This window comes from Pollicipes pollicipes, unplaced genomic scaffold (assembly GCF_011947565.3).
Source record: "Pollicipes pollicipes isolate AB1234 unplaced genomic scaffold, Ppol_2.1 Scaffold_4295;HRSCAF=5057_pilon_pilon_pilon, whole genome shotgun sequence".
Classification (NCBI taxonomy): domain Eukaryota; kingdom Metazoa; phylum Arthropoda; class Thecostraca; order Pollicipedomorpha; family Pollicipedidae; genus Pollicipes; species Pollicipes pollicipes.
Genome location: NW_023596461.1, coordinates 27,423,465 through 27,551,690, shown reverse-complemented (window position 1 = coordinate 27,551,690; position 128,226 = coordinate 27,423,465). Strand labels below are relative to the sequence as shown.

Sequence of the window (128,226 nt, the reverse complement as noted above, 5' to 3'; positions counted from 1 at the left end):
TGCCACTTGGTTTATCCGAGCTGCCTTTTTTACAAATAAGCCAGTGACAAACAGGATTTGGGGTCAAACCACTTGTGAGTGAATTAATGAAAACCAGAAACGAGGGTGTGGCGCTTGTAAGGAGGTAATTGGAACTAAGAACCCGTATGTTGAGTTTTGGGAAAAAAATCGATGAGAACCAGGAGCCAAAGCCACGCGTTCGCAAAACAAACAATGAGACACAAGATCCAGGGACTAGTGATCATGAATGAACCAGCCGAAACCAGACGTCTACGGTCCCGTTTTGGTGGGGGAAGTGGGAACCAGAAGTCAACATTGAAAGCCAGGCACAAATCTGATGGTAACTGTTCTTTAGGGACAAATCCGAATAGAAATTCAATGACAATGTCAAAGTGATATTTCATATTCCAAGTGCGCGAAATGGGGGCAATGATTAACATTGCAAGCCAGCATCAGTTGTTGATAAAATAAGTATGGCTTATCATGGCATAGCATGCTTTTGTCACACTAGGTCGTCATAACTTAACGTGTTCATCAGAATGTTGATCAGATTTATTATTGGTCGACATCAGATTAAACAGCTCTTGTTCGTGGTTGCTGATCGCAAAGACAAACTAACTTAACCGCAACAAATTACTACCACTCCAAACACAGCAACTTGTATGATTTGTATTGAGCTGTAATACCATGAAAACACCGTTGCGGCGAAGCGGCATCACGTGGTTATGACCTCGTAATAGCCTACATGGGCCGCATTTTTCAAAATTTCGGCCCGAAAATTTTCACACCGTTAGCAAAAGATGAATACCATGTAATCGTGAATAAAATTGTGCTACATTTTGTCTACCTGTGTTGCGATTATTTTACAGACACGGAATGCTCTGACTTAGGTGAATTTTAAGAGAGCAATGTGCATGGCAAATAAAATAATTGCAATTCATTGTACTTCGCGTGCACTAGCAGCTTCGTGAACATGCACATAGGCTTAAATTGCATTGACGCATTGACATGCTGACATGCGGTGCAAACACACACACACACGCTTCCGTACTGGACGTGCACACTTGGCGTCGATATTGCAACTCAATTTTCATTCGCCTCAAAGCTTTATTGCAAAATGTATTAGCACAGGCTGACCGATATTGGAAGCATAGCATTTGCCTCATTATCCTGTTCAATCGGACCCATGATCACACCCGTTACGGCGGAGATATGCATCACAGCCGGAGGCCAGACTCGCACCCGGGGCCCGCTTGTCACAAGAGAACACCCCGACATGCGATGTCTCCAGACACAGTAAAAACCCACGAAATGTGACTTTGTCAGAGACCTTTTGTTGGGCATATGTTAAGTAAGTATGAAGTGTAGTCACCAGGTTACCAGTTCTGTAAATCAGAATTAATTCAGCCTTAAGGAGGGAACAGATCGGGAGGGAGCAGAGATTCATCACAATACCGCTGTATACTGAAAACAGGAAGAATGGCTAGGGCATGATAATAGTACTGTGAGAATGTAGGAAATAGGTATTTTTGAGACTTAAAACCTGATAAAAGATGAACGTGTCTATCACGATAATTGACGTGAGACCGTAAATGCAAATCATGCATGGCATAAAACAGACATGGCGATGAACGTAAGGCAGGGCACATTACCGCGCACCTCAACATTAAACATAACTGGTGCAGAAGTGAGATACTACAAACAAGAAATCGAATATTAGGCACGCGAAGTCGGATATTACGGATGCGGAGTCGGATGTTACGGATGCGGAGTCGGATGTTACGGATGCGGAGTCGGATATTACGGATGCGGACTCAGATATTACGGATGTGGAGTTGGATATTACGGATGCAGAGTCGGATATTACGCAAGTGCGACGCTGCTGGCTATGCGCACACTCCACATATGAAAAGCTGCTTGTCACAACCTAACTCCTCAACAAATCAACCCTTACTCTTGTTCATGAAAGATAGAGAAGTCCGCTTACCAGTTTCGACTAGGGTGTCTGAAATTTCGGATTGACTTTGGCCAGCCATCAGTCTTGTGCTCTACACAGTTCAAGTTATTAGAGCTTTCCAACGCAGGCCGAAAGAGCTGCACAAGGACCTGTCGAATCCGTCGCATATTCCTCCAGTCGCGACAGCAGAAAATAGGGCGCGCATTCCACGATAACAAGCCTGTGTTCATTGCACGGCAGTGTTAAGGTCACACGTGGAGACACGCATGCGTGCATGCATGCAGGCATGCATCCGAGTGACGGTAGGTCACACGTGGGGGACACGCATGCGTGCATGCATGCAGGCATGCCATCCGAGCGACGGTGACGGATCACCAGGCTAAATGCTAGCCGCAGCCAATGCTCGGCAGGCTACTTGGGGATGTTATTCGTCACAATTACATCTTATGTATTGATCCATGCCCTACATTCCAGTGCAGTTCGAGCATCAGCAAGTAAGCAAATGTTCGATATTGCAGGTCCGTTTACTAAGGCGTCCTTGCCAGCTATTTTAGGCCGTGACAATTGTACATATTGCATTGCATTCACTGTTCCACATATGACCCAATTAATCAGCTTTACGTCAACTACTTTGCACGCTCGACGACTTCTGCTCACTCAGTGCGTGACCAACGCTGCAAGCTTGAGAGCTGCTGCCACATGCTCATTTGTGTGTCACCCCCTCGCTGATCGGTAACTCAGCTGCGTGGGATAATGCACACGATGTACCCGCAGGCCCATTTAAGTAACGGTTCAGCGAAAGATACGCACGCCAAACGTAGAGTATCACCATGTCAAGGCTGACTGGTGGTTGACCTGACGGTGCGCCAAACACAGGAGCATTTTAAGACCCTCGACACCGTCAAAAAGGATGCCCCGTTGACTACAAGACAGCCTCACACTTTGGGACGCTTTTTCAAAATAAGGCCGCAATCAACAAATGACGCATTACGCTGCAAAGCATCTTCACCTCGTTTTCAAAATTGCATACTTCATGCGACTTAGTTTGTCTAGATGGTTTAACTGGCCGGTAGAAAAGATTCTATTACCAGCTTTCCACTACTCTAAACATCTTAAAGCCCCGTTTAGTCGAATTTATCTTTACAAACTATCACCCGCATGAGACATACAGAGATTTTACCATCACTCATCCACCACCACAGCGTGCCGTGAGCGATCATCGACCGGCCACCACGAAAAGCGATCGAACGCTGTGGTTCATTCACATCAGATACACACTGAAAGGCAGATGACAAAACGAGCAGCAATCGTTTGCAACCTGCGAGATCCCATTACGACATTCCAATCGCGTGGACTAAATGTACAGCTAATATAGAAAATCCGTTATGACCTGATCTTCACAAAACGTCACATCTTAGCAAAGATCAGTCCACACCTCATCAGCGTCTTGCTCGTGACGTGCCGAATTAACACTCGTGCACAAATGCCCGTCCAATTCACATCGTCGGCCCACAATAGAATTAACGCCCATGAGCGAGCTGGTCATTACGGAGCGCATTACCACCTCAGTTCAATGAACCAGGGCAGTAGAAGGAAATCTGGTAACAGTTTGTTCGTGAGTTCGGTTCACGGCCAGTCACCAGCAGACACTTGCAAGCTGCGCAATAGTGGGCGGCGACTTTGTCCAAAGTAAGGGTCACCACGCTGCCGCGCTCTAATTATGGAGTTCGCTGAATGCCCGATCGTTCCACGCGCGAGCATTGCCAATGCCGACGTGACGCCTGCGGGCGGAATCGGACACCGCCGTGATCCCCATCAGCTGCCGGTGTAGTCTCAGCGGTCAGCGTGTCCGACATGCATGACGGCTGCACGTGTGCCGCCCCAACCGCATCCCTCCATCCGGGAGTTTTATCCGGGCCCGCGTCCATGTCTCAGCTTTCTGCGTCACACCCCACCCGCCGCTGGTGCATCGCGAACGGCCGACACCACATCTCAACTCGGGACAAGCCCGCAGCCCCCCCCCCCCCGCCCCACCCCCGCCCCCCAGACCTTGCACGCTACCAACGAATGAATGAATGACCAGACACGTATCACGCAAGCAGCGGGCAACACCAATCCTGACTCCGCCGCAGGCCGCGGCGCGGCGCAGCCAGCCGGGTCACACCCTCCCGGCGCCTGAGGCGTCGTCGGACGACGGCCGCGCGCCAGATCCGCGCGCCGGCGACCCGTGGCGCAACACGGCGACAGACGCGTTTCTCAACGGGCCGGCGCCGGCTGACCTGCAGCGGCGGCCAGCCTCCGGCCGGGCGCGGCGGCGCGGCGCACGGCGACGCGATGGGCGGTGGCGATCCCACCGAGCCGCCGGCCGACCCCGGCGCTGGACCCGGCGCCGGCCTGCGCCGTTGCCCAGCCGCCGGGTGCGCCGGTAGCCGGCGGCGCGCCTCCATCCCCCCGGAGTCGTGCTGAGCTGCTTCCCGTGCCGCCGTGGTCGCCGCGCTGGCGACGCGCCACGGCCGGACGCTCAACAGCGCAGACCAAGCTCACCAGACGCTCCCATGATCTTGATCATGATCAAAGGTTCAGAAAGATGTTTTACATGTATCTGACCCATTTGGGTGACATAAAATACACGAGTTTTCTTTATTAACATGAAATCTGTAATCTTCCTAATATAATAATTTTAGTAAAATAAATAGATAATTTACCATCGCGCACGACCAAGACCCCTTTACAAGACTGCCCGACTCGACGTGTGCACACAGCTGGCAGTTCGCTCCCCCCCCCCCCCCCCCCCCCAATGCCGTTCACCCACGTAAAGACCCGCTCCTAAACATGAGCTGACGCGAGCGTTTCAAAGTAATTGTTGGCTTAAATTTCCCCGGGTTGTGACCTCTTGAACAATGGCCGAGTTGAACCAAAAGGCAGAGGAAATGGCAGGTCAACTGAGAAGAATGGCAGTCAATCGTCCGCACCACTTTCCCTAAGGAGCGCCGAGACCTACAGATCAATATCATTTCATTGAATGAGCTGAAGACAATCATCCCATCACGAAGTTGTGACATAAGCCTATCTATTGCGTCCGACATAACTCGAAACAACGTCCACATCCCGAGATATTTCAATGCCTGGCCAAGCAACGACCAAATCCTGACTTACCCAACCATCTGCGGTTCGTACTAATAAGGCCGGTAACACATCCGCCGGCCGGTCAGCCCGCACACGCCCCGCCCGGGGAACTGCCGCTTGCAAAATACAGCGAGGACGTGCCGAACAGGGCCTGCACGGGCCTGGGCGTGACCCGACCCGCGCAGGGTGGATATCCCAGATGGGAACAGACCTGGTCGGAGTACAAAGTGGGCGGGCATGCAACGGCGGCAACACGACCCATTGTCTATCAGCTGATCGTGAGCGGTCGATGATCAGGGCTGGGACAAAATAACGAAGTTTGCGTAATTACCTAGCAGCAGTGCATGTCAATGCAATGAAATTTACGATAGCAAAATAGCGTTCAATTATACATTACCGATCGTTTCAGCGCTGAACGAACTTTTAGAACGCAGAGGCGCAGTGCGGACGTAGACGTGGCGGCTTACCGACCCAACCTTACAAAACCCTCGCTATTTTAACATTCATCAAAGTGTGTACCAGACAAAATAAACGTTCGTTTTGGAACGTTTGATCTTCTTTGTTTTTTTTTGGAACATACCATGACCTTCCCAACACACTTGCCCAGGCAATGCAACAAATGGAATTCGAAATCATAGCGAAATCATGCGTGCATTGCGACTACCGACACCAACGGCTTGCCGACAGCGCTTGCAGACGCCATACCCTAACGATGCCAGCAGCGTACAAGGACAGCCGCTGAACAAATTTGCCTACACGGGGCCCGTCCAGCTGTCCAAAGACCAGCTGGCGGGTAACAGCGGATGCTGTGGGTGCTGTTTCCGCTTGACGTGACCTCCCGTTTAGGTGCGGTGACCTTCAGCACGGAACGTTCCGCGACAGCCGACTGGTGGCATCACAGTCGGGTCGACACTCCGGCAACGAAATCAGGCTACAAATGTTGCGGACGGTGGCCACCCCTGCTCTGTGTCCTCCGTTTGGAATGCGCGATGCGCTTACAATTTCGCTGGCTCCTACGTATATTAAACGAATGCAGACAAAGTAGCTGGTCGTCATGGCATATGGGTGTGGGACTTATGTGTAGTGCCAAGTCCAATAGGCCAGCAGTTGACGCGTGTCCCTTCATGACTCTTTTGCAGATCAGATATCCTCTATAGGAACCAGCAGAGTCGACATCAGAGCACACAGGAGGCTTGGCTGCCGTGCCACATCCCGCCACAGCAGCCCCCGGCGCCGGCAGCAGAGGAAGCGCCGGAAGCAGCGGGTCAAATACCCTGCACGGCCCCCCACCGGCTCCGCGCCTCCGCCCGAGATGCGGCCCCCCTCCCGCTGCCCCTCTACACGCAGCGCCGCTGGCGTGCCTCGCCAGGAGGGCGGCCGGTGGCGGGCGGAAAAGCTGCCGGCGGCCGGCCGGGACGCCGGGCGTCGTCGTCGGCGGCGGCGGCGGCGGCGGCGGCGGCGGTCAGCGCGTGAGACAGTCGTGAGTCGGAGAGACGCGCCGGGCACGCGCCGAACGGCAGCGCGCTATCCGACCGGCGGCGGCCACGCAAGCTGGCCAGAGGCGCCCGCGGTCCGTACACTGACGACCCGACAGCACGGCAGCAATCACCGGCCGTCCGAGAGCGGGAAAACCATGGCATGCCGCGCTTGGAGAAGTGGCCATGTGACAGCGGTGTTTATGTCAACAGTGGCGAAATCCTGTGCGGCCGCAACCGACACCTGTGTCGTGTACTCCCAAGTCGTGAGCGACTGGGAGGTGGTTTTGTACACGCCTGTTGCGGGCCGATAGTAGCCGGTCCAATAGAAACGCCGCAATCTTGGTTTAGGAAATCGAACACTCGGCACCTTGCTACATCAAGAAAAGAAATTTGTGGGTGACACACGGCACTTATCTTTTCTAATCGCATAGTTCTCGGTAGGGCATATCTACATTATTCATGAGTTGAGAGTCGGTATGCTAAAACGTCATCGGCATTCAACCACTACCTATTGGTATATCTCAGGTAGCTGATATTCAACATATTCCTGAGCGTAAAATGAGAAATACCTGGGAGTTAAAGGTCATTTTTGCCAGTATCCAATGCATGCATTTTATCCGATGTCAAGCAATACATATATCAAATGTCATCAACATCCGCACCAATGGAGATTGCCCGCCATCCACTCTTCCTTTCTGACCTGTCTTCCTCAATTTTTTAAAACCGTTCATAAATCCAACAAAGAGATGTCGAAACCTGACCACGTATACCGCTATGTGTGTCCATGGTAGTGCATCGGTGTTGATAATTGATATGCGTGAGCATTTTTAGATTACAACTTGGAACGCGGTGTCTAAACACCATGTCATGTAATGTGCCTGTGCCACATCCCAAGCATTCAGATCAGCTGTATTAATAACCTTCACGATTCACATATTTTATCCCACAATGACCAGCATTTTCTGACATTCGGAGGATGTCAATTGAGTTTCAGGCAAACCAAACGAATGAAGCAAATTGCAAGTTCACCTGGAGCAGTGCACGCCTGGCAAACCTGAGGTAAGGGGTCCGATTCTCCGCGGTAGCCGTTTTTCTTGCCATGGTGAGCAACAGGCAATAGCCCCATATAGCCAAGGCAGCTAAGCGTCTCGAAAATTTAAGACAACACCAAATTGTCACCGATGCGCTGCGAATCTGTTGCACTCGGTCGCGCATTCGCCCATTCATTCTTGGCCCTAGCGACACACGTGCGACCTGCCAGTTTGGTTTGTACTCACCAGATGGCACTAGGACGGTGGTGAGGAACATGAAGACGCTGCCGAGCAGGATCGCGAGCAGAACAGTGAACCTCCAGTCGGTCTCGCCGGCCAGAGGCGACGGCCGCGCCGTGCCCTCGTCCTCCTCCACCTGGTAGTTTCCCAGGAAGAGGTCGATCGAGTCCTGTCGGCGGCGGCCGATTAACGCGAGCCCAGGTGTGGTCTCGCAGCGCCGCGATCACGCGTCCATCCCATCTCCGTGTCTCCAAACCATCAAACGCTGCACTTGAACCGCATGGTGGCGACGGTCTGACTAAATGAAACGGTTGCACAATCGATGACTAATAAGGGCCAAACAGGGAGAGGATGCAGCAAATTAAAGAAGCTCGTGCAAATCGCAGGATCATTCCCTAAACACGGATAGCGGCGATATCCGCCACCACAAACCAAAATATTCATGTGCGCCCACAGCAGTAATACGCAATCGATTAAGAAACTCAGGTAAAACAAAATTTCTGTGTCCCAATCAAACACTTCCCTGCTTCAATACAATACTGGTTCAGATCACTTTGCCGCCAGCTGTCCACAACATCCTCCGAGCCTTGCCAGCCGCCCAGCCAGAGCTCCATCACAGCCTGGTCCATCTATGCAGTTGGGCTCAGATTTCATGCCTGATTACAGCCGTCACATCGGGGAAACACACCCGACACTCCCGCTGCCGCGCCCGCCGCCGACCCCTACTCATCTGTCGGAGACACCCGACACATAAACTGCCGCGTCCACCGCCGATCCCTGCTCATCTGTCGGAGACGCCCGACACACACACTGCCGCGCCCGCCGCCGACCCCTGCGCACCTGACGGAAGCCGTCCTTGAAGTTGTTCTTGACGTAGCGACAGAGCGAGTTGTAGCCATCGCGGACCAGGCCCAGCTTTGTGCGCTGGCCGGTGCGCGTGAAGTCGGTCTTGAGCGCCGGCGTACCCGAGTACTGGATGGAGATCATGTCGGCGTTGTCGGCCCACACGTTCTTGTAGAGGAACTCGAAGCCCGAGTGCTCCTCCAGCCGCTGGTCCTCCCGCAGGATCGATAGGCGCTGGAGAAGGGGGGAGCCGTGAGCAATAGCAGCGTCATGGCACTTTGACACATGCCCACGGACAGGAAATTGTCATCACTAATATCGATCAATGGTCCATACGAATCATCGATCAACAGGGAAAATTTGTGTACCCAGCAATGACAACCACAGCTTTTCCCCGCAAGCACAACATAACGTTAGCTCTATGGTTAATCGGGAGTCTGAGGCCCCATTTCTGACCAGACAATTAACAAATCTGCCCCCTCCCCTCCGTCGCCAGGGGGCCCCGCACCCCCAGCCACCTCCCCCGCGCCCTCTGTGACCAGGGCACCGGACCCCTGACTAGAACACCCTCACCCTTGACTGGGGTCCCCCACCCCTAACCAGGACATCCGCACCCCTGACCAGGACACTAGCACCCCTGACCAGGACACTAGCACCTCTGACCAGGGTACCCGCACCCCTGACCGGGGCAGCCGCACCCCTGACGAGTACACTCGCGCTCCTGACGAGTACACTCGCGCTCCTGACCAGGACATCCGCACCCCTGACGAGTACACTCGCACCCCTGACGAGTACACTCGCACCCCTGACGAGTACACTCGCACCCCTGACCAGGACATCCGCACCCCTGACCGGGACGCCCCACGCCCCGGCACGGCGCGTCACCTGGAGCGCCTGCTGCAGCTGCCGGTGTGCGATCATGCTCTGCACCACGTTGGTGCGGTCCAGGCAGTCGATGCAGTTGGTGCGGAACACACCGTCCTGCATGCGCGCCAGAACGCCGTCCCTCGTCATCAGGAAATAGCCTGGCGACGGCAGCAGGCGCGCCTCAGTCAGGCGGTGGGCAAAACGGTCAGCAAAAAGATATCATTGCGCCGGGTTGGGCGTAAAAATGGCATCTCTTGACTTTTACAAGCACCGCGAGCGAGATTGCTCAAGACCTGCACCAACGACAAATCATAAACATTGGTGCATTTCGTAACACAAGCCACTGAGTCCAACGTCGTGAGCTTCGCTGGAGAACCGTAAGAGGACTTACCCGCGCCTATCCAACCGCAGCGCCCCCCACACGTCGGGAGAAGCCCACGGCGCTGTCCGACGCGTCCGTAAATCCCTCACACTCGGCCCACGAGAGCCGCCACCGCCAGGCGGGTCGGCGAGCGCTCACCCATCTCCTCCTGCTCCTCGGCGATGCGGTCCATCAGGATGGAGAGCCGGTCCCAGCGCATGTGGCGACACTCGTGGTGGAAGTCGAACGCCTCGTACCGCACGTTGGGCGTGTTGAGCTGGCGGATGTGCGACGACATCGACTCGCCCAGCTTCTTCTCGGCGCCCTTCTGGTCGATCTGCGGGGCGGGGCAACCAGGAGTGCAGCCCGGTAAACTGGCGACCGGCTGGATACTCAGTCCGCCTGAGCGCATGAGCATTGCCCTTGGAGGGCTCGCGTACAAGACACGTTTTACACATGCCCAGCTAGGTTCATGTCTCCCATCTCATGAGTGTGGCGAAGGCGATAAAGGGTTAGATACGCTGACACGGAGTGAAATCGGAGGGTATGCCTACAGCGTGCTGACGCGTTTTCCTCTGGAAGAAGTTCGAGGATGGCAAGCAGCGTGTTTAGAATAAACCCGTCCCTAGTTTGTTTGGAGCGCTGGTGAACAGTTTACACAGTGCAGTTCAGTGTAATGGATGCTGGTAGCCCACGTCTGCCTGGTTCCGGGCTTTGACGTATCGAAAAAAATACACGCACGCGCAAAAATACGCGTAAAAATACACGTGCGTACACAAAATGCACGGAACTAGCATGCGCCAAACAGCACACTGCTGACGGCCGGCGCTCTCTCACCAGGTTGATGACCACTTGTTTGCCGTAGTTGAAGAGCTGGGCGTCGAAGTGGCGCGTGCACGCCTCCTGGTGGTTGTCGCGCTCCGAGAGCGTGGGCGTCGGCTTGTAGCGCAGGTTCGGGTACTGGGACCAGAACAGCGGGATGGAGCCGCGCGTCTGAAGGAGACACACGGCGTTAGCTACCGGCTCGTGACGGAGGACCTCCGGTACGGCGAGGAAACGGCTGCAGAGAAACATATCAAAGGACTTAGCCACATACAGCCGCGCGTCTGAGGGAGACACACGGCGTTAGCTGCCGGCTCGTGACGGAGGACCTCCGGTACGGCGAGGAAACGGCTGCAGAGAAACATATCAAAGGACTTAACCACATACAGCCGCGCGTCTGAGGGAGACACACGGCGTTAGCTGCCGGCTCGTGTCGGAGGACCTCCGGTACGGCGAGGAAACGGCCGTAGGGAAACATCAAAAGGACTTGACCACATACTGTAAACGCACGTTGTGCAGTGATTAAAATTAATTGGAAATGATACTGGTATACTGACACGAACGCAAGAGCTGGACCCAGCAGTGCCCAAAAACATTGCAAATATGTCGTGGACTGGTTTAGATCACTGCAACTGTACATATATCGGGGAATTCACTCATGGTAATGGACAGGCGACACATGCTACACCAGTCAAGCACATTCCAAAAGCTGAAATTGAGAGCAATACGTGGGAAAAGTGGATTCACAGTGTCACAGTGCAAACAAGCAATGGCAGCATCGGGTAACAGAATCAGCCCATTTGCCGCCATTTCATCCATGGAGGCATTTTCTACCTGCACGAATGAGTTTTTGTCGCCCTGGAACTCGACGATCTGCTCCGTTTCCACCATGTTGGCCACGTTGCCGCCCGAGTCGATTCCTCGCATGAACATCCTGGCCAGGGGTCAGGTCACATGATCAGATGACCTGCCCTGGGCCAACGGCTTGCAGGCAAGCCGGTGGCTTCGCTGAAGTTAAACTCCAAATGGCGGAGGGGAAATCAGTAAGAAGAAGACGGCTGTGTGCGCTCACAAATTCAGGCCGACCGCAACCAACGTAGCCGGTGTTTGACACCAATCATCAGCAGGTCATACATAATGACGTCATGACACCAGAAATCGTGCACCTGATCGGAGGTCAGAAGCAGCACCCTTTACTGCATTCCCATTTCACTCCAAGCGCACCAGTCTTTCAGAATTAAATAGGAAAGCAAAGGAGATGTCACCTCTCGCAGCCACAAGTGCAGATCCCAGCTGAGTACAACTGACAGCGTCGGGCCGGGTAACACGAGAAAACTGGCCGTATCACCCCAGACAGTCTGCGGGAATTAGTGTGGCACGACAGCCTTTTATCCCACCCAAGTCTTATCTTTCCGACCACCTCACACACTTAACCTTCGGATAGGAATAACTGCAGACCAACAGATGCAGCTTCTCGGCTTTCTACGGACCACCGAAGGAGAGCCAAGATTTCCGATGCGTTTTTTTTTTTATGTCACAGCGCACCAGCCCTGAAGTGGATGAGTTCGCCCAAGGCGGATGTTGATCACGGGGACTCGGCGAGCCAAAGGACCTGAACCTACGAATGTGACTTGGTGCCCCTGACCCTGAGCACTGACCCTGACCTGGTTCCTCTAACCCTTGGTCGGCCTTTACCTGTGCCTGACCTGTGGTTGTCCCTGACCTGGTGCCTCCGACCCGCGGCCGACCCTGACCTGGTTCCTCTAACCCTTGGCCGGCCTTTACCTGTGCCTGACCTGTGGTTGTCCCTGACCTGGTGCCTCCGACCCGCGGCCGACCCTGACCTGGTGCCTCGGACCATGGCCGATCCTGACCTGGTGCCTCCGACTCCGGCCGACCCCGACCGAGTGCCTCCGACCCGTGGCCGACCCCGACCTGGTGCCTCGGACCATGGCCGACCCCGACCGAGTGCCTCCGACCCGTGGCCGACCCTGACCTGGTGCCTCGGACCATGGCCGATCCTGACCTTGGTGCCTCCGACTCCGGGCCGACCCTGACCTGGTGCCTCCGACCCGCGGCCGACCCTGAACTGGTGCCTCCGACTCCGGGCCGACCCTGACCGAGTGCCTCCGACTCGTGGCCGATCCTGACCTGGTGCCTCCGACTCCGGGCCGACCCTGACCGAGTGCCTCCGACCCGTGGCCGACCCTGACCTGGTGCCTCTGACCCCAGAAGCACCAGACTGGTGCTTCTGACCTCACACCCACCCTAACCTGGTGCTTCCGCTGACCCTGACCTGGTGCCGGCGCGGGAGCAGTTGCGACGTGACACCAACGACCAGCTGAACGGGTGTCCATTCAGGCTGCACTGTTTGATGGAGACGAAGCCGTGGACGACGGGCAGACAGAAGCGGCCGAGCCCGGGCCGCGCCGCCAGGTCGCGCAGCAGGTGGCTGTTCCAGACGAAGCGCGGGTCGGCCCGCTCGTGTAGCGGGATCTGCCGGCGCATGGGCACGCGGGGTGGCAGCGGGCTGCGGCAGCGGGGAGGGGAGGTTGGCAGCGAGGTGCGGCAGCGGGGAGGGGGTGGCAGCGGGGTGCGGCGTTAGACTACGGCCCAGCCTAGACGACCGTAGTCTAGCGCCGCACCCCGTTAAGTGGCACCTCCCCCAGTAAGGTCACTTTCATGTGGCATCTGGCAGAGTAAAATGCAAGCATTGTAGCATGAAATTGCATGTAAAAAGAACAGATTAATAAATGCATCTTAGGTCTCTTTGCGGCTCATGGGAGAGCCTGTGTTCCTGGAGGGAATGCAATATGATATGGGTTACGTTCTCCTCTGCCCTCGGAGCCATAAGTGGTCATTCGTATTGTTTTGCTGCACGTACGTGGTCACTGGACCCGACTCACCAGCTGGGCCGTTGATCTGGCTCGGTCCAGTCACATGCTCCACTGCACGGGGAATGGCCACCAGCCCGGCGACTGACGTCTCTAGGGAACGCCCCCACCAATCGGAGGCATACGACAAAGCGGTGCGGGTCGCTCCGTTTGCACTACAAGGATTCAGCCCGATACTTCAACACCTGCTGCGACCACGAACCAGCACAGTTCGATCACTAGTTGGCGTGAGGAGTGCTCCCTCTCCGCTCACCTGCAAAAACTCGGGCGTGGTGTTGTGCAGTCGCTGGATGGTCTGCGTGATGTCGTATGTGTAGGAAAAGTAGAAGTGCGGCTGGCGCAGCACCATCTCCAGCATGTTGACATACTGGGTGTTGAACCGCTCCTGGCGGTGACGCAGAGCAATCGGTGACTCCTAGTGGATTCGGTAACAGCGCAGGAAGCAGATCCTAGCGACGGTGGCGAAGTACTGACCACACTCGCTGCAGTTGACGAATGGCCGCCAGACGCATGATACTCGACACGGGACACGACGCAGTACAGCGCAACCCATCACCTGTGCACGACAGCCTAACGTCGACACACTGCTGAGAAAATAAGACACAAAAACGTCCAGACTCAGTTGCCTTTCACCATCGTCTGTTGCCATCATAACGAAACCTCTCACCCCGCCTGCTGCGACACAGGCGGGCACGTCACGTTCTGCTGATCTTTTCACTGATCTGTCGTCCAATGACCGTTCCACTCACCGACTGTTCCATTGACTCTCCGTCCAGTGACCGCCCTACTAACCTGCGCCTCAGTCAGGTGCGTGGTGGTGCGCGAGAACGGAATGATCTCGGTGTGCTCCACGCGCCAGATGGTGCACTTGTTGAGCTCGCCGACGCGCGCCTTGCGCGTGATGGCCACCAGGTAGGGGCCGGAGAGCAGCCGCACAGTGCCCAGCAGGCCGCAGATGCGCTGGCGGCTGGCGATCGGCGGCACCGTGATGCCATCTGTCGGACGTGGATTCAACTAAGCAGCAGCCCTGGCAGACGGGCGCAGACTTGGGCGTCCACCAGGAGACGTCGCATTACACTGCATTGCACTGCCACTGTCTGGTGCAGACTGGTGCATATCTGTGCTGTGTACATTGATGCATCTCGTTCTTCTTCCCAGCTTTTTTGTATCACTAGTGTTGAACTTACAACTGCATCAAAACATCAAAATTCGGCGGCGCCTTTCTTTACCGAGGCTGGTTGGTCAAGGTCACATGCCCACAGCACAAGAGAAACATGTACTGCATGCAAAGAATACCAATATGACTGGTGGCTTTTGAAACATATAGATTTGAGTCAAATGCACATACTGTTTGCATCAGTAATGCAGCTGACAACAGTCACCATCATCAGTGACTTACTGTGGAGAGCGATGTCCCGCGATACTCGGTCGATCACCAGAACTTCATTTGGAGCCTGAAGAGGTTCAATGAAAAACTTCTCTGGAGCAGTATGCCTGTGAAGAAAACAAAGCAGAAAATTGTACAGGTGTAAAAATGGTTAAAAAGACCCAAATCCATAAAGCCTGTCACAAGATCAAGGTCGATTTCAGTTGATTTTGGGAAGCAAAACAAAAAGTGTCCATTTCAGCTATTGCTGAATTTTTCAAGCTTATTAAAGCTGCAAAAATCTGAATCAGTCCCCAAATGATTTGGACCAGATATTGTAAGCCATACAGGTGGCCATGAATAAAAACAGCTGCTGGAAAGTATTGTCATGAAGAAATGTACAGAAACTGACCAGTAAAGTATCTGCTTTATAGACCAACACCCCTTCAAAAAAGCACCAATAACACACCAGCACAGAACTCCTCAGCCCCACTACACAAAACTTGTAGAAAATTTTGCTTATGAACTTTGTTATTCTGGCAGCATTGAACATTGATACCCTTAAGTCAATTTCATCACATTCCTCAGAAGTCTAGTTTTTTCAGCAAAGCTTTAGCAGCCAAAATAAGTTATGACAATACAAGAAGCACTATCAGTTACTGAGGCATACCACTCCAACAACAAACAGGGTCACATGCTTTATTACCAGGTAACATTGACCACACCATACTCACAGAACAAAATCTTCATAGATGAACTCTGCTTCTGCTTTTGAAGACATTGTGGCACTGAGTCTGGATTCACTCCCCTAATCCTTGGGCCTGCATAGATACAAAATGATGTCAAACATGTGGCTGACATTACCTCACATTACAGTTACACACACACTCACATACAGAGGTGGCTATGAAGTATTGTGTAGCTACCAAGTATTTCATCTAAATATGGCATCAAATGGACAATTTTAATGTCAAGTTTATGTTCAAGATGCCAGAAATATACTCTCATGGCCCAGATCAGGTTCACCAATCACATGGTAATGTTATACACAGCAAAACCCTAAGCATTTGCAGAATGTGCTCTAAACCCAGAATAAATTGAGTGATTACATGGTGGTTACATTGAGAGAAACCTCCCTTCCCTTTTACACATTGTTGAGCTTGACTAACATCCCCAACAAGGTCATGTCTCTTGGGCCCCCAGTTGGGTAAGAGGTGTGAAACAAAAAACACTACTATTCCTTTTCATGAGTGAAAGCCAATGGTGTCTGATCTTAAGGTTTCAATTTTAATGTTGCTTTTTTGCTATGTTATGATAAAATGATGCTGTCCAATTCTTCCATATCACTCCCCTGTTACATTTATATTAGGTACATCAAGTGACCATCCCTCTCCATGTGAGATGCTACTTATGGGAGGCTCCTTATTACAATACCAGCATGTGCAGTTATCACACTGCAGCCCCCTGTGGACCCCATTTTGATGGTGTTTTTAGAATTCTCTTGATTTGGACAAAGCAACTTCTATAAGCTTGATTTCAAATGAAAGAGAACACATGTATATGCCTGCAATCTATATCACCCAAGTTGACAGCCACTTCCCAGAAACATTTTTGGTTTGGCCTTGCAATGCCACATCCTCTCTGCACATGTACAGCTCAATATATTGCAAGGTGAAGTGGACATTATGAACATAAACATGTGATATGTTAGAAATCTGGTTGCATGGGAGTAAGCAAAATGCAGCCATCATGTTCATAGCTAAACTATGCTACAATACTTAAGTGCATGTAAGAATGAGAATAACAGGAATAAAAGGTTTTGAAGAAGCCAGATCCAAATAAATAAAAATACTACAACCAACTATGAATGTTTCTTAATAAACTGGCATTATGGAACGAGCAACAGTGTGACTTGACATCAGGTGATAACAAGCTAGACATTGGTGTCAGGCACATATGAAAAAATACATGTTACAATGCAAATATCTGGCATAGCAGCCAAATCCCAAGAATAATTTCAGCATGTGCACCACTAATATCAGCACATAACTAGCCAATTTTTTGGAAATGATGCTCTTGCTGTGAAAAATTAAAAAAACAAAATTGCCACAAAGGCATAAAAGCAAAATTTGTGTGGAATGAGGCTCATATCACTTTTTGGAATGCAGCAGTCTTTATAAGCTGACTACATGCAAACCTATTACACAGCAATATAGTTATATACCATCTGGTATCAACAGCAACTACAACATATCCTCTATGTTGTGAAAATATGATAGATGCTATCTTGCATTGGCAATGGTGTTCACAGTGTGTCAGTGCAAAAGGTGCTGCTGACTGATGATAAGAAGGTCAGTCAAGAGAGCATGGAGAAATCCCCATTGCAGTAGCAAAAAAGTGGCAAGGATAGGAGCATGACTAGAGTGGGGGTGGGGGTAGGGGCTGGGATAGGGGTAAGGGTAGGAGTGGGGCAGAGGTGAGGGTAGGGGCAGGTATATATGGGGAAGGGGTACAAAGAAATAGTGAGAAAAGGGATAGATCATGTCAGGTTACATAAAACCCCAGGAAATCATTTTTTTAAGAGCAGCAGCATCATTTAATACCGTGGTGTGAAACATAAAAATCTTTGAACTACCCATGCCTGTCATTTCACACTGTAAATGGCGTGACTGTGATGCTACCTGGTTAATGGATACCTGGGGTATTGCATTTCAGTCTGTTACAATAATCATGCAACAAGTCATGAGAATAACACATGGCATGCTGAAACAGCAGTGCACAGACCATTAAAGGCATTGGAATAATTATTCTTGCCAATTTTGCCAACAACTATTTACTTTAGCCCTGAATGTACAATAAATCAGTGTCAGCTCAATTTTGCCTAGCCTGAGCCCAGCACACACGCGCTCCGGGTTCAGCGCCGTACGTCATGTAAGTCCGGCACAATGGGTGGAAATGCCTACCGACTATAAACAGAATATGCAATCAGGTAGGTAGATAATAAGCTATTCTTCTTTTTCCTTGATACGCTTGGGTTAAAGGCTATTGCCTATTTGGCATTCATTAACATGCAACGAGGCCGCAAAATTCTGCCGCTAACCTTTACGCCGATGGAAAATGAAAACAAACGTCGGAGCCGCCCATCAACATGAGGGTAGCTGTATTTCAGGTTTGCACAAGCCACTTTTGTCTTTGAAGCAGTACATTTGTCAACGCCAGATGTAGTCTGATGATCGAGAATCATAAGTATTCCAGAAGGAATTTTTTAGGTTGATTCAATGCCCAATCATGCCTAGATTTAATACAACTAGTTACGCATGAGTGCAATAATTTCTCCAGAAAACGAATTACAAAATACTGGAAAATATGTGAAGCCTGTACAGAGTTTGAGCGGAGGCTATGTGCCAAAGTAATAGCAGTTACAGTATTATTACGAATTTTGGCGTGGTGTAGCTTGTCCTAACCATAATTTTCAATTAACGTGACTTAATCGAGGTTTGAGGATGTAATTTAGTATCCCAGCTCAACAATTCTTTCAAAAATTTATGCCTTTTCGTTTATTGAAGAAACGAATTGTTTTGTATCTGTCGCCATCTTGGTTGCGCTAGGCGGTCCGTTGTTCCCTCCCCAGTGCTCCGGTCCGCGAACAGGCGAGTTCACCGAATTTTTGTATCGGGAGTGGCGCGCAATGCGTGCTTTTAGATGACTATCGGCTGTGTGTTTTGCTGTAGATTTTGTTCTGCTTGTTTCCTGAGACCTTCGATAGAGGTCGCTCATGTTTGTTCTACGCTAGCGCCCGCGGTGAGCAGATCCCGAAAGTACGTCGAGAGGGCGCTAGTTTGGATTTATTGGGACGAGGGATGTTTGGGGTAGGATGTGGAATGCATGCTTCGAATTATGCGAAATGATGGCCAGGTTCGTCTTAACGCCGTTGTACAGTGGTACATATCGTGATACATAGAAGGCACCCTAGGTTTTCAGTGTCATAATTCCGGTTCTGGCCAATGGTAGGGGCACTGGTGCATCAGTCACAGACTAGGTGCGATTGGGAAACGAATTGGAGCGGTTTGGGTGCTGTTATAAAAAAAATATGTTGGTTGAGAATGAGATGTGGACTTAATTTGTGTGTTGGCTGTCATTTCTTTATCATTATCCACATATGAGGAGAACCCTGGGTATCCCCATGGCATTGGTGTGATCTATTGGGGAAACAAGGCCAAGGATATTTGCAAAGTGCATTCAGTTTGCAGCTTAAATAGCTCATCCATTGTATTGTTTTGTGATTCTGAGAAAGAATTGTAATGATGTAGCAGGGCTTACTTTTGGGTAATGGATCTAGATTACCTAAAGCAAACAACTAGTTTATATCTTTGCAAGCAGTTTACAGTAGCAGGAAGTATGTTCACCCTTTTCCTCATTCCAAACTAAGGTTGGGGTAGATGTCTAGTGCAGTCTTGAAAGAGATAGTGTGACTAGTGTCTCATTTTTAGGCTAAAACATGTAGTTTTAGACTATTTGGCTGGTCTGAATTGTGGGTTATTACCTTAAGGAGGTAGGCAGACTAGGTTTGTTAGTGGAGCAGGGAACCTCATGAAGTTCACTCAGATCTATGTTCTTATCTTTTCCATGGCCGGTAATTGTGCTTAGCATCACATGAATTGTGGGTATTGTGTGATCCAGGTCACAGTTGTTTATTTATATATAAATGCTGTAAGCAGTTCCTGAGGGAAAGCAAAAGGGCTGTCACTGTAGTTTTGATGTAAAATAACTGCTGAACTCAATGTTATCCAGCATGCAAGAACTGAGAAGGCTAATCTAGTCCAGTGCCAGATGTCAATAAGGGTCTTATATAAACTGGGACCAGCTCTGCATGAATTCAATATTAATCATGGGCTGCATGTTGAATGCATAGGAACACACCAAATGCCACCAGTTTTGGTTAAAAATGGTAAGCTTATGCAGGTAAGCTTTTTGCAGCAAACCTGACCAGAGTCAGATGTGGCTGGGTGATGTGAACCAGCACTTGAAGGGCTCTGGATAAAAAGCCTTGGCTGTGATTCAGCAGGACAGACTCAGGGTACCATAAGTCCACTATTTTGGTTTTCTGCCCCAAAATTTAAAAAAAAACTACCCAGAATTTGTATTTTGCCCAAGCCCTGCCACAAAAGGAACTAATCAAGGTCTGCCACATTCTGCAGGCCGCACCAGCTGAGGAGGATTTCTAGCAGAGTCTAGTCTTGACCGCTTGACTTCTTGACTTTGAGGTGCTGCATAGCCTGTTCCTCTTCTCTGGTCCTGTTTGGTCCTGTCCAGTGTTGTCTAATCCTATCCAGTAACTTGCAGTCATATTGATTCCTGATTGTATTCAATCTCACATGGTGATGTCCAGTTCTATTCATTTCTAGCTGGTCCCTTTCCCATCCACCTTGTGTTCAGACCAAGGAACAAAATCATCTTCTTCTTGCCTTTTGATGTGGCAGCCTGTCCAAAGGTTTTAGATTTTTTCAGTTTTGAGCTATTTTGTTTTTTAGCTTTGGCTTTGTGTTTTTTAGGCCTTGGCTTTTGCTTTTACTTCAGTTATGTATAATGCAATAGTTTACTTTGGCTTACTCATCAGTTTTGTATAAATGTTGAATCATTACTCTGCCATTGGGCTTATGCAATTTTAACCAGTTTCAGCCTTGTAAAGAGCTGACCATAAATTATGCTGCACATTTTTGATAATTTATCAATGTGCCTCCCTTGCCCATTTACCAGTTACACATTGGTTATGCTGGACAGAACCCCTCCCCCTGGTTACACTGTAATAAGCATAAGGTCTCAAAAGGGTTATGCCAGGTTGGTCCCTAGTTGAGGTAAAGGATCAGGACAAATGATAAGAGTGATGCTTGTTAGGGCAAGATGCCCTGATTTGATACAAAAAGAAGGGACAGGCTGGTTGAATGATAGCAGCATTGCTTAAGTTTGGTGTAATGTGTGTGCACATTCTGTGAGTATGTTGTTATTTTGCTGGCCATGCTACCTGTAGTGAATTCTGACAGTGCACTGTTTCACAGAAATTCCTGCTTGTGAGCCATGGCAATGGAAGGCCAGGCTGAGAATATGTCTGATATCCAAAATTATCTGGATAACTTCCAGAAGGAGATCCAAACCAACCAACATGAACAAGGTATGTGTACATATGGTTATGGTGCTGATATGATCTATTATATTTATATATATATATATATATATATATAAATATATATATGTATGTATATATATATATATATATGTATATATATATATATATATATATGTATATATATATATATATACATATACATGTTTTTTACATCTGAATGTCTGAAATAGCCTTCCATGCCTGCATCAAACTTGGTGTTGTTTGGATACATGGCAAGGATATGACAAATAATTACACTGAAACCATTTTCTGCTAGAACTTACCTGTTTGTGACTCAATGCTTGTTCCTCAGGGGCAGGTGAAGTGGGCCAAGTGTACATGGACCAAAATGGGCAGTATTTCATTCGTCAGGAACCTGAGCAGCAAGTCACTAACTCAGGAAGGCCTAAGGTGAGTTGTGAAGCATTTTTATTGCATTTCAGTTGGAGATGTGTGGTCAATAATGTAATCCAAACAGCACATTATGTTGAGGTCAAGATTGAGCATATGCTGTACCTGCTCAACCTTGGCTTCTTAATCGGAACTGTGGAACTGCTTACTGCTGTGTGCTGTCAGTTGTAAGCAGGTGTTATTCGTTCTGCCCAGCCCTGAGATCAGGGACACCTTCCGTGCTGTGCGTATGGCCGTCGAGTGAGCCTGGATGGCGGTCACCCGTCGCCTCCCGCTCCTGCGACTCTCGGGTGACCGGCGCCGGCGCCCGCAGCGATCGGTGACGACCCGTGCTGCCGCCGCCGCCGCCGCTGCCTCAGCCGCCGCCGGCACCGGCGGCGGTGACGCGGGCGTGGTGCAGCTGGCTGGCGCGCAGGCCGTGGCCGGATCGGCCAGCTACCAGACGGTCACCATCGTGCCCTCGGACGCCAACTCGGACGAAGTCAGCTACGTCCTCATCGTGCAGGTGAGCTGGGTGGCGTGCGGTGCTCGTGGCAGGAACGGCGCGGTAGATCGCTGGCGTGAGATGGTCATGGCGTGTTTGGCTGGGGTGTTCTTCCATTGGTCCACTATTGGAGTGGATGGATGAATGATGATCATGCTGATGATTGGTAGCACATGGTGTTGTACTGTGCAGATGTGGATGCTCGGCCGGCACCCCAGCCCTCCGCCAGTACTGTCTCGCGAGCTAGTCCCTGGCACGAAACTAAGCAGGAAAATTCCTCACAATCAGTATGGGCGGGCGGACTTCGACTGGACAGGGCTTGACCGAACCCGGTATCACGAAGTGAGGGCTGTGAGGGCTATAAGGCTGTGCAGGGAAACAAGTAGAGGGGGTGGTCCGCGCCGCCTTGACTGGCAGACCGGTTCATGGCTGTGCTGCCGGTGCACGTCTTCTGAACCGGGGGTCCGATATGCCCGCCGCGCGCCGCGTGACCAGGTGACAGCCGACGGACCGGTGTTCCACAGCCGGACGCGGAGGAGGGCCAGAAGGAGGAGCAGGACGACCAGGACATCGGCGTGTACGACTTCGACGACGGTGACGAGGCCGAGCATGAGGAGGTGAGCACGCGCTCGGCGTGCGCCGGTGCGAGTCTGCTGCTGCCGACCGGCCGCCTCTGACCAGTGTCTGGCCGGATGACGATGGGATGCGATGGCACAGTGGAATGGAAGAAGACCTGAGGAGCTCTGGTGATGCTGTAGCTGGAAGGAGATGTTGGTTTGAAACGACGGGTCTTTAAGAAAATGAATGGTGGTCGAATGCTGTCATTTGTAGACGTATTTCGCCAATGTGATATGTGATATTTGTCAAATACTAGCTTTCCGGCTGTGGTTCACACAAAGACTGATTTCGTTGTAAGAACCCTATTAAATTCATCTTATGGTGTGTTTATGGCCGTGCTGTGGCTCACACCACATGTATCGTCCCATTCCTTCTATTGTCTGGTTTGCTTAGTCTTGCTATAATGTTAGCACAATAACCTATGCATATGTGAACTTCACCGACTTCACCACCTCCGCTCCCTGGCGCATGGGTTGTGGTCTGGCTAGAGGCTGGGTTTGCTTTGCCTCATCTTCATTCTGGTGTGAGCACCTCGGCTCTCGTACATTGTGCCCATTATGTGAAACACGTGACTTACTTTCATAGTGAAGTAAGTCACGTGACTCACGTGACTTACGTGACTTACTTTCATCTTGGGCACTGATCCAGTTACCCATAAGAAGCTGGGATGGGAAAATTCCACAATGTAAGCTCAAATCTGTTCTGAAAGATTTTGGAGGAAATGTGAATTGAATGAATCAAACCCTTTTTTGAAAGTGCATCCTGCATGTAAGGTGTTTACCTTCTGCTTTATATGTTCGCCGCATATGCACACCACAAAACTTCACGTGTATAGCACCTTGTGTTTTCACGTGCGAACTTTCCGCCCGTGTTCAGGAGGAGTCGGGCGACGAGGACGACAAGCGGAAGCTGTCCCGCATCGTCACCCGCAAGTCGTCGCAGACGGTGTCCCAGGCGCACATGTGCAGCTACTGCAACTACACCAGCCCCAAGAGGTAGGGTGGGACGTCTCCGTGTGTTATCTTATGATTGAGTTGTTGCATGTCTCGCAATGACGCGGCGGTTGTATCTCAGTCCTGAAGCAACTCGCCGTGGACCCAATGTTCCTTGTATGAACTTCCTGTGGGTCAGGACTTTCCCCGCTAGTTTGCGGCTGTTCATTCATACCCAGAGCCCTGTTATGCATAGTGGTCGCGGCAGTCGGGCGGTCTGTGGCGCACCTGCGCCGGAGGGCGTATTGGGGCGGGCGCGGGCCGCCGGGCGGTGCGGCGCGCCCGCTGACCCGCGCCGCCCCCGCTGCGCCGCCAGGTACCTGCTGTCGCGCCACATGAAGTCGCACTCGGAGGAGCGGCCGCACAAGTGCTCCGTCTGCGAGCGCGGCTTCAAGACTCTGGCCTCGCTGCAGAACCACGTTAACACGCACACCGGCACCAAGCCGCACTGCTGCAAGTTCTGCGACGCCAACTTCACCACTTCGGGTGGGTGCGGTGCGCGGGCACCGCCTGGAGGGCGCGGTGACCCCTCAGGCGGCGATGACCTGGTCTTGTGCGATCCAGTGCGCGGGCATGATCTTCGTCCAACACCGACAATGGTACATGGTGCCCATGGTAGCCTGTAAGTTTGTTTAGGTCTGCCTTTGCATTCCAGTTTGTTCACGCCATCGAACATTGTCCTTATTGCGGGGTACATTGGACGCCTGAATTGTCGCGGAGGCTGAGCCATCGGGTGAGGTCAGAGGCGGACCGTCCTTGTCTGACTGGCCCCTGTACCTTGTGCGCAGGCGAGCTGGTGCGCCACGTGCGCTACATCCACACCAAGGAGAAGCCGCACAACTGCACCGAGTGCGAATACTCGAGCGTCGAGCTGAGCAAGCTGCGCCGCCACATGCGCTCCCACACCGGCGAGCGGCCCTACCAGGTACGTGGCGGGCCGGCTGTCGCGCGCGTTCCGCCGGCCGCCCAGCTGGCGCCTGTGTACCGGCTGGCTATCGGACGTATGGCAGGGCCCTTATATGGCCATGTGGCATGGTTAGTGCGATTGTAACAAGTAAAATGCGAGTGCATTGGTAGGTTCTGAGTGGAACGGGTCTGCGTTCGTTGTATGCGTCTCTCACGCGTCTCTGCGATGTGACATTAATGCCTGCCCGTTGGTTCTTTCGCGCCTCCATTGTTTCGTTCAAGTGTTCGTTCATTCGTCAGCCAGCCAGCCAATTCAGTCTGATTGTGTGCTCCTTCAAGTTTATTTATTGTAATATCAGGGACGCTGTTCTTGATCTGATGGCGGCTGTCAGTTCGGAGTCACCAGTGCCACTATCGCGCCGACAACTGATGTGTGCGGTATCGATCGCCGGCGCCTGACCGCCTGACCGCTCCGGCAGTGTCCGCGCTGCTGGACCGTGAGACATGTGACGCACGGTCACATGTGGCGTGTGACCGGCGCATGATACGTGACCGCCGCCCCGGCAGTGTCCGCACTGCACGTACGCCTCGCCGGACACGTTCAAGCTGAAGCGACACCTGCGCATCCACACGGGCGAGAAGCCGTACGAGTGCGACATCTGCGGCTCCCGCTTCACGCAGAGCAACTCGCTCAAGGCGCACCGCATGATCCACTCCGGTACGTCGTCGGCATGTGCTGGAGCGCGTCATGCTCACTCGCAACACTGGACGCTGGTGTGTGGTGTGCCCATTACCGCCGGGGCAGGCTGTAGACTGTTCGTGGCTCATTCGGAGTCTGTTTCGCTCTCAACCGGGCGATAAGGCCCGATAACTGTCGGACTCGGGCACTGGTAACTGCATCTTGCTGAGCCGCTGAAATTGGGCGTGCGGTGACGGCCAGCGGTCCGACTGACCCGTGGCTGTGACTGGTTCGGTGACGGCCAGCGGTCCGACTGACCCGTGGCTGTGACTGGTTCGGTGACGGCCAGCGGTCCGACTGACCCGTGGCTGTGACTGGTTCGGTGACGGCCAGCGGTCCGACTGACCCGTGGCTGTGACTGTGCTTGGCTCAGGTGAGAAGCCGTCTTACCACTGCGAGCTGTGCCCGACCACATGCGGCCGCAAGACGGACCTGCGCATCCATGTGCAGAAGCTGCACACCTCCGACCGGCCCATCAAGTGCAAACGCTGCGGCAAGAGCTTCCCCGACCGCTACTCGTTCAAGGTATGTACTTCACAGTGTACTGCGCTGGGCGATTGGTTGTGTGAAGTTGGTATTCATAGTGTGCGCGGGTCGGTGCATAAGAAAGTAGTCACCAAGCTGCTGGTTACATTATGCTTTCCCGCGTTGCGACTCGGTGTAGTTTGGTGGAATGCCTCATGCCTTTTGGAATAGCGTTCGCTCAGTTCAGCGATATCCCCGCCATCAGCTGGATTGCAGGGCATCAGTTGGCCAGAGGGCGTGTCCGGAGCATTGATGCTGGTACACTGACTGTTATTAACGCACATTTTGTCTGTGGGTGAGGGCAGCCATAAAGGCACTGCATGTCGCAGTGTGAGCTGCTCATTTTCATATTCCGTGATCGTGGCAGTCTTAGTAATGTTCTGTGCCATTTTTCTGTCCACCACACCCTAGTCACTAACGCTGCCCGTTTTTTTTCAGCTGCACAGCAAGACGCACGAGGGTGAGAAGTGCTTCAAGTGCGACCTGTGCCCTTACACGTCCATCTCGCAGCGCCACCTGGAGTCTCACATGCTCATTCACACGGACCAGAAGCCGTTCGCGTGTCAGCACTGCGACCAGTCGTTCCGCCAGAAGCAGCTGCTGAAGCGGCACGTCAACCTGTACCACAACCCGAGCTACATCCCGCCGCAGCCGCGCGAGAAGACGCACGAGTGTCCCGAGTGCGGCCGCGCCTTCCGCCACAAGGGCAACCTGATCCGTCACCTGGCCATCCACGACCCGGAGGCCAGCGCCGCCGAGAAGCAGCTGGCACTCAAGCTCGGCCGCGAGACCAAGGTTTCGGTACGTGCGGGTGGCGGCGGCGGCGGGCGCGGCAAGGTGCGGCACGACCGCGGCCGGAATGAAGACGGGGGGGGGGGGGGGAGGGCGACGCTGCACTTCGCCAATGCGCTTGCTTGCAGTGCACGGTGCTTCGCGGCATGACAGGGATATGGCACGTCTGATATCTATCTATCTATCTATCTATCTATCTATATATATATATATATATATATATATATATATATATATATATGCAGAACCGTGCTGGCCATTCGTTTTGGGGTACGTTCGTAATATTGTCAGTAGAATGCACCAAAAGTGGTAGCTGCGAACATCATAGAACAGCGTTTTGACCCCAACGAATGTTGAGGATCTAACATCACGGTTTTTGCACTTTGTGTTTGATTGCACTAAAACGTGTCATAGTGGAGAGTACCGAGTATTTGCCTCGTTTGGGGTCTTCCATGTTAATGATGGCAAAATTTGCAAAGTCGTTACAGCGGAAATAGTTCGCTTGTAGAGCAAATGAAAGTATCACATGAGTTTTGGAAGTGAGTCACGCTTTGCTTGCATCTATCTTGTTTTTGTTTTTTTAGGTAATGACAATACCTGTCAGAATGCACTGGGAAAGGATGACAGATATCAAACAATATGACAGATTTCTTCAAGCTTTTTACATCTGAATAGGGGTAATGAGCCGCGGCTCTCAGGCACCAGCCCACTCAAAGCTGTGCAAATGCTAACTGTTGTGTCGGCTCCTCTTGATATGCTCGTCTGATATCGCAGGCCACCCGCTGCCCTGTGTGTACCGTACGGTACTGTGCTGAGCGAGCCAGCTGACCTGCCAGCTGACTTGTCAACTGACCTGCCAGTCCGCTACCCGCAGCTGCTTGGCAACGAGCCGATGTACCAGGACGAGGACGACATGATGACCGAGGACAAGGACCAGGCGCAGAAGATGGTGGCCGTGCAGGGCCAGGACGGCCAGCAGTACGTGGTGCTGGAGGTCATCCAGCTGCAGGTACGGCTAGCTTCAGGCCTCGGTCCAGATACGTCGCCGCGCCACCGCTCGTGGCCTATTCCGCCCGCAGTCTTATGACCAGCTCGGCTGTTGGGCGACAGGCTGCACCGTTGTGAGCTTTCCCAACCCGGTGCGCACGTTTGTGTGCGTGTATTTCAAAGCTGTTGTGTGGACGGCTAATGCAGTAAAGGCTCATATTTATCACCATCGCTCCTGTGATCGCTGCCGTCATGAACGTGTTAGGGATAGTCCGAGCAGCATGCCAGTGAACCAGTCACCACCATGCCGTCACGGCCGCCGTGTACGGCCGTGGCCGGTCTGGTGCGCTCCCGCTCCCGGCGGGCGACGGAGTCGCGGTTGTCGCCGCGTCACAGCTGCCGCCGCCGCCGCCGGCAGGACGCCAACGGCGAGGAGCAGACGGTGGCCGTGGTGCCGGACTCGGCGCTGGGCCAGTCGGGCACCGGCATCGACATGCTGTCGGCCGCCGCACCGGCCGCCGCCATCGACGCCGGCGCGCTCTCGGCCGAGGTGAACCTGGCGGACGGCCTGCCGGCGGGCCTGCAGCTGCCGGCGGCCGGCGGCGCCGCGGCGCCGCCCCGCCGGCCCGGCACGCCCGGCGGCCGCCGCCGTGTCGACGACCACGCCGTCCAGAAGAGCAAGCAGGACATGCAGAACTGCTTCGGCTTCGATGTGAGTGGGCCGGGGCGCGGCCCATGGGAGGGGCCGCTGGGGAAGAGCTGGGCTCTTGCGTTGGATGGCAGGGTTAGGTTGGAGGTTAAGGCTCAGGTGAAGTCCGGTTGGAGACGATTAGGAGCAATCTTGGTATCGAGGACGTTAGCCGCGTGGATCTGATATTCTTGACCAAGGACGGTAATGGTCTCTGGCTCTGTCGAAGATTTGGTTGGGTGAGTGGGTGTTGGGTGCAGGTGGGCGGTAACTTGTGGCAGTGTGTTCTGACGGACAGGCCAGAATGGTGACCCATGGTTTGGTGTTTTGCGCTTTAAGGGAGAGGCCGAAAGATGATGTGGAAGGAGGGGTGAGCTTGAGCTTGTGCAAACGCCTTGGCTTCCGGCGGTAAATTGTCATTCCGTAACTCTCGATGGGTTTTTCAGGACGACGAAGATGTGGATCTGCTGGAGAAGAAGGATATTTTTTGAGGCATTTTACTACGTGGTGACTGGTGCCCCCCATCTAGTGAGCTTTTTTACAATCTTTGTGGGACCGCCCAGTTCTTAGTTAATGCGCAAAGGGAAGCCTCGGTTCCATTCCATAAGACATTCTCGACTGAAATTTGGTGTCTCAGTGTTTTCGTTGCGTACTAGACAGTGGCGAATATTGCATGTCTGCAGTTGGATTTGTTCGATTGCGTTCTGGGTATTTCCTTGGTAAATCTGGATGGCCCTGGGGGCGGTGTGAATGATGTGATGGTTGTATGTGAATGGTTTTCTTTATCTTAGATCTGTTAGCAATGTGCAACACAGACGCAAAAGTACCTCTAAAATACTGGGGTTCGCGGAGTGAAGCCAAACATGATGCTCATAATGCGATTGCGGTTCCCGCGAAGGAGAGGAACAACACCGACAGACGTCCATCCAATTAGTGGCGGAGGCCCAAAACATCCTCGAGAACTTGTTTTGACCGCTAATTGGTGGTGCGTCTGCTCCAGCTCCGAATAACCTGAGCAGCTCATTTTGTTTTCCCCCAAAGTAAATGCCATTTGAACCTGCATGAGAGGGAATGCCAAACGCGTGGGGGCCGGCCGAGTTAGAAGACGGCGCGAATTCGTAGGCTAAGCTGCACACAGAACGGTACGCCAGCACCCAGCTGGCGCGGCCGAACTGTACTCGTTTGGCACCTATTTGTCGTTCGTGGTGGTACAGGCTGGTTTCTGTGACGGTTTATGAGTGCCCTACATTCGGGGGCGGCCGGAGCGATGCGGCTCTTGTGAATAAGCGTTCTGGCATCGCCGTCGCCGCGGCCGCCTGGCTTTGGATGTATGTACGCGCGCGATAAATAAACGTTGGAAAATCGCTATTCTGTCTGTTTTTAAGACGATACCCGAATGACTGAATGCTGAGCATTATGGTGGGCCGAAAACATCATCTGACGGAACGTCTCGGTAACTTGTTGAAAACAGATGACGATCCTTGAGACTGTGACATACAAAACAGATAGTTAATTGGGCTAGCGCATCTCAGTTGATCACCCTTGCAGGAGGGCTTCCGGCGGTGCAGTTTCCTGTGCTTACGCAAGCGGAATAATTGATTCGGGTATTGATAAAAGCACTGCACTCAATCTTCACAACGTACAACTGCAAAGCGGTTTACTTGACGTGCAAATCGATCGAGTTGTGCCTGTGGGTAGCTTTTGAGCCCGGATGGGCCGCATTAGCAATGCAAGTAACTGACAAAGAGCAGGCTTAAAAGACTCCACGTGCCGTTGTGGCCGCATGTCTGCATGTGCGAGTCACTATGTTCGTACATCTCACAGGTGGAGAGGTGCAACTTTCGCCTAAACTAACCGCGTTTTCCCGCTCTCAGCTGGTTAACTTCCGAACCACATATGCTGAAGTTGCATTATTTGATAAGGCTACCGATGCTCTACAATTAGACGACGGTGCTCTGTTTCAGAATCGATCACTTTCCTCTATTTTCGGGCTGAGGTTTGCGCGGTAATAAGATCATGTCTTTATTCAGCGCCATCTCCGGTGTTCGCTGACTCGAACACTATTTTCACGCATCTCTCCACACTTTGCGTGACGTGGAAAGTCAGGCGGTTTTCGAGAGACTTCACGAGCGGCATCAACCTTGACAGCACTGAAGACAGCACTCTCAGGCGGTTCCGTCACGATCGGAACACGGCCCCAATCGATGATCTCAGGAAAGCCCAGCGCACTCCAGACTAGAGGCTCCCTAAATGTGCGCGACGCCTCCGATTTCGGTCGCTGCCTGGTGTCCAGTATCGGTGCCACCAGTCTTTGTCGCATCCCTCTGTTCCCGCATTTCCCTGTGTGTATATGTATCTGTTATATTGCACATAGAATCTATCCCCCCCACCAAAACCGATGGAGAATACTCATTGCTCCATCTCACCCATTCGTTCCACTAGACTCTGTCTTATCCTTGTTCTCGCATTTCCCTGTGTGTATATGCATCTGCTATATCGTACATAGAATATGTCCTCCCACCAAAACTAATGGAGGATACTCCATGTCCCATCTCACCCATTCGTTTTGTTCTTCCCCCTGTCCACGCGCCTCTTCCCACCTCCGGTGTGTTTTCTCACCACGTTGTCTCAGTTCTGGGTAGCCACAAGATCAAAGTCCACCAGCAGTGCCAGAGCAGCCAGAGCAACCGCGACTCTGTCGGCCTGCTTGCATCGGTCGCACTCACAGGACACACGGTCACACAATGGATGAGAAGCATTTCGGTCCGACTGTCGCAGAGGAGCCTCGTGTTACCTCAAAGTCGCATTCACTGCCTCCCAGCCTTGAGTGAACCGAAGGAGTCCCAATGTTCTTCGGTGCGTCATTTGTCCTGTAAACAGCGTCTGAAGACGTGGCCATATCTTGCCCGTTCGATTCTTCTTCTTCATTTTTACCTTTCTGCTCTCTAGGCTCCGGGTTCGCCTTCTTTCAATACCAGACACACCTGGCTGTCTCCTTGTCTTTGATCTCTCAAAAATATCCATTGAAGAGAGGTTGTTTTCCTCTCGCTGCCGTCAAGCACAGCACCGACAGCAGCAAATATCTCGTGCAGGAGCAAATATCTCGTGCACCGACAGGAGCAAATACCAAACAGCGCGATCAGCAAGTGCGGATAATTATTCTTGCCTTCGGCATGTTTGCCGTGCCTTTGGTGCTTTGGTTGCTTTCAGTTGATTATATCTACGTCTGAGCAAGCATACATTGTAGTGTGTGATTTCAGGCGCAAAACGGATGACATGGAAGAGCGGCCTTCTGGTCTCGAATTTCGGTAGCTTATGTCACTTCTGATACAAACGGGAAACGCTTCCGTTTCCACCTAATAGGCTTGTTTCAAAATGTTGTGTTCGGGCTTGCCTTTTCTTCATTTACTTGTGTCACTGGCGTCTGCAACTTTGAGAAATACGCCCCCGGGCTCTGTGTCACAGAAATAACGGGAAGGACTTACTCGTGTTGATATGACGCCAACCCTCATTTATTGAGAGTGCACGTGGCTGAGATTCCCTGCAAGAGCTAAGCGAATCAGACTAAACCACATGCGAGGATAAGCTTACCACCTCTACATGCACACTAACTTTGGTTGATTAAGTTGTTTGTCCGGTTGTCGTCGGTGGCGGTGCGAAGTATGCTGTCATCGCGCGCACGTCACGCGTCACCACCACTTTTCACGGCACCCCGGTCACAGAGAGCTGTTTCTGAGGATTATGTTGGTAGCCGCCATTGTTTGCACCACCTTTCACCCGCAGATATAGCGCACGCATTTGGTTTGGTTTTTGGATTAGAGCCCTTTCGACCAGACATGATCATTTCAGGGCTGTGGGATGGAGGAAATGGTTAACGATGGTACAGACGCGCATGCGCCTGGGGGGGCCAACCGCCGAGCTGTAATCCGCGCATGCGCGGGTACTCTGTGCCCCCCCCCCCCCCCCTCCCCTCTTCCCACGGGGCTCTCGGCCCACTCGTGGCTGACGCACGCAGTCTGCCCTGGACAAGCGGGGTGTCGCGAGGATGCAGGATGAGGCGAGGTGGAGGCTACGAGGGACGGATGCGCATGCGTTTGAGTGATCGACTTGTATAAATTGGCACCACGGCGCCGTGCAAGCGATACAAATCAGCGATTGGCGACGTTCTTGACGAAATGTTTGCGTTCCTCTGGAATTAGTAAAGGCGGTAACGCTCAAATGCTGATACCATATCACGTGACGGCATGAAAACGTGGAATAGGTCTTATATCGCCACGTTGTATCTTGCTCGTGGTGCAATAAACAAAGTCCTCAGCTATTTCCATCATTCAGGCACTTGGTGAGACTGTATCGATCCCGTAAGTCCACCTGCTCAGACCATCCCAACGTGCGTAAGATGAAGGAATCTGTCTCACCACTACCGCATTAAACCTGAAGTGATACAGGGTTCGAATCATACTTTGATATTCATGTACATAGATGCGTGCAATACGCGCGAATGTACTGTGTTTTCTCTTACGAAACCTGTGAAAGTGACGTAACGTAGTGTGGTTACTTGGTTCTGTTCCAGAACGCCCCTGCTTCAGGACAGTAAAGCACGAGTGTTTTGTGGACCTGTACCTGGCTGCTAACCCATGCTTAATTATTCAGGCGCTATCGTCTTTCCTGCGATGCCAGACATCCACACGGCGTTTGTTGGTCGGCTGACCCGAGCTGCGTCGAATGCTTCATACACTTGCTCAGTCACATGCGTATCAATATATTACTTAAGATACGTTGAATCGCACCACAGACATATAATACACCCATAAACGGGGACTCACTAGGTCATCAGTACATACATACATAAACAAAACAAATAAACACAATAAGCTCAATGGAGGGCGCTTTCTAATAAGACTTGGAAGACGCTCCGTTAGTTTCAGCAGGCTCGTGAGAGAGAGCAGAAGGCGTGTAAAATTGAGCAGCCTTGTAAGAGGGAGAAGCAGGAGCGTAGGAGCGAGCTGGGGCGTAGCTGGCCTGCTTGGGGTACTGGGCTTCCCCGTCGTAGGTGACCTCGGCGTTGTAGCCGCCGTAGCCCTGGTTGTCAGCCGTGTACTTGACGTGCTGGACACGGCCGTCGGGCAGGTTGACCGAGTAGTATCCCTGCACGACCTTGTTGTCACTGTTCTCGTTCTGGGAGAACACTGAGTCGCTGTAATAGTCGTTGACGGCGTACGCAAACTGGTACGGCTGGGTGTAGTACCCCGGTTTCTTGTACGAAGAGGCGTAGGAAGGCGCCCGGCCGGACGCCGGAGCTGAGACGTGGCTTGGCGCCGGAGCAGAGGCGTGGCTTGGCGCCGGAGCCGAGACGTGGCTTGGCGTCGGAGCAGGAGCGTAGCGGGGTGCGGGTGCCTGGCCGTAGCTTTGGGCCGCAACCACCGACAGAACAGCGGCGAGAACGCAAATCTGAAAAGAGATAACTTTTTTATAGCGCGCCTTAGTGCAAATGACAACCACCTTGATATTGTGTAAGTTGTTAAGTGCGTTTGCGAGGAACGCTATTCACATGGATAAGTCGGCAACTTCTCTTTTCGGAACAACAACAGTACCCTTCTGCTATTGTTTCGATAAAGGTGCGTTTTCGAAATGTCAACCCATCTATATCTTCACTCTCTTGGTTTTTATCCGAGGAATAAGGCTAACAGATTTATATTGAGTCGTTTCTGGCATTAACAAGCATGCAGTGCTGTACTGTTTTGACCTCTCAGTTGACCTCACCTTCATGGTGCTCTCAGTGTGGTCCGGTGGGTGACTGATGCTCTGTTACTGGGCTGGTTGCCTTATATACGATCTGTTGAGGAGGGCGGTGCCGCTTTTGCTGCCAATACCTCTCATTTTCCCACGGAGCCGCCGTGTGTGTGTACATGCAGAGCTGGGTATGCATGTCGTATAGCTTCGAGGAGATCAGGCATGTTACGCAAGGCATGGGGTGTGGAAAGCATGGTTGTCACCATTTGAGGTGCGTTGCCATCGAAAAATGTTAACTGCGTGGCCTTTGTAGTTTTGGCCCTTCGATAATCGGTACAGAAATCGGGTAAGATAATCAACAGCTTGGTACACAATACGATTAGCATTGCCTTTGCTTTGAGTGTTGTCGAAACCACCCTTTGAAGCGATGGATCACTCATCGAAAAAAATTATGATTTATCTTAAAATCTTTATTTTCAGTGCCGGTAATGGAAACTGGGACATTATGGATATGTGAGGTGTGTCCCAATGTTGAATAGTACACCGATCGTAATTTCTTCCTTTGATATATTCGTTCTGCCGGTTTTGAAAAATTATGTGCTCGCATGTGTGATGTACAGGTAGAAATCTTATATTCATAACGACGTAGAACATTTTAGTGTAAACATGGGTGTCTGCGTAGAGCTATGCTTGTAGAAGGTATCCGTCCCTTCACGCTGTCCATGTACACTCGATATGCCACACATGCATTTTGAAAAGCTGTTGTAAAACTATGTTATGTAGGCACTACTGAATATTGACTTAGGTCAGATGTGAAATTTCATGTCAGGTCAACGGTCTAAAGGCGATTGTTGAATTGCCCTTGCGTTTATTTCAAGACAAAGCAAAGTTTATCAATATGGAGAACAGCGAGAGAAAATTTTCCGAAGCTGTAAAATCCCACGCGCACAGGTGGCCAGTTGAATACCCTTCGTTCATGTGGGCGCCAGTTTGACGCCCCTCACCGGATATCGAGAACTAAGATACCCAGAGACACCAACCTCACAGAGAGGGAGATCATCTGCATTAGAGTTTACTTGGGTCGAAATTTCAGGTTCCTGGGCAACGACCCTGGGGAATGGCCGATGACAAACACCGAATTGGTGTCCAAAAAGCACCCACACCTCCGCATGCAGCCGCCGTGAACCTAGATGATCTAAGCAAGAGGTCAGGTGTGTACATATAAGACTAGTCCCGTTGTGTGACCCCTATATGGTCAAGATGACCCAGATCCAAAGATATTGCTACCATTTTTCCATTCAAATTTGCGTCAGCGGTTACGCCAGGCGGTATGTTCTAGAAAAGCGCAATGTTGGCCTGGGTCATTTTAGATCCGTATCGTACTGTATTCCTTTGAGACGTCTATGGAACACATCTGTTGCGCTCTCTGTCATTAATAAATTCAAAATGAGAGTCGGAAACTCCCCTTAAAGCAATCTTTCGAGAAAAAGTAGGTCAGCTTTCACCACGGTCTGGCCTTCACACCTCACCCTACGTCAATAGTATTTGTTGTAATTATAAATTCGATCGCCTTACTGCCTATAAAAACATCCCAGATATGAATGGCTTCGTCAGACACTCCGATGTTGCATCAGATTAAATGATACCCCAGAGATGGCCTTCGCTGACATCCACAGCCTTACTTTGACCTGTTACAGGGCAGCGACCTTACACGGCACATGTATTTTTTTTTTGCCAAATGATTCACTACTCAACGCGTACAGAGGTGCAGCCGCACCGTTCGGAAATCATTCTGGAACATACCTTTGGGTGGGGAGAGGGGGGAGTACACTGACCCCACACGGGCGCGTCCTATGTCTAAATTGCATGACCTAGGAACGTGTCAAGTCCGGTCACGTAAGTCCAAACTTGCATGAAAAACCCTTGGATGACCTGAACCTTCAAAGGCCACCTCTCTGTTAACACTGCACTTAAGTGGCAAAGAACGTAAGATCATAAAGGAACCTAGCAACCCATTTGGAATGCATTACTTCCAAAGAATAAGCGTTATTTGTCACTTTCGAGCAACATACTACCTCATTTAAATGCCCAATCCTCGTAAGGCGACGGTTACAATACGAGTGGTATAACGTTTGAACGGAGCTCCTAAAGTGAGACGTGAATGTGTTGAATATATTCGTGATATCTTGTGTTCTGCTTCCGTAGTTTTGTGACAGGAGATGTGACGCAGCATCAACTCGTGTGTCCATCCCAGTGCATTGCTGCTTAGGAAGAGTACATCGTGAGTGTTCTGTAACATTTACCGATTCGCTAATCCGTTGTTTTTCCTCACGTGACATCATCCTTCCTGCACAGCAGGACCTAACCGCCAAGTCTTCTTTTTCTTTGGTTGGTCAAGCCGAGCTGTTCCGTTCGTGCCATATCTTTGCTCTCTAGCGTACTCCACAGTACATTACTTATGATATATAGATACATCGCATTGTTTTATATACACTGGATACACGCATAAACGAAACAAAACGAAAGGTCAGCAGCACGCTTCATTCCTTAGTGGACGTTCGCTAATATGACTGGGAGGGAACTCCGTAAGCTTCAGCGGGGTTGTAAGAGGCAGCAGCAGACGTGTAGGAGGGAGCGGGGTTATAGGACCGAGCAGATTTGCAGGAGGGAGCCACATGATGAACACATATACATTTAACTCAATTGTAGACTTTTCCTAATACGAATGGGAAGGAGATCCGTAAGATTGAGCGGGTTCGTAAGAGGGAGCAGCCGGCGTATAAAAGGGAGCGGAGTTGTAAGAACGAGCAGATTTGTAGGAAGGAGCCGGGTGATAAGAGAGAATCGGCTGGTGGGAGCGAGCAGCAGGTCGGTAGGAAGGTGCTGGCTTGGAGGGGACAGGCTGATAAGAGGGAGCGGCAGGAGCGTAGGAGCGGGCTGGGGCGTAGCTGACCCGCTTGGGGTACTGGGCCTCTCCGTCGTAGGTGACCTCGGCGTTGTAGCCGCCGTAGCCCTGGTTGTCAGCCGTGTACTTGACGTGCTGAACCCGGCCGTCGGGCAGGTTGACCGAGTAGTAGCCCTGTACGATTTTGGTATCGCTATTCTCGTTCTGGGAAAACACCGAGCCGCTGTAATGGTCATTGACGGCGTACGCGAACTGGTACGGCTGGGCGTAGTACCGCGGCTCCTGGTACGACGGGGCGTAGGAAGGCGCCCGGCCGTACGACGGAGCCGGGGCGTGGCTTGGCGCCGGAGCAGGAGCGTGGCGTGGGGCTGGTGCCTGGCCGTAGCTTTGGGCCGCAGCCACCGACAGAACAGCGGCGAGAGCAAAGATCTGAAATGATGTAACGTACTGTATAACATGTTCTTTGGCGCTGTAAATGGCGACCGCTGATAACGGTCCACAACTGTGTAAGCAAGCATGTTCCGGTGCGCTGACTTGGCCCCTCAGTTGACCTCACCTTCATGGTGTTCTCAGTGTGATCCGGTGGATAACTGACGCTCTTTTCCCGGCCCGGTGGCCTTATACACCAGCTGTTGTGGAGGGTGGGGTCTCTCGTGCTGCCAATCGCCCTCACAGTCTCATGGTGGGGCTCCCGTGTGTATGTACGTGCAGAATTGGGTGTGCATGTCGTATGCCAAACCTCCGTAATAAAGCAAGTATTTTGTGCAAAGCAGGGGAGTGTGGGGCTCATGGTTATGACTCGTTGCGCTGTAATGCCAGCGAAAAGTATTAGGTGTAAAGTCTTCGTAATTTTCCTCATTGATAATCACCACATACATTAAGTACGATTATCGTCAGCTAGATACAAAATACGATTAGCACCTTGTTTATGTTGTGTGTCGCCGAAACAACCGCTCGGGAACGAGTTAAACTAGTTAAAAAACTATATTTTTCGGTGCGACGTTCCTCGTTTTCGTAATAACATCCGTAACTCGGAGGCTGGTTCCAGAATGTCCGGAAATGGTTTGCTGTATTCAGCCATCACTGCACATGCAAGACAGACTGTGTCGACCATTGCAGTGCGTTGAACTTTCAAATTTATGCTGCTGCCTTGGAATTACACAATCAACTGGTAGGGGTCAAGCCTCACATCAGGTACTGCTTAGCGTGGACTTTGATCCAAGGGACCGATTACTTCAAAAAAGCTTTGATTACTCCTACAAATTGCAATTTTTGTAGGCGGTGTGTTTTCAGTTCCGTAACTAGAAACTAAAAAATGATGAATACATATGCTGATTACTTATGTTGAAAAGTGCAGCCGCCGTAATGTATTCCCTTCATGCATTTGTTCTGATCGTTTTGAAACATTATATGCTAGTAGTTCTGGTGAGCAGGTATATATATATATATATATATATATATATATATATAAGTATGCATCTCATAACAAAAATGTCGTTCAACATTGTGTTGTAGAGATAAATATCCGCATGGAGCTGTGTTTACAGAACGTGCCCCTCTTTTCATGTGGCCCACATAACTTCTTTTGACATGGCACTCAAGGGTGTTTGAACGAATAATCAACTGGACAAGAGCAGCGCTAGCTTAAGTGCTCTGTCTTCTCTCAGGAACGCGCAGGTAAACTGTGAAAGATCTATCACACGGTTAAGGAAAGCGCAGGGAACAAGACGTTTTGGAAAGCTGTTGGAAGGTTACATTATATAGTCACTATTGAACAGTGACTTGGGTCACACGTGAAATGTCGAGATAGATCAACGAAATAAAGGCGATTGTTGGATTGGCCTTTCAATGATTTCAGGAAAAAAACAGCCTTGATCAGTGTAGAGAACAGCATTTGTAATTTTTCCAAAGCTTTAAGACATCTGACTTTAACACGCGCTCTGGTGGCCGGTAAAAAAACCTTCACTCGTATGGGGGTCAATGTGAAATTGCCACTGTGTTTGAAAGCTTAACATAGCTAAGAGACCCCAAACTCTCGGAGGGGAAGGAGTTGGTCTATATTAGAACTCACGCGTTGAAATTGGAGGTTCCTAGGCTATCACCTTGTGGCATGACCGGGATCAAACGAGGGATTAGTGTCCAAGTGTTTCCTGACCTCATGCCACCGCCGTCAACCTACTTCCCTGCTCCAAGCAAAGGGTGGTTGCTGTTTATACAGGACTGTTGCGATCGCTGTCCTTAAAAAGCAAAAATAAGTCCCCGAAACTACCACGCATGACAAGCTCTCGAGAAAAAAAGCAGTTTAGGTTTCATCCCGGCCTCATCTCCATACCTGGCCATAGGTCAATGAAATTTGTTGCAATTATAAGTTCAGTTGGTCTTTTTTCCTATGAAGATATCTGAGAGATGCATTGCTTTGTCTAACACTTCGAAGTTGCATCAGATTAAACCATTCCTCAGAGGTGGCCTTCGCTGACATCCAAGGTCTGAAAGCGACTTCCCATAGGCCATCGACCTGTCAAAGTACATATCATTTGTTACTAAATGACTCATTATTCTGTTGCATACAGACGTTCAGCCGCGCTAGGCGGAAATCCGCTTGGAGAAAAACCCTGAGGACAGACAGGTTGACAGACGGGTTGATTCAACCCGAACCGCTGTTTATGTCTAAAACACATGGCCTTGGAACTTCTCTCATTCGGTCACACATGTTCAAGCATGTCTAAAATAGCCTTTGGATAACCCGAACCTTCAAGTGCCACTAAGTCGATAACAATGCACCTGATTTTTAAGAAATGTTGTAAAGCAGAAAAGGAAGCTAGCAGTCGATTGTAAACCTGCTTCTCGCGAAGACAAAATTATTACTTTGCACAAAATGACACTTTTTTATTTCCATCACTCGTCGTGGGGCGATGATAAGAATTCGCGTGGTGCAAAGTTCGAATGGAACTCCTGGAATGGCGTACGCAAATGTGATTAATACAATTGTGATACGTTAAGTCTTGCCTCCGGCGCTTTGTGATGGGGATGTGACGCAGCATCAGCTCTTATGTCCATCACAGTGCACTTCTGTTTAGGGAGAGCTCAGCGCAAGCGTGTTTTAAATATGCACCTATTCATTCATCCCTTTTTTCTCACGGGCCATCATCCTTACCAGGCGAAGCAAAACCTCACCACTACGGTTTGTTGGCCGGTCCAACCAAGCTGTTAGGCTGGTGCAATATCACTGCACATTAGCGTACGTCACAGTATATTACCTATGATATACGCATACATTGCATTGTTCCATATGCACAGGGTCCACGCATCATCAGAATATACGCATACATTGTATTGTTCCATATGTACAGGGTCCACGCATCATCAGAAAAACGATAGGCTTTAAACACGCTTGAGCTTAAATAAACACACTTAAACACGCTCAGTTCATGAGCACACCTCACTTATCACTGAGTTACCTCTAATACGACTGGGAAGGAGCTCCGTAAGCACCAGCGGGCTCGTAAGAGGGAGCGGGGATGTAAGAACGAGCAGATTTGTAGGAGGAAGCCGGCTGGTAAGAGCGAGCGGCAGGTCGGTAAGAGGGTGCTGGTTCGTGGGAAGGGACAGGATGATAAGAGGGAGCGGCAGGAGCGTAGGAGCGAGCTGGGGCGTAGCTGGCCCGCTCGGGGTACTGGGCCTCGCCGTCGTAGGTGACCTCGGCGTTGTAGCCGCCGTAGCCCTGGTTGTCAGCCGTGTACTTGACGTGCTGGACCCGGCTGTCGGGCAGGTTGACCGAGTAGTAGCCCTGCACGACCTTGGTGTCGCTGTTCTCGTTCTGGGAGAACACCGAGCCGCTGTAATGGTCGTTGACGGCGTACGCGAACTGGTACGGCTGGGCGTAGTACCGCGGTTCCTGGTACGACGTGGCGTAGAAAGGCCCCCGGCCGTATGGCGGAGCCGGGGCGTGGCTTGTCACCGGAGCAGGAGTGTAGCGTGGCGCCGGAGCAGGAGCGTAGCGTGGCGCAGGGGTGTAACTGGGTGCTGGTGCCTGGCCGTAACTTTGGGCCGCAGCCACCGACAGAACAGCGGCAAGAACGAAGATCTGAAATGATGTAACGTACTGTATAACATGTTCTTTGGCGCTGTAAATGGCGACCACTGATAACGGTCCACAACTGTGTAAGCAAGCATGTTCCGATGCACTGCCTTCGCCTCTCAGTTGACCTCACCCTCATGGTTCTCTCAGGGTGATCCGGCGGATGACTGATGCTCTGTTCTCGACCTGGTGGCCTTATATACGAGTCGTTGTGGAGGGCGGGGTCACCCGTGCTATTAATAGCCTTGACATTCCCATGATGAGGCCGCCGGGTGTATGCACATGCAGCACAGGGTGTGCATGTCGTATGCCAGAGCTCCGTAGAGATCAAGAGTTTTGTGCAGAGCATGGGAGTGCGCAACTCATGGTTATCGCTCATTGATGTGTGATGTCAGTGGAAGTTGTTAGCTGCATGGTCTTTGTAATTTCTGCCCATCGATTACCACTACATAAATCGAGGAAGATTATCATCAACTAGGCACAAAATACGATCAACACTTTGTGTTGAATGCTGCCGAAACAACCATTGCGGAGCGAAGGAATGATACATGACGCGTGGATGACGACGGCAGAACACCATGACATTCAGCTAAGTGCTTTGCTCTTCGTGTTTATGTTTTTGTCCGTAATTGCTGAGGGTGGGTCCAGGATCACACGAAATGGTTCCCTATGTTCAGCTAATATTTAACTGGCAAGACGGACCGTGTCGAGCATTGCTGCGCGCTCAGCTTTCACCTCCACAATCTGCTGCTGACGTGGCAGTGCGCGTTTGGATGGTTGGAGTCGAGCCTTACGTCAGGCACTGCTTATCGTGACATTCGATCCCAGGAACCCATCCATGGATACAGTTAAGATTATTATTAAGACTTGCAATCCCCTTTTTTGGAGTCTTTTCGGTGCCGCCAATAGAAGCCAGAAGATGATGAATATGCAAGATGTTTCCCGGTGTTGAAAAGTACACCCGCCGTGATTTCTTCCTTCGATGCATTTGTTGCGCTGGTTTTGAAAAAAATGCGTTGGGATGTCTGATGCACAAGTATATACGTGCCTTATAATGATACGGTCGTCGAACATTCCGCTGTAGAGATAAATATCCGCATGGATATTCATCTCTACAGCAGGAGCTATCTTTGCAGAATGTATACGTCGCTTCATGCTGTCCACATACGCTTCCTTTGATATGACACTCCATGGTGTCTGAATGAATAGTAAGTTGAACAAGAATGATGTTAATTGAATTGATCTGTCTTCTCTCAGGAACACTCAGGTGTATCGTGGAAGATCAGCTGTATGGGAACGAAAAGACTACGGAACAAAGCATTTTGGAAAACTGTTCGAAAATTATACCTTGTAGGTACTGCTGAAGGGTCGTTTAGCTAACATGTGAAATGTCATGTGGGGTCAACGACAGGACTGAAAAAGTGCTTTTTTGTCACCGACGAAATTTGGAGCCGTCTGAATTGTCCCCTGGAGTCAAACCTTTCAGAAAGCGTGGGAATATATATCTAAGTGCAACAAACCACAAAAAGCAAAAACAAATTAAAAGCGATGTGGCATAACAATCGAACATTTTCGTTTCGGGAGTTCATTTGCAAGTTTTTTTTTTTTGCGGGCCATCAACCACTGAACGATGGTTGAGACTAACCTAACAAGATTATCAGAAAAAGGCATACTTAACATAACCAGCCTAAAGGCGTATAGTTTTCTATTTTGTAGGTGGGGTGGGGGGATGGGGTGGCATTGACCTGCTAACCAGGGATGCAGGTTCCTATTGTTGGCTATTGTTTTTATCCATATTCTTCATTTACCATACTTTGGGGGTTGAGCCACCAAAAACGAACTTTGAGAAACTACACTACAAGTATCTTGCGGTCACTGTCTTAAGTAAAATCAGAATAAGCAACCGAAGCTAACTCGTACAGCAGGTTCTGGAGACAAAATCAGATTACTGTTCACCTGGATGTGATCTGCATACCTGACCATAGGGCAATGGAATTTGTTGTAATTATAAATTGAATTGGTTTATTGCTTATAAGAACACATCAGGTGGTGATGAAACAATGGTGATTAGCCTGTCAAGGTACATGCAATTTTTTAACAAAATGATTCACTTCTGAATTGTATACAGACGTGCATCCACACCGTTCGGAAATCAGTGTGTAAAATTACCTGGACAGGGGGTGGGGAGTGCGGGTTCAGATTGATTCAACCGAACGTGTGTTTATGTCTAAGTCATTGAGACGTGTCAAATCCGGTCACGTAAGTCCAAACTTGGCTAATCTAGCCCTTGGATGGCCTGAGCGTTCAAAAGCCACCACTACGTTAACAATGCACTTGAATGGTAGAGTGGCATTCATGAGAAAAAGGACTCTAGCAGCTGATTTGGAATTCTTTTGTTTCGAGAAATTAAAGTCATCCATTACTCGAGCAAAATGGCACCTCTTTTAACCACGCTCGGGTGGGGGTCAACTTGACCACCCCCGAGAGTTTTCTGCAGTGATTTCCGAACGGGGCGGCATAGCCATGCCAAATTTTGCATAGCTATAGGCATTTGAACAGCGGATCGCTTGGTATCAGAAAATTAGATGCACTTTGTAAGGTTGCGGACCTATGGCAGGTCGAATCAGGCCATGGATTTGGCGAAGTCAGTTTCTAGGGAATCGTTTAATCTAATGGTGCAACGGAATGTTCGACGAAGCCATGCATCTCTGACACACTTTCTTAGGCAGCAGAACACTTCATTGATCAAATTCTATTGAGCTATGGTCAGGTATGAAGGTCAGACCGAGATCAGAAAAAAGCTGCTGTATTACTTTAGGGATTGCGTTATGGGATAGTTTCTGGTGCTCATTTCGGGTTTACTGATAAGAGACACCGCATTAGACATCTTGCATGGACTTCTTAAGGCGCATAATAGGTTGCTGACCTAAAATGACCCTGGTCAACGTTTCGTTTTTAAGGACATACTGCCTAGCGTAATCTTTGTCGCTTATTCAAATGCAAAACTCTAGGCAGTCTTGCATTACTTTGGTCACCATGACCTTGAAAGGTCAAAGAAGGTCACCGACTTAAAATGAGCATGTGACGTTTTGCTCACAATATGATCTATGTTTTGGGGACCCTTTGGGGGCAGACTTGGAGTTTGACAATTTTTGCCCTTATTTGACCCGATGGTCACGACCCCCTCTCTTTGCCCTAAGTGAGTTCACATGCAGTTCAACATACGCTGTGAATTTGGTGTCTCGAGATCTCTTAGTCCCTGAGATCTCAGGGGAGGGGGTCTTAAATCAACCCCCACCCGAGTGAGGGGTATTCAACCGACCACCCGGGCGCGTGGTAAATTTCCCACTCCTTGTAAGGCTATGATTAGAATTCGAGTGGTGCAAGGTTCAAACGGAACTCCCGGAGTGACGTACATGAATGTGATCATTACACCCGTGATGTATTGTGTTTTGCATCCGTAGCTTTGTAATAAGGGAGGTGACGCAGCCTCAACTCGTGTGTCCATCACAGTGCACTGCTGTTTAGGGAGAGTTCTGCAAACGTGCACCCAAGTGTTCTGAAAACGTGCACCTCTTTGCTAATCCTTTGTTTTTTTTCCTCACGTCCCATCATCCTTCCTGCGAAGCCAGACCTGACCATTCCAGTTTGTTGGTCGGTCGAGCTGGCTTGTTTCGTTTGTGTGATAACTTTGCACAGTAGCGTACGTCACAGTATATTACATCTGACGACTGCATTCATAGCATTGTTTTATATATAGGATGCACGCAACAACAGGAAAACAGTATCCTATACGCACGCTTGATTCCTGAATGGGCGCTCGCTAATACGACTGCAGAGAAGCTCCGTGTGACTCAGCGGACTTGTAAGAGTGAGCAGCAGGCGTGTAGGAGGGAGTGGGGCTGTAGGAGCGAGCAGGTTTGTAGGGGGAGGCTGGCTGATAGGAGCGAACCGGCTGATAAGAGCGAGCAGCAGGTTGGTAATAGGGAGCAGCAGGTCGGTAAGAGGGAGCTGGTTCGTAGGAGCGAACAGCCTTGTAAGAGGGAGCGGCAGGAGCGTAGGAGCGGGCTGGGACGTAACTGGCCCGCTTAGGGTACTGGGCCTCCCCGTCGTAGGTGACCTGGGCGTTGTAGCCGCCGTAGCCCTGGTTGTCAGCCGTGTACTTGACGTGCTGAACCCGGCCGTCGGGCAGGTTGACTGAGTAGTAACCCTGTACAACCTTGGTGTCGCTGTTCTCGTTCTGGGAGAACACTGATCCGCTGTAATGGTCGTTGACGGCGTACGCAAACTGGTACGGCTGGGCGTAGTACCGCGGCTCCTGATACGACGATGCGTAGGAAGGTGCCCGGCCGTGCGACGGAGCCGGGGCGTGGCTTGGCGCCGGAGCAGGAGCGTAGCGGAGTGCCTTAGCAGAGGCGTAGCGGGGTGCGGGTGCCTGGCTGTAGCTTTGGGCTGCAGCCACCGACAGAACAGCTGCGAGGACGAAGATCTGAAATGACGCGACGCACTGTTAGACTTTTTTGGCGCTTTAAACGACACCACTGATAACGGCCCACAAGTGGTGTAAACAAGCTTGTTGTGCACTGACTTGGCCTCTCAGTTGACCTCACCTTCATAGTGCTCTAAGTGTGATCCGGTGAATGACTGGTGCTCTGATCTCGGCCCGGTGGCCTTACATACTAGCAGTTGTGGAGGGCGGTGTCGCTCGTGCTGCCAATGACCCTCACATTCCCATGACTGGGCTGTCGTGTGTATGTACATGCAGAGCTGAGTGCGCAGGTCGTATGCAAGAGTTCCGTAATAAAAAACTTTTTTGCGCAAAGTATGGGAGTGTGGTACTCATGGTTATCACTCATTGAAGTGGGATGCCGGTGAAAAATATAGGCCGTATAGTCTGTGTAATTTTGTTCCCATTAATAATTACTACATAAAGCAAATTAGATTATCATCAACTCAATGCAAAATACGATTAACACTTTGTTTATGTTGGGTGTTTTCGAAACAACCGTTTGAAAGCTAGTTGAAACTATTAGAACAACTGTATTTTTAGTGGCACACTCTTCAGTTTCCATAATATCCGTAACTATGGAGGCCGGTTCCAGAATGTCCCAAAATGATCTGCTGTATTCAGCCATCACTTCACATGCAAGGCGGACCGTGCCGATCATTGCAGTGAGTTGAACTTTCCAGATTATGCTGCTGGCCTGAAATTGCAGGATTAACTGGTAGGAGTCCAGCATCACACGAGGCACTGTTTGGGCTGGACTTTGAAGCAAGGAACCCATTCGTTCAGAAAATTTTGACTAATCTGACAGATTTCCATGTTCGTATTCAGTGTGTTTTCAGGCTCGTCAGTATAAACTAGAAGGTGATGAATATAAATGATGAGCCCTGATGTTGAAAAGTGCACCCACCGTAATTTGTTCCTCTCATGCATTTGTTCTCATCGTTTTGAAACATTATGCGTTAGTGTGGGACAAAACAAAAAAAGGAATGAGAGAGAGAGAGAGAGAGAGAGAGAGAGAGAGAGAGGAGAGAGAGAGAGAGGAGAGAGGAGAGAGAGGAAGAGAGAGGAGAGAGAGAGAGAGAGAGAGAGAGAGGAGAGAGAGGGAGAAGAGAGAGAGAGAGATGCAGGGCCAGAGGGGGGGATATATATATATATATATATATATATATATATATAGCTATAAGTATATATATGCATATATACATATATATATATATATATATAGATATATATATCGATCTTAGAGTTCTGCCTCTTCTTTTCCTCTAGTATCTATATCTCCTCTCTTCTATCTCTCTCTATCTCTATCGATCTAGACATCCTCTATACCTATATATACATATATATATATATATATATATATATATATATATATATATATAAGAAGCGCATGTGGACCGTATACAGGAAAGGACAGATTCCGTTAACACAATTTCATGCGAACACTTATCGTAATATATATATATATATATATATATATATATATATAGATATATATATATATATATATATATATATATATATATATATATTTGCGATATGTATATATTTGCGATAAGTATTCGCATGAAGTTGTGTTTACGGAATCTGTCCCTTTCTGTATACGATCCACATGCGCTTCTTTTCATATGACGCTCAAAGGTGTCTAACTGAATGATCAACCGGACAAGAACAGCGTTACTTAAAGTGCCTTGCCTTCTCTCAGGAACACTCAGATAAACTGTGAACGAGCTGTCGCATGGTAACGGAAAACGCAGGGAACAAGGCATTTAGGAAAGCTATCGGAAGATTACATTAAATAGTCACTATTGAACAGTGACTTTGGTCGACGGGTAAAGGCGAATATTGAATTAGCCTTTCCCTCAGTTCAAGAACCAAAAAACTTAATCATTGAGGAGATCAGCGTATGAAAGCTTTCCAAAGCCTTAAGGCACTGGCAATTAACGCGTCCGGTGTTGGGTCATTAACGCCCGGCGAAATACCCTTCACCCGTGTTGGAGTCAATTTGGCATCCCCACCGGGTTTCAAAGGTTATATAGCTAAGACACAACAAATTCACAGAGGGAAGGAGTTGGTCTGTATTAGAGCTCACTTGCGTCGAAATTTAGCGTTCCTAGGCAATCACCTTGGGGCATGACCAAGGTCAAATTCCGGATTAATGCCTAAGTGTTTCCTCACCTCCTCATGCAACCGCCATCAACTTACCTTTCTGCTCTACTCAAAACGTGAATGCTGTTCATATAGGACCAGTGACCTTGTTTGACATTTGTAGGGACAAGGTGGTCCAGCACCTACGATATTCCTGCATTTTTTTTAAGTTAAATCAGCGTCAGGAACTACGCTAGACGGTATGTCACTTAACACAAAATGTTACCTGAGTCATTTTTGGTCTATGCCGTGCTATAACCTTTAACATGTTCATGGAACGTGCCTGTTGCGGTCACTGCCATTTGATAATTCAAGATAAGCACCCGAAACTACCACGCAAAGCAGGCCCGCGAGAACAAAAACAGGTTAGTTTTCAAATCGGTCTCATCTTCATACCTGACCATAAGTCAATGGAATTTTTTGTGATTTTGAAATCAGTTGTTTTTTTGCTTATGAATTTATCTCAGAGATGTATGGGTTTGTCTAACACTCTGCTGTTACATCCGCTTAAATAATTGCCTAGAAATGGCCTTCGCTGACAGCCACGGCCTGAATCTGACTCCTCATAGATCATCGACCTGTCAAGGTACATGTAAATTTTTAACAACATGATTCACTATTGAATTTATACAGATGTGTAACCACACCGCACGGAAATCAGGTTGTAAAATTACCTGGACAGGGCGGGGGGAGGGGGGGGGGGTCAGATTGATTCAACCGAACGTGTGTTTATGTCTAAGTTATTCAAACGTGTCAAGTCCGGTCACGTAAGTCCAAGCTTGGCTAATTTAGCCCTTGGATGGCCTCAGCCTTAAAATGCCACCACTGTGTTAAAAATGCTCTTGTGCCAAAAAAATGCCATGGTAGAGTGGCATTCATGAGAAAAAGGAATCTAGCAGCCGATTTATAATTATTTGCTTTCCAAGCATAAAAGTTATCTATCACTGGAGCAAAATGGCACCTCTTTTAACCACGCTCGGGTGGGAGTCAACTTAACCGCCCTCGAGAGTTTTCTGCAGTGATTTCCGAACGGGACGGCATAGCCATGCCAAATTTTGCAGAGCTGTAGACATTTGAATAGCGGATCTCTTGGTATCAGAAAATTAGATGCACTTTGTAAGGTTGCGGACCTATGGCAGGTCGAATCAGGCCATGGATTTGGCGAAGTCAGTTTCTAGGGAATCGTTTAATCTAATGGTACAACGGAGTGTTGGGCGAAGCCATACATCTCTGAGATACTTTCTTAGGCAGCAGAACACTTCATTGATCAAATTACATTGAGCTATGGTCAGGTATGAAGGTCCGACAGAGATCAGAAAAACTGTTGTATTACTTAAGCGATTGCCTCATGGGTCTCATTTCGAGTTTACTGATAAGAGACACCGCATAAGGCATCTTGCATGGACTTCTTAAGGTGCATGACAGTTCCTGACTTAAAATGATCCTGGTCAACATTTCGTTTTTAAGAACATACTGCCTAGGGTAATCTATGTCGATTATTCAAATGCAAAACTCCAGGCAGTCTTGCATTATTTTGGTCACCGTGACCTTGGAAGGTCAAACAAGGTCACTGACTTAAAATGAGCATGTGACGTTTTGCTCACAACATGATCTATGTTTTGCGGACCCTTTGGAGGCAGACTTGGAGTTTGACAATTTTTGCCCTTATCTGCCCCGATGGTCACGACCCTCTCACTTTGCCCTAAGTGAGTTCACATGCAGTTCAACATACCCTGTGCATTTTGTGTCTCGAGCTCTCTTAGTTCCTGAGATCTCAGGGGAGGGGTTAGTGCCCCACTCCTCGTAAGGCCATAATTAGAGTTCGAGTGGTGCAAAGTTCAAACGAAACTTCTAGAATGAGGTACGTAAATGTAAGAATACACCCGTAATGTATTGTGTTTTGTTTCTGTAGCTTTGTGATAAGGGAGGTGATGCAGTATCAACTCGCATGGTCATCACAGTGCACTGCTGTTTAGGGAGGGTTCTGAAAACGTGCACCCAGGTGTTCTGAAAATGTGCCCCTATTTGTTAATCCGTTGCTTTTTTCTCACGTCCCATCATCCTTCCTGCGAAGCATGACCTGACCACCCCAGTTTGTTGGTCTGTAGAGCTGGCCTGTTTCGTTTGTGTGGTAACTTTGCACAATGGCGTACGCCACAGTATATTACATATGATAAATGCATGCATAACATTGTTTTATATGCATAGGATGACGGGACATCAGGAAAACAGTAACCTATACGCACGCTTGATTCCTGAATGGGCGCTCGCTAATACGACTGGAAAGAAGCTCCGTATGCTTCAGCGGACTTGTAAGAGGGAGCAACAGGCGTGTAGGTGAGAGCGGGGCTGTATGAACGAGCAGGTTTGTAGGAGGAAGCTGGCTGATAGAAGCAAACCGGCTGATAGGAGCGAGCAGCAGGTTGGTAATAGGGAGCAGCAGGTCGGTAAGAGGGAGCTGGCTTGTAATATTGGACAGAGTTGTAAGAGGGAGCAACAGGAGCGTAGGAGCGGGCTGGGGCGTAGCTGGCCTGCTCGAGGTACTGGGCCTCCCCGTCGTAGGTGGCCCCGGCGTTGTAGCCGCTGTAGCCTTGGTTTTCAGCCTTGTAATTGACGTGCTGCACACGGCCATCGAGCAGGTTGACTGAATAGTAGCCCTGTACAACCTTGGTATCGCTGTTCTCGTTCTGTGAGAACACTGAGCCGCTGTAATGGTCGTTGACGGCGTACGCGAACTGGTACGGCTGGGTGTAGGACCCCGGCGTGGCGCTGGAAATGGCGACCACTGATAATGTCCGCAACTGGCATGGACAAGCACGCTGCGTTGCGCTGACTTGGCCTCTCAGTTTACCTCATCTCCATGGTGCTCTTAGGATGATGCGAGGGATGACTGACGCTCTGTTTCCGACCCGGTGGCCTTATATACGAGCGGTTGTGGAGAGTGGGGTCTCCATGCTACAAATAGCCCTCACATTCCCATGGTGGGGCTGCCGTGTGTATGCACATGCAGAGCTGGATGTGCATATCGTATGCCAGAGCTCCATGGAGACCAAATGTTTTGTGCAAAGCATGGGAGTGTAGGAATCATGGTTATCACTCTTTGCTGCGTGATGCCAGTGGGAAACGTTGGGTGTAAGGTTTTTGTAAATTTCCCATCGATAATCACTGCATGAATCAAGGAAGATTATCATGAACTTGGTACACAATACGATGAACACTGTTTATATTGAGTGTTGCTGAAACAACAGCTCGGAGCGAAGGGATGGTATTCAACGCGTGGACGACGAGGGCAGAACCATTACATTCACGTAAATGCTACGCTTTTTTGTTTATGACAACATCCGTATTTGCTGAGGTTGTGTCTAGATTGGCCCGAAATGGTTCCCTATGTTCAGCCAATACTTAGTGGTGTAGTGCGCCACTAGTGCTCGCGCCTGGGCGCGCCTCTGCTGCCGACCGCCGGAGGCGTCGGCCGACCGGCCGCCGCGGTCACCGGTCACCGGTCACCAGGACGCCTGTCGACTGATGCCGGTGAGAGCGCGCGTGTATCACACTGGTGGCGGCGAGTGGGGGCGTGCCAAATGGAGTCGAGGGAGAAATTGGCGTGGGGTGATGGGGAAGAGCTGGAACACTTCTCGCGACGGTTGGATGCCTGTCGGCTGGCGGCGGGGGACGAGAAGAAACCGATGGGGAAGGCGCTTCTTGGCCTCGGTTCGCAGATTGCGGTGATGGATGCGCTGTCGGAAGAGGACACAAGGGATATTCGGAGCCTGAAGTCGGCGCTGCGTCGGGAGCTCGGTCCGTCCCAGAGCTGGTATCAGGACCGGCTCAGCCAGCGACGTAAGCAACCCTCCGAGACATACGGTATGTTTCTTTCCGATTTACTCTCTTTGTTTCGTGGTGCGTTTCGTGGTGCGTTTTCGTGGCTCGGCCTGACACGTCTGTTGGAGCCGCTCTCTTGAGGAGTCGGTTCTTGGATGGCATCTCGTCAGATGTTGCGGCACAGTTACGTCTGTTGTATCCCAGCATTGACTTTGATAAGACGCCGATACATGTAAACCAAATTGGGGAGGCTGTCCATCGTTCGCCGGCTAGAGTCAGTCAAATTGTGGAGGGGTCTGCGATGGAAGGAGGGAGAAGGGAGCGGTAGCGGTTCCGGGACGAGGTAGCCGAGCTCTCTCATGCCGTGTTTGAGATCCGCGCGGCGGCTGGGCCGGTCGGCCGGCCGGCTGGCGCTATCGCCGGGGGCGGCATGACGTCATTCGGGGCCGGGCGGGTCAGCCAGCGGTCGGCTCAGCGGGGCGGGGGGCCGCCACGTGACCCAGCCAAGGTCAGCTGGGCGGGCGGCCCACAGGGGCGTGCACAGGGGGAGGGAGGGCAGCGGTGCGGCAGGGCCGGGCTGTCCGGCGCCCGGGTCGGGCCGGTCTGGTTGCCGGGGCAGACAAATGCGATGCTGGACATATGGTTTTCTGGCCGCCGGCGGGTAGGGTGTACTCAGGCTTCATTGGGTTGCGGCCGGGGGCGACCGGCTCTCGTTGTCTGCTGGTGTTGAGTTTGGGCACACACAGCGTGATTATCATCAGGCTTTAAACTGAGGAGGGTTACTACCGCGGGACCGGTGGTAACCGGACCCGAGGTCAAAGGTCCCCACAATTCGCAGGTGCGTTCGCTTCATGTGCGTGGTCGCATTCCGAAAGTGGACTGTACGTGGTTGGTTGATACGGAAGCAATAGTTAAGCAATAGTTTCGTGCGTTAAACAGCAAGACGATGGACGAGGTCTGCTACCTTCCATTTGTCAAGGAATGCCTGGATGGCTTGGCCGGGTCCAGGCTGTTTACCACGCTGGACCTGAACTCGGCTTATTGGCAGGTCCCTGTGGCCCCGAAAGACCAGAGAAAAACGTTATTTACAACAAAGGACGGGAAATGGGAATTCCGGGTGATGCCATGTGGGGCTAAGGGGGCGCCTGGAAGTTTTTTCTCGCCTAATAGCAGAGGTATTGCGGGGCCTGATTGGAAACGGGGCTACTGCATATCTCGATGATATCATTGTCAGTGGAAAAGCTGAAGAGGAGCACCTGTACCTGTTGCAAACTGTGTTGGAAAGACTGAGGTGTGCTGGTTTGACTGTAAAGAGCAAGAAAGTGGTGCCCTGCAGGCGGCGGATAAGGTTTCTTGAGCACGTTGTGTCATCTTCAGGTCTCAAGCCAGGTGCAGAAAAGGTTGAGGTTATCAAGAGTTGGCCGCGACCACAGACAACCAAACAGTTGAAGCAATTTCTTGGGTTTTGCGATTACTACAATGATTTCATGCCACACATCCAGGTTGTGGCGGCTCCGCTGTATAAAATCTCTGGAAAGACCAAGTTCCAGTGGGATGAACAGAAAAAGGCTTTTCCAGGACTAAGACAGGCCCTCGGCACGTTCACGCTCTTGCATTTACCAGACATGCGGCAAAAATTTGAGGTTAGCACGGATGCATCGGATTCTGGTTTGGGCTGTGCTCTATCACGGAGGGACCAATCAGGGGTCGACAGGCCGGTAAGTTTTGCCTCGAAGGCTTTTTCAGAAAGTGAAAAGAATTGGCACATTCGAGATAAGGAGGTGTTTGCTTTTGCTTTTGCTTTGAGGAAATTCAGACCGTACCTGCTTGGAGTGCGTTTCAAGTGGTTCACTGACCACTGCGAGCTTCAATGGTTACGCAACACCAAAGATCCGAGAAGGCGGTACGCACGCTGGATTGAAGAGATTAAGGAGCTCAATTTTTCCATACATTTCCGTCGCGCCGAGAAAACCATCCATGTTTCCTGGGGTTGGGTTTGGATTGGCCCGAAATGGTCTCCAATTTTCAGCCAATACTTCACTGGCAGAACGGACCGTACTGAGCATTGCTGTGAGCTAAACTTTCGCCTCCAAATTCTGCAGCCTACATGACATTACAAGATAAGATTTTAGGGGCTAAGCCTCACACCGGGCACTGCTTCGCGTGGACTTTGATCCCTGGAACCAATCAATTTAAGATATTAATGTTAATCTTAAGGCATGCAATCTTTGTTTTTAGTGCCTTTTCAGTACAGCCAATAGAAGCTAGATGATTGATATGTTAGATGTTACCGGATGTTTAAAAGTACGCCCGCCGTAATTTATTCATTCGATACATTTGCCCTCCTGTTTTTGAAAAGTGATGCGTTGGCATGTCTGATGCGCAGGTATATGCATATCTTATACTTAAAATGTCGTTGAACATCTTAATGTTTGCAGAATGTGTCGGTACCTTTTTGTGGTTCACGTACGCTTTTTTGCTATTGCACTCAATGGTACTTGAATTAAAAATCGACTGGACAAGAATGGTGTGAATTGAAATGCCTTCTTTTCGCTTAAGAGCATTCAGGTATATTGTAAAGCATTCATCGCATGATAACGGAAAGGACAGGGAACAAGACATATTGGAAAGCTATTGGAAAGTTATGCTATGTTGTTAATGTTAAACGGTGACTTAGGTAACAGATGAAATGTCATGTGAGGTTAACGCGTTTGAGAGCATTGTTGAAGTGGCCTTCCTGTTATTGAAAGAACCAACCAAACTGCATTTGGCTGGTTCCTAAGTTTCCTAAGCATTGAGATATGTGTCATTACCACGCGCCCTGGTGGTCTGTTGAATATCCTTCGCTCATGTGGGGGTCAATTTGACATCCTCACTGGGTATCAAATCTTAAGATAGCTAGAGACACCAAATTCACAGCGGAGAAGGGGTTGGTCTGTATTCACTTGCGTCGAAATTTAAGGTTCCTATGTTATTACCTTGAGACTTGACTAAGGCCAGACTCCAGATAAGTGTTCAAGTGCTCCCAGACGGCCTCATGCAGCCGCCGTGAACGTACCTTCCGCTCTAAGCAAAAGGTGAATGGTGTTTATGCAAGACCAATGAGCTCATTTGACGTTTGTGGCGTTAAGGTGGTCCAAAACCTACCATGTTACTGCTAGTCTTCCATTCAAATTAGCGTCAGGGTTAACAAGGCGTTATGTTCCTAAAAACAAAATGTTCACCTGGGTCATTTTAGGTCAGCGCCGTACTCTGATCTTTAACATATTCTCAAGTAACATATCTATTGTCGGCACTGTTGTTAAAAAATTCGAAATCGGCACCCGAAGCTACCACCTGAGGCAGGCTCTCCTGCAAATATCAGGTAAGTTATCACCTCGTCCTGATCTTCATATCTGACCATAGGTCAACTAAATTCCTTATGACTGAAATCAGTTTGGAGAAAAACTTGGCTGGGCGAGGGGGCAGATTGACTAAGTCCAAAACGCTCGTTTATGTGTAAATCGTATGACCTTGGAACGTGTCACACTCAGGTCAGACACGTCCAGGATTGGCTAAAATAGTTCTTGCATGACCCGAACCTTCAGAGTCCACCACTACGTTAACGATGCACTTGATGCTAATAGCTAATGGCATAGATGAGGAAAACACCCCAGCAAACGATTTTAAATCCATTTCTTGCGAAGAATTTCAGTTATTTATCACTTTGGAGCAAAATGACACTTTATTTAAATGCCCCACTCCTCGTAGGGCACTTATTAGAATTCGAGTGGCGTAAAGTTCGAACAGCACTCCTGGAATGACGTGCGTGAATATGATCAATACACTCGTGATGTGTTGTGTTTTGCTTTCGTGACATTCCGATAAGGAAGGTGACGCAGCACAACTCGCATGCCCATCAGAGTGCATTGCTGTTTAGGAAGACTTCAGTATTAGTGTTCTGCAAACGCGCACCTATTCGTTAATCCGTTTTTTCCTCACGCGTCATCCTTCGTGCGAAGCACAACTTGACCACTCCGGTTTGTTGGTCGGTGAACCGAGTTTTTCTGTTGGTGTGACATCTTTCCTCAGCAGCGTACGTCACAGGATATTTCTTATGATGAATGCATGCATTGCATTGCTCGCTATTTTTACGACGCAGGCATAATCAGAAAAAACAAAAAGTTATAAGCATGCTTGATTCTTAAGTGGGAGCTCCCTAATACGACTGGGAAGGAGCTCCGTAAACTCCTGCGGGCTTGTAAGAGAGAGCAGCAGACGTGTATGAGGGAGCGGGGCTGTAGGAACGAGCAGGTTTGTAGGAGGAGAGAGAAGGATGAAAGGAACGAACCGGTTGGTAAGAGCGAACAACAGGTCGAAAGGTGGGAGCTGGTTTGTACGAGGGGGCAGGCTGATAAGAGGGAGCGGCAGGAGCGTAGGAGCGGGCTGGGGCGTAGCCGGCCCGCTCGGGGTACTGGGCCTCCCCGTCGTAGGTGATCTCGGCGTTGTAGCCGCCGTAGCCCTCGTTGTCTGCCGTGTACTTGACGTGCTGAACCCGACCGCCGGGCAGGTTGACCGAGTAGTAGCACTGTACGACCTTCGTGCCGCTTTTCTCATTCTGTGAGAACACTGAGCCGCTGTAATGGTCGTTGACGGCGTACGCGAACTGGTACGGCTGGGCGTAGTACCGCGGCCCCTGGTACGACGAGGCGTAGGAAGGCCCCCGGCCGTACGACGGAGCCGGGGTGTGGCTTGGGGTCGGAGCAGGAGCGTTGCGTGGCGCTGGAGCGTAACTCGGTGCTGGTGCCTTGCCGTAACTTTGGGCCGCGGCCAGCGAAAGGACAGTGGCAAAAGCGAAAATCACATGTTCTTTGGCGCTGTAAATGGCGACCACTGAGAATGGACTGCAACTGACATAAATGGGTATGGTACGGTGCACTGACTTGACTTCTCAGTTGACCTCACCTCCGTGGTGCTCTCAGTGTGATTCGGTAGATAATTGATGCTCTGTTCCCGACCCGATGGCCTTATATACGAGCCGTTTTGGACGGTGGGGTTGCCCGTCTTACTAACCGCCCTCACATTCTCATGGTAGGACCGCTATGTGTAGGTACATGCATAGCTGGGTGTGCAAGTCGTATGCCAGAGCTCTGTAGAAACCAAGTCGTTTTTGAAACGCATGGGACTGTGAAACTCATGGTCACCAGTCATTGATGTGTGATGCAAGTGGAAAATGTTAGTTGTAGGGTTAGTTAGTTAGTTATAGTTGTAAATCACTACATAAATAAAGACTATCATCAACTACATACGAAAGACGATTAACACTTTGTTTATGTTTGGCGTTGCCAAACAAAACATTTCGGGAGCGAGGGAAACTATAAAAACTTAAGGTTTGATGTCACGTTCTTCGTGCCCATAATGAGGTCTGCAAACACAGAGGCTGGTTCCAGAATGTTCTAAAATAGTTTCCTGCAGTCAGCTATCATTTCATCGGGGCATGACCGGCTCTGCCAATTATTGCGGCGCGTTGAGCTTTCGCCTACAGGTTATGCTGCTGAACTGGAACTGCACGATCGAATGGTAGGTGTCCAGCCTCCCACCAGGCACTGTGTCACGTGGATTTTGATCTCAGGAACCAATCCATTCAAAAAAGGTTGGATTACTCATAAGCATTGTAATTTTCGTTTTCACTGCATTTTCGGTGCCGTCAATAGAAACTAGATGATAAAGAATATGTGATATGTTTTCTGATGTTGAAAAGTAAATCCGCCGTAAATTGTTCCTTTCATACATTTGTATCCCGTTTTGAAAATTAGGTGTTAGAACGTCTGATGAACAGGTATGCATGTTATATATATATATTATATATATATATATATATATATATATATATATATATATATATATATATATATATATATATATGTGTGTGTGTGTGTGTGTGTGTGTGTGTCTGTGTGTGTGTGTGTGCGTGTCTATGTGCGTGTGTGTATCTATACACAATTATATATATATATATATATATATATATATATATATATATATGTGCATATATAACTTAATATACATTGTTACGTTGGGCGGGCTCGATTTAAACTCTCGTAGACCAAAGGGGTGAAGTAGGATGCCAGTGAAAAGTATTAGGTGTATAGTCTTAGTAATTTTTGCCCATTGATGATCACCACTTACCTTAAGTAAGATTATCGTCAGCTAGATACAAAATACGATTAGCACTTTGTTTATGTTGTGTATCGCCGAAACAAACGTTCGGGAGCGAGTTAAACTAGTAAAAAGACAACAACTGTATTTTTCGGTGCCACGCTCCTCGTTTTCATAATTACATCCGTGGCTCGGAGAATGTCCCGGAATGGTTTGCTGTATTCAGCCATCACTTCTCATGCAATACAGACTGTGCCGTTCATTACGGTGCGTTAAACTTTCCAATTTATGCTTCTGCCTTGGAATTTCACAATCAACTGGCAGGGGTCGAGCCTGACACCAGGCACTGCTTAGAGGGGACTTTGATCCAAGGAATCCATTCCTTCAAACACAAATTTGATTACTCTTACAGATTGCGATTTTCGTAGTCAGTGTCTTTTCAGTTCCGTCAATAGAAGCTAAAAGATGATGAACACATATGCTGATTCCCTATGTTGAAAAGTGCATCCGCCGTAATTTATTCCTTTCACGCATTTGTTTTGATCGTTTTGAAACATTATATGCTAGTAATTCTGATGAACAGGTGTGTATATATATATATATATATATATATATATATATGCGTATAATTTTGCATGCATACATAGGTCTGAGTACATGTATACACACACACACACACACACACACACACACACACACATATATATATATATATATATATATATATATATATATATATATATGTGCACTACATAACACTAATGTTGTTGAACATTGTGTTGTAGAGATAAATATCCGCATGGAGCTGTGTTTACAGAATGTGTCCCTCTCTTCATGTGGCCCACATACGCTTCTTTTCATCTGACACTCAAGGGTGTCTGGACGAATAATCAAATGGAGAAGAGCAGTGTTAGCTTAAGTGCTCTGTCTTCTCTCAGGAACGCTAAGGTAAACTGTGAGAGATCTATCGCATGGTAAAGGAAAGCGCAGGGAACAAGACAGTTTGGAAAGCTGTTGGAAGCTTACATTATGTAGTCACTAATAAACAGTGGATTAGGTCATATGTGAAATGTCAAGATAGGTCAACGGCATAAGGGCGATTGTTGAATTGGCCTTTGCATTATTTCAAGAACAAAGCAACCTCAATCAGTGTGGAGAACAGCGTTTGAAATTTTTCCAAAGCCTCAAGACATTTGACTTTAACACGCGCTGGTGGCCGGTAAAAAACGCTTCACTCGTATCGGGGTCAAGTTGAAATCCCCACTGTGTATGAAAGCTTGGCATAGCTAAGGGACACCATATCCAGGGAGAGGAAGGAGTTGGTCTATATTAGCACTCACTTGCGTCGAAATTTGTGGTTCATAGGCTGTCACTTTGTGGCATGACCGGGATCAAACGAGGGATTAGTGTCCAAGTGTTTCCTGACCTCCTCATGGAACCGCCGTCAAGCAATCTTCCTGCTCTAAACAAAAGGTGATTGTTGTTTATATAAGACCAGTGACCTGGTTTGAAGTTTGTGGGGTCAAGGTGATCCAAGGCCAACGACATTCCTCCTATTTCTCCATTTAAGTCAGTGTCAGGAGTTATGCTAGGCGGTATGTTACTCAACACAAAGTGTTGACATGGGTCATTGTAGGGCAGTGCATACTATGACCTTTAACATGTCCATAGCTAGGGACATCAAATTCACAGAGGAGAAGAGGTTGTACTGTATAATTATTCAATTGTGCCCAAATTTAGGGTTTCAAGGTTATCACATTGGGGCATGACCAAGGTCAAACTCCGGATTATTGTCCAAGTGCTCCCAGACCTCCTCATGCAGCCGCCGTGAACGTACCTTCCTGCTCTAAGCAAGGGGCGAAAAGTGTTCAGATAAGGCGAGTAAGCTTGCTTGACGTTTGTAGCATCAAGGTGGTCCAGAACCTACCATATTGCTAGCATTCTTCCATTCAAATTAGCGTCAGGGATGAGCACAGGTGGTATGTTTCTAAAAAACAGAATGTTCACCTGGGTCATTTCAGGGCAGCGCCTTACTCTGTACTTATACATCTCCATGTTACATGTCTCTTGCGGTCACTGTCATTAGTAAAATCAGAATAAGCACCCGAAACTAGCTCGTAAATCAGGCTTTGGAGACAAACTCAGGCTAGTGTTCACCTCGATGTGATCTGCATACCTGACCATAGGTCAATGGAATTTGTTGTAATTACAAATTCAATTGGTTTGTTGCCTATGAAAACATCTCAGAGATGCATGGCTTCGTCTAACACTCCGCTGCTGCATCAGATTAAACGATTCCCTAATATTTGTCTTTCGCTGACAGTCACGGGCTGAATCTGACTCCTCACAGGTCATCGGGCTGTCATGGTACATGTAATTTTTTACCGCATTATTTTTTACAACTAGTTTTTACCAAACGAACCTAACTTCCCATAGGTCGTCAACCTTACAAGTACAGACAATTTTCACCGACTGATTCATTCTTCAATTGCATATAGATGTGTAGCCACGCTGTACGGAAATCAGGCTGGAGAAAAATCTTGACGGGGAGGGTGGAGGGGGCAGATTGACTCAACTCCAACTTATGTTTATGTCTAAATCGTATGAGCTTGGACCGTGTCACATCCCGTTACACAAGTCCAAGCTTGCCTAAAATAGTCTGTGGATGACATAAGCCTTCGACAGCCACCACTACGTTAATACTGCACTTGAATGGTAAAGAATGCAATATATAATGAAAAGAATCTAACAGCCGATTTGGAATCAGTTTCTTGCGAAAAATAAAAGTTGTCTATCACTTTCGAGCTTAATGGTGCCTCACTGAAATGCTCCACTTCTGACAGGGCGGTGATTAGAATTCGAGTGGCGCAAGTTTCGAACGGAACTCCTGGAATGACATACGTGAATGTGATCAATTCAGTCGTATCAGTCGTGTCGTGTCAGTTCAGTCGTGATGTGTTGTATTTTGCTTCCGTAACTTTGTGATAAGGATGTGATGCAGCATCAACTCGTATGTCGATCCCAGTGTAGAGAGATGTTCAGAGGGAGCTCAGCGCAAGTGTTCTGCAAAGGCGGACCTACTTGTCAATAAGTTGCTGTTTCCTCACGTTCCATCATCCTTCCTGTGAAGCACGACCTGACCACTCCGGTTTGATAGTCGGTAGCGCCGAGTTGTTTCATTGGGGAGAAATATTTCCTCAGCAGCGTAGGTCACAGCATATACCTTTTGATAAATGCATGCATTGCATTGTTCCATATGAAGGGGATGCAAGCATAATAAGAAAAAAAACCAAAAGTTATAAGCACGCTTGATTCTTTAGTGGGCACTCCCTAAAACGACTGGGAAGGAGCTCCGTAAGCTTCAGCGGGCTTGTAAGATGGACCAGCAGACGTGTAGGAGGGAGCGGGGTTGTGGGAACGAGCAGGTTTGTAGGAGGGGTCTGGCTGGTAGGGGCGAACGGGCTGATAAGAGCGAGCGGCAGGTCGGTATGTGGGTGCCGGTTTGTAGGACGGGGCAGACTGATAAGAGGGAGTGGCAGAAACGTATAATCGGTCTGGGGCGTAGCTGGCTCGCTTGGGGTACTGGGCCTCCCCGTCATAGGCGGCCTCGGCGTTGTAGCCGCCGTAGCCCTGGTTGTCAGCCGTGTACTTGACGTGCTGGACCCGGCCGTCGGGCAGGTTGACCGAGTAGTAGCCCTGCACGACCTTGGCGTCGCTGTTCTCGTTCTGGGAGAACACCGAGCCGCTGTAATGGTCGTTAACAGCGTACGCAAACTGGTACGGCTGGGCGTAGTACCGCGGCTCCTGATACGATGAGGCGTAGGAAGGCGCCCGGCCGTACGACGAAGCCGGGGCGTGGCTTGGCGCCGGAGCAGGAGCGTAGCGTGGCGCCGGGGCAGGGGCGTAGCGCGGGGCGGGTGCCTGGCCGTAGCTTTGAGCTGCAGCCACTGACAGAACAGTAGCAAGAACGAGGATCTGAAATGAGATAACGTTCTGTATAACACGTTCTTTTGCGCTGTAAATTGCCACCGCTGATAATGGTCCGCAAGTGGCATAAACAAGCTTGCTGCGGTGCACTCAAATGGCATCCCAGTTGACCTCATCTTCATGGTGCTCTAAGTGTGATCCGGCCCGGTGGTCTTATATACCAGCAGTTGTGCAGGGCAGTGTCGCTTATGCTACTAATCGCCCCCACATTCCCATGGTGGGGCTTCAGTGTGTATGTACACGCAGAGCTGAGTGTGCATGTCGTATGCCGGAGCTCCGTAGTAAAACAGGTGTTTTGCGCAAAGCATGAGAATGCGGAACTCATGGTTATCGCTCATTAAAGTGCGATGCCAGTGAAAATATTAGCTGTACAGTCTTAGTAATTTTTTACCCATTGATAAGCACAACATAAATCAAGCAACATTGTCATCAACTAGATACAAAGTACGGTTGACACTTTGTCTCTGTTGGGTGCTGTCAAGGCAACCGTTCGGGAGCGAGTTAAGACTATAAAAACGATATTTTTCGGTGCCAACTTTTCTCGTTTTCATAATGACATCCGTAACTCGGAGGTCGGTTCCAAAATGTTCCGAACTGGTTTGCTGTATTCAGCCATCACTTCACGTGCAACAAGGATTATGCAGATCATTGCGGTGCGTTGAACTTTCCAACTTATGCTGCTGACCTGGAATTGCAGGATCAACTGGTCGGGTTCGAGCCTCACACCAGGCACTCCTGGATTTTTATCCAGGGAACCCATCCGTTCCAAAAAGTTTTGATCAAGCTCACAGATAGCACTTTTCCAGTGTCTTTTCAGTTTTGTCAATAGCAACCAGAAACTGATTAATATATATCATGATTCTTGATGTTAAAAAGTGCACCCGCCGTAAGTTCTTCCTTTTATTCATTTGTTCTGCTCGTTTTGAAACATTGTGTTAGTGTGACGCATTATCGCATTATGACGTATTATTAAGTTTGAAGTTCTGATGAACAGCTACACACACCACACACACACACACACACGCATATGCACACGCACACGCACACGCACACGCACACGCACACGCACACGCACACGCACACGCACACGCACACGCACACGCACACGCACACGCACACGCACACGCACACGTACACACACACACACACACACACACACACACATATATATATATATATATATATATATATATATATATATATACTTTGGCATACATATGTAGGTTTAAGCATATGTACATATATATGTATAAGTATATATATATATGTGCATCTCATAGTAATAATGTCGTTGATCATTGCATTGTACAGATGGATATCCGCATGGAGCTGTCATTTCAGAAGGCATCCCTCCCTGCATGCGGTGCACCTACACTTCTTTTGATATGGCACTTAAGGTTGTCTAGTTGAATAATCAACTGAAAAAGAACAGTGTTAGTTAAGGTGCTCTGTCTTCTCTCAGGAACACTCAGGTAAACTGTTAAAGATCTGTTGCATGGTAGCGGAAAGCTTAGGGAACAAGACATTTTGTAAGGCTGTTGGAAGATAGCATTATATGGTCACTATTAAACAGTGACTTAAGGTCACATGTAAAATGTCAAGTCAGGTCAACGAGATAAATTCAATTGTTTAACTGGTCTTTCCCTTATTTCAAGATCCAAACAAGCAATCAGTGTGAAGATCAGCGTATGAAAGATTTCCAGAGCATTAAGATATCGACCATTAACGCGTCTGGTGTTATGTCATTAACGCCACGGCGAAATACCTTTCACTCGTGTGGGGTCAAATTGACGTCCCCACTGGGTTTCAAAGCTTAACGTAGCTAAGACACAACAAATTCATAGGAAGAAGGAGTTGGTCTGTATTAGAACTCACTTGCGTCGAAATCTAAGGCACCTGGACTATCACCTTGGGGCATGACCAAGGTCAAACTCCGGATTAATGTCCAAGGGTTTCCTCATTTCTCCATGATACCGCCGTCAACTTACGTTCCTGCTCTAAACAAAAGGTGCATGCTGCTCATATAGGACCAGTGACCTTGTTTAACGTTTGCAGGACAAGGTGGTTCAACGCCTGCGATCTTCTTGCAATTTTTCGATTTAAATCAGCGTCAGGAATTACGCTAGGCGGTATGTTACTGAACACAAAATGTTGACCTGAATCGTTTTTGGTCAGTGCCTTGCTATCACCGTTACCAAGTCCATGGAACATACCTGTTCCGGTCACTGTCATTGAAGAATTCAAAATAAGCACCCGCAACAACTACGTAAAGCAGGTCCTCGAAAAAAAAACAGTTGAGTTTTCAAATGGGTCTCATCTTCCTACCTGACCATGAGTCAATACAATTTCTTGCGGTCCTAAAATTAATGCTTTTTGCGTATGAAATTATCTCAGAGACGTATGACCTCGTCTGCTCCAACACTCCGTTGCTGCATCCGCTTAAACGATTCCCCAGAAATGGCCTTCACTGACAGCCACGGCCTGAATTTGGCTCCTCATAGATCATCGACGAGTCATGGTACTTGTAATTTTTTAACAAATGATTCGCTATTGAATTGTATACAGATGTGTAATCACACTGTACGGAAATCAGGTTGTAAAATTACCTGGACCGGGGGGGGGGGGGGCAGATTGATTCAACCGAACGTGTATTTATGTCTAAGTCATTGAAACGTATCAAAACCGGTCACGTAAGTCCAAGCTTGGCTAAGTTAGCCCTTGGATAGCCTCAGCCTTCAAAAGCCATCACTACCTTAACAATGCACACTGATGGTAAATAATGACATTAATGAGAAAAATAAATCTAGCAGCCGATTTGGAATCCTTTTGTTTCAAAGAACGAAAGTAATCTATAACTCGAGCAAAATGACGCCTCTTTTAACCGTGCTTGGGTGGGTGTCAACTTGACAGCCCTCAAATGTTTTCTGCAGTGATTTCTGAACGGGGCAGCAATGCCATGCCAAATTTTGCATAGCTGCAGACATTTAAATAGCGTATCGCTTGGTATCAGAAAATTAAATGCACTTTGTATAGTTGCGGACCTATGGCAGGTTGAATCAGGCCATGGATTTAATGAAGTCAGCTTCTAAGGAATCGTTTAATCTGATGGTACAACGGAGTGTTCGACGAAGCAATGCATCTTTGAAATACTTTCTTGGGCAGCGGAACACTTAATTGATCAAATTCCATTGAATTATGGTTAGGTATGAAGTTCAGACCGACACCAAAACCAACCTCTTGTATTACTTAAGGAATTACCTCATGGGGTAGTTTCTGGTGCTCATTTCGAGTTTACTGATACAGAAACCGCATTAGACATCTTGCATGGACTTCTTAAGGCGCATAATAAGTTGCTGACCTAAAATGACCCTGATCAACGTTTCGTTTTTAAGAACATACTGCCTAGCGTAATCGTTGTCGCTTATTCAAATGCAAAACTCTAGGCAGTCTTGCATTACTTTGGCCACCATCACCTTGGAAGGCCAAACAAGGTCACTGACTTAGAATGAGCATGTGACGTCTTGCTCACAACATGATCTATGTTTTGGGGACCCTTTGGAGGCAGACTTGGAGTTTGACCATTTTTGCCCTTATATGACCCGATGGTCGCGACCCTCTCACTTTGCCCTAAGTGAGCTCACATGCAGTCCAAAACACCATGTGAATTTGGTATCTCGAGCTCTCTAAGTTCCTGAGATCTCGGAGGCGGGGGGGGGGGGGGGGAAGGATATCAACCCCCGCCCTAGCGAGGAGTATCCAACCGGCCACCCGGACGCGTGTTTTGTGCCCCACTCCTTGTAAGGCGATGACTAGAATTCGATTGGTGCAAGGTTCAAACAAAACTCCTGGAATGACGTACGTGAATGTGATCATTACACCCGTGATGTATTGTGTTTTGCTTCCGTAGCTTTGTGATAAGTTAGGTGACGCAGGCTCAACCCGTGTGTTCATCACAGTGCACTGCTGTTTAGGGAGAGTTCTGAAAACGTGCACTCAACTGTTCTGAAAACGTGCACCTATTTGTTAATCCGCTGCTTTTTCCGCACATCCCATCATCCCTCCTGCGAATCATGACCTGACCACCCCTATTCGCTGGTCGGTAGAGCTGGCCTGTTTCGTTTGTGTGGTAATTTTGCACAGTAGCGTACGCCACAGTATATTACGTATGATAAATGCATACACAACATTGTTTTATATATAGGATGCACGCAACATCAGGAAAACAATAACCTACACGAACGATTGATTTCTTAATGTGCGCTCGCTAATACGACTGGAAAGAACCGCCGTATAATCCAGCGGACTTGAAATAGGGAGCAGCAGGCGTGTAGGAGGGAGCGGGGCTGTAGGAACGAGCAGGTTTGTAGGAGGCTGGCTGGTAGGAGCTAACCGGCTGATAGGAGCGAGCAGCAGGTTGGTAATAGCGAGCAGCAGGTGGGTAAGAGGGAGATGGTTTGTAAGAGCGGACAAGCTTGTAAGAGGGAGCGGCAGGAGCGTAGGAGCGGGCTGGGGCGTAGCTGGCCGGCTCGGGGTACTGGGCCTCGCCGTCGTAGGTGACCTCGGCGTTGTAGCCGCCGTAGCCCTGGTTGTCAGCCGTGTATTTGACGTGCTGAACGCGGCCGTCGGGCAGGTTGACCGAGTAATAGCCTTGTACGACCTTGGTGTCGCTGTTCTCGTTCTGGGAGAACGCTGAGCCACTGTAATGGTCGTTGACAGCATACGCAAACTGGTACGGCTGGGCGTAGTACCGCGGCTCCTAATGCGGCGAGGCGTAGGAAGGCGCCCGGCCGTACGACGGAGCCGGGGCGTGGCTTGGCGCCGGAGCAGTAGCGTAGTGTGGCGCTGGGGTGTAACTGGGTGCAGGTGCCTTGCCGTAGCCTTGGGCCGTGGCCATGAGTTTCACCTTAGAGCATGACCAAGGTCAACCTCCGCAGTATTGTCCAAGTGTTTCCAGACCTCCACATGCGACTGTTGTGAACCTACCTTTCTACCATGAGCAAAAGGTGAATGGTGTTTATATAAGACCAGTTACCTTTCTGACATATGTAGGGTCAAGGTGATCCAAAACCTAGGATATTTATGCTATCTTTCCATTTAAATCATCGTCACTAGTTACGTTGGGTGGTACGTTACATAAAAAATGCTGACCTGGGTCATTTTACGTCAGTGCGTACTCTGACCTTTGACATGTTCATAGAACTTGTCTGTTGTGGTCGATGCCACTAGAAAGTCAAAATAATTGCCCAAAGCTACCACGTAAAGCAGGGTTTCGAGAAAAAGCAGGTCAGGTTTCACCTCGACCTCATCTTCATACCTGCCTATAGGTCAACAGAATTTGTTGTAATTTTAAGTTTAATTGCCTGATTGCCTATGAAATTATCTCAGAGATGTATGGCTTCGTCTAACGCCCGCTTTCACAACAGTTGAGACGATTCCCTAGAAACTTCTTCACTGACAGCCACGACGTGAATTTGACTTCTCATAGGTCATCGACCTGTCAAGGTACATATACTTTGTTTCCAACTGATTCACTATTGAATTGCATACAGATGTTCTGCCGCGCCGTGCGGAAATCCGTTTGGGGAAAAACCTTGGTGAGGAGAGGTCTGATTGAGGAAGCCCGAGCTTGTGTTTATGTTTAAATCGCATGACCTTGGAACGTGCCACATTCGGTCACACAAGTCCAAGATTGCCTAAAAATGGCGCTTGTATGACTAAACATTCAAAGGCCACCACTACGTTAACAATGCACTTGAGTGGTAACAAATGGTTTAGATGACAAAAGTTATCTAGCATCCGATTTGAAATCGATTTTTTTGCGAAGACTTAAAGTTGTTTCTCAGTTTGGAGCAGACAAGCACCTCATTAAAATACCCCTTCTTCTTTGGGCGATGATTAGAATTCGAGTGGTGTAAGGTTCGAATGGAACACCCGGATTGAGGTACTTGAATGTGATATTACACTCGTGATGCGTTGTATTTTGCTTCCGTAGCTTTGTGATAAAGAATGTGACGCAGCATCAACTCGTTTGTCTATCAAAGTTCACTGCTGTTTAGGGAGAGTTCGGCGCAAGTGTTATGTAACCATGCATCTGTTCGAAAATCCGCTGTTTTCTCCTTATGTGCCATCGTTGTTCCTGCGGAGAACAACCTGACCGCTCCGGTTTGTTGGTCCGTGTCACATCTTTTCACAGAAGGGTACGTCACAGTGTATGACATGATATATGCATACATTGCATTGTTCATGTACATAGGGTTCACACATCATAAGAAAAACAGTAAGTTATAAGCGCGCTTGATTCGCTCGTGCGGGCTCGCTAATACGACTGGGAAAGAGCTCCGTGAGCTTCAGCGGGCCAGTAAGAGGGAGCAGCAGGCGTGTAGGACGAAGCGGGGTTGTATGAACGAGCATGTTTGTAGGAGGGAGCTGGCTGATAGTGGCGAACAGGCTGGTAAGAGCGAGCAACAGGCCTGTAAGAGGGAGTAGCAGGTCGGTAAGAGGGAGTGGGTTTGTAGGAAGGGGCAGGCTGGTAAGAGGGAGCGGCAGGAGCGTAGGATTGGGCTGGGGCGTAGCTGGCCGGCTCGGGGTACTGGGCCTCCCCGTCGTAGGTGACCTCGGCGTTGTAGCCGCCGTAGCCCTGGTTATCAGCCGTGTACTTGACGTGCTGGACCCGGCCGTCGGGCAGGTTGACCGAGTAATAGCCCTGTACGACCTTGGTGTCGCTGTTCTCGTTCTGGGAGAACACTGATCCACTGTAATGGTCGTTGACGGCGTACACAAACTGGTACGGCTGGGCGTAGTACCGCGGCTCCTGGTACGACGAAGCGTAGGAAGGCGCCCTGCCGTGCGACGGAGCCGGGGCGTGGCTTGGCGCCGGAGCAGGAGCGTAGCGGGGTGCCTTGGCTGGGGTGTGTCGGGGAGCGTATGCCTGGCCGTAGCCTTGGGCAGCGGCCACCGACAGAACAGCAGCAAGAACGAAGATCTGAAATGACGTGGTGTACAGTACAACATGCTCGTTTGCGCTGTAAATGGTGACAGCTGGTATTGTTCCGCAACTGGCATAAACAAGCATGTAGCGCTGTTTTGTCTTGACCTCTCAGTTGATTTTACCTTCATAGTGGTCTCGGTGTGGTCCAGTGGATGACTGACGCCCTGAACCGGCCCTGTGGTTTTATATAAGAGGCGTTGTGGTGGGCGGGGCCGCTCATGCTGTCAACGCCCCTCACATTCTCATGGCGTTGCCGCTGTGTTTATGCACATGCAGAGCTGGGTGTGCATGGCTTATGCCACAGCTCAGGAGAGATCAGTTTTGCGCAAAGCGAGGAGATTTGAAAGTCATAGCTATCACTATCTGATGTGCAATGCTAGTGGAAAATGTTACCTATGTGGTCCTAAGGAATAGGTAGAAGCAACAAAGACCATACACCTAACCTTTCCACTAACATCACAATTAAAACAGAGATAGCTATGTCTTCCGCATCTTAATGTTTTGAGCAAATTACCTTACCACTCGGGACCTCTGGCATACGCCAGGCATGCTCAGCTCCGCATGTAGAAACAGGTTGCCCACACCATGTGGATGCGTGGAAGGAACGATTGTTTTTCGACGGGCAAAAATTCCCACCAGTACTTAAAGCGGGTAAAATCATCACTCACTGGGTACAAGATACCATTAACCCTTTGATGATGCTGATTATCCGAGATAACCCTTCGGGAACGAAGAGATGATATTAAACGCGTGGACGACGAAGGCAGAACCATTACATTTACCTGAGGACAACGTCCTTTGTGTTCATGATAACATGCATAAATGCTGAGACTGAGGCAGCATCCAAATTGTGCTGCTGACCTGGAATTGCGCCCTCGGTTGGTAGAGGTCAGGGCTCGCACAACAAGCACTGTTTAGGTGAGCTTTAAGCTCAGAGACACATCCATTCAAAACAACTTTTGTAAAAATCTTAAAATCTGCACTCTTTATTGCCAATGCCGGTCATCGAAGCTAGAAAGAGATGAAGAGGTAAGATGTTTCCTGATTTTGAAAAGTACACGCAACATACTTTATTCCTTTGATATCCTTACTGCCGGCTTTGAAAAATTATGGCTGGGCATGTCTCATCAATTTGTTTCTATTTCATAGTTATAATGTCGTTGAGCATTCTATTGTAAAGATAAAAGTACACATGGCGCATTGTTTGCAGAGTGTGTCTGTCCCCTCAAGCTGTCTAGACACGCTTCTTTTGTATAACCTTCAAGGGTGTATCAACGAATGCTCATCTGGGCAAGAGTAGTGTTAAATGAAGTGCTCTGTCTCCTCCCAAGAACACTCGGGTTGTAGGGAATGAAATATCGCATTATAACAGAAAGCCCAGAGAACAAGACATTTTGTTGAAGATAGCCCGATATGTTTACGGCATTGTCTGATGGCTGTAATCGTTGGCGCCAAACCCTGCCAATAGATAAGCTAACAATCTCTTCTAGTTGCTCTTGAACATGGTCACATGACTTTACGCTGCAATGCGGAAACAGCAAACCACTTTGAATGCTCTCCTTGACGAAAAACATGGTTTGTTTTGCCACTTGTAGAATTAAAACACACCCACTGCTTTTTCGAAAGCTCGCACCGTCCCAGTAATCATACTTTCCCAAGCGAGCCTGAGAGGATATGAAATATTGTTATGTGTCCCAACATGACTCCTTGAATAATCATCAAACGGGAGCTTTCGTTTTGCAGTTGGAAGCAATGCTTGAGCCCTTTCCTCTGAAATATTTAAAATCAGGCAACTGCGCGCGCACAGATAACATTGGGAATATCTCAACAAGCAACATTGGACTGTTGTGACGGTCAATGCTAATTATGCTCTTCAACAAGCCGAAGAAGGATTATCAGTTTAAGATGTAAAAAACCGTTCGATTACATCAAGAGGTAACAATGCGTCCGAGACTAATACACGAATCAGTGTGTAAGGCGTCGTTTAATGGCTGTTGGAAAATTATATTATGCAGGCACCATTGAACTGTGACATAGGTCACATGCGAAATGTCATGCTAATCCGACAGGTTAAAACAATTGCTGAATTGGCTTTCCCCTTATTTAAAGAACCAAACAAGCTTTATCAAAGTAGAAAGCAGCGTAAGAACATGTTTCAAAGTTGTAGTTGTTGTTGTTGCAGGATACGTTCCATTAACAAGCTCGCGCGTGGCTGGTTGAATACCTTTTGTTCGTGTAGGGATCCATTTAGCACAGCCACCGTATATTAAAAAATGAGATAGCTGGAGACACCAAATTCACAGGGGGAGGGGGGGGGGGAGGGGGATTATAACTCACCTTAAGTGGAAAGGTAAGGTTCCTAGGTCATGACATTAGAGCATGACCAAGGTCAAACCTCGAGCTGCCCAAAGTTCGTCAGGATCTCCTCATGCAACTGCCGTAAACCTAAATGCCTGTTCGACGAAAACTGTCATTTGTGTTCAATTAAGACCAGTGATATTGTTCAATCCTTATAAGGTCCGGATAAACAATAACTTACGATATGGCTGCTATTTCTTCATCCAAATCAGTGTTAGGGATTACGCCAGTCAGCATGTTCATAAAAGCAAATGTTGACCTGGGTCACTATCGGTCGGTGTCCTACTCTGACTTTTAAGGTATCCATGGAACATACATGCTAGGCATCTGTCATAGTGTGGCCGTACTACAGCTGGACTGATCCATGGCTCGAATCAAACCCTCACTGGAACCAGTGGCATGTCTCTCTTCAGTCGGTATCGTCCCCGCGATGCGCGACCTGCATACTACGAGTTGTTTGTTGGCCGATCGGAGTTCCTTGGTTTGTTTCGCATAATTGCTATTTTAAGGACGGAGCAGTATATTACATGCAATTCATTGCACCAAAGACGTAGAACACATACTTAAACGAGAAAACGATAAGGTATCATCACCCATAGGCGCACACTTGTTCATGTGTGGACTGTTCTTAATAGGGTTGAGAATGAGCTCCGTAAGATCGAGCAGACTTGTAAGAGACAGAAGCAGGCCGGTAAGAACGAGCAGGCGTGTAGGAACGAGCAGGTTTGTAAGAGGGAGCTGGCTGATAAGAGTGAACCGGCTGGTACGAGCGAGCAGCAGGATGGTAAGAGGGAGCAGGCTTGTAGGAAAGAGGTGTGTACGAGGGGGCAGGCTGGTAAGAGGGAGCAGCCTTGTAAGAGGGAGCGGCAGGGGCGTAGGAGCGGGCTGGGGCGTAGGTAGCCGCTCGGGGTACCGGGGCCTCGCCCGTCGTAGGTGACCTCGGCGTTGTAGCCGCCGTAGCCCTGGTTGTCAGCCGTGTACTTGACGTGCTGAACGCGGCCGTCGGGCAGGTTGACAGAGTAATAGCCCTGCACAACCTTGGTGTCACTGTTCTCGTTCTGGGAGAACACTGACCCGCTGTAATGGTCGTTGACGGCGTACGCAAACTGGTACGGCTGTTCGTAGTACCGCGGCTCCTGGTACAACGGGGCGTAGGGGGGCGCCCGGCCGTACGACGGAGCCGGGGCGTGGCTTGGCGCCGGAGCAGGAACGTAGCGTGGTGCCTTAGCTGGGGCGTAGCGTGGGGCGGGTGCCTGGCCGTAGCTTTGGGCGGCAGCCACCGACAGAACAGCGGCGAGAACGAAGATCTGAAATGATATAACACGGTGTATAACATACCCTAAGACTGTTCAAATGGCAACCACTCTGATATCGGACTAAATCTTGTATAATCTAATATGCAGTGTTGTGTTGTCTCGGCCTCTCAGTTGACCTCACCTTCATGGTGCTCTCAGTGTGATACGGTGGATGACTGATGCTCTGTTCCTGGCCCGGTAGCCTTATATCCGAGCCGTTGAGGAGGGCGGGGTCACTCGTGCTGCCAATCGCCCTCACCTTCTCATGGCGGGGCCGCCGTGTGTACGTGTACGCTGAGCGGAGTGTGCATGTAGTATGGCGGAGCCCTTGAGGGCTGAAGAATTTGGTGGAAAATATTCAAGATAGGTGGTCATGTTCATCTCTCGTTTATATCATGACGGTTTAGTATGCTTTTTAAGTATTCGTGAACGGTGGCACACTCTTAAAAAGATACACATTTCTGTACATACTATTTAACAGCGTGCTTATCAAATGATATGTAATGACAGCCTTCTCGTCTGTTTCTTTTTTCTGCTGAGGTCGCGTTACAGAAATACACCAAGAGAATGTTGTCAAGCTTTACTGGGCATATTTTTGGGAAATACTACATACAGTCTGCCTTACTTTCTCTTCCTTCCCACAGAATTACACCAGTTTTGAAAATATTCCACAGGATATTGCTGGGACAGAACGATCGGGTAAAGAGCAACCCATTTCATGCGCAAAGTGTTGTTTAAATGTACGACGGAACATATCTGTAGGATGTTGTCCAAGAGACAAGCTTAACGCTGGTGTAAACACACGTTCTTTAATGAGCATATGCAATATCTGAGTAACCCTGCTGGCGTTTAGTTGCTGCGAGTGGTGGTTACCTGCCCGCCGATGGTTTTAAATATTGCGTGGCATTGCTCCAAACGTGTGAAAAATTGCTCAGTACTATCTTTGCATTTTTGTTTCTAGTAAGAAATGCGGTAATTAAGACCAGCAGTTTTTTACTTGACACCGCATGATCCACGTCCCACAATTTCCGCGCACTACGTCCAACTACCAGCGATCTTCACACTTTGGATCCACCTCCTGCGATCTTCATGCTCTTGAGTCACCTTTGCACGATATTCGCTCGCATGATCCACGTATCCACGTTTTCACCAGTGCACTGTACATCGTGTCACGAAAACCTGCTCTGGATGCTTATTTTGACCTTCTGTCGTTTTATCACCTTTTTCATATGCGATCAGTGCACACGCATTTCAGTGGTTGACCATGTTACCTTGGCAGCGCGGCGTAGTAGACACAAGAGAAGGAAATCACATGCTGCGGTAGGGATATGTGTACTTTTCACCTATTTTAAGTTCTAAGCTCTCACACTGACATGACGACCATCCATATACATTCAGGTACTGGTTAAACGGCCTTATGTTGCCAAACAACGATGATATTGGCGGCACTTCGTACTTGATCTGTGTGTTATCCCCAACTGATAAGTAACCAGTGCCAATGCCTTCTGCTATATTTAACGTCGTTAACCAACCATAAGAACTTTGCTGGCCAAGAAACGAAGCTGCCGAAGTACCAGGAGCTTAAGACTTTTATTTATGATATCAAGCGCGTTTTAAGTCACAGGCTACTGCTTATAAGAATGAGCGCCTCTGGCCGTATAGTTCATGGTCATGGGAACCGTGTGACGGTACCTGTGCTGTTATTGGTGCATGCCGTCTTTATGCTAAACGCATTGTAGCCGCCTGCAGGCTCCAAACTCGTTGCCGAAACTCGGACACAACTCTAGTACCTTGTATTACATGAAAAAACCATGACACGATTTGTGGGAAACGCTTCACCGAGGTATAGACACAGGGGAAAAACATGTACTCAATATTAGCAATATCCCACAAATATATCCGCTCCGTTGTTATGAAACCATTATTCGGATGCAAATCTAATTCAAATGTATCCTAAACTCGACAATGGGTGATAATATCACCTTCACCCATCCATGCTTGCGGACGGCGTCGCCCCGCTGGAGATCAGCCATGTATGTGATCGAAGTCGCCGTCATGGTGATCAAACGCCAAAGTAAGGGAGAGGCTTGGTCCTAAGTAACTTCACCTCCCAAACAACTATCACAATCTCGGCAATCAAGCACCTCCCGACATCAGATGAAGCACGTTGGGGGTAAATGATAAACAATTCTGACAAATCGACTTTTTCGCGCTTTGCAGTCACAACTCCACACAAAATGCATCACTTCTAGCGAAAACAAGTTTGGTTAACATCTAATGGTGCACAAGTACCACAACTCTGGCGATTACAATCTGTAAATGACCACCTCAGTGCGGTCCCACTTTTTCCACAGGGGCGCCTGTTGTCAACCGGTCAGCTGCTCGGCCAGGCCTGCCCCCCCCCGCCCCCACCTCCCGATGTCAGGGGCGCTTAGCCGGTGGGGCGCTTACTCGTGTCATATTTCCCTTTTTTGGTTAATTAGAGCACACGTGGGATTCTGCAGCACGACTAGATATCATTTTTGAGATGTGATTGATAGGAAACTTGGGCAGCATTGCATCGTTTGCAGTATGCTACATCACGGGTACATAAAGTTGGTGAAATTCTCATTTCGTAATGCATATCGTGTCTAATAATTTGTACTTCCCAGTGGCTAGTGTGCCGTATGGCTGGGTATGTTCTGTCGAAAGTCTTCTGACTTACCCTGAAGCCAGCAAAAAATTGCTTGTTGCCAGTGAGGCTTTTCAAATCTTACCATATCCAACAATGTTTGAAATATTGTTGCTCGTGTGTTTTATGCATGAGGTGAATGTCTGGCACAGGGATTCAATCCAACCCTTCCCAACTACAGGCAGTCGCACGCATTTGTTCAACAATCGGATTGTATTTTGAGCTTTGTCTGAGTAATCCGGCATTAGGGACTCAACACAATGTCAGGCAGCGTGACGGTCGCAGGGCATCGCTGCTTGACGACCATACAACGCGGGTGTTATGGCAGTGCTTCTTCAGCCGCTATCGTCCCTGCGATGCGCGGCCAGAATAGGACGATTTCTTTGTTGGTCGATCGGGGTTCCTTGCTTTGTTTCACGCAATTTCTATTTTAAGGACGGAACAGTATATTACATGCAATTAATTACACCAAAGACGAAGAACACATAATTAAACGAGAACACAATAAGATATCAACACACGCACACACACACTTAATTCATTTGTGGACTGTTCTTAATACGATTTGGAAGGAGCTCCGTAAGATTGAGCGGACTTGTAAGAGGGAGCAGCAGGCCGGTAAGAACGAGAAGGCGTGTAGGAACGAGCACGTCCGTTAGAATGAGCGGGCCGATAAGAGCGAGAGGAAGAAGCAGGGCGGTAAGAGCGAGCTGGTTTGTAAGAGGGGACAGGCTGAAAGGGGCGAACAGGCTGGTAAGAGGGAGCAGCCTTGTAAGAGGGGGCGGCAGAAGCGTAGGAGCGGGCTGGGGCGTAGCTGGCCGACTCGGGGTACCGGGCCTCCCCGTCGTAGGTGACCTCGGCGTTGTAGCCGCCGTAACCCTGGTTGTCAGCCGTGTACTTGACGTGCTGAACCCGGCCGTCGGGCAGGTTGACCGAGTAGTAGCCCTGTACAATCTTGGTGTCGCTGTTCTCGTTCTGGGAGAATACTGCTCCGCTGTAATGGTCGTTGACGGCGTACGCAAACTGGTACGGCTGGGCGTAGTAGCGGGGCTCGTGGTACGACGTGGCGTATGAGCGCGCCCGGCCGTACGACGGAGCCGGGGCGTGGCTTGGCGCTGGAGCAGGAGCGTAGCGCGATGCCTTAGCTGGGGCGTAGCGTGGGGCGGGTGCCTGGCCGTAGCTTTGGGCCGCAGCCACCGACAGAACAGCGGCGAGAACGAAGATCTGAAATAATATAACGTACTGTGTAACATACTCTCAGAAAGTTAAAATGACGACTACCCTGTATTTGAACCAAATCTCGTATAATTGAGCATGCAGTGCTGTGCTGTCTTGACCTCTCAATTGACCTCACCTTCATGGTGCGCTCAGTGTGAGCTGGTGGATGACTGATATAACGCACTGTGTAACATGCTCTCAGACAGTTAAAATGACGACTACCCTGTATTTGAACCAAATCCCAAATAATCGAGCATGCAGTGCTGTGCTGTCTTGACCTCTCAATTGACCTCACCTTCATGGTGCGCTCAGTGTGAGCTGGTGGATGACTGATGCTCTGTTGCCGGCCCGGTGGCCTTATATACGAGCTGTTGTGGTGGGCGGGGCCGCTCGCGCTGCTAATCGCCTTCACATTATCATGTGGATCATGGTCACCGCCGTGTGTACGTGCAGGCAGAACTGGGTGTGCTGTATGGCAGGGCTCTGGAGAGGTGAAGTGTTTCGTGTAAAATATTCAAGATAGGTGGTAATATTTATATTTGTACGTGTTATTATGGCTCCAATATTTTTGAAGCATTCTTTAAAGGTGGTACACTCTAAAAGTGAAATGCATCCTGGTGTATCTTATGGCTTATCTTATCTTAAAGTCTCGTCACAAATGATAGAACACCCTGGGAATGCTTTCAATTTTGGCTTGACGAGTTTTAAAAAAAAGAAGAAATTACATCAGGCCTATATTTCTCACTTGTTCTGCCTTTACACCTGGCTCCGCCAAGTTCGCAATTAGTCCACGATTAAAAAACAATCTTCTTCACGTGCGTAGTCCTCCTTTAACGTAGACAGAACGTATCTGTAGGATATCTCGCGGGAGACAAGCTTAAAACTGACGTAGACACCGATTATGTAATGAGCTATTGCTCAAACAACGTGCACTATTTGAGTGAGCCTCCGGTGACTGGTGGTTACCTTCTTGTCGATGGCGTAGTATATTGCATCCAGCGTGCTCTCTCCACAGTTATGTATGATTTAGCTAATACGCTAATTAAAACCGGCACTTTTCTACGTAACACTACATGATGCAGCTCCTTCAGTCTCTGCGCGCTAGGTTCACCTACCAACTTTGCAGCTTTGATCAGTGCACACGTATTTTAGTGGTTGACCATGTTACCTTCGCAGCGCGGCGTAGTAGACACAAGAGAAGGAAGTGACATGCTGCAGTCGGGATGTGTGTACTTTTCGCCTCTGCTTAGTTCTAAGCCCTCACATTGACATAATGACCTTCTGTATACCTTCAGGTACTGGTTAAACGGCCTTCTGTTGCCAAGCAACGATGATATTGACGGCGCTCGGTATTTTGATCCGTGCTTTATGCTCAACTGATTAGTTACCAATGTCAACACCTTCTGGCATATTGAACGTCCTTAACCAACCATAAGAACTGTGTCGGCCAAGCAACGGAACTGCCGAAGTACCAGGAGCTTAAGGCTTTTATTTCTGATATCAAGCGCGTTTTAAGTCACGGGCTACTGCTTATAAGATCGAACGCCTCTGGCCGTACAGTTCGTGGTCATGGGAACCGTGTGACGGTACCTGTGCTGTTATTGGTGCATGCCGTCTTCATGTCAAACACATTGTAGCCGCCTGCAGGCTCCAAACTCGTTGTCAAAACTCGGACACAGCTCTAGTACCTTGTATTACATGAAAAAACCATGACACGATTTGTGGGAAACGTTTCACCGACGCATAGATGCAGTGGAAAAAACAAGCCGCACACAACATGAACACTATCCCACAAATATATCTGCTCCGTTATCATGAAACCATTGTTCGGGTAGAAATTCACTTCAAACGTATCCTACAACTCGACAAATGGGTCATAAAATCATCTCCACCCATCCATGCTTACCGACGGTATCGACCTGCTGGAGATCAGCCACGCATGTGATCGAAGTCGCCGCCATGGCGATCAAACGCCAAAGGAAGGGAAAGGCGGTGACTTGGTCTCAAGTAATTTCACCTCCCAAACAAATACCACAATCACGGCAATCAAGCACCTACCGACATCAGATGAAGCAAGTTGGGGATACATGATCAAAAACTCCGACGAATCGACATTATCGCACTTTGAAGTCACAACTCCACACAAAATGCGTCACTTCTAGCGAAAACATTTTTGGCAAACACCCAACGGGGCACAGGTACCCCACCTCTGGCGATTACGATCTGGAAAGGACCATCTCGGGGCGGTCCCATTTCTTCCAAAGGGTTGCTTGTTGTCAATCGGTCAGCTTCTCGGCCTGGCCTGCCCCCCCCCCCCCCCCCCCCCCCCCACCTCCTCCCGATGCCAGGGGCACTTAGCCGGTGGGGCGCTTCCTCGCATCACATTTTCTATTTTTGGCTAATTAGAGCACACATGGGATTCTGCAGCACGAATAGAGGTCATTTTTCAGCTATGGTTGATACGAAACTTGGGCAACATTGTATTACTTGCAGTATGCTACACTATAGGTAAATAAAGCTTGTGAAATTATCATTTTGTAATGCAGATCGTGTGTAATGATGTATAGTTCCTAGTGTGCCGTATGGTTGGGTATGGGTTATCCGAAAGTTTTCTGATTTCCCCTCAAGCCAGCAAATAATTGTTTGTTACCAGGGAAGCTTTTCAAAGCTTACAAAATCGAACAGTGTTTGAAATGGTGTTGCTTGTGTGTTCTGTGCATGATGTGAATATTTGGTACAGGACTTAGATTCAATCCTTCCTTACTAGAGGCAGTTGCATGCCTTCGTTACACAATCAGATTGTAATTTGAGCTTGGTCTGAGTAATCCGGCATTAGGAATTCAACACAATGTCAGGCAGCGTGGCAATTGTGGGGCATCGCTGCTTGGGAACCATACAACGCAAGTTTTATGAAGGTGTTTCTTTAGTCGCTATCATCCCTGCGATGCGCGATCTGCGTACTACAATTTGTTTGTTGGCCGATCAGAGTTCCTTGGTTTGTTTCACATTATTGCTATTTTAAAGACGGAACAGTATACAACATGCAATTCATTGCACCAAAGACGCAGAACACATAATTAAACTAGAAAACAACAAGATATCAACACACACACACACACACACACACACTTCATTCAGTTGTGGACTGTTCTTAATACGATTGGGAAGGAGCTCCATAAGATTGAGCGGACTTGTAAGATGAAGCAGCGGGCCGGTAAGAACGAGCGGGCGTGTAGGAACGAGCAGGTGTGGAAGAGGCAGCAGGCCGATAAGAGCGAACCGGCTGGTACGAGGGGGAAGCAGGGCGATAAGCGGGAGCTGGTTTGTAAGAGGGGGCAGGCTGAAAGGGGCGAACAGGCTGGTAAGAAGGAGCAGCCTTGTAAGAGGGGGCAGCAGGAGCGTAGGAGCGGGCTGGGGCGTAGCTGGCCGGCTCGGGGTACTGGGCCTCGCCGTCGTAGGTGACCTCGGCGTTGTAGCCGCTGTGACCCTGGTTGTCAGCCGTGTACTTGACGTGCTGAACGCGGCCGTCGGGCAGGTTTACCGAGTAGTAGCCCTGCACGATCTTGGTGTCGCTGTTCTCGTTCTGGGAGAACACTGATCCGCTGTAATGGTCGTCGACGGCGTACGCAAACTGATACGGCTGGGCGTAGTAACGGGGCTCCTGGTACGACGGGGCGTATGAGCGCGCCCGTCCGTACGACGGAGCCGGGGCGTGGCTTGGCGCCGGAGCAGGAGCGTAGCGCGATGCCTTAGCTGGGGTGTAGCGTGGGGCGGGTGCCTGGCCGTAGCTTTGGACCGCAGCCACCGACAGAACAACGACGAGAATGAAGATCTGAAATGATACAACGTACCGTGTAACGCGCTCTTGATAGTACAAATGAAGACCACTTTGATATTAGACTTAATCTCTTATAATCAAGCATGCAGTGCTGTGTTGTCTTTGCCTCTCAGGTGACCTCACCTTCATGGTGCTCTTGGTGTGATCCGGTGGGTGACTGACGCGTTGTTTCTGGCCCGGTGGGCTTATGTACGAGCCGTTGAAAAGGGCGGGGTCGCCCATGCTGCTAATCGCCCTCACGTTCTCATGGTGGGGCCGCCGTGTGTACGTGCATGCAGAGCTGGGTATGTTGTGTAATAGAGCTTTGGAGAGGTGAAGAGTTTTGTGCAAATTACTCAAGACAGGTGGTAATATTTATCTCTTTTACATGTCATTATGGTTGCTATGTTTTTGAAGCATTTTTTAAAGGTGGTAGACACTAGAAGTGATACACATGCTGGTGTACCTTAGGTCTTATCCTACCTTAAGGTCTCGTCACAAAGGATAAAACACCCTGGGAATGCTTTCAATTTTGGCTTGGTGCGTTTTTTCAACATTGCACTAGGTCTATTGTTCCTCATTTGTTCTGCGTTCCCACCTGGCTCCGCTAAGTTCGCAATTATTCCACTTTTTATTGAATGAGGTGATTTAATAAACGCAATCTTCTTCACGTGCGTAGTCCCCTTTTAATGTAGACTGAACGTATATGTAGGAAATCTCGCGGGAGATAAGCTTAGCACTGACGTAAACACTGGTTATGTAATGAGCTGTTGCTCAAACAACATGCACGATTTGAGTAAGCCTCCAGTAACTGGTGGTTACCTTCTTGTCGATGGTGTCGTACATCGCATCCAGCGTGCTCTATTCGCATTTGTGTTTCCTATAGCTAAGGTGCTGATTAAAACCGGCACTTTTCTACGTCACACTACATGATCCGGCTCTTCCAGTCTCTTCACGCTAGGTCCACCTACCAACGATATTCACCCTCTGGATCCACCTCCCCCGACCTTCACGCTCTTGAACCACCTCTGCACGATGTTCGCTCGCATGGTCACTCATGCACTCTATCAAAAGTGCACTGTGCATTGTGTAGAAAAACCTGCCCCGAATGCTTATTTTGAGCTGGCGCATTGATTTTTTCCTTTTCATCTGCAGAAAGCGCACACACATTTCAGTGGTCGACCATGTTGACCACGTAGCGCGTCGTAGTAGACACAATACGGAAATAGCATGCTACTGCCGTGATATGTGTATGCTTAGATATGATGTCAGTGCCCTCATACTAAGTTAATGGCCTTTCGTATGCCAGCAGCTACTGGTTAAAATATGTTGTGATGCTAAGCAAAATGACATTGGCGGTACTTTGTATTTTCAGCTGTGCTTCATCAACAGATGAGTACACGAGTGCCAACTCCTCTTGCTATCTTGATTGCTCATCATACAAAATTTGATTTCAGAATACCGGGATACCAGAGCTGAGAACCGTGTAACGATTATTTTCTGTTTATTGGTGTGTGCCGTCTTTATCATAAATGTATCCTACTATCTGGTGTGGAAAACTGAAACACTCAGACGGCTTTACGGGACGAATATATTCATCCGCAATATGTGATTGATGGGAAACTTCGGGACGGCATTGTATTGATTACAGCAAGCTGTCCCATGCGTAGGTAATGTTACCGTGATTACCATCGTTTTCTGTAAATCGTTTTAGGGGAGGTAGCATTCGGAATGGTAACTATGTCGTATGATTTGAGATCTCACCCAAAAGTGTTCGGATTTCCCCCGAAAGCATGTTAAAATTATTAGTTTACGAGGCAGTTTTCCAACTCTTAAGAAAAAACCACCATATGAAATGTTGTTGCTGATTTGCTTTTTGCACCATCTGTAATTATCTGTTGTATTATGGCTGTATTACAACTGTAGCGATCCAGGGCTCGGATCCAACCATTACTGGGGATAGTGACATGCCTCCCTTCAACAATCTGATGGTATTTTGTGCTTTGCCTCAGAAATCCGGCGTTAATGATTTAACACAATGTCGGCCAGCGTGTTGGTGGCAGTTCACCACTGTTTCAGGATCATACATCACAAGTGTTATGGAAGCGTTTGTTCAGTCGCTATCATCCTGCCCGCGATGTGCGACCTAATTGCGACGATGTTTTGGTCCCCGATCCGAGTTGCTTGGTTTGTTTCATGTAATGAATTGTTTAAAGTACGAACAGTTTATTTTACGCAATGCATTACACCAAAGACGTAGAACACACATTTAAACGAGAAAACAATAAGATATGAACGCACACTCAACTGAGTCGTGGACTCTTGCTAATACGATTGGGGAGGAGCTCCGTAAGACTGAGCGGGCTTGTAAGAGGCAGCACTAGGCCGGTATGAACGAGCAGGTGTGTAAGAGGGAGCAGCAGGCCGGTAAGAGGGAGCTGGTTTGTAAGAGGGGGCAGGCTGATAGGAGCGAACAGGCTGGTAAGCGGGAGCAGCCTTGTAAGAGGGAGCGGCAGGAGTGTAGGAGCGGGCTGGAGCGTAGATGGCCCGCTTGGGGTGCTGGGCCTCGCCGTCGTAGGTGACCTCGGCGTTGTAGCCGCCGTAGCCCTGGTTGTCAGCCGTGTACTTGACGTGCTGGACTCGGCCGTCGGGCAGGTTGACCGAGTAGTAGCCCTGTACGATCTTGGTGTCGCTGTTCTCGTTCTGAGAGAACACTGATCCGCTGTAATGGTCGTTGACGGCGTACGCAAACTGGTACGGCTGGGCATAGTTGTGCGGCTCCTGGTGCGACGATGCGTAGGAGGGCGCCCGGCCGTACGACGGAGTCGGGGCGTGGCTTGGCGCCGGAGCAGGAGCGTAGCGTGGCGCCTTAGCCGAAGCGTAGCGTGGGACAGGTGCCTTGCCGTAGCTTTGGGCCGCAGCCACCGACAGAACAGCGGCGAGAACGAAGATCTGAAATGATATAACGTAGTGTATGACATACTCTTAGATAGTGCAAATGACGACCACTCTGCTGTTGGACCAAATCTCGTATAATCAAGCACGCTGTGCTCTGCTGTCTTGGCCTGTCAGTTGACCTCACCTTCATGGTGCTCTGAGTGTTGTCTGTTCGGTGACTGATACTCTTTGCATGGCCCCGTGGTCTTATATACGAGGCGTTATGAAGGGCGGGGTCACTCATGCTACTAATAGCCCTCGCATTCCCATGGTGGGGCCGCCGTGTGCATGTGCATGCAAAGCTGGGTGTGCACGTCGAATGGAAAGGCGGTGGAGAGGTAAAGTGTTCCGTGCAATACATGCAAGATGAATGGTCATATTTGTATCTCTTTGGTGACATGGTGGTGTGGCATGGTTTTGACAATATAAGCATTTAACATGTTGCGACACTCTAAAAGTGATACACGTACTTTTGCACGTTTTTGAACAGTGCGTTGAACAGATGAGATACAATGACCCGTTGACCCGATGCCTTCCGACCCGTTGTAGGTCGCGTTAAAAAAGATACGTTTTGAGAATGCCGTCAATTTTCACGCGACGGGTTCTTAAAAAATGCTACATTTGGTCTGCATTTACTACTTTTTCTGTCTTCCTATTGAGATCCACGAACTTTGCAAATATTCCGCGGGATTGTGTTTGAATGGAAACTAACCCATTTCACGTGCACAATTTCCCGTTAATGTAAGACTAAACGTATCTGTGCGATACCGTCCAAGAGATATGCTTAACACTGGTGCAATCCCACATCCTGTAATGAGCTGTTGGTCTTACAACATGCAATCTGTGGGTAGCCTGCTGGCGTTTACTTGCGGTAACTGGCGGCTTCCTGCTCGTCGGAGGTGTGGGATATTGCTGTATGTTGCTCCTAACGTTCTGTGTTCGCGTTTTTTGTTGTTTTCTGTTAAGTGATGGGCTTATTAAGAACAGTACTTTTCACGTGACACTACATGATCGATGTCCCACAATTTCTGCGCACTAGGTCCACCTATTGGCGATCTTCACACTTTGTACCCGCCCCTCTGCGATCTCCACGGTCTTGAACCACCTCCGCACGATGTTCACCCGCATGATTCACTTTTCCATGTTTTTATAATTGTATTGTGCATGGTGTCGCAAAAACCTGCTGTGGGTGCTGATTTTGACCTCGGGCTATGTTGTCGCCTTTCCTTCATCTGCATAAGGTGCACACGCATTTCAGTGGTCAACCATGTTACCTACGCAGCGCGGCGTTGTAGATACAAGAGAAGGAAATCGTATGCGACAGTCGGGATATGTGTACTTTTTACATATGTTGAGTTCGAATTTCTCATACCGAGATAGTTGCCTTTCGTATACCACCACGAGCTGATTAAACGACGTTGTGTTGTCAGACAACAATCATATTGGCGGCACCTTATATTTTGAGCTGGGCTCATCCTCAAGAGATAAACACACCAGTGCATTACCTCATGCTATATTGAGCGTCATTAACTCATCAGAAGCACGTTTGGGGGCCAAGAAACGAAACTACTGATGTACGAGCAGTTAAAATATTTTCTTTCTTATATCAGGGGCGTTTCAAGTCACGGGCCACCAGTTGTTAGATTGAGCACTTCTGGCCACAGAGATGGCGATGGTGGGAGCCATGTAACGGTGCCCGCGTTGTTTATTGGTGCATGCCGTCTTCAATCTGAACGCGTTGTAGCCGCCTGCAGTCCGCAAGATTGTTGGAGGCACTCGTACATAGCTCCGCTACCTTGTATTGTACCAGAAGCCATGGCACGGTTTCTGGGAAACATTTCACGGTTGCATCGATGCAATTGAAAGAAATACGTTGCAATTAAAATGAAAAATGAATATTATCACACAAATGTATCCGCTCCGTATTAATGACGTCATTATTCGGATACAAATACACTTCAAAATGATCCTAGATCTATCCATGCTTTCACTCTGCAGACTAGCCTGGGCGTGATGAAAGTCGCTGCAGTGTCAATTAAGTACCTTACTCTCGGCAATCAAGCACTTACTGACATTGGACGAAGCTTTTTTTGATAAATGATCAACAAACTCCGACAAATCGACATTATCACACTTGGCAGCCAGAACTCTATGCAAAATATGTCACTTCTACCGGGCACAATTTTGGTAAACATCTAACAACGCACAAGTACCACAACTCAGGCGAGCGCGAGCGGGGAATGATCACCCCCGGGCGATCCCACTTTCTCCAGAGGGGTGCTCGCTGTCAATCGGCTAGGCGCCCCGCCAGGCCTGCGGCCCCATTCCAGGCCGGGCGTGCTTTGCCGGTGGCGCACTTGCATCATATTTTCTCTTTTTGGTTAACTAAAGAACTCATGCGATTCCACGGCACTAATACATTTTGGGGTTTCGGGGCGCATCGACTGCTGTAGGTCATGCAGCGGCACGAATAGAGTAATTTATCAGATATGATCCGTACAAAACTTGGGCAACATTGTATTGCTTGCAGTATGCTGCACCATAGGTATATAACATTTGTGACATTTTCCTTTTGTAATGCAGATCGTGTCCCGCAAGGCATAGCTCGTAATGGTAAGTGTGCAGTGTGGTTCGATGTGTTCTGCTGGAAAGTTGTCTCATTTCCCATGAAGCCAGCGAAAAATTAGCAGTTCCAAAGAAATGTTTTAACGTTTCACCAAATCCAACAACGTTCGAAATGTTTCTACTTGTGTGTGTTGTGGATAACGAAGGTTTGTTGGAAAATTTGAATTCAGTCCTTACTGAAACCAGTTACATTTCTCCGCTCCACAATCTGATGATACTTTTTAATTTGTCTCCGGAAACCGGTATTAATGATTTAGCACAATGTCGGCCAGCGTGTCGGTCGCAGAGCACCGCTGCTTCAGGACCAAACAACACGAGTGTTATGTAAGTGTTTCTTCAGTCGCCGATCAGAGTTGCTTGGTCTGTTTCATATTATTGATTTTTCAAGTACGCAACAGTTTATTCCATGCAATTTATTACAGCAAAGACGTATAGCGCACACTTAAACGAGAAAACAATAAGATGTCAATGCATCCTCAGCTGACTTGTGGACTCTTCTTAATATGATTGGGAAGGAGCTCCGTAAGACTGAGCGAGCTGAGCTCTATAGAGGTGAAGAGTTTTGTGCAAAAGATTCAAGGTAGGTGGTTATAGTTATCTTTGTCATGGTATGACAGTCTAATATAGTAAGTGTTTTTTATATTGGTGCACTCTGGAAGTGTTGCACATTCTTGTGCACTCTTTTAGCGGTTTGCATAACGGATAAGATGCAATGGCGTCCTTCCTGTTGTTTAGGTCTCGTCACATATGATACGCTCTGAGAATGTTTTCAATTTTGACTGGAATGGTTGTGTTAAGTATATTGCATTAGGTGTCTTTTTCTTCCTTGTCACTTGTTCAGCCTTCCCACTTAGTTCCACGCTTGCAAACATTCCGCAGGGGTTCCTGTTAAATGAAACGAGTTGATAAAAGCGATCCACTTCACGTGCATAGTCCTCCTTTAATGTAAGGCCATGCGTATATGTAGCATGCCGTGCGAGAGATAAGCTTAGCACTGATGCGAACACCCGTCATGTAATGTACTGTTGCACATACAATATCCACTCTCTGAGTAGCCCTGCTATAGCTTGTGGTTGTCTACTTGTCGATGGTGTAGTATATTTATATATGTTGCTCCCAGCGTGCACTCTTTGCAGCTGTTTTCCTTTACGTTACGCGCTTATTAAAACTGGGACTGTTACACGTAGCACTACATGATCCACTCCCTACAACCTCTGCGCGCTAGGTCCACCTACCAACAAGATTCACACTTTGGATCCAACTCCCCGCGATCTTCATGCTCTTGAGCTACCTCTGCACGAAATTAGCTTGCATTACCTACTTCTATACGTTGTCACAAGTGCACTTTACATTATGTCCGAAAAACCTTCTCGTGTGCTTATTTTAAACTCCAGCCGTTTTATCACCTTCCCTTCATCTCTAGAAAGTGCACACTCATTTCAGTGGGCGACCATATTAACTACGCATCTCGGCATAGTACACACAATACAAAAAAAAACACATTTTACGGTCGGGTTATTGTGTACGTTTTAGATATCATGAGTTCAATGTCCATATCCTGAGATCATGGCTTTTCGTACGCCAGCAGGTACTGGTTAGACAATGCGTGATGTTAAACAACGATGATATCGGTGACGCTTGGTATGTTGAGCTGTGCTTTATCGTGAACACATGAGCCCACCAGTGGTAATACCTTTCTACTATACTAATTACTCAGCATATTAACTTTGGTCTCAGTATACCGAGATACCAGAGCTGAGGGCCTTACTTTATTACGTCAAGAATGCTTTAACTCACAGGCTGCTACTTGCAAGATTGAACATTCCTTTGCCTACATAGTTGGTGCTTATGAGAACGGTGTAACGACCTATGCTGTTCATTGGCGTATGCAGTCTTTATGTTCAAGGTATCATTTGGTCGGCTATGTATGATTGGAACACTCAGGTGACTCTACGGAGAGAAAAAGTTGAGTCGCAAGATATGACTGATAGGAAATTTTGGCGACCTGGTATTAATTGCGGCAATCCTGTGCCACGCGTAGATGTATGCTCGGATTGCGATTTTCCCGAAAAGCGAGTGAACATTGTTGGTTCAAAGATAAGCTTTTCAAATCTTAACAAATAGTACTGAAATTGAAATGGTACTCTAGTTTGCTTTTAGTACAAAATGTAGGTACCTGTCAAAGCGCATCCGTATTTCGATTTGAGTGATCCAGGGTCCGAATCGAATCTTTTCTTGAGACAGGTGCATGCCTTTGTGCAATAATGTGATGGTATTTTATGCTTTGCCTCAGTAATGCTTTATTACGAATTTGACACAATGTCAGGCAGCGTGTCGGTTGCAATGCAGCGCTACTTTATGACTAAACAACACCAAAGTTATATAAGCGTTTCTTCAGCCGCCCTCATCTTCCCGCGATTTGCGACTTGGATACGATTTGTTTGTTGGCCAGTTTAAGTTGCTTGGCTCGTTTCACTTAATTGCTATTTCAAGTACGTAATAATATATTGCATTTAACTCATTGCACCAAAGACGTAGAACACAGACACCAACGAGAAAGCAATCAGATTTGAACAACGCAACACAATTGGCTGAGTTGTGAACTCTTCCTAATACGATTGGGAAATTGGGAGATTAATACGATTGGGAATAAGATTGAGCGGACTTGTAAGAGGCAGCAGCAGGACAGTAAGAACGAGCAGGCGTGTAGGAACGAGCAAGTGTGTAAGAGGGAGCAAGCCTATAAGGACGAACCGGCTGGTACGAGGGAGCAGCGGGGAGGTAAGAGGGAACAGGCTTGTAGAAACGAAGTGTGTGCGAGGGGGCAGGCTGGTAAGAGGGGGCAGCCTTGTAAGAGGGAGCGGCAGGAGCGTAGGAGCGGGCTGGGGCGTAGGTGGCCGGCTCGGGGTACTGGGCCTCCCCGTCGTAGGTGACCTGGGCGTTGTAGCCGCCGTATCCCTGGTTGTCAGCCGTGTACTTGGACGTGCTGAACGCGGCCGTCGGGCAGGTTGACCAAGTAGTAGCCCTGTACGACCTTGGTGTTCGCTGTTCTCGTTCTGGGAGAACACTGACCCGCTGTAATGGTCGTCGACGGCGTACTCGAACTGGTACGGCTGGGCACAGTACCGCGGCTCCTGGTACGACGGGGCGCAGGAGGGCACCCGGCCGTGCGACGGAGCCGAGGCGTGGCTTGGCGCCGGAGCAGGAGCGTAGCGTGGTGCCTTAGCTGGGGCATAGTGCGGGGCGGGTGCCTGGCCGTAGCTTTGGGCTGCAGCTACCAACAAAACAGCGGCGAGAACGAAGATCTGAAATGAATGCGAGGTCCTGTATAACATGCTCTTAGACCATTGAAATAGCGACCACTCTGCTATTAGACCAAATATCGTATACTTGAATATGCAGTGTTGTGTTCTCTTGACCTTTCAGTTGACCTCACCTTCATGGTGCTCTTGTTGTGATCCGGTGGGTGACCTACGCTCCGCTCTCGGCCCGCTGGTCTTATATACGAGCCGTTGTGGAGGGCGCAGTCGCTCTTGTTTCTAATACCCTTCACCTTCTCATGGTGTGGTCGCCTGTGCGTATGTGCCGGCAAAACTGAGTATGCATGTCGTATGACAGAGCTGTGAAGAGGCTAATGATTTCTTGGAAAATATTCAAGAGTGGTGTTTATATCTATCCCTCCTTGATGTCATGGTGTAGTATGTGTTTGAAGCATTCATGAAAGGTGGCACACTAAAAGTGATACATATACTTGTGGATATTTTTTAGCATTATTCTTAATGGATGAAATGCAATGGGGTCCTTCTGGTTTATGTTTTTCAGGTCGCGTCACAAAGGATGCAGTCTGAGAATGCCGTCCGTTTTCACTCGGCAAGGTCTTTAAGAATTTCGCATTGGGTCACTTTGTCTTACTTTTTTTCTTCCTATCGAGTTCCGCTACTTTTGGAAATGCTCCACAAGATTTTGTTTTTCCTGGAGTGATTTGAAGTAGCAACCCATTTTACGTACATGTTTATGTCCGATTCTTTATTATTATTTATTTTTATTATTATTCTTCTGTTATGTTATTCTGAACGTATCTGTACCATACCGAGCAAGGGAAATGATTGACGCTGGTGCAAACACACACCCTGTAATGAGCTGTTGCACTGACAAGGTGCATTCTCTGAATAGCCCTGCTTGCGTTTAGTTGCTGTAGTAACTGATGGTTACCTGCTTGTCGATGATGTTATATATTGCTGGACGTGATTTCCAACGTTCTCTGTTCGTATTTTTGTTTCTCTTAAGTAATACGCTAATTCGGACCCGCACTTTTTAACGTCACACTACATGGCCCACCTCCCACAATCTATGCGCACTAGGTCCACTTACCAACAATGTTCAACCTCTGGATCCATCTCACGCGGTTTTTGCGGTCTTCAACCGCCTCTGCACGATATTCACTCTCATGATCCACTTCTGGGAACTAATCCATCTAGGCATGTTGTGAAAGATGCGGAGATGAAATTTGAAAAGCACGTTACAATCAAACCGAATACTATCACACAAATGGATCCGCTCCGTCATCATGAAACCATTATTGGCATACAGATCCATTTCGGACTGATCCTAAAACTCGACAGATGTGCCATAATATCATATCCGTCCATCCATGCTTACAGACGCTATTGCCCTTCTGCACACTAGCCACGGACGTGGTGGAAATCGCCGCCATCGCCATCAAACACTGAATGAAGAGAACGGCGTTTATTTGGTCTTAAGTAATTTCAGCTTGCATACAAATATCACAATCTCGGCAATCAAGCGCCTGCCACGAAAAAAAAATGTTTGGGATAGGTCAGCAGCAAACTCCAGACAAATCGACATTACGACACATGGCAGTCACAACTCTACACCAGATATATCACTTCCAACGAAAACAATTTTTTCAAACATCTAGTGGCATATAAGCACCACAATTCTGGCGGGCACGATCTGGAAATGACCACCTCCGGGTGATCCCACTTCTTCCAGAGGGTCCAGAGAACGCTGTCTATCAGCCAGGCGATCGGCCAGACCTGCGGCTCCAGCCCGAGGCCGGCCGCGCTTAGTCGGTGGCGCGCTTACACGCATCATGTTTCCCTTTTTGGGGTTAACCAAAGCACACATGCGATTGTACGACATGAATGGACAAATTTACCATATAAATCGATGCGTCAGTTTGGCAGCATTGTATTGCTTGCAGTATACTGCACCAAGGCGTATACAACGCTTCTGTTCTTGTCATTTTGTACTGCATATCATGTTTCGTAAGGTATAGTTCCTAAAGGTTAGTGTACCGTACGGTTGGGTATGTTCTGTCCGAAAATCGTCTGACTTCCCTAGAAGTCAGCAAATATTTATTGGTTTCGAAGGGAGCTTTTCAAATCATACCCAATTTAGTAACGTTTGAAATGTTAATTCATGTGTGCTTTGTGCATAACATGAAGGTTTCGTACAGGATTCGAATTCAGCCCTTACTGTGGTCAGTTACATGTCTCCCTTCAACAATCTGATGGTGCTTTGTGCTTTGCGTCAGGAATCCGGTGTTTACGATTTAACACAATGCCGGACAGCGTGCTGGTCGCAGTCCACCACTGTTCCAGGATCATACAACACGTGTGCTATGGAATCGTTCGTTCAGTCGCTTTCATCTTTCCCGCGATGTGCAACCTGATAACAATGTTTTTTTCGCCAGTCGGAGTTGCTTGGTTTGCTTCATGTCATTGATTTGTCAAATACACAACGCTTTATTGCATACAGTTCATTACACCACAGACGAAGAACACACACTTAAACGAGAAAGCAATAAGACATGAATGCACACTTGACTGAGTTGTGGTTTTTTCCTAATACGATTGGGAAGGAGCTCCGTAAGATTGAGCGGGCTTATAAGAGGCAGCAGCAGGGCGGTAAGAACGAGCAGGCGTATATGAACGAGCAGGTGTGTAAGAGGGAGCAGGCTGATAAGAACGAAGCGGCTGGTGAGAGCGAGCAGCAGGACGGTAAGAGGGAGCTGGTTTGTAAGAGGGGGCAGGCTGATAGGAGCGAACAGGCTGGTAAGCGGGAGTAGCCTTATGAGAGGGAGCAGCAGGAGCGTAGGAGCGAGCTGGGGCGTAGGCGGCCGGCCCGGGGTACTGGGCCTCCCCGTCGTAGGTGACCTGGGCGCTTGTAGCCGCCGTAGCCCCGGTTGTCGGCCGTGTACTTGACGTGCTGGACCCGGCCGTCGGGCAGGCTGACCGAGTAGTAGCCCTGTACAATCTTGGTGTCGCTGTTCTCGTTCTGGGAGAACACCGAGCCGCTGTAATGGTCGTTGACGGCGTACGCGAACTGGTACGGCTGGGCATAGTACCGCGGCTCCTGGTACGACGAGGCGTAGGAAGGTGCCCGGCCGTACGACGGAGCCGGGGCGTGGCTTGGCGCCGGAGCAGGAGCGTAGCGTGGCGCCGGAGCAGGAGCGTAGCGTGGGGCGGGTGCCTGGCCGTAGCTTTGGGCCGCAGCCACCGACAAAACAGCGGCGAAAACAAAGACCTGAAATGATATAACGTTTCGTGTAACACGCTCTTGGTAGCACAAATTAAGACCACTCTGACATGGGACCAAATTTCGTATAATCAAACATGTAGTGCCGTGTTGTCTTGGCCTCTCAGTTGACCTCACCTTCATGGTGATCTCGGTGAGGTCCGATGGGTGACTGACGCTGTGTTCCTGGCCCGGTGGCCTTATATACGAGCCGTTGAGGAGGGCGGGGTCGCTCGTGCTGCTATTCGCCCTCACATTCTCATGGTGGGATCGCCCTGTGTACGTGCATGCAGAACTGGGTGTGTTCTGTTGTAGAGCTGTGGAGAGGTAAGAGGTTGGTGCAAAACGCTCAAGATAGGTGGTTATATTTATCTCTCGATTATGTTTTTAAGGTTAATGTATTTTTGAAGCATAGGTGCTACGCTCTAAAAGTGATACACATTCTGGTGCATCTTTCTTAACGTTGTGCAATATAAGATGCAATGGCGTCCTTCTGAACTTTTTTTAAGGTAGCGTCCCAGATGATACAACAACCTGAGAATCCCTTCAAGTTGTGCTTGACAGATTGTGTTAAAGATATTACATTAGGTCTCTCTGTCTCACTTGTTCTGCTATTCTCACCCAGTTCTGCCAAGTTCGCAAATATTCTCCGGGATTTTTTTCCTGAATGAAACGATTTGATAAAAAGCAATTCATTTCACGTGCTTTAATGTAAGACTGAACGTAACTTAAGGTTCCCTTGCGAGAGACAAACTTAGCACTGATGCAAATATCGATTATATAATAGATGTTGCCCATTCAGCGTGCACTCTCTGAGCAACCCTACCGTAACTGGTGGTTACCTTCTCCGTCGATGTTGTATTGTTTTGCTCGCAACGTGCTTTCTTTGCAGCTTTGCTTCCTTTAGCTAATGCGCTAGTTAAACCGGCATTTTTCTACGTGACACTTCATGATTCACCTCCTACAATCTCTGTGCGCTAGGCCCACCTACCAACGATGTTCACCCTTTGGATCCACTTCCCGCGACCTTAACGCTCTTGAACCACCTCTGCACGTTATTCACTTGCATTGTTCACTTATCCACTCTGTCAATAGTGCACTGTTCATCGTGTCAAAAAACCTGCTCCGGGTGCTTATTTTGAACTCGGGTCGTGTTGTGACCTACTTTTCGTCTCCAGAAAGTGCACGCTCATTTCAGTGGTCGACCATGTTAACTACGTAGCGCGGCGTAGTAAACACAATACGAGAAAATAGCATGCCACAGCCGAGATATGGGTACGTTTTAGATGTTATGAGTTCACTGTGATACTGAGATAATGGCCTTTCGTATGCCAGCAGTTACTGGTTTAACATGCTATGATGTTAAACAAGATGATATTGGCGGCACTTGGTATTTTCAGCTGTGGTAGGACTTTATCAACAGATGAGTACACCAGTACCATCTCCTCCTGCTATCTTGATTCCTCAGCATAAAAACTTTGATCTCGGAATACCGAGATACCAGAACTGAGAGTCTTTCTTCATGTTATGAAGAACGTTAAAAGTTACGGGCCACTAGTTGTGAGATTGAACATTTATTTGCCCACACAGTTGGCGGTTGTAAGAACCGCCAATGTCGGTCAGCATGTTGGTCGCACTGCACCGCTGCTGTAAGATCGTACAACACGAGTGATATGGAAGTGCTCTTCAGTCGCTATCGTCCTTCCTGCGATGCGCGGCCAGAATAGGACGATTTCTTTGTTGGCCGATCCAATGTCCTTGGTTTGTTTCACATAATGGCCATTTCAAGTACGTAGCGGTATATTGCATGCAATTTGTTGCACCAAAGTCGTAGAATACACACTTAGCGAGGAAGCCATAAAATATGAACACACCCACACTTAACTGAGTTGTGGACTCCTAATACGATTGGGAAGGAGCTCCGAAAGATTGGGCGGGCTTGTAAAATGCAGCAGCAGGCCGGTAAGAACGAGCAGGCGTGTAGGAACGAGCAGGTGTGTAAGAGGGAGCAGGCTGATAAGAGCGAACCGGCTGGTAAGAGCGAGCAGCAGGACGGTAAGAGGGAGCAGGCTTGTAAGAACGAGCAGGTGTGTACGAGGGAGCAGGCTGGCAAGAGGGAGCAGCCTTGTAAGAGGGAGCGGCAGGAGCGTAGGAGCGGGCCTGGAGCGTAGATGGCCCGCTTGGGGTGCTGGGCCTCCCCGTCGTAGGTGACCTGGGCGTTGTAGCCGCCGTAGCCCTGGTTGTCAGCCGTGTACTTGACGTGCTGAACGCGGCCGTCGGGCAGGTTGACCGAATAGTAGCCCTGTACGACTTTGGTGTCGCTGTTCTCGTTCTGGGAGAACACTGATCCGCTGTAATGGTCGTTGACAGCGTACCCAAACTGGTACGGCTGGGCGTAGTACCGCGGCTCCTGGTACGACGAGGCGTAAGAAGGCGCCCGGCCGTACGACGGAGCCCGGGCGCGGCTTGGCGCCGGAGCAGGAGCGTAGCGTGGCGCCGGAGCAGGAGCGTGGCGTGGTGCCTTAGCTTAGGCGTAGCGTGGGGCGGGGGCCTGACCGTAGCTTTGGGCCGCAGCCACCGACAAAACAGCGGCGAGAACGAAGATCTGAAATGACATAACGTGTTGTATAATAGGCAGTATAAAGCAGTTCAAACGACGACCATTCTGATTTTAGCAAAATCTGGTATAATTAAACATGCCGTGCCGTGTTGTCTTGACCTCTCAGTTGACCTCACCGTCATGGTGCTCTTGGTGTGATCCGATGGGTGCCTGACGCTGTGTTGCTGGCCCGGTGGCCTTATATACGAGCCGTTGTGGAGGGTGGGGTCGCTCGTGCTGCTAATCGCCCTCACATTCTCATGGCAGGGCCCCATGTGTGTGTCCGTGCAGGGCTGGATGTGTATGTCGTATGGCAGAGCTCTGGACGGCTGGAAAGTTTCGTGCAAAATGTTAAAGCTAATGGGTCACAGTTTTTGTTGAGCTGATGGCTTAGAATGTCTTCAAATGCTCAATGAATGTGGCTCACTACAATTGGAGAAAATCATATTTTCCATACCTTTTGATGGTGTACTTAACGGATAAGATACAATGGGGGGGGGGGGGGGTCTGTTGTTTTGGAGGTATTACAGGTTGCGTTATAAATGATATTCTTTGGAAGTTCTGTCAGTATTGACCACAAAGGCTTGTGTTGGAAAAAAATGCATCGTGACTGCGTTGCATGTTTATTTTTCATCCCACCAATTTCCATATATTTTGCAAGCATTCCGGTAAGTTTTGTTCCACTATTCTTATTTTTTATTATTTCATTGCTCCTATGGAAGGAGTTAATAATGCCCTTGGTCCTTAATTTTTGTTCAAATGAATTTACACCATTTCTGGAAGTATTCCAACGCATTTTATGTCTTATGGAAATATGTATAAAACAGCCACCCCAACTTTCTTGGACGCGGTACAAGAGATAAGCTTAACACTGAAACATTCATATTGTAATGACCGGTTGCACATACAAGATGCAGTCTCTGTGTAACCCTGATGGCGTTCAGTTACTGTAACTGTCCTGCCTGTCGATGGCATCCTTATATTGCTTCCGTGTTGCTCTCGTCGCCCTTTTATATTTCTCTTAACATATGCGCTAATTAAGGTCAACATATCTCCACACAACACGCACATGATTCAACTGACGCGATCATTACGCACTAGTTCCACCCATGATCTTCGCGCAATCGACCCACTTCCCCAGTGTTCACTGGCAAGATCATGTTCTACCCATTATCACCACTGCGCCGTGCCCTGTGTCACAGCAAGATGATCCGAATGTTAAGTCTGACCTCCCGTTGCATTAACACCTTGTGATCTGCACAAACTTCACAGCATTTCGGTGGTTCACAGTGGAAGGACGCAGTCCGTCGTTGTAACGCAAGACAGGGCAATCGCATGCTACAGTCGGGATATGTGCACGTTTTAGGTGTTGTGAGTTGAATGTTGTCATGCAGAGTTAACCACTTGCAATTGATCACCAGGTACTGGTTAAGCGACGTTATGGTGTTTAACAGCTATTGTATTGGAGGTGCTCGGTATTTCGAGCTGCGCTTATCTTCAAGAGATAAGTACATCAGCGCCAAGATCCTCTCCTATATTGAAGGTCGTTAACTAAGCATAAAAACTTTGGGGGCCAAGAAATCAAACCGCCGAAATACCTGGAGCTGAACACCGTTACACACTGCTATATCAAGACAACACTGTTATATCAAGCGCGTTTTATGTCACGCGCCATAAGTTGTTACCTTGAGTACCTCTGGCCACGCAGTTGGCGGTAATGGGAACTATGTAACGGTACCTGTGCTGTCTATTGGCGCATGCTGTCTTTATGTTGAATACATCACTTTGGTAATGCTGGGAAAATTCTACGGTGCAAATAAGCGTATTCTTTAGATATGGTGCAAGCGAAATTTAGACAACTTCGTATTGCTTGTGTTGTGTTGTACCTTGAGTGTGTAACGTTTCCATGGCGGCCATTTTGTGCTGTAGATGACGTCATGGATTGCCTGGCTCCGAATGGTTGTCGTTTCGTATGATTGGATATGTTCTGCCCCAACTTTAAAAAAAAAAAATTACCGCAAGCCAGCACAGAATTGCTGGTTACAAGAGAGGCTCTCCAAATCTGAACAAAGCCAACAACGTTTGAAATGTTATTGCTTGTGTGCTTCGTGCACAAGATGATGTTCTGGTGCAGAGTTTGAAGCCAGCCCTCCCTTCAGTTACATGTCTCCGTTTAATAATTTGACAACATTTCGTGCTTTGTCCCAGTAATCCTTTATTAGCAATTTCACGCAATATCAGGCGTCGTGTCTGTCGCAGTTCCCCACTGCTTCAGGATCATACAACACGAGTGTTGTAGAAGTGTTTCTTCAGTCGCTATCATCCTTCCCCCGATGTGCTACCTGGTAGTTTCTGAGTTTTGAGGGCGCGTCAGCTGCATTGGGTACTTGCGCCCAGATGTGTGGCCAGAATACTACGGTTTGTTTCTGGTCAATTCGAACTGCTTGGTTTGTGTCACGTAATTGGTGTTTCACTTACGCAACAGTATATTGCATGCAATTCACCGCGCCACGGACGTAGAATACACGCTTAAATAGGAGGCAATAAAATATGAACACATACACTTATCTTATTTGTGCACACTTCTAATACGACTTGAAAGGCGCTCCGTAAGATTGAGCGGGCTTGTAAGGAGCAGGAAGCCGGTAAGAAGGAGCAGTCTTGGAAAAGCGAGCAGATGTGTAAGAGGGGGCAGACTGGTAGGAGTGGGCGGGCTGGTAAGAGGGAGAAGCCTTGTACGAAGGGGCAGGCTGGTAAGAGGGACCAGCATTGTAAGAGGGAGCGGCAGGAGCGTAGGAGCGGGCTGGGGCGTAGCTGGCCTGCTTGGGGTACTGGGCCTCCCCGTCGTAGGTGACCTCGGCGTTGTAGCCGCCGTAGCCCTGGTTGTCAGCTGTGTACTTGACGTGCTGGACCCGGCCGTCGGGCAAGTTGACCGAGTAGTAGCCCTGTACGACCTTGGTGTCGCTATTCTCGTTCTGGGGGAACACTGATCCGCTGTAATAGTCGTTGACGGCGTACGCGAACTGGTACGGCTGGGCGTAGTACCGCGACTCCTGGTACGACGGGTCGTAGGAGGGCGCCCGGCCGTACGACGGAGCCGGGGCGTGGCTTGGCGCCGGAGAAGGAGCGTAGCGTGGCGCCTTAGCTGGGGCATAGTGTGGGGCAGGCGCCTGGCCGTAGCTTTGGGCCGCAGCCACCGACAGAACAGCGGCAAGAATGAATATCTGAAATGACATAACGTGTTGTATAATACAACCGCTCCGATATTGGACAGAATATGACGTAATCAAACATTTAATGGTATGTTGTCTTGACCTGTCACCTCACCTCACCTTCATAGTGTTCTCAGTGTAATTTGGTGGGTGACTGACGCTCTGTTCCCGGCCCCGTGGCTTCATATACGAGCCGTTGAGGAGGGCGGGGTCGCTCGTGCTGCTAATCTCCCTCACATTCCCATCGTGAGACTGTCTTGTGTATTTACGTGCAAAGGTGGGCATGCATTTCGTATGCGAGAGCTCCGGAAAGATGAAGTGTTTGATGCAAAATATTAAAGCTGAAGAGTCATAGGTATCGTTGATGTCATGATGGCTTAGTATGTTTTTAAATGTTCAATAAATGTAGCACACCCTAATAGGTGACACTCATGTTTCGCATGTGAGTTAATGGTGTACTAAACAGATCAGGTACAATGGGGGCCATGTAATCTGTAGACTTCTCGGGACGCGTCACAGATGGCACCCTGTAAGTGCCTTTAACTGTTACCCTATAGGTTTGTTTTGAAAGCATGTATTGTGACTGATCCTCGTAGTTTTTGTTTCTCACCTTATTCCTATAAATTTTGCAAATATTCCAGTATTTTTTATGATGGAAGGATTTGGTATAAACTACCCCACTCCACGTTCACAGACGTCCTTTAATGCAAGTATGGATGTCTATAGGATACCGTGCAAGAGATAAGCCTAGCATTGAGAAAAACACGTATCCTATAATAAGCACATACAACATGCAGTCTCTGTGTAACCCTGCTGGCGTCCAGTTGCTGTTACGGAATATCACCTGGTTGTCGGTGGTGTTGTTACATGGTTTTTATTGTGCTCTCGTCGCACTTCTTTTTTCTCGTATCCAGTGCACTTATTAAGGCTAAAACTTTCCCATGTAATACGCACATGATTTAACATCCACGATCTCCACGCGCTAGGTCCGCCTGCGATCTTTATGCTCGCGGTCCATCTCTCCACGACCTCCATGTCCGCGATCCACCTCTGCACGCTATTCACTCGCACGATCCTCTTCTCCCCATGATCACTACTGCAGTGTGCCTCATGTCGCAGAAAGCTGATCCAAATGTTTATGTCGGCCTACGGCTATATTAGCACTTTTTTGTCGTCTGCAGAAAATGCACAAGTATCTTAGTGGCCGAGAAATCGAACCACGCAGTACGTCGTTATGTGCACAAGACAAGAAAATGGCGTGCTGCAGGCGGGCTATGTGTGCGTTTTATATATTATGAGTTGAAGGTTTTAATACTGGGTGAACCACCTTTACTATACCAGCAGGCACTGGGTAAACGATATTATGTTGTCAAACAACGATTATATTGCAGGTATTTGGTATGTTGTGCTTTGCTTATCCCCAAGGGACGAGTTCACCGACACCGCTGTTAATACCATTTGCTTGGTTCACCACCGTTAATACCACCGTTGCTTGGTTCACCGACACCGCTGGACACCGCTGTTAATACCATTTGCTGTATTGAAGGCTGTTAACTCAGCATGTCAGTTTTGGGGACCAAGAAATAAAACTGCCGAAATACCAGGAGCTGGATACCTTCCTTTCTCATACCAAGCACGTTTTACGTCATGTTGTACTAATTGTTAGTTTGAGCATGTTGGTCACACAGCTGGCGGTCATGGGAAGCATGTGACGGTACCTGTGCCGTTTATTGGCATATGCCGTCTTTATGTTGAACGTATCATTTCTGTAATACTGGGAAAATTTTACCGTACAAATACGTATGTTCGTTGGTATGTTGGATGCGATTTTTGACAAACTGGTATTACTTGCTCTGCGCTACACCATGGGAGTATAATATTTGTATGATGGTCATTTTGTGCTGCAGATCGTGTCGTGTAATGCATTTTTCCGAATGGTTGCTGCGTCGTATGGATGGATATGATCTACCATAAAGTATCGTTTTTCACCTCAATCTGGCAGATAATTGTTGTTTTCAAGGATAACTTCAAATCTTAACGGATCCATCAACGTTTGAAATGTTATTACTTGTGTGCTTTGTACATTAGACGATGCTTTGGTGCGGGGTGTAAAGCCAGCCCCGACTAGTCAGCTACATGCCTCCGTTCAATAATATGCTGGTTATTTGTACCTGGCCGCAGTAATCCGGTATTCGGGGTTTTACATAATGTCATACAGCATGTCGGTCGCAGTGCGTCGCTGATTCAGGACCATGCAAGACGAGTGCTATGGGAGTGTTTCTTCAGTCGCTTGCATCGTTCCTGCGGTGCGCGACCTGAATACGATGATTCGTTTGTTGGCCGATTCAAGTTGCTTGGTTTGCTTCATAGAATAACTTGTTTTAATACGTAACAATTTATTACATGCAATTAATTGCACCAGAGACATAGAACACATACTTAAACGAGCAAGCAATGAGATATGGACCCACACACGCACACTTAACTCAGTTGTGTACTCTCCCTAGTACGATTGGGAAGGAGCTCCGTAAAATTCAGCGGGCTTGTAAGAGACAGCAGCAGGCCGGTAAGAAGGGGCAGGCCTATAGGAACGAGCAGATGTGTAAGAGGGAGCAGGCTGATAAGAGTGTGCCGGTTGGTAAGAGGGAGCAGCAGGTCGGTAAGAAGGAGCAGGCTTATAGGAACGAGCAGGTGTGTAAGAGGGGGCAGGCTGGTAGGAGCGAACCGGCTGGTAAGCGGGAGCAGCCATGTGAGAAGAAGCGGCAGGAGCGTAGGAGCGGGCTGGGGCGTAGCTGGCCGGCTCGGGGTACTGGGCCTCCCCGTCGTAGGTGACCTCGGCGTTGTAGCCGCCATAGCCCTGGTTGTCAGCCGTATACTTGACGTGCTGGACCCGGCCATCGGGCAGGTTGACGGAGTAGGAGCCCTGTACGACCTTGGTGTCACTGTTCTCGTTCTGGGAGAACAATGATCCGCTGTAATGGTCGTTGACAGCGTACGCAAACTGATACGGCTGGGCGTAGTGCTGCGGCTCCTGGTACGACGGCGCGTAGGAGGGCGCCCGGCCGTACGACGGAGCGGGGTTGTAGCACGGCGCCGGAGCAGGAGCGTAGCGTGGCGCCGGGGCTGGAGAATAACGTGGCGCCGGGGCTGGGCTATAGACGCGTATCCTATGCCAGACCTCAGGAGAAATCAGGTGTTTTACGCAAAGCATGGCAGTGCGGAAGTCATGGTTATCACTCTTTGATACTTGATGGTGGAAAATGTCAGCTGTGTGGTCATCAGCGGTAGCCAAATTTAGAAAGTCTATACAGCTAGAATGTTCTACAAGCATCACACATCAAGAAGTGGTACTTTTTATTTCCACACCTCAATGCTAGGAGCTTAACACCTTATCTCACCGGAGTTCTGGCAAACAACATGCATACTCAGCCCTGCATGTACAAAACCCCGGGGCCACACTTTGATAAGGTGAGAGGAGAATGGCTGATTATCGACAGGCATAAATTACTAACAGCACATAATTCGGGTGAGATTTTAAGCCACCAGGTAAAAAATACTATGCTTATGCTGAGTGTTCCCACAACAGCCGTTCGAGACCGAAGGGATGATATTCATCTCGTGAACGACGAAGGCAGAATGATACCATCCATATTTAATGAGGCATGGTCCAGAATGACTCAAAATGGCTCCCTATGTTCAGCTAATACTTCACTGGCAAGACGGACCATGCCGAGCATTGCTGCGCGCTAAGCTTTCGCCTTCAAATTCTGCTGCCTACATGGCATTGCGCGATCGGATGGTAGGGATCAGGATTCACACGGCATGCAATGCCTAGCATGAACTTTGATCTTAGAAACCCATCTATTCAAAAAGCTTGGATGGAATGTTAACATCTACCATCTTCATTTTCAGTACCGGAATTAGAAATTGGAGATGATGGCACATTGAATATGTTTCCTGATGTTAAAAAAGCACCTGCGGTAAATCATTCTTTTGATACATCCGTTCTACCATCTTTGAAGAACTATGCGCTGGCATGACTGATGCACGAGTAGCTACCTTGCGGTTACATTGTCACTGTATACTACATTTTAACAATAAAAATATGCATGGAGACATGTTTGCAGGATGTATCCATCCTTTACACAGTCCACAAAGGCTTCTTTTGATTTGCCTCTCAAGGGTGCCTGAACGAGTACCGAGTTGGACAAGAAAAGAGTTGAAAGAAGTGCTCTGTCTTCTCCCAGGAACACCCAGGTTGTACATATCACAGGAAGGACATATCACATGGTAACGGAAAGCCCAGAGAACAATACATTAAAAAAGACAATTTGATGTGTTCACGGATATTTCTAATGACTGGAATCGTTAGCGACAAATACTTTCAAGCGATTCAGCTAACCATATTATTTAGCTGCTCTTAAACGTGGTCATCCCCTTTTACGCCGCTACACCGAAACAACAAGCCACCGCCAATTTTCTTCTTGAGGACTTGCTTTGCTTGCTTGCTTTGCTTTCTTGCTGCTTGCTTTCTTTGGGAGATGAAGCACGGAACTTATTCGTACCGCCATTTTTGCCCTGCCAAACCCTCGGTTAGTTTCTTTTTTTGGTTCATGGCGGTGTTCGATAATGATAAATCTAAGCCTTTCGAGTGTGTAACTCACCAGGCTACCTGACAACGCCATCCTCATGCTGCCATATAGAGCATTGGGACAGACCTGACGCATCTAATACAGACATGTTTAATGGCGAAATTCTGCCCTCCGGAAATGTTTATCATGCACACCTCTTACTTGTTTCGCATTTTAATATCCTAGGCTGGTCGACGTGATTTATATTTATATTTGGGGTGGGGGAGTGGAATGAAAAGAGTTTGCCATTTTCTGTTTTAATCTATCGAGTTTTGTCATAAGACAACTTATGATGTCACAAGGCCGGCAATGGGCTCATTTTGTTCCATTTTCTTTATTGTTTGCCCCAAAATTTCTTAAAGTGGTCCCCCATGGTTGCTTGAACCAGATGTTTTCCATAGTTGTCATGGTTTGCGTACTGGCAAATGACTGTACTGTACGTATGCACTATATTTTTAACACTGGGATGCCCAACAAAGCCAACAAAGCCAAAAAACTTACAATGCTGCTCCCTCTTATCAGCCTGTTCGCTTCTATCAACCTGCTCCCTCCTTCAAACCAGCTCCCTTCTTACAAACCTGCTCGTTCCCACATTCCCTCTCCATCTGCTGCATTGGCGGGGTAGTCCCATGTACGTCTCGCAGAAAGAGTTAGAGGGATAGGGAGCCAGCAACGTGTTAACAAACAGGTGCACGTGTCCAGAAAGAACGTACTGTCCCGAAGCAGCAGTGCACCACGATTGGTATGCGGCTTGACGTTGTGTTCCACCACTAACAAAGGTTTAGTGAAGCCAAACAAAAAAAACCGCGCGTCTATCAAATGCATGCTTGCACCTGGTTATAAAGGAAGCACACTTGGCTTAAGACCTGTATCACTCCAAGCACTATACGTTAACGGTGAGATAGATTTTCATTTTATGCACGTAAGGGTTCGTCTGAATATGCAAACAAACATAACAGGGCGGGCTTTCGAAGTCGCAGTTAATAGATTCTGTACCGCAAAAACAGAAAATAGCTACCAGTAAGATCAGAGCGGTTCCAGGCCTGCATGACAAGGTTTACTTCATGAATTGTCAGCATAAGAGCATCATCGTTTTCACTAATTTCGAAGGAAAACAAGCATATCGTCGAGGATGTTGTTAATCACTGATTTGTATCATGTGCACGATGTTGTGCTTCCAAATTGTTTAGTTGATCATTTAAATGCATGAGCTGTATCTGCAGATTAACACGCGTTGGGTGGGGGAGGGGCAAATTGACCCCCCGAAGGTTTTTTCCAGAATGGTTTCCGAACGGTGCGGCGTAGCCGCGTCAAATTTTGCATAGCTGTTCACAATCAAATAGCAAATCGTTTGGTGTATAAAATTTAGATGTATCTTATGAAGTCACTGACCTATGGCTGGTCAAAATCAGACCATGAGTTTTTTCCCAATCCTGTTATTAAAACCAAATTCAACAAAATATTTTTCAAACCTCTGCATGTCAGTTATAGGGCAGAATGTGTCCTAAAAAGTAAGCACAACAAAATCTTTTAAAGGAAAGCCGATAGGCCGCACTTGATAATTTTCAGTCTATATCAGTGATGAGAACTTCAACCTCGAGGTTAGTAGGCCGCTATTCAGCCATCTATTTAGCATATCAACTAATCTCCAAAATACGTATGTCGCTTTTATGCGTGGATCCAAACAACTTTAAATATATATGAAAGAAGCCCAACTCATCTCTCTCTCTCTCTCTCTCTCTCTCTCTCTCTCTCTCTCTCTCTCTCTCTCTCTCTCTCTCTCTCCTCTCTCTCTCTCTCTCTCTCTCTCTCTCTCTCTCTCTCTCTCTCTCTCTCTCTCTCTCTCTCTCTCTCTCTCTCTCTCTCTCTCTCTCTCTCTCTCTCTCTCTCTCTCTCTCTCTCTCTCTCTCTCTCTCTCTCTCTCTCCTCTCTCTCTCTCTCTCTCTCTCTCTCTCTCTCTCTCTCTCTCTCTCTCTCTCTCTCTCTCTCTCTCTCTCTCTCTCTCTCTCTCTCTCTCTCTCTCTCTCTCTCTCTCTCTCTCTCTCTCTCTCTCTCTCTCTCTCTCTCTCTCTCTCTCTCTTTCTCTCTCTCTCATTGGCGCTTTACGACGCACTCGAGGCTATATGGCGTCGCCTGCCGCTAACCCTGGCAGGAAGGGCGAGCACCGCGGGGAATCGAACCCCGTCCCTCTGGTTCCTAATTCTGGTTTCTAAGGCCTAATTCTTCTTCTATATCTTTGCTCCACATCAATGTTTCCGTAAAAGGCAATGTATATATATATATATATATATATATATATATATATATATCAATGGTTTGCATTTTGCAAGTGCGCTGAAAACATGCTGTATGCACCTTACAATCCCCACCACGCAACGTCCGTTCCACGGATTAGTTCTCACCGAGGCTCCGTTGCTGGCTGCTGCTGCTGATGCGGGGCCATTCCAGACCAAGGGTCCGCCTCGGCTTCACACGGCAGTCACCCCCTCCATCCACCACCACCACAACCCTGATACCCTCGTCCTACAATCCACAAACCCGACCAGTCTCGTTCCAGCAGGAGACCAAGAACGCACCAGGAACGTCGTACCAGGAATTACGACCTAGCGACACCAGTTTGAGTACACCATCACCGACCAGAAGGCCGGCGCGGTGGTCTTAAATAAGGCCGGAATAAAAGAGCTTTTACAGAAGTTATTATCCCAGCGAGACATAAAACACTCCAACTTAATGTCATAGGCATTAATGTATGTTTTCTGGTTGAATAACAACCTTCCACAATCGAATGGGAATTTGATTGCAATGCAGTGAGGACCATTTAGGCATTTCATTTTCTTCGTAGTTGCCGACTACTACAAATTTTACTCGTTTCGCTTTATTTATGGAGGGATAAAACTAAAGGCATAGCTACTAATTCACTTCAAACATCAAAAGGTATTCACTATCACTTCCACGTCTCCATGGTGATGCGAAAAAAGATGACTTGTGCAGAGTTCTAGCATAGAACATGCACGCCCAGCTCCGCATGTACATAGAAAGGGCGGCCTAAACATGAGAACGTGAGGGTAATGACAGCAACAGCGACCACACCCTTCGCATCGGGTCGTATATAATGCCACTGGCCCGAAAACAAAGCGACAGTAACCCACAAGATCATAGTGAGATCACCATGAAGGTGAGGTCAACTGACAAGCAAAGACAACACATCGCTGCATGCTTCTGTATGTCAGTTAAGTACCGATATCAAAGTGGTCGTCACTTGATTAAACTTGACTTGATGACGTGACGTGACTTGATTAAACATATTTTCAAACTTGCTTTCATTGGGAGATGGTTGATTGGAAAAAACATCCCCTAGTTCTTTGAAAGATCGCACTGTGCTACTGATTATACCTCCTCAAGCGTGTCTGAAATGACATTAAATGTTGTAAGGTGTCCGAACGTGACTCCATAAATCCTTAGCGAACAGGACTTTTGTCTCGCCTAACGAAGCAGTGCTGGAGCTCTTCCCTATTAGATCTTGAAAAAGAGCAAGTTACAGACACACAGAAAACAACACTGGAAACGAATGCTAAGCATGCTCCTCAAAAGGCCAAAGAATGTCCTCGTTATCAGTTTCCCATGCATCATTCTGATTGCATCAAATTTGCATCATCCATTGCATCATCATTGATTGCATCAAAAATTAACCATGCAAGAGATACTCATATACCAATCGATGCGAAAGACGTCCTTGAATAGCTTTTGGAGGATTCTGTTCTATACGCATTATTGAGCATTGACTGAGGTCAAATTTGTAATGTCATGTCAGGTGAACGGGTCATAGGCGATTGTTGAATTGGTCTTCCCCTCATTTCAAGAACCAAACAAAATTTATCAACGTGGAGAACAGCGCAAACACATTTTCCAAAGCTGTTAGACAAAGGCCAACTTTACGTCAGCAATGCTCTTAGATGGTAAAGAGTGGCAATGGTGAGAATAGGAATCTAGCAGCCCATTTGAAATGCTTTTCTCTCGAAGAAAAACCGTTATTGATACTGGTCAAAATGTGGCCTCATTCTAATGCCCCACTCCTCGTAAGGCGAGGGTTAAAATTTGAGCCGTGCAAGATTTGAACAGAACTCCTGGAGTGGCGTACGTGAATGTGATCATTACACCCGTGGTGTGCTGTGCTTTGCTTCCGTAGCTTTGTGATAGGGCATGTGACGCAGCATCAACCCGTTTGTCCGTGAAATCACTGCTGCTTAGGAACAACACTTTGCAAGTGTTCTGCAAACTGTACGTTTTTGTTATTCTGTTGTTATTTCCTCACGTACCATCATTTTTCCTGCGAAGCACGTTGTGATCATGTGGGTTTGTTGGTCGGTCGAGTCGAGCTATTCCGCTTGTGTGATATATTTGCTCAGTAGTGTACTTTACAGTATATTACTCATGATACATGCATACATTGCATTGCTGAATATACATCGGATGCACACATAAACGAAAGAACAATAAATCACGGGCACATTTGTGTCAGTACTGGGTGCTCGCTAATACGACTGGTGAGGAGCTCCGTTAGCTTCGGCGGGCTTATAAGAGGGAGCAGCGGGCGTGTAGGAGGGAGTACGCTGATAGGAGCGAACCGGCTGGTAAGAGGGAGTAGCAGGTTGGTAAAAGGGACCTGGTGTGTAGGAGGGGACAGGCTAGTAGAAGCGACCTGGCTGGTAGGAGGGAACAGCCTTGTAAGAGGGAGCGGCAGGAGCGTAGGAGCGGGCTGGGGCGTAGCTGGCCGGCTCGGGGTACTGGGCCTCCCCATCGTAAGTGACCTCGGCGTTGTAGCCGCCGTAGCCCTGGTTGTCAGCAGTGTACTTGACGTGTTGGACCTGGCCGTCGGGCAGGTTGACCGAGAAGTAGCCCTGTACGACCTTGGTGTCGCTGTTCTCGTTATGTGAGAACACTAAGCCGCTGTAATGGTCGTTAACGGCGTACGCGAACTGGTGCGGCTGGGCGTAGTAACGGGGCTCCTGGTACGACGAGGCGTAGGAAGGCGCCCGCGCGTACGACGGAGCCGGGGCGTGGCTTGGCGCCGGAGCAGGAGCTTGAGGTGGTGCTTTAGCTGGGGCGTAGCGTGGGGCGGGTGCCTGGCCGTAGCTTTGGGCCGCAGCCACCGACAGAAGAGCGGCGAAAACACAAATCTGAAATGAGAATGTACACTGCATGTTATGTACTTAGGAAGTGCAAGTGACGACCACTTTGATATCGGTACTTAACTGACATACGGAAGCATGCAGCGATGTGTTGTCTTGGCTTGTCAGTTGACCTCACCTTCATAGTAGTCTCACTATGATCTTGTGGGTTACTGTCGCTTTGTTTTCGGACCAGTAGCGTTATATACGACCCGATGCGAAGGGTGTGGTCGCTGTTGCTGTCATTACCCTCTCGTTCTCATGGTTAGGCCACCCTTTCTATATACATGCGGAGTTGGGCATGCATGTTCTGTGCTAAAACTCTGCACAGGTCATCTTTCTCATATCACCATGGAGACATGAAAGTGATAGTTTATACATCTTGATGTTTGATGTGAATTAGTAGCCATAACTTGAGTTTTATCCCTCCATAAATAAAGCGAGTAGAGTACAATTTGTAGTAGTCGGCAACGATGAAGAAAATGGATTGCCTAAATGGTCCTCACTGCGTTGCAATCAAACTCCAGTTGGATTGTGGAAGGTTGATATTCAACCAGAAAATGTACAGGAATGTCCATGACATTAAGTTGGAGGATTTTATGTCTCGCTGGGATGAAAACTTCTGTAAAAGCCCTTCTATTCCGGCCTTATTTAAGACCACCGCGCCGGCCTTCTGGTCGGTGATGGTGTACTCAAACTGGTGTCGCCAGTCGTAATTCCTGGTACGACGCTCCTGGTGCGTTCTTGGTCTCCTGCTGGAACGAGACTGGTCGGGTTTGTGGATTGTAGGACGAGGGTATCAGGGTTGGGGTGGTGGTGGATGGAGGGGGTGACTGCCGTGTGAAGCCGAGGCGGACCCTTGGTCTGGAATGGCCCCGCATCAGCAGCAGCAGCCAGCGACGGAGCCTCGGCGAGAACTAATCCGTGGAGCGGACGTTGCGTGGTGGCGATTGTAAGGTGCATACAGCATGTTTTCAGCGCACTTGCAAAATGCAAACCATTCACATAATCTTTTACGGAAACATTAATGTGGAGCAAAGGTATTGACAAAAAATTAGGCTTCTTTCAGATATGTTTAAAGTTGCTTGGATCCACCCATAAAAGCGGCATACGTATTTTGGAGGTTAGTCGATATACCAAATGGTTGGCTGAATAGCAGCCTATTGATTTCGAGATTTAAGTTCTTATCACTGATATAGACTGAAAATTGTCAAATGTGGCCCATCAGGTTTATTTTAAAAGATTACATTGTGCTTACTTTTTATGACACCTTCTGCCCTGACACTGACATGCGGAGGTTTGGAAGATATGTTGTTAATTTTGATTTTAACGACAGGATTGGAAAAAAACACCGTTGCGTTTGTGTGACACTATCTCTCCAATAAAAGTGGACGTGACTTAGGTTCCCTTCGAGAGAAAGGCGAAGCAAACTGTACCCAACGGGCGAAGATAAGCTTGACAATCCAACAGACACGCTCCCTATACTGACCTGCTGCCCGTTCAATATCAAATATCTGGGCAATGCTGGCGCTTAGTCGCTCTGGCTCCTGGTTAGGTTATTGTCGCCAATGATGCTGTAGCATTCCTGCCATCGCACGCACATCGCAATTTCACGCTTCTGTTGCTGCACGAGTACGCCTATCAAACACGATGGCACGTGACGCGCACTCAATTCTCCTCCCGATCTCAACGAACACACCACATGGCCACATGATCATCATGAGCCACAGCACATCGGTCACAGGCAGCTGTTCTGAATGCTTATTTTGCAATGCGCCCGTGTTTACGCCTTTCCTTAACGCGCGCCCGGGTGGCCAGCTAGATACCATTCGCTGGAAGAAAGGAGCTGGTTGGAAGGAGGGAGCAGATTGATAGAATCGAACAGGCTGATAAGAGGGAGCAGCCTTGTAAGATGGAGCGGCGGGAGCGTAGGAGCGGGCTGGAGCGTAGCTGGCCTTCTCAGCGTACTGGGTTTCCCCGTCGTAGGTGACCTCGGCGTTGTAGCCGCCGTAGCCCTGGTTGTCAGCCGTGTACTTGACGTGCTGGACCCGACCGTCGGGCAGGTTGACCGAGTAGTAGCCCTGTACGACCTTGGTGTCGCTGTTCTCGTTCTGGGAGAACGCGGAGCCGCTGCAATGGCCGTTGACGGCATGCGCAAACTGGTACGGCTGTACGTAGTCCCCCGGCCCCTGGTACGGCGGGCGTAGGAAGATGCCCAGCATACTAAAAATTTATACATTCATTGATTATACACGGACATTACTTCTACTGAATGTTCATACGCAACATTAATGCTGCACGACGGAACTTGTACTTCAACATGCACAATAACCATGCTTTTTACTGCAAAAACGTGTACATTCCTCACGTATACGCATACTACTGCTTCTGCATATGCTTGCCGTAGGGTGAAAAATATGCAAACACCTAGCAGGAGTGTAGGAACAATTCATAGGTTAGTAGAGAAACCCAGCTGGGCATTGCTACATCAATATTTTCGTAGCGCTGATCCGAACGAGTAGTTATGTATTATGTTAAAGAATATAAAAGAATTGCAAAGCACATCATCATGTTTGGCGTTGGACACTACACGATCGGCTCGCTGGTCATATGCACGTCTCGATGACAATTTGCTCATCATCTGTACGAAGATCTCCGATGTCCTGCAGCGTCACGCCCCACGGCTAGCGGCCATGCACATTGAAGTCCCGGCACCAAGGGCATCACTTCCCGGTGCAACGCCCGTGAAAACCCGGCTTATAGCAAAGCCCATGCACGGCACCGCATTGAATTTGCTGGAGAAAATAGAATACCAGCTTGAGCACCTCACGCATTTCCGGATTTCTTTAACACGCGCCCGCGTGGCCGGCTAGATCAGTGAGCTAGAATCGCTTTTGAACTAGGATGAGAGTGAAAAATTCCATCGCAAAAAGACACTCCGGGAGTGAAAAGTTCAGTTTACAAAAGATGGAACTTATGAGCTAGTGACTGATGCCTCAGCAAACAAAGACATCTATTTCAAGTTGGCATGGACGTAATATTATATACCTGACAAAACTGCTTTGTTTTTAAACATCTTGGGCCATTAAAGTGAAACAGAATACATTAAAGCATGGCAACTTCATGACAGTGTAATGAGCATAAGCAATCCGGTAACACGAATAATTTGATGCTGCACTTTGCACTTCCCTTCAACAGCGTTTTAACACAAAATAAAGGAAGGGAATTCGACAACCAAATAACAACAGAAAATTCAACAAGCACAAAGCACTCAAACAAAAAAAAAACCTTTGACTCCTACACATCAGCTCATCACCAAGTCAGACACCATGCATATTACTCTGGCTTCTGTTAAGGGGGGGTCAGGGAAAGCAAACAATTTGTCACTGTTTCTTACAAAGTACCTCTGCTTATTTCCACGAAAGTAGCCTAACTATGCCTAACGTAAAGAGGCCCTACTTTATCTCATCCTGCCTAACCTGTTTGTATCACAGCAGCAGTTGTGAGATACTGATTCCTGCACAATTCCTATTGTCACTTTCCATGCACTTCACCAACTTAACGTAGCTTAGAGTAGCCCATATGTTGAACATCATGTCAGCTCACCCATCTGTTGACAGCTGCACTTGTGATACAAAGATGATAAAGCTAACTTTTTGTTGGTTTCAACTTACATTCTTATTCAGTTCATTCGTGTATGCTTGTCAACATCAGACAAAGTTGACAACACATAAATGAAAACATTTTAAATCACTCTGAACAACTTGTTCTGATTGCCATGGTTAATCTCTGTCAGGGGCACTATTGGGCATGCTCCACAAAACAATTGCTCTTCTCCAAAAGTCACATAACTTTAAGGTGACCATGCCAGTGTTGCTGCTTGCCTTTTCAGCTGCAGCAAAGGCATCTATTTATGCTTGTCTATTCATGTTTAATAACATATTTTGAAATATTGGCCTCACATTTTAAATGGGATGGTCTGACTATTTGCCTAATGCTGATATTTATCTCATATTATGATTGCTACGCAGCTTACAGAATCACAGTGTTAAAAACGTAGCTCACATATACAGTACAGTCATTTGCCAGTAAGCAAACTATGGCAGCTATGGAAAATATCTGGTTCAAGCAACCATGCGGGACCACTTCAAGAAATGCGGGAAAAAATCAAAAATATAGAACAAAATAAGCCACTTGCGTGCCTTGTGACATCATAATTTGTCTTATGAGAAAACTCGATGGATTAAAACAGAAAATGGCTAACTCTGGTTACTAATCATGTGTTAAAAGCAGGTAAGGTAAGCGATTACTTGGTTCCACATGCGAGCAACTGGCTTTTTCAGGACACACCTCCTTCTGGTCCCCCCAAAACAAAAAGTCAGTACCACGGTTTGCACAGTCTGCTGACAGACAGAGTCAACCGACTCACCCGCCAAATATAAATATCAATCACGTCCACCAACCTAGGAGATTAAAATGCGAAACAAGTAAGATAAGTGCATGATACACATTTCCGGAGGGCAGAATTTCGCCATCAAACACTTCTGTCTTAGCTGCGTCAGGTCTGTCCCAAAGCTCTACATGGCAGCATAAGGATGGCATTGTCAGGTACCCTGGTGAGTTAGACACTCGAAAGGCTTAGATTTATCATTATGGAGCGCCGCCATGAACCAAAAATGGCTAACCGATGGTTTAACAGGGCAAAAATTAAGGCAAAAACAGGTTCCGTCCTTCAAATTGTCTCCTTCATTCCCTGCGAACTGTTCACTCCTGGGTGCATATCAAACATGTTTGGGCGGCTGGCAAATTAATGCAATATATGTCTAAAATACGTGCAAGTTTACAGCTGGGGCATCTGACAGAAAAATTGGTCAACATACTAAGCAACAGACAGTTCCTCTTAAGGTAATTGGAAAGGAAGGAAGATTAAGTCGCATCACACTCGTATCATACCAAGAAAAACAAGAGTAGTTAAACAAATTTAAAGACTGACCCCTTTTAGGGAAATTTGTGTTATAAGCTGACTTGACTTAAATATGTTAAAATAAGTGCTCAGAGAGTAATATTCATTTTGTAAATTTCATTTGGAAGACATGTCTTGAATTTTTTACTCCTGCATTTAGGGAGTGATGCAATTTGAATGGTCAGGCTTCTTCGGGTAAAATACATACGTGGAGCAAGACTCTCTGCCAGGCCTTGCTGGTGTTTGCACCAGACTCCGCTTTCGTGGCGTAGTGGTGAGACCGAAAAATTGGGGATGCGTGAAAACCTTGCATTTGGCACAATGCTGCCAACTAGTGATGCATTTTGTAAACAAACCAAACTAGATGCTTGCAAGCGGCTGGAATCGCTGAGGGGTCTCGGGCTCGAAGGTACCTGGCACGCTTGCTCTGTGCATGCACAGACATGATTCAGATGTAGGTGAGGCAGGACATAGCCGTAGGTATCCAAATTCTGTGGAGCCTTGTTTGTGCTTGGTGGCTTCAAGTGAGCTCGGTTTTGGATGACATCTGAAAACCTCAGAAAGGGAAATATGGGTTTGGCATGTGCGATTACACAATGTCAGGCGGGAGTGAAGAAAACACATAAAATGTGGGGAAAATATGTGAAAAATTAATCCCAATGGGGCGCTGCTTTACATCCAAAGTCGGCGATTTTAGGACACTGGACTAGATACCCCTCGCTCGGATGGGGGGTAGGGGGTGGGGGTGGGGGTGGGGGGGGGGGGGGTCAATTCGACCCCATGAGATCTCGGGAACTGAGAAAGCTAGAAACACAAATTTTCAGGGGTGTCTTGACCTGCACGTGAACTCACTTAGGTCGAAGTTTGAGCTTCCTAGGTCATGACCTTCAGGTTAAATAAGATCAAACAGGGATCAGATTCCAGGTTGGTCTTTAAAGGGCCCCCAGAACCTAGGCAACTGTTTCTAAACACAAGTTTACAAGCCCATTTGAGGTCAGGGAGCTTGTTTGACCTTTTGACGGTCATGGTGACCAAATCATACAAGACTGCTCTGAGTTTTGCATTTGAATAAGCGAAAAAGATTACGCTAGGCAGTATGTTCCTAAAAAAATGTCGACCCGGGTCATCTTAGGTCATTGTACATTTTCTGACCCTTAAGAAGTCAATGGAAGGTGTATAATGCAGTACCTGCTGTCAATAACTTTGAAATGAGCACCACAAACTATCCCAAGCAGCAAGCCCTAGAGTAATAAATCAGGTTGGTATGTACGTTGGTCTGACATTCGTACCTGACCTTAGGTCAGCATAATTTGCTCATTCAATATTTGTGGTGGCTCAGAAAGCATCTCAGAGATGTATGGCTTCGTGAAACACCCCGTTATTGTATCAGATTAGACGATTCCCTAGAAATTGCCCTCGACGAAACCATGGCCTGAATTTGACCTGCCATAGGTCAGCGACCTTACAAGGTACATCTAAATTGTTATGTCAAACGATTTGCTATTCAATTTTCCACAGCTGTGCAAAATTTGGCGCGGTTACGTCTCGCCAGTCGAAAACCGTTCTGGAAAACCGTTGGGGGAGAGTCAATTTGACCCCACCCCCGCCCGAGCGTGTGTTAAATGACAGCGGCAGAACAGGCATCAGCGAAATGCACATGAACGTAGGCACCAGCAAAAAACAGCGACAATAAAAGGCCTTGATCGCACACATGTTGACGATAAGGTAAGTTGGTGATATAGCGTTTGGAGACCTGATGTCGTTTCATTGATGAACATCACATTTCACATCAGCATATACCTACTTGCTCGTGGTTTCCTGGTAGTGCACCGACTCTGCCGTTTTATAGAGACGGTGATCCATTGACGCATATTTCGCCTGCCCCGAGCAAGAACATAAATTATTAGTCCTCCAACTAACGTGCCTGTATTCCATCAGCCCGGTCGTGCGAGCAGAAAGATGTGATGGCCAATGACTGATATATTTCAGCAGTATTCAGCGAGAAAGCGAGGGTGCGTGTGTGTGTGTGATAATGGGCTTTACTCCCCCTTCCATCAAGTTTGAGCGCACTTAGTCCCATCTCCGTCAAGTCAAGTTTTACCAAGGTACCACTAAATAAAACTCCCGAATCTGGTTATCAGGACAACTAGTTTGGCTATCGCGCCTAGTAGCATTTGTGGGATATATTAAACTGTTCGGCGCATGTCCGTTTTGTCAATGGGGCTGTGACTCGCTCGTAAAAATCGTTCGCTTCCCTCCATCGCAGATTATGGCTGCTTTTCCCGTTGCAAGTTCTAGCTGCGCGCTGGTAGTATTTAGAGCTGAGGTCAAAATAGCTCATGCCTATCTCCCATAAAACACAGGTGGTCTGATCTCTCTCCTTAACCATAGCCCTAGCATTAGCTGTTTTCATCACGCGAACTGATAGAGGGGTGTAGGAATCCGGCCCGCTGGCGTTTCATAATTAATTAAGATAGAAGTTAGCGGAAAACGTCAGTGAATTCGCGTAAGCAAAATCTCGTGATTGACACTAGCTTTCGTGCTGTTAGTTTAATAATTGACTCCATTATGTCAGGTCAAAGGTCGAATGCTCAGAAAATATTTTTGCAGGTCTATACCATGCATACCAGACCATGCCCCTTGCCGGGCCGCCGCGTGTTCCGCGGCTTCGGCGATTGCCGCCCGCCGCTCGCGCCGGCCGTAGGTCGCCGTGCAGTGTTCCTTAAAAATACCACTACTCCGACGCCAGAAAAACTAGGAGCCCTGGTGTCAAAACACGCGCAGTGAATGTCCCAAAGGCTGCCGAAAGTTGGGCGCGATTGCAGAAAATGCCAGAGAGGTATCGTAAAAGCCTTAGGAGGATGACACCCCTCCCCCGCTAGGGCGAGGGCGGGCACGATTTGCAGCCAGAAAAGAGGCCAGCTCTCAAATGTGCAGCTAATTGTTTTTTTTTGTATTCAGGTACATTCCACCCACCTAAAGGCTTTTATGGAATCAAATTGTGTTTCCTTCCTACCTGCCAATACGCTTATGATGATACCAAAAAGTAAATGGTTTCAAGGATTTCCTATCATTTACGCCACAGGAAAAATGAGTGGGCAGACCACCCCTTGCCTCATATACACAGTACTCCCATGGCATACTGATATCATATGATTTAGAAATCCACATTGTACCAAAAATATCTCCCCAAAGAATGCATTACTTGCATGAATTCAGACACCATGTGTCCACCGATGACATGGCTTGTTTTATATGGGACACTAACTCGATCCACGTAGTGAAAATTGCTTCCAAGCAATCAACCAGTCTACAAGCTATGGCAAAGATGTCAGCAAGACCTTACCATCAAGGAAACCTGAAGCTTGTAACAATTGAAGCAGGTCCTCTCCATAATTTAGGACTCTGCTGTACTTAACATGCTCCAACGTATGACCTATTGCCACCCAGGACATCTTCAAAGATGTACGCTTGAATATATCAGACAAATATTGGGAGGCACTCTGACTTAAAACGGTTCTAGATTTGTGACAGTAGCATTTCCTAATTGGCAAAGCGTGACAAAGATGTTAATGGGATGTATCAGCCATACTGAATTATCCCCCAAAAGTAGAATTATTTTGCTTCATTTGTGGCACTGTCAGGCAAGCGCACTCTGAAAATGAAAATCTCACTGGACTTTGCCTTCATGTGCTGAGGCTATCCCCAAAGTTAAACAAACGAATTCCACAGTGGAATTTTGATCAGGTGTTGTCCTAACAAAATGTTGCGAAATCTAGCCAATTTCTAGTCTCTTTTTCAAAACTAACAATAATTAATTTCCCAATGATGCTGTCCCAATACTAGGGCCTGCTGTGGAAATTTTACTACCTGGTGTGAATCAGAATGAACCTAACACAATCACATAATTAAAAAATAAATGTTCGGAGTCTAGATATTCAATTCCATGCCTCATTTACAGCCACACACACTACACATGTAGATGGACAGTTTAACAACACTTACCAGCTCCTTGCAATCCCTCTCGCAAAACACCCGCCGTGGCACGAACTCAGACGATTGGCAGTGCTCAATGCCCTAACGGTGCATTTTAAGCTAACAGCGCTGTCGATAAGAACAAAGCTATACGCAAAGAAAATTGCGATTTTACTTGTTTTCAAGCCACTATTTCTGCATTTAATTACTTCTGTCAATAGAAAATGTATTTGAAGGCATGTCAGCTAACTGAGTTCCTTATTTTACTCTTTCATTAAAGAAACCTGGTGCACAAACTCAGCATGACGGGTATTTGACATCATGTAAGCATCGGCTGATGAATTTACGCTGGGAGACAGCGCAGTAATGACGATGAACACATTGATAAATGAACCAACAGGATCCTTTAACATATTGGGAGATGGTGGAGTGTGCCCACAAACTGCCCCCACATTGCCCCCCCCCCCCCCGCCAGATGGCAGCGATTAAGAAGGTCTAGGCCACCAAAACACGCTTTCCTCTTTCAGTGTTGTAATGCGCGGAATTTCATCGCGATCAACACTTTGTGAAAGAATATGTTAAAAAGGACATTGGGCAAGGAAAGCGTTTCAGCCCCAATGCATGAAGGAGAGGCATTAATATGAGTCTCCCACGCTCGTGGGCGAGTGAACGACGTTTTAGGTGTCTTAAATTGAAGTTCAAGTTTTCATTAGCAAGGTTGCTCGTACACGTGCTGCTGTCCAAAGCTTTCATTTATTCGTAATAAACCTGCCACTTAAATGCTCCGTACAGCAGCTTACAGTGCGGCTGAAACCTTTGGGCTATCACTTTTATTTAGTCGCGCCTGCTTCGGTCCTTTTTCGTGGACTCGTTCAATGTATGCATTCCTACGAAGATCGTCCACTATTTCCATCCCATTCACCATATGGCTTCTGCTTGTGGAGCAGTTATATGCACAGCGGAATGATTTGCTGCCATCGACTGCTGTTCAATTATGACAATCAAAGCGATTTGTGGTCCGATCAAGATATCTTGAGCGGTGTATCTGCATGCAGTTTTACAGATAACCGGCTTTAAAAACCATTTCATGGGTGGTGCCACCAGGGTGCAAGGAATGGCTTTCATGCAGCCTCTGGTTAATTACCACTCCCCTGAAATTTCATGAGGCCGACAGCAAGCCCCGGCATGCGGACACAAGGTCTCAGATGGCGGAGACATTTCTTCGAACATTTCATCATTCCATCACGTTTTCAAATAAAAAAATTTGACCATTTCATCAAAAAGAAAGGCTCTTCAGATGCGCAAGTGACATCCGTGCCGTGGCCTCAGATGGCCAGCGTCAGGCCCCATTAACCGACAGGAGTCCTCAGATGATCTAAATGAGTCCGCATCAGATGCAAACGAGGCCCCTACAAAAACACAGGAAGCCTCTCCAGCCCAATAGTACGCCCAATTAGGCAAACCGAAGGCTCCACCGTGCCAAGAGCAGGTCAAATTCAAGTATATTTACCAACCTGATCGGTTCTTTTAAGAACAAAAGTGTATGAAAGCCCAGGAAAACATTTGGTGTAGGGCTGAGGATAGGAGGCCCCAGGTCTGCTTAGGAAGCACCTAGATCTGCAAATGCGTCTCAACTTGTATTGTCACGATTCGCCCGTTTCATGCTGCTTTATTAAATGTTTTAAGCGTTTGAAGTAGCTAATGTTATACGTAGTATACTTACGTCATCTGCTTGCATTTTATATTTTGATCGTTTCCATTAGGCTAGTAAATCTTGTTTTCTAATTAACGGATGAGATTGGCATGCGGGCGAGATTTGGTCAATATCACTCCCGTCGCTGCATTTAAATACGAATCCGACTTGTTTTTAATAATACGAATTTAGATACGAATCCGACTTGTGTGAAATACGAAAATGAGTGTTTGCTCTTTCATGAATGTTTGTGGGGTGTGCGTATATACATCCCACACCGGAAGGAAATCAGCTGAAAAAATCTGACCCCTAAAAAAAGACACTCTTACAAATTCATTTTCGTTCCGTATGCACGTTAAAAAGTGTTGTGCAGTGTTAGTGTTAGTGTTAAAAAGTGCAGGGTGCAGAGACGCACCTTTAGTGGAACCGGTGGGTAGTCTGACATTGTCGGAATACCCCGAAAGCATCCATCGGGAACTACTTGTGATTGCATTGCACCTGTTTTGCACCTGTCAATAGCATTTCAAGGGGATGCACAGTTTTGACCGACATCTTCATTAAAATCCGTGGAGTGCCTGGCTCCGTACGAATACCTGAAAACAAAGCCGTTCTCCAAATTGGTTTTCTCACGCTGCTGGACGGCGGAACCGTCTCATTAAATGACATAATTACATAATGTTTGATGGATATAATTAAGAATGTTTTTATTGATACTATATCAACTACTAGGTACGTTGATTCCTGTGTGTGGTTGTGCATGAATGATGCAGGGCGTATGAATGCAATATGCAGATGCATGAATGTGTTCGTGAATTTCTTTGATACGTGCAGGGTAAGCCAGCATCACTCATGCTATTTCAAGCAAAGATGCATTGCATCCACTAGGCCCCCAGTTAATTCGGTATTTACCGGGCTCCCGGCGACAAACTACGGACCGGAGCGAAACAGATTTGACCCCACCATTCCTGCTTATCTCAGAACCGGCCGGGCGAATTCAGAAATTGAAAACGCGATCAATAACGACATGGCCTGCGATCCCAAAACACATAACAAGCTTGAGCCGCTTCCACCGCCCCGTCCCAGCGCCGCCGCGGCAGACCTAAGCCCCGCTGCCGACGGTCCGGGCTCAGGTGGGCACGTGGAACATGCCCTGCGATGCATTTCAGGCGACAACTCAGTCATTGTTACAGGTGACTGCTTGAAACTTGATAAAGGCATTTCTCATAGTCTCATCAAGAAAAAATCGTTTTATTGTTCGATTGTCTTAAGACTAAGACCAAAATACGACCGTGCATTTTGATCAATATTGTATGTTTATATATATATATATATATATATATATATATATATATATATATATCATGCTTATATGTCAACGTGTAGCATTGAAAGAACGCAGCAAAGCATATCAATAAGGAACTAATTGGCTTACATTTTCCGCTGGCAGATATCAGACATCGTCTTTCGTTCGACCACTACGCCAGTTTGTCTAAGGCTACGCGCTTTTCCCAAAAATCGTCAAGCATGGCGCTGCTCACGCCTAGTCTTTAATTGCGTTACACTTTTTAGTGCGGCACAAAGCATATCGTTGGCCAACCAACACCTGTTAACAATTTCGAACCGATATCTCAGCGCGTGTTTGAATTATTGCGGGTATTCGACTGGGGAGGGGGCCAGATTTGACCCCCCCCCCCCGGTCCATGCCGAGACAAACGCTTAGCGAGAAAGTTTCCTAGCAATACAACCCTAACGTAAAGACATCAGAATATGACAGCACGTCGACGGTTTTTAACAAAATTTACGCGCTCGGGTGGGCGGTCAAATTGAACCCTTGAAGGTCTTTTCCAGAATGGTGTCCGAACGGTGCGGCGTAGCTGCCCCAAATATAGCATAGCTGGACGCAATTGAATAGCGGATCGTCTGGCATTAAACATTTAGATGTACCTTGTCAGGTCGCTGATCTATGGCAGGTCAAAGTCAGGCAATGGTTTCAGCGAAAACAATTTCTAGGTAGTCGTTCCGTCAGATACAACAACGGAGTGTTAGACGAAGCCATACATCTCTGAGATACTTTATTATGCAACACAACAATTGAATGAACAAATGGCATCGACCTAGGGTTAAATATGAAGGTCAGACCAAGGTCAAAACCAACGTGTTCTATTACCCTAGGGCTTGCTGTATGGGGTAGTTTCTGACGCTCATTTCGAATTTATTGGTTACAGGGATCACATCATGCACCTTCTATGAACTTCGTTAAGGTCAGAATAGGTCAATGACTTAAAATGGCCCGGGTCAACCTTTTTGATTTTAGAAATAGACTGTCTGGCGTAATCTTTTTCGCATACTCAAGTACATAACTTAAAGCAGTCTTGTATCATTTTGGTCTCTATGATCTTCAAAAGTGCAACTGAGGTCATTGACCTTAACTAAGCATATGACCTATTGCTTAGGACAGTTATCTAGGTTTTAGGGTCCCTCTGGAAACAAACCTGAAATATGACCTCCTCTGACCTCATTTGACCCGAAAGTCATGACCTAGGAATCTCGAACTTTGGTCTCGATGAGTTCATGTACAGGTCAAGACACCCTGAGAATTTGGTGGCTCTAGCTTTCTTACTTCCTGAGATCCCAGACGAGGTTCAAATTGATCCCCACCCGAGCGAAGGGTATCCAGCCGGCTACCCGGGCGCGTGTTAACCTTTGCCATGGCTCGCCCTTTTGCATAACGCAGACCGATAAGGGGTTCCATGCAACGCACCTCCTGCTGTGTCGAAACTAAAAACAATAGATGTAAAAATATAATATTTCAGCCAGCTTTCTTGTGTTTAACAAAAGCTTTTGGGGTAACCTCTATCTCTTCTTCAGCCTTAGTCATACAATGATATTCATGAAAACAGATTTAAACACGTATTAAGAAAAAGTTTAAGTCACGTGCAATCTAGCATAGGTAATTATCCCCTCCTCAGATTTATACCTATCCCTACACTCAAAATTTCGATACGATAACAATGTAGTTCTTTTGAATGTTGCCATGGCACATGACAACAGACACCACGCATGATCGTAAAAATATACATAGCTTTTCCACATTTTGGAATCAGTTCAATAGCAACACATATGGCATATCGCAACACTAAAACAATATGACGAACATGTGTACCATTTCTTTTCTACCCGAAGCCCGCTATCGCACCGCGTATTACACATCGCCTAAAGCCGACACCTTTCTCAGTCTTTTCATTTCAAGGTTCTATATACACTCGCTATTCGTGCCCTCGGCATTGTATTCAGAAGCTTGTAACCGCGTGTTCTATAAATGAAAATATTCTCTTTTATATTTCTTTTTCCTTTAGTTTTTCTCATGATTTTAAATTTCCTCTCTTCCGATGCAATGACCCTTGTCCAGAACGTGCTTTAATAAGCCCGAATGGTTTATATCCTCGTTTCTTAATGCTCTCTTGTGTTCACTCCTTCTGGTTTCACAATTTCGCCCTTCCAACATTGTGATACCAATAACAAATGTGACAACAAATACACACAACAAACTTCTGTTCTGTTGCAATGTGTCGTTTGCGTCGCTCTTGCATCGATAACGAAACATGAAAGAAATTATGAACATGTTTACCCCGTGCCCGGCCGGTGGTCTGCGACAACCGCGCTCGGCCGGGGGGGGGGGGGGGAGATTGACCATTCATTCTCCCCCTGGGATATCTGGCTCACAGAGACTATATGAGAAAAACGAAGATACCGCTTTGAGCGTTTCTTGAAATAATGAAGAACGCACCGCATATTTTTGACGTAGCGTCAAATTTTACGTCACCAATGGTTACGAAATGTCAAAAATGGTTACTCCGACAGATGCAGTTAAAACCTACGTTAACAGTCAAAACGGATGTTAGATGCACAGATTAAACCTTGAGACTGCGAAGATTCCATTCCGATCATTTCTGTTCCCTCAGGTTGGCCAGGTCAGATCAGTTTACCGCTCAAAATGGCTCTACCAGTAGCCTACAAAAATTATACTTTTTACGTTGTGCTTCTTACTTAGTTAATGTCATTAGTTGCAGCTGTGAGACAAAAGTATTTCAAATACAAGAGTACCATGTTAGGGTGACGCAGTGGTTGTGTGAGGTCAATTCAGGCCGCATTTCTAAAATATCAAAAATGATAAAAATTGAAGTGCTAGCCAGGTCTATGTGACCAGTACCATGTTTTTCTGAGGTCAAAAATTGTGCGTTGTGCATCTACAGGGACGCAAGATCGCATAGCTGTTGTTTACCTTATACATAGTCCCTTCGATGCTTGGCGATGTACGTGTAACAAACTCGGACAGGTACGTTAGTACATGCAACTAGACGTCATCAGCTTCATAAACACGATAAAGAGTTGGTTACACGCATCACGCCCGATCAGTTAACCTCACCGCTACTGGAATCATACGGTCCTTGACCTTGGATGACCACATGTGACCTTGCATGTCTTCACATGACCTATTGTGACCTAATTATGCATTAGATTGACATCACACCATGTTTTCAGTACAGTGTTTGAATTCTGTATTCAAAATTGCTCAAACCCATATTTTGAGCTCAGCACGTGCTTTGCAGAAGGTAGCCATAGAGAAAGATCATGTCCGAGGTCAAGGCTATGTGCTCTGTGATCAGATGATGGCTGTGCATGCTATTTAATATTCTCGAAAAACTGTGGGAGGGGAAGTGAACTCCCTCCCTTCCCTTTCCCACCCCGGCCGGGCGCAGGCTAAGATGTAGGCACGGTGTCACTTAGTTGCTTCTCCTTGAGGCCCTGTTTAATTCTGAACAAATTGGTATGCGGTTTTATGTATTTGAGCACACACTTGCGATACAGGGCTCAGTTCATGGGACAGTGTCGGTCCAACGCGTGCGATCGGCAAATTCGTTGGGTATCGCCCGCCGCCCGTGCCGGTCGTGAATCGCCGCACAGTGCTCCTAAGAAACCGTCGCTTTTCAGAAACCAGATGTGCTAGAAACACGCTCTTGGTGTCGAAACACGTGTAATATATCTTATATAGGCTGTGTACCGTGTTCAAGCAAATAATCGTGAGCTTTATACCAGACATGCCATAGCGACGAACAGGCCCTGCAGCCCACACACGTCATTTACACAAAACCCTTGCACAGCATCCAAACAGTTTCCGCGTGCCCGATGGCCCGTGGCCTCAGCGCGCCGTGCACCGGCAGCCCCGCCCGACTGACGCCGCCACCCGTCGCGCCGCCCCGGCCGGCCGTGGTCGGAATGCCGAGGACTGCCGTCGCCAGTCGACATCCGGAGCGGCCTGTCGCGGCGGCCGGGCCATTGTGACGCGACGCCGTCACAATGGCCCGGCGCCGTCCGCCCGGAAGGCGATGCGGTGCGCGCGCGCCGACCGGTGGCCGGCGCCGAAAAACGCCCGCCGCTCCCAGGGCGACGCTCGGGCGGAGATGGCGGCGGTGACAAGCCCGGCGGGGAGCCGACGACAGATGCGCGGTGTTGGCAGCGGAAAGGCGGGGATTCGGCTGACGCTGTGTGCTTGGCGCTAGCTTTTCGGTGCGCTTGCTAATGACAGAACGCTGAGTGGTGTGGGTTGTGCGGAAATTACGCGTGGCGGGGTGGATGCGATATGACAAGTGGCGAGGACGTTGCCGTTCCACGTTGCCCCCCAGTTCATCCGTTGTTGTGTAAGTTTCACAGCGTATTAATCGGACGGTTCGCATGAAGCAGCTCAGCCCGTGAGAGAAATCGAGAAATATGGGCCGGCTCTTCTAGCGCTCCGAAGTGAGCGGCCGTCTCTGGGGGGGGAGGGGGGGGGGGGGGCAGCATTATCACCTCAGCCGGGCTGTGGCCTCCGCACGGAAAATGGGCTCATCGCTGCCAGAGCTCCGGCGAAAACTTCCCGGTGCGCTGCTGGAAGTAATTGAGGGTAAATGCTCGTAGCGGTGAGTTACAAGTGGTTGCGGAGCCGCGGAGATACTGCTGGGCATACACAGGCTTTGGTGCTAATCTACCAATCAGACGCAATGTGAACTGGCATCAATGTTGGGTGCCGGAGAACGATAAACTGCTGGTGATTCTTGAGCTAATTGGATCCGCACAGATGCTGATTTCAGTGCATCTTAACATGTAACAACCCCGCGTTTTTTAAGCAGATAAGTGAGATGAGTGTGTTCGGGGCCTCCTCTGTCTCCAAGGCCGTTCCCGTGCATTGGGATGATGGCTACGTCATGTGATTGGTCTGAGTGGCTGATTCGGATGGGTAAATTTTTGTCGTTTGGAAACATGCAGCATTGTCAGAATGTGCTATACGGTATGTGACGACAGTTGCAATTATGCAGGGATAACTCAGTCTCAATTTTAGAAGCAGTGTAATCAGAGCATCTCGCAGGCAGGAGGTATTGTCACCCGCCTCGGTACCACAGTACCAAATTCTCGTTTTTAGGAAAGTTGTGGAGGTCATTTGATGACTTGGTCATTTCCATTTCATTGGCATCCGTACCATAAGGCCACTGAACAATGAACATCAATTTGTTCCAAGACTTGTAGATAGAATGCGGCGGGTTCAGGCATCCGCAGCCCGATGAGACGTACCTTGACTCCTGGCCTCTTCCTCTGGGTCTCTCACTTTCCAAGCACGTTCTTTTCGCTGTGTGCGCGTTCCCTCAGTTAGGCTACCCTTCTTTTGCATAAAAAACTGTTGTTTCCGGCAGGATTGCCGGAAAACTCAATGGGCCGTATACAATATCCCAGGTGACTGATCGGGAGATAATGCCATCAGCTGATTAATACTACTGCTCCTCGGCACCCGGGCTGTCACGTTTTGGCATCGGATGGGATGCTCGGCCGGTAAGGTTTACGTAACCCACCCCCAAAACCTACCCCCAAAACGCACCCCCAAATCCCGATTTCTCCCTGGATTTCAGCCACTTAATTTTGCGTTCTCGATCTCGAGCGTTAAACATATTTATCAAAAGATGAGGCTAAAAAGCCTGCTTCATGGAAAAATCACTTTCCATTTCGAGCTCATGTGAACCTGCAGCTTTGTGAGAAACTTTCAACTGGGCGATCACAGAAAACATACGGGTACGGCGGTGCGATCCGACCAACGGGACGTGCGTGTAACATGCTCCGAGGCGCCGCAAAAAGACCATTGTATGCACAATGGTGGGGCCTGACATGTACAGGCTAGAGAACAGTGTGCACATGATACGTTTTACACGGAGAGACTACGGAACATGTATCACGTGCACTGCCAGGAACTGCGTTCACCTGGAAGTGAAACTTAACTTGCATGACCTTAACAGATGTGCCGATAGCTGGAAGGACGGAACAGGTGAGGTACGCTGACCGAACGAGTCACCAGTACATGTATACATACATACATGCATATATATATATATATATATATATATATATATATATATATATATATATATGGAACATGCTCGTATGCTAACGGCTAGAAAGCAAACGACAAACAAAAACGACAAACGGAAAGGACAGCAGTCTCTGTCAGTTATGTAATTGCCCACGGTTCGATGCATTGCGTATTGTCGTCAGGACAAGTGCAACAACACAAAGTTACAATGAAATGTAAAAGTGTTTAGCTGACATCGCTAGACATTTCAACGATCACAACACAGTTCAATACAACCTTTCGGAGGATAAACAAGACAGCTTGGAAAAAACATGAAACTAATAGTGATGTCCTCAGGTGCATACATAGTGTGACAGAGACAGAGGGACAAAGCTACTCCTATGATATCCTGCGCTATTCCAGGGGCAGAGCTACTCCGACAAGAGCACAGTTGACTGGCCACGGGTGCGCAGCCAAGCTCTCAACGCATAAGGTCCGGATTTTTTCGGGTTTTCAACATAGATGGCTACCGACAGAAAGCTAAATGTGATGCATACTGATGGCGTGACGCATACTCACTGAGCTTTGCCTCGCCCCCAACCTCGTCACGAAAAATTCCAGCTGCATCCTTGGCCAATCCCTTGGCGTCGAGAAGCCATTGACTAATGGTCATTCAGCTGCGTAGTTTCTGAAGTCTTGTCACGATGACCAAGCTGATTATTGAAACGGAGGACTTACCGTCTGTGGTCTCCGTCAAGATCTGCGGCAGCCTCATGCTCTCTCACCAGAGCCTCAGCACTGATAGCCATGCGAGAGTACCTGCCAAGGGAGGTGGTACGTATTGTTTTGGACAGGAACAGGAATATGGAAACGGTTGCTAGCTTAAATAGGTCAACCACTGCCATGGATGATCTAGGCCTGCCCCGTATTCCGAAGCTTTTCACTTTAATTTCACAATTTCTTGTGCGCATCATGGCCCAAATTGTACGCTATTGCTTGCTTCGTTCATCGTGTTCACTGCTTTTTATTGGTGATGCAACAAACTTGATTTTTTTCATACCGGTTCCAGTGTTGGTATGCGCACTGCTATATACAACAAGCATGCGTTCTCCGGGTCTGTGAGTGTCCAGCTACGATAGAAAAAACAACACCAGTTCTCAGCAGGCATGGACATTTTCACCTGCTGTATTGTCACCACACTGCTACTCTTGTGGAGTCATTTCCAAGTAGTAAGTTCGGAAAATCACGCTGCAACAATAAAAAGTCCTGAACTTCACTGGATTGGAATCTGCGCTTTGATAATGAAACAGATAGGTCCAGGTTTGTAGGGTTCAGTCGTATAATAAGCGCACTTTCAAACCTCATTGATAAGCGTTCCTTGCATTTTTTTACTGATATTCCTCGGCACCCTCAATAAAAACTCTACCTTGTTTTTCCCGTCTGTAGTGCGGACAAAATCAAGCGTTGTTGGCCCCTGCCCTGTAAGATAACCATTGCAATGACCAATGACTTACTTGGCACGGAGCCACATGTGATTGTTGTTACAAACAAGGCGGTAGCTGCATGGGAGATGCAAAAAAACGTATGTCCGCGCATGTACGGCAGTTGCATAGACGTGTTTGTATTAAAAGTTGTGTGATGATCAGTGTTTGTGCCTTATTTGCTATAAACACATTCTGATGAAAAAACATTTAAGCAAATCCTTTGTTTCGTACCTTAGAAATGCATTAAAATATCAACTTTATCTTTGTTTGTTCTTGCCGTTCAAAAGTGACTACTTATTCCTTCAAAGAACTGCACAAGAAATTGACCACAAAAAGTTAAAAAACAGAACATAGGAGCAACAAAGAGTATAGGCGACAAAGCCCCACATTGCTGGGCGGTGTGCAGCAGCCCCACACTTTGTAATAACTTGTCATTGAGGGCCCATCGCCTCGCAGAGAAATACGAAGCTTCACCCAAGTCAAACTATAGCCGAGCAGCGTATGAAAGGCGTAAAGCAACCGAAGTGGGAAGCGTGCGCCCCGGCGTTAGCGGCGCCAGCGGCTTCACACATTTTGGGATAGTTCGCGTTTGGCGTGTTTGGCTCCTTATTTTACCAGTATTGTATGGGGCGTGTAAACGTTGTATGTGATAATTTGCACATTTTTATAGAACTAATTAGTTTCGTTAGAGGACGCTCTAACAGGACGCGTCCACATGCACTTGGTACTTTCCGAGCTCTTCAATTGTGGAACAGTTCTCTACGTTCTAAGAGTTGTGGGTGGATGCGTCTCCCACGAGTCTACGTGTTCCAGCTCATGGTGTCTGTAAATTGCCCGCGAATTTATTACAGCTCCTCCCAGCTTCTGCGGCAGCCTACGCTAGCACTCCCCCGGGGTATCATCTCGTTCATTGCTCCTCCTTTCCATGAAAAATGCAGCCGTTCCGCTTTACAGTGCAATCATCCCGCAATAATGATGTGATAAACCTGTTCATGATGCAGTGCATCGAGATAAAGGCTAATTAACATTGTTTATTACTCATCCCTGAAGTAGGAAAACCCAGCACTGTTGTGAG

At 48.2% G+C, this 128,226-nt stretch overlaps 5 protein-coding genes and 1 long non-coding RNA gene across 6 annotated transcripts; 2 read left to right on the top strand and 4 right to left on the bottom strand.

The window, feature by feature from the left end:
- Positions 1-7,781: 7,781 nt before the first annotated feature.
- On the bottom strand, positions 7,782-18,146 carry LOC119096342 (phosphatidylinositol-3-phosphatase SAC1; the record flags this gene model as incomplete). Its single annotated transcript, XM_037219189.1, is given in 12 exon segments — positions 7,782-8,001; positions 8,673-8,909; positions 9,561-9,700; positions 10,063-10,240; positions 10,741-10,896; positions 11,560-11,659; positions 13,022-13,221; positions 13,873-14,004; positions 14,412-14,614; positions 15,019-15,113; positions 15,720-15,806; positions 18,086-18,146. Coding segments are annotated over 11 exon segments (1,708 nt in total), but the record flags the coding sequence as incomplete, so codon positions are not given.
- Positions 18,147-18,807: 661 nt separating this feature from the next.
- Positions 18,808-28,188, top strand: LOC119097382 (transcriptional repressor CTCF; the record flags this gene model as incomplete). Its single annotated transcript, XM_037220428.1, has 13 exons — positions 18,808-18,854; positions 21,042-21,154; positions 21,462-21,559; positions 21,873-22,064; positions 22,568-22,660; positions 23,538-23,656; positions 23,970-24,139; positions 24,442-24,578; positions 25,127-25,277; positions 25,672-25,823; positions 26,262-26,624; positions 27,490-27,624; positions 28,021-28,188. Coding segments are annotated over exons 2-13 (1,872 nt in total), but the record flags the coding sequence as incomplete, so codon positions are not given.
- A 1-nt stretch (position 28,189) lies between these two features.
- Positions 28,190-29,658, top strand: LOC119096340 (uncharacterized). Its single transcript, XR_005094056.1, has 2 exons — positions 28,190-28,314; positions 28,737-29,658. It is a non-coding gene; the product is annotated as an uncharacterized LOC119096340 (long non-coding RNA).
- Positions 29,659-30,918: 1,260 nt separating this feature from the next.
- On the bottom strand, positions 30,919-37,487 carry LOC119097381 (cuticle protein 7-like). Its single transcript, XM_037220426.1, has 3 exons — positions 37,482-37,487; positions 37,010-37,243; positions 30,919-30,993 (listed from the first exon to the last, which is right to left on the bottom strand). The coding sequence occupies exons 1-3, from the start codon at positions 37,485-37,487 to the stop codon at positions 30,919-30,921; spliced, it is 315 nt and encodes a 104-aa protein (XP_037076321.1).
- Positions 37,488-39,508: 2,021 nt separating this feature from the next.
- LOC119097380 (cuticle protein-like) lies at positions 39,509-102,605 on the bottom strand. The gene is made up of 10 exons (XM_037220425.1): positions 102,584-102,605; positions 100,747-100,988; positions 97,587-97,706; positions 91,694-91,745; positions 88,587-88,740; positions 55,922-56,096; positions 50,190-50,345; positions 44,956-45,123; positions 40,853-40,955; positions 39,509-39,537 (listed from the first exon to the last, which is right to left on the bottom strand). Exons 1-10 carry the CDS (start codon positions 102,603-102,605, stop codon positions 39,509-39,511), a joined length of 1,221 nt encoding a protein of 406 aa, XP_037076320.1.
- Positions 102,606-106,814: 4,209 nt separating this feature from the next.
- On the bottom strand, positions 106,815-107,809 carry LOC119097379 (cuticle protein 7-like). The gene is made up of 3 exons (XM_037220424.1): positions 107,804-107,809; positions 107,269-107,673; positions 106,815-106,823 (listed from the first exon to the last, which is right to left on the bottom strand). Exons 1-3 carry the CDS (start codon positions 107,807-107,809, stop codon positions 106,815-106,817), a joined length of 420 nt encoding a protein of 139 aa, XP_037076319.1.
- Between the last annotated feature and the right edge of the window lie 20,417 nt (positions 107,810-128,226).

Coding starts and splice junctions, on each gene's coding strand:
- LOC119097381 (XM_037220426.1), bottom strand. Junction 30,994..37,009: donor ACGGCGGCTACAACGCCGAG/GTCACCTACGAC, acceptor CGATGCAAGCAG/GCCGACAGAGTCGCGGTTGC.
- LOC119097380 (XM_037220425.1), bottom strand. CDS start 102,605: ATGTCTGTATTAGATGCGTCAG. Junction 50,346..55,921: donor AGGCCCAGTACCCCGAGCGG/GCCGGCTACGCC, acceptor GTGTTCTCACAG/AACGAGAACAGCGATACCAA. Junction 39,538..40,852: donor CGCCCCGGCTCCGCCATACG/GCCGGGGGCCTT, acceptor GTCTGTCCTCAG/GGTTTTTCTCCAAGCGGATT.